Below are 144,179 nucleotides of genomic sequence, written 5' to 3' on the forward strand. Positions count from 1 at the left end.
GCCTTAGGGGCGCTGCTCTTGACTATATGCCTGCTTAAATCGTGGCATTGCTTTAAGTAATTTCAAGCCGAAAATGTAACAATCCAATTGAATTTATTAGGCTATATTTGTTTGGTGATTTGTGAATAAGGGTTATAAAAAAATATTATGATAAATTAGGCAGATGCAGTTGAACCATCAAGGAGGGCAGCTGCATTTGGCTTCATGACAGGAATTTTCTCTGCCGCACACACGCTGGGGAGCGTGTTTTCAAGGTTCCTGCCTGAGAGGTGGATTTTTGAGGTATCGGTAGTTAATGCTACTTATTTAGTTGCATCACAATTTCCATTTATTTACTTTCTCTTTGCTAACATTAAATACTTTGGTTTATTAGGTCTCAATCGTCTTGTTGATCTGCTCCATTCTCTACATGAAAATATATTTGGTTGAGACAGTTCAAAGAGTTTCTACACCTTCTCAGCATTTGTCGATATCATCTTTGCTTGTCAAGTTACCACAAGACCGTTGGGAATCTATCAAGGACAACATTAGCATAGTCAAAAACAGGTAACCCTTGCACATTGAGCATGAAAGATAAATAGTCAAGGAATTCATAATGAATAATGAAATTCATGTAAAAATCTATTTAGTGTTTTACCCCTCCTTGTTCATGAGGGAAAATGTTAATTATACTTATATGTTTTTCCTTGTATCAATCTAAATAATAACATTGTGCTTCATGCCTATTTGCTAGTTTAGTGGTATTCAACAATTAAAAAATGTTGTTTTCTTGAAGAAAAGGAGTAATATGGACAATAAATTTGGAATGTATAAAGTGCTATATGAGTTCTTGATTATCAAAATTAACACTTTTCTATCACAATTGTTTCAAAAAAAAATTATGAAGGGGCTATACAGAACATGATACAGCTGGTAGATCGCACAAGAAGGGAGTTAAGAAACATTCTTCCGCTTCCACATCTTGATAGTTGTATACAATGAACATTAACTAGTTTTGAAATTAGCAAAAGTTTGCAATTTCCTTTTTTTATTAAAGAATGCCTTTATTTCAGCTTCTGCATAATGTCATTCCTTTTGATTTCTCTTGTCTTCCTATGTTGTAGTGAAACACTTAGGAGAATCTCATATGTTGCCTTCTTTTATAAATTGGGCATGACTGGTATTAGCGACGTTCTAATGGTAAATGGTTGTCTCACTTATGTTTTTTATGATATATTGTTTAAAAACTATATGGAACTTTAATTATCTTTTCTTTTTAGTATTACCTAAAGTCCGTATTCGGCTTTGACAAGGATCAGTTCTCAGAAATTCTAATGGTGGTCGGCGTTGGATCAATCTTTTCACAGGTGCTCTTTCAAGATTTCATTCTATACCAACTAAACTAACATATATATGTTGCATGGCCTGCCAATTGTCAAGTTAGTTATCTGTGGATTTATGATACGGTTTTCATACTGTAGATTCTGGTCCTCCCCTTTCTTAGCCACATAATTGGTGAAAAAGGCGTCTTATGTATTTCAATACTCGCATCTATTGCTTATGTAAGTCAGAAGTTATTGCACAGAGATTTTGTACTCTGCTTTTACTAGTCTCAGGTTCACTAATTTGATATATTGACATATTGATTTTGGGGAAAATTTTTCCAGGCTTTGCTTTATGGTGTTGCATGGGCTACGTGGGTATGTATCCAATCAAATTTACTGAAGTCATCAACTGATTTATATTTTCAATAATGAACCTCAACTAATTGATGCTCTAAGAAAAATTATCGCATATTGCTGGATTTACCACTTGGTACAGTTACAAAAGCTTTGTCCATTTACCTTCTTCTATATCCTGCAGGTCCCATATTTTAGCTCTTCATTGGGTATCATCTATGTTCTGGCCAAACCAGCAGTAAGTCAATATTCACATTTGTCTTGTTTGCACTATGACTTCAAGTTTTTACAGTTCAAAAAATAATCTAAGGTGCCAGTGTCTGAAGATTTTCAGAAAAATACACCTTTTATATTTTAGTACATTCCAGTGGTATTCATAAATTTGTTCACATGAAAAATATGCGATTCTGTAGATATATGCGATCATTTCTGGTGAAGTACTCTCAACTGACCAGGTACATATACAAACCTGACCTCCCCTGGTTTTATTTAGTAGTTCAAACTTCAAAACTTTTATCCGAAGTTCCTAACCATAGGCGCCATTGTCTGATTGTATTATCTTTACAGGGAAAAGCGCAAGGTTTTATTGCAACCATGCAATCTGTAGCTATATTGTTGGCCCCACTATTTATGAGTCCACTGACCTGTAAGCAATTGACTTTCTGGTATCAAATTGAAAATTTCTCATATATTTCTGTGCATCATGCACAATGTTTTTATATTTTTTCTCTCATCATCTCTTCCTCTGTTTCAGCTTACTTCATTTCAAAGGAAGCACCCTTCGATTGCAAAGGTTTCAGCTTTATTGTGGCTAGTTTCTTCTTGGTTAGTCTTCTTACTCAGTGTCAGGGTGATAGAAAATGGCTGTATACAGAGGTGCTATAATTTCAACTGGAATCAGTACTGATTGGTTTTCTCAAATTCTAAATATTTTTACAGGCAATCTCCTTTTGTCTTGCTTGGATGCTTAACCCAGGAAGCAAGGACAAAGGCACAAAAGCTGTCGTTTCAGACAGAGATGATGAGGAAGCAGCGCAAGCACCACTATTGGCAAAATGGCCTAGATCATGACTCCAGGAAATTGAGCTATAAAATTCAACTAGAAGGAAACCGAGTGTGCATAAAATTGTAGAATATGTGAATTATAGTACCAACAACATAGGGCTTGCTTGTATTATAGTTGCTGTACATACACCAGAATGAAAAGGCTGATCACCTATATCAATACCGACAAGTGTGACCTATGTGCTAACTCATTATCTAAAAAACCTATGTGCTAACTTTTTTTTTTTGACAAAACGTCAGGGGAGGCCCCTACCTATATTTTTTTATATATAGAAAAGGCATTATATACAAACTGTACAGATTACAACGCTTTCACAGCCCAAAAAGAAAAGGGAATATATACCTATGTACTAACTTGGTGCTAAAACCCAGTGTTTTTTTGCAATTAAGTCTTCTTTGCTTCAGGCAAATGAATCTTTATATTATGTACCTCGTTTGCTGGAAGCTTGGAAGAGCAAGACAAATTGGTGCTTTAGTTATGAAAGGCAGCCCAGTATTAATCAGAGTGTCGCTTTAGCGTGCCGCTGTCAGAACAAAGACTCTTTGAGCTTCTCTTTGTGCTGATAATATCTGAGAGACAGAGTAGGTGAATGGAAAGGTGTGTGTCTTTCACCAATGCTGGAAAAGGAAAACAACTGCTAGTAACAGAGATAGCTCCCTGAGGAAAAAAGGGGTTAGCCACACCCCTGCACCAGTGGCGACACGTCATGATGAGCTACAGGGCCGCAACGACAACAGAGCACCGACGCCAGGCCCCAGGCTCAGAAGGAACGTCAAGCCCAGTATATTGTCCTATCGATTGTGCTAACAAATACAGCACTTATTTCTCAAAAAAAAAAATGCAGCACTTGCTGTGCTGCTATGTTCTCATATTAACTACCAACTGGAGTTTTCTCTTCAATAACTGACTAGTGCAACAGAAGAACACAGTAGCAGTGAAAAGAGCCACCCTTGATTAGGAAAAGATATTTCATTATCCTAATGCCAAAGTGCTGCCCAAACAAGGAAAAAGAGATAATTCAGAAGGTAGGAAGAAAAATGCAGCAGAAACAACGTGATAATATGGGACGTTTATTCTTTCTCGAATATCATTTACAGACCTCACATCACCTTTTTCCAAATTTCTTTTGCACCATATGCTTATTTTCCAGGAACAAAGAATATTTTCCTTGTCAACTTATCGAGTTATCACCTATGTTGACGTTCGTGACGGTTCCTCCACCTCTTTCTGGCATGATCATTGGTTTTCTAAGACCTTGTGGTCTAACATCTCGGTGCAACAAGTTTTTCGGGGAAGGTTTGAAATGTATCTCCGGTCAAGACTAACGCGAGCAGCGCTTGCCGAGATCGACTCCCTCCTAGTTGTTTTGCAGGGCTTTCGTCTTCGGGAAGGACAGGATGTCAGGCGAATGACAACAACACAAAAGCCATTCGGATCCAGAGATGCATATGAAGCCTTAGCCCCATCACGCCCTCTGCGCAAGACTTCCACAGTCGTTGGATATGGCAGACGAAAGTGCCAGACAAGGTTAAAATCTTCGCATGGTTATATTTTTGAAGACAGACTCAGTACGCAAGTAATTCTACTGCGTAAGCATGTGATGGAGTACGCCGTTCGTCGCCGATGTGACCATCATATAGAAAGAATACAGGCACCATGTTTTCTTTGGCTGTTCTCTTAGCGGCGAGGTGTGGAGCTCCATTGGGCTGGATCTTCTTGCTACGACTGATGATATGGATGTTTGGGCTCTGCCTTCGGCTTCGCAGCAAGAACCCGTGACCTGGCCTTTGATTCTTCTAACAATTCTATGGCGACTTTGGGATGCTAGGAACGGAACAATCTTCAGAAGCGAGAGGCACCTGGCACGCGATGTGATCATCCGTATCTGCGCCTCTGCCTCCATGATCCCTGGCTTGCGCCAATGGCGTGATTTCTTCGCTTTTGTGTAACCACAATCTCGGGCCGACGCCAGAGCCCTGTGCTATAACGAACCCTCTCGTTTACTCTTAATGCAATCCAGGCGGGGAATCTCCCCTCCGTAGTTTCTCTTCTAAAAAAATGAATATTTTCCTTTATGTGTACTGGGCTCCGTGAGACTGGAAGACACCTTTGCTTTGCAGTGCCCTGAGCTCCTTTTATTTGTGTTAAAAAAGGAATATTTCCCTTCATATACTGAAGCTAGTGCGTATTAAATGCTGGCAAGTTGCAACCAACAGCCAACAAGAGGCCAGCCGGTGATCCGGAGTGGAGGGAGATCTGAGACGCGTAACGGACCCAACACCACAAGATTTTTAGCTCGAGCCAGACTGGGGCTCCAAGAGAGAAGAGGAACCCCTTAAAAAGATATTTGATTCGAATAGGGTGTGTTTGTTTGCCAGGTTCGGTAGAGAAAGTAAGTTAAGGCCATGCAGATACCGCGTTTGATTCTCTGGACAGCACCATGGGGGCGGCCTCACACCGTCCTCAAAGCAACGAAAAAGTCGCATCCCAAGAAACAAAACTCACCTTCGTTCCTCCCAGGCTCGGCTTGGCATGCTGCAGCATCGAACTTTGTGAAAGGGCAGCAGCTTTGAGTGTAGAAAGGTTAGGGGCCACGCCAAGTACAAGCAAACAAACAAATAGAAACTAACTCTAACCTCTAGCTGTACTAGAGTATCCAAACAGGGCCGGTGTGTTTGCCCAGGCTCGTTGATGCAAGTGGACCAAACAAAACTAATTGCACCCCTTCGACCGGCCCCTCCACAGTCGGCTCTTGTCGAGATGGGAGGTCCACCCTCACGCAGAGAAACAAACACGCCCATGAAGTCCAAACCTCTAAAATCACAGCATTGTTAATTCATTTTCTAGTAGATTTATCAATCCTTCGAATAGCTTTTCTCCACTGCTCGGCAAAATTCTAATCGTTAAACTGGAAGGCTAAAATTCTCAAGTGTTTGAAGGCCCTAAAATACACGTGTTGTGTTGACGCAAAGATCGGTCACGCACTAGCTAGGGATAAATCGCCCTAGTCGTCACAGACCGAAGAACGCAGCGAGAATCAGACTTACATGGTGAAGAGTGGAGAGGTTTACAAGAAAACTACCAAAGGGTAACAATCATGCTTGCGTGACGAAGAATGGCTAGTTTCCAGACAAACTAGCAAAGGTGTCATCGAAACTCTCGCCCGGGAGGGACCCTATGGCAGAACCGTCTGAAATAGCACGCTTGTCTTCCATCAGACACTAAGCACCCTGAAAGCAAGCTACAGCGGGCGGTATCCGTCGGGCACACCCCAAGGGAGAACCCGAAAGATCCACATTTTTATAAGGATCCAATAATGAAAACGAGTTACAATACTTGTCCATTTCATACATCAGAGTTTCTTAAAAGTACATTATTACAACACCAAATGTCAAAGTGCGGAATGATAAACAACAGAATTTAAAATAAACATCTAGCGATAAGAACGAGGATCCGTCTGAGCCCACCAGAAGAATCCTCCACACAAGAGTACTTCTCATGCATCACCTGCAACAGGGGTAAATAAACCCTGAGTACACAATGTACTCGCAAGACTTATCCGACTAGTGGTAATAATTTTCCGACTCCAAGGAATATGATAAGCTTTATGGTTTGCTGGTTTCTTTTAGCAGAAAGCAATACTAAAAGTGAGTCCTTATTTATGTTATTATTATCAGCCGTATTACATTATTATCTATCCAGTCTATATAAGCACCTGTTCTACTTTCGAGCAAGAGTTGAGCAATCAGTTCCATTTCTTCTCCTTTCAACTTTCAGTTCTTACTACGGTGCTAAACACAAGACAAGCCATACCGGATCGCCCGGCGATTCGCGAATCAATGTGCCCAGCTGGGTGCCCCGAAAACACACGCCCCGCTTGTACCCCAGGCACAAGCAGGACTAACCCATTGCCCTCCTGTCCTGCGTGTCCAGGTCCCCGTCCAAACTAAGACTCCAAGCCCCCACTCCTGAGTCCCGGACTCAGTGCGGTGCAAGGACCTCCACCATCCCGCCTCCCATCAGTCGGTCCAGAAAGAGTCGGATCCACGACAAGAGAGCAACAAGTCTTCCCTGCGCTCATACCCAAGTATGCGCTCGGGACAATAAATCTGTGACTTGCCCACGATGCCTTATGCAACGATCGGCCCTTAATCGACTTAGGCAGGGAAAAAGTGTAACCAAGCTATGCCCTGTTGGCCGCAAGACACAACCCTTTACACCCACCAATACCCAAACCATATCCCTGCCCGGTCACCATTTACCTTTACCATTTTATCATAAGTGATCATGTTTATCACCTACTTGTGAGTAACGGCAGGTTACTCACGCTACCGATTTCCTGAGCATAGCAGCTACTCGACCTATACTAATAGGACTCATAGGTAGATATATTTATGCATGTAGTTTCCATAAGATGCCTGTAACGTAAATGCACATCATAGATATATATTCAGTGATCATTTAAAATAGGGGTTATGCACCGGGGCTTGCCTTGGGCAGGCTACGGGTCAGTAATGTCAGCACCAACAGGCTTCGGGGCTCCCTCCTGCACAAGGATCTCCTCCTCGTACTCCTCGATCACCTCGTCGTACTCTGGTTCGTCGACGGGCACGAACTCAACCAACTCGTGATCTACATGCATGACATGATGGTGCAATACTTAGTAATATAGCAACAGCAGCTCTTAAAACAAAAGTACATCTGTCTAACTACTAAGTTAGTGCTATCGACCACGGTACTAAGCTATCTCTTGTTACCAACAACAAGTTTGAAGTATGACATTCATTATTATTATAGCAACTACAGGTATTCTTACTCCTAATGCTGATTTACGCTATACATGATAAAGCAAGAATAATGGCTACTCTATTTATCATCTTACTCAGGGCTACAAAATTTATAGCAAGTACATAATAATCTAGTGAATCTACTGTAAAATTTTCATAGCCATATCTCTCACCAATCTACCACAAAAATTTCTACAATTATTAATCTACATAATACTAAGCTCTCTAGTTTGGATTTATGAGCCCATTACCATCACAGTTAACTGTAAACTAACTACACTAACAGATAGATGGCATTTTTATGAACCTAACAAACTTGGTTTCACTATTTTTGGACATCTACAAGATTTACTACAATTTATCAAAGTTCAGCTAAAACTATATTGAATAAACATTTACAATCTACTGGAAATTGGAAAACGTAATTCACAGCGCGGCCCAACCCGCACGCGGCTCGGCCCAGCAAGGCGGGGTGCAGACGCGACCGTGACAGCGAACCGAGCGCGACCCAGCGCGGCGAGTGCGGCCCAGCAGGCGGGGCGCGGACGCGAGCGCGGCAGTGGACCGAGCGCGGCGCGGGCCGGCCGGCCCACGGCGGGAGCGCAGGCCGCGGCGCCATCGCGAGCTAGCCCAGGCGAACAGAGCAGTGGGCGTATTTCTAATATATTCACAAATTTATTTTTCTACATGAAAGCGGGCCTATAACCTGTGTGACACAGGGATGACGCAGAGATGATGTCAACAAGCTAAGAGCAACAGTACGCACCGCCGGTTGCTCTGCTTGCTCTGCTCGGGCGTGGTTCCGGTTCACGCCGCCCGCGGCGAGGACGTCCCCGGCTACCAGCAGCATCGTCAGTGGAGCCACTGCACGACAAGGCAAACAAGTCAAGGGAGGCAACAACCGAGCTCGATTGAAACAAAAGAGCAAGGAGCAGCGGCCTGGCTAAGAACTCGTCCCGCCGGCCATGGCGGCCCGCCGAGGGGAAATTCTCCCCATTACCTCACCGTAGGACGTAAACCCGTCGACCTGACTCCAATAGGAAGCTTACCACTCTAGCTATTTAGGCACATGGTGAATTGGAAAGGGATGGACTGCACCTCGGCCAATTTTGTGAGCGACGGTGTTCGGCTAAATGGATTCGACGGCGGGGAAAACTCCAACTGAGGCCGCCGACAGCGTATGACTGCAACAGCAGTGGGCTTGGCATGACGCTAGACATCATCACGACCCTCAGACATGCGCACGAGTTTGGCATTCCGGCGCGGGACCGAAGCTCCGCGACATGGCGACTGTGAAACAGGGAAGTTAGGCTCGGCGCAGAGCGTGGCAGCGGACACGGTCGTGAAGGCACAGTGAGGCAGTCGTCCCACATGTGTGCAGCTGCGCTGCGTCAACGGGAGCAGTGAAGGCCGTGCAGGCGGTGCGCGTGAGCACTCGGGAGAGTGGCGACATTGGTTCGGATGAGCCGAACACGCAAGCAGACGTGGCGGCGGCAGTGTCACAGACGGATGTGACGGAGGAGGTAGCATTCAGGTCCGATGGACCCCAGTGCGCGCGTGTGTGCACGTGAGTCGAAAGCTCGGCGCGCAATAGTGGAGCGGACCAAGCGGCAGTAATGGCCGGACAGCCAACGAGCGCAGTGGCGGAGCATGGAGCCAAACAAAGCAGGGGCCAGTCAAGCTACAAGCGTACAACTTTGAGAGTATTAGCTTACATCTAGCATAACCGACTGATGTAGGCTTAGACGTTTTACAGTGGATGCATGTTAACTTTCCTACTTCTGGGCGTCAGTCACAGAGCTGATTCAGAGTTGCAATGGCCAGAGTGTGGATGAAGGGGGGGGCAGTGCCCAGCTTCGCCTCCACTGGCCTCCGCCAGTGAGCGAGCGGCGACGACGGGTGGGTAGCGCGTCTGGACGCGTGTGGCGTGCGCGAGTGCGTACCAAGGCGCAGCAGTGGGGACGTGGCCGGCGCGGCAGCGCACGCTGGGCAGGCCAGCAGCGGTGCCAGGCCGAGCAGAGGTGGTGTCCGCGCCCGGAGATGGACAATGTGCCGTGCACGCTTTTTAAAGTGGCTCAAAAACTCGAACCCGATGCTCCAAACGTCAAACCAGTTGTTCTATGCTCTAGAGGGTATATAGGGCTATCAAACTAATCTAAAACACCTCGCCACTTCTTAAGCCGATCCTCTCCTAAAAATGTCCGAACTATGCCTCGTCGACCCACCCTCCGACTTAAGAAACGACTAAGTCCTTCGTTCGGATTCGCGTCACTTTCAGTTTTCAAGCTGCCCACTAAGCTAGCTAGTGACTCTCGATCCTGACCGCGAGTAATTCCCCGTCTAAGCGATACAACGTGACCTACCATGTAACATTCGGTTCACGTTTCAAATGAACATTTCAAATTTCAAAAATTGATTTATACCCTAGATTACACACATTCACATACAAGTAAGATGCTCATGCAGTGTTTTAGCAAAAACAGTACAATGTAACACCGAGGGTGTTACAGACCCCGTCGGGGCAAGGATTTCGCCAGGTTGCTCTAGGTTGAGTTAGCTCATTTTTCTCTTAGGTCGGGTCATAGTTAAGTCTTTTTTAGTTCTTTTCCTGAGTTTGTTATTTCTTTGGGTTGTAATGATACTCTTTGATTATTAATAAAGTTAATTTTCTGCAAAAAAAAAGCCTATGACGTCATCTTTGGTCGTCGGATCAAGCGATAAACAGGAACATGAGGTTGGGAGAGAGATTAGGGTAAAAAGAGATAGGAGTAGATTGATTTTTTTATCAACTGTGAGTGTTGGGCACCTTAGTCGGCCTTGCACTTTATATTTATAAGACGAGAGTGGCCTTATCTCGAAAGGCATAAAAAAACCCTCGCAAAACACGTCAAAACACATTTAAGATCCAATCTGGCCCATAGAAACTGGCCAGGCCGGTTACTACCGTGGGTCTAGCGTAGAAAATCTGCTAAAAATCATAATTAATTTTTTCAATTAGCTCGAGGAGTGGAACGCAATGGTGCAATCCATTCTTCCATTTGAGGAAGTTGGAAAATGAGATGATTCAAGTATGTTTTCTAACCGTCTCGACGATGGAAATACGATGGCGGAGTCCATTATGCACCGCTGGTCAATTTTGACTTTCAACATGTTGTTACACTCCCTTGATTTGTTATTTCTATAATGATAATGTAGTTATCTGTGTTTCAACTTTCTCAATGAAACAAATTAATTCAGCCGGCAAATCACAAATGAATAGAAGGTGGCTAATCTGGAGGGGGAGATGGCTCCTCCGGACCTCCCCTCTCTTGGTCCTTTTCTTACACCGGCCCATGGTGACCATGCCGTGGCGGGGTGTGCGCGCCTTGTGCTGTCGGAAAACCAGTGCCAAACTTTTAGATGCGAAATTCAAATCTTGCCATACTGCTTTAACGGCCACTAGGCCGAGATTCTGTACCGGCCAGCCTAATACCTCTTACTCCTTTAATTCTCATTTTCTAAAAAATCAAACAAATTTAAGTTTAAAACAAATTTATACAAGAAAGTAGTAATATTTATGATACTAAATAAATATTATTATATTAATTATAAGATATAATTTTATAGTATAGTTATTTAAAAATATAAATATTAGTATTATTTTCTATAAACTTGATCAAATTTAAAGAAAGTTTGACATATCCCAAATCTACAATTATGTTATTATTAGGATGACGGAGGGTGCTGTTCCTAGTCGAGCGCCGCTCAACAAGTTGGAGGGCCTTGTCAAAAAAAAGTTGGAGGGCCTCACTCTATGGTACGTCTTATATGAGAAATTCAATATTTGACCCTCAGTTCGTGCGCCTATCAAGATTTGACACCTAATTTGCGAGCCTTTCAAAATATAACCCTGATCATGCGAATTCTTTCAATTTGAGGGTTTTCTCTCTTTTCCTCTCTTTTCTTATTTCCATTATATCTCTTTCACTATTCTGAGCATGGGAAAAGACCATAGTGCCCCTCCCTGGTCAAGAAGACTCGGAGTCGGAGGCTTCGCTTGGTTCGTTCGCGAACACTAGTCGCGGGGTCGCGACTTGCAGAGCACGTGCCGCTCCAGCCGCCGCCCGGTCCCGGCTACTCCGGCGCTGGTGCACTATCTGCCACCGGCCCACACCCGCCGCTCGAGCCGGCAGCCGCCGGCCCCACCCGGCGCGCACCCAGGACGAGCGCGGTCAGGCAGAGCGCTCCGCGCGCACCCAGGCCCAGGCCCAGGACGAGCGCAGCCATGCGGGGAGATGATGTCCGGCAAGGACGCCAAGGAGCTCGAGGCTCTGCTGTCCAGGTAGAACCAGGCCAGGGAGACATCGCTGTTCGTGGCCGCCGAGCACGGCAAGACGGGGCTGCACTCGGTGGCGCGGAACGGGCATGAGGAGGTGGTGCGCGCGCCGCTGAAGGCGGAGCCCAGCATTTTGGTGCGCACGACAAGAAGGGCCAGACCGCGCTGCACATGACCGCCAAGGGCGCGTGCCATCAGCCCGGGCGGCGGCGGCAACAAGCAGGCGCGCGAGCTGAAGCAGCAGGTGAGCGACATCAAGCACGAGGTGCACTCGCAGCTGGAGCAGACGCGGCAGACGCGCGTGCGCATGCAGGGCATCGCGAAACGCATCAACAAGCTGCACGAGGAAGGGCTGAACTGTTAGAAATAGTAGCAATTTAGTGATGCATAAATTAATTCTGACAATAAGGAAAAGAACAACAGTATATACCAAAGGTGAATGATTTATCACTAGCACTATGATCTGAGACAAAGTTGAACTCTCTAGTGCTAGTAACGGTAGGAACATAAGAACGAACAACAGAGAGTAGACATTCTTACAATGGGGTTGTCGGCGCAAGTAAAAGCGTAAAAGAAGACGAAGCAAACCGTCGATGGAGATCGATGAACACTGACGTGGGAAGAAGATATCTAGCGAGCAGTCGCGACGACGCTTCCCAAAAACCTGATACGTCCCCTACCCCGTGTAGGGACACGAGGAGACGTAGGCTTCGGAGACCTGCTCTCCTGGCGCCGATGACACGTCGGCGGTGGGATAGGGAAGATGGCGACAGCGCAGCACAGTGGCAAAAGGAGAAGATGAATTCTCTGTACCGAGGACGACATCTCGTTCCAATATATACACGCGTCGCGTCGCAACTAAGATAAGTAATTAGCCACACAATCACAGCATTAACGTGATTAACCTGTCGTTAGTCGACTAGAGCAATCACCATTAATGCGAGAATAATTGCTTACCAAAATAAGCCTGCGCAATTTTTCTCCATGCATGCAAAAATATCGAGTAGCAAAAGGAAGCCATGCACCCGCAAAGTCAAGGTGGGAAATCGACGGACCATTCACGTGCATGTCGCGCGACCACGCCCATCGCCCTGCCTAGCGAGGCGAGGCAAGCGTCTGTTTCTTCTTTTTCCTCTCCCCGATAGCTTCAACTAGATTGAGATAGCTCAACTCTTTAAGTTGGCCTCACTCCTCTAGAGTAGCAATGTGGGACTAAAATCTTCCACCATACCATGCATGTATGAGTGGGCCTTTGGAATTTATTTAGAATTATTATTTGGATCAGCCCAAATCTTCTAACAATGACGCCATCAACTGGACGACAGTGGTGGCCGTGTGCTGATCGCGACGATGGGGCCACGGCGGCTTCGGCCTCGCTGTCGCAGTGTCACTGGCCTCCGGTTTGGGGTTCTCCACGCCCGTCATGGCCGGTGTGCACCCTGGTGAGCGGCCTCGCCGTCATGCTGCTCACCTGCTTGGAAGCCTGCTTCGTTGTCTTCCTGTTCATCAGGAACAAGAAGCGAACCAAGCGTTCCCAGGGAGGGACACTATGGCCTTCCCCATGCTCTGAATAGTGAAAGAGATATAATGGAAATAGGAAAAGAGAGAACCCTCGGATTGAAAGAATTGGCATGATCAGGGTTATATTTTAAAAGACTCACGAATTGGATGTCAAATCTTGACAGGCGCACAAACTGAGGGTTAAATATTGAAATTTCTCGTCTTATATAGTCTATATTTGCTCTTGGCCTGCGGACTTCGCCTCGCCGAGGTTGCCTGAAATGCAATACCTTGCGTATCGGCGGCCGTGGAGCTTAGCCCACGCATTTCATTGGTTGCTTTTTTGTAGTGCGGCAGGCTTTTCTAGTTGTGGGCCCCGCTCGGTCAACTATACCTGTGCCTAGGTTCTCATTTCTGCCTCATCTTTTTGCCTCGTCCCCTATGGCGAAATAGGCACCCAGACGCAAAACTGCTTCTCTTAGTTCGTCGTTAACCCTAGATCACCAATCTCTGTCCTCGCTCCTACCTTTAATGTCGCCTAGCGGCGCCGCCATAGATCCCGGCCGGTGAGGGCAATCCGAGCAGAATCGACGCTCGAAGGATTTGAACCAGTGGTTTCTTGTTCCTGGCGAAGTGGTCCAATTCCAATCGGCTGCCAGTACGGTGCCGGACTGGGATACGATGCCGCCTTCCCAGGCAGGTCCGCAGTTGGGGTCAACCTGATGGCCGTGCTCTCGGCATTCCTCGCTGACTTGCGCGGCTGCTGGAATCCACCACCGTGGACGGCAAGCTGGCCGGGAAGTCGTCATTGATGGTCCTGTCCGTGCCAAATTGATGTTGCTTTAAGTAGCTACTGTTCGGATCCACCTGATTCATTGCAGGTACTCCTCGTAGGCTTGCTCAGAGTTCATAAAAAAAATCTCTCCTGATCTATTTTTCTTGTCTCTGCCATTTTTCTATGCCACCGTTTGTTTACAGATTTTTCTATCAATCCATCTTTCCTACAGGTTCAAAGCTATTTTTTTTAAAATCCATCCTTTTATATTCAGATTCAGTCCAATAAGAATCGTTATTATATGTCCTTTTAGTTTTTTTTCTGAAACCAATGCATTTTTTGTCTGGCCGGATCTGCACATTTATATACCTGCTCATTTTGTTGCATTCATATTCAGTTGCTTTTTCACCTGTTTTCTTATGGTAAATATTTGATTTAGTAGTACTTGGGCATTGACAGATTAGTGTTAAGGATGATTTTTTTAGATGGTGAACACTTCTTTTGCTAATTGGGTTGAACGCTGGTAAAAATTAGTCATACATAATTTCACCATTGTCATTAAATTTTATTACTGGAACTTCTCATTCATTTCCCTAAACTCTAACCTAGAATGTAGCCTGAAGATTTTAATTAGACTTGGCAATGTTTTTTCTAAGTTGTCCAATCAGTCCTTAATACTAAAGAGATAGCAATTGATCATTCTTTTTATATCCTTTGTTAAGTTCTTGTATTTGATAAATATTTGTTTCTCATTTAGTTGTTGTTTGTGACAACAATTATATTATACGTCGGACAAGTAGACAGTTATAAACATAGCTCTTTTTACCAAGTACCTTTTTCTTTTAGCTTGTTCCTTTTTTATATCAATGCATCTCAGTGTCACTTGAATACATCTGGTCAATGAAATCACAGGATGTTAAATTTTATATTTATGTTCACGCTGTATCTTTTAAAGTTAGTCAATGCAACAATCGATGATGGTTCTCTTTATTTTAATCAATGTAACAATAAAAAGAAAAAGGGGATTTACTTTAGTTAAATTCATTTACTTTAGTTAAATTCATGTATTTCTTAATTGTGGTAACCATGACGGCTTTTCTGTTTTCATGTCTGATCCACTACCTTCATTTCTTATGAGATATCAGTTTATGTTGTACCTCTCAAAGAAATGCACAATGTCTTTGAACTTGTAGTTTATCCATGTCTTATCCTAATTAAAATATTATTTAATCATACTTATTAACATTATGGTGTAATTTTACTTGTAGTACTCTTGCACGTTTTTCTGACCATTTAAGTTTCTTTACATAGATTGGAACATGTACACCCGTAATTGTCCCTTGTATCAGTTTTATTACTACTTGCCTGTTTATAGTACCACATGTTAGGGCTTCTTTTGTTCTTAATAGTGCATTTTTACATCCCACCTGACTATCTCACTGATTTGCTTGAATTTTAATATTTTGTCTGTTTTTTTCTTCAATCCATGAACATTTAAGATCTCTTGTTATATTGGAGCCTCTACACCGTTAATTGTATCTTGTGCTCCCTACGTTCCAAATATAAGTCACTTTGACTTTTTTGGTACATCTAATTTGCTATGTATAACGTCAAAGCGACTTATAATTTGGAACAGATGGAGTAGCAGTTACATTAGTATGTGCCCTTTTACATTATTGTACTTTAACTCTTCCCCTTTTTTATTGTTATATTGTAGCCTCTACACCCTCATGCAGTACATTTTAATCTGATTTGCACTATTGCAGCACTTGGTTCACTAGCTCTTAGTGGTATTTGCACGACATGTGTGTATTTTGTCTTGCTATTTGCTGACATATCATGGTTGAATTGACTGCTACATTTTAACTTTATTTATTTGGTCTCGCTATTTGCAAACTGAATTGACTGCTACCTTCAACTTGTCTATATTTGGTCTAGCTATTTGCAAACATGCATGTTCGAGGTAGAATTTGATCCGATTCAATTTAATTTTAGAGCATAAGCTATGAACATTTTATTCTAGTGTAGTTTTGTTAGATTAAGCTCAGAGTCTAAAGAAAGCTCTTATGAAGATAGTTATGCAAGTCCAGTCATCTAACATTAGGTACCAGGTAACTCTGGGTTAGTACTAGTATCAGTACAAATCGAAAGAACAAAATGAAGGGTATTAAAATATATCTGTCGGTATCAGTACTAGTTATGCAAGTCCGTACCAATGCGGCCGCAATCCGCCATTCCATCTAATGCGGTCGGTATTGTTCCCACTCTTGATTTCCGACCAGTTTCAGATACCTACTCCAACCAGCACCAGCATTCTTTGGAAAAGATTAGCAGTAACACGACGATGTTGTTCCCGAGTGTAAGGAAAATAGACCCTAGGTCCATTTACTTTGGATTTTGGTGTTTGATGACCAACACAACCAAATTGGACTAATAAATTTGTAAGTGATTGTTTTGTAGTTCAATAGGGTGCAAGACGTGACTTGGACGAAGGCGACATGATGATTCAATGATCAACACCATAAGAAAGACCCTAGGAGCACAAGAGAACACCCAAGATATCAAGCAAAGTCCAAGCACGAAGATAGGAACCAAGCCGTACGCAAGATCGCGAAGAAATGAGCTCACAGAGGTGACCGGACGCTGGAGGAAAACAACTGGACGCTCCGATCAAGTGGCTCGGCAATAGGCGTCAGCAGCAGCGACCGGCCGCTGGACCGGACGCTGGCGGCAAATCGACCGAACGTAGAACTGCAGCGTCCGATTGAGTACAGAGAGATTCCAGAGCGGTGAAATTACGACCGGACACTGGCAGCGTCCGATTAGTGGATCGCAGCTCTAACGGTCGGGACAACCGGACGCGTCCGGTCAGGACGTGATCAGCGTCCAGTTAGTAGCAGAAAAGCGGGATTTCGTCCCCAACGGCTACTTTCTCAGTGGGGCTTATAAATAGACCCCTCAACTAGCCATTTGAATATAGTGGAGCTAAGGAAACATATCAAGGGTGTTGATACACCATTTTAGTAATCTCCACTTGCATAGTGCTTAGTGTTTCATTAGGTGATTAGCGTAGGTGCTTTGCGAAGTGCTTAGGTTGATTAGACCACCTCTTATGCGCTTGCTTTAGGTTTAGACCTAGTGTTTAGTGAGGTTTGCATACCTCTTACCACTCGGTGCTTGCGCGCACCATTGTTGTACATCGGAGGGGCTTGTAGTCTTACGAGATCACACCAATCGCATTTGTGGTGTGGCCACCACCGTGTACCAGAGGGAACAAGGCCCATGACGTTTCGGCTGGAAGCTTGATAGTGAAGACGGCGGGGAGCATCCGGGAGAGGCTTGCCGGAAGGCACGTCGGAGACCCACTTGCGTGTGGGGAAGGCCCGAAGCTATCCACGGAGTTACCCGACCAGGAGCTTGGCTCTGGCGAGGGATTCCTTATGAGGGGCTCCAACGAGGACTAGGGGGAAGCTTGCGTGCTTCTCGATACCTCGGTAAAAATACCAGAGTCGTCGACGGGAGTTTGCATATCTTTACCTTGCTCTTTAGCTTCCGCATTTACATTGATTGTATTACTCCTTTTGCGGTAGAGATAGCAATACACTAGCAAAATCGTAATTGCACATTTAGATAGTTTATCTTTTGCATAGGTTTTGCTAGGGTTAGAAAAAGAGGCCATAGTTTAGAGTTAGAATTTTAAGTTGCCTAATTCACCCTCCACTTAGGCGTCATGGTCCCCTTCAATTGGAATCAGAGCCAGTTGGCTCAATTTGGACCTTTGGCTTAACCGCCGTTGAGCTGACGCTATTTAGAGTGGTTGGGATGGATGCCTCTAGGCCTCCGCACTTTGATGGCACTAACTTCCCCTATTATAAAGCTGGAATGGCTTGCTACCATAAGGCAGTTGATTTGGGAGTTTGGAGAGTCACTCGTGACGGGATCAAACCCATTAAGAATCCCGATAAACCCACGAAGAGTGAAGAAAAGGAAATTCATTTCAATGCTAGAGCTAAAAATTACTTGTTTGAATCATTTAGTATGGATGTGTTTAACCAAGTGTTCACTTTAAATACGGCACATGAAATTTGGTTAAAACTTCAAGAGCTTCATGACGGCACATCAAATGTCCGTGAGCAAAAACACTGTCTAGCTAAACAAAATTATGATTCCTTTACAATGAATGATGATGAGCTTGTTCATGATATGTATTCACGTTTGAATCTAATTATCAATGAGCTCCATTCAATAGGACTAACAAAGCTAGATGATGCGGACATCGTGAGGAAGATCATCTCTATGCTACCACAAAAGAAATATGCAAGCATCATCACCACCCTTCACAACATGGAGGACTTGAGCACCATGACCTCGGGCATAGTCATTGGCAAGATAGTGGCATTTGAAATGTCATGTAAGATGGGTCAAGAAGAAGCATCTTCATCAAGCAAAGGCAAAGCTCTCGCATGTAGCGAGAAAAAGAAGATGAAGGGCAAGCAAGTTGAGACAAGCTCAAGCTCAAGCTCCTCAAGTGAAGATGATGAAGAAGAAGAAGAATGATGATGATGATAATCTTCCTCCTCCACCTCCGACCTTGATGAAGAATCAATCAAACTAATTAACAAGGTGGAGAAGATGATCCAAAGGCTCAATGTCAAGGGTGTGCCCATCCAAATCCAAGATCTCATTTTCACCAATCAAAGAAATAAGCAAAGAAAGAGAGGATGCTATCGGTGCGGTGAGTTGGGGCAATTTGTGGAAATTTGTCCAAACAAGCCTACACCCAAGACAAAGAAGAAGGCATGCAAGAACCAAGCCCTCACATCAATAAGGTCATGGGATACTTCAAGTGAAGAAGAACACCATCACAAGAGGCGAGGGCGCAAGCACTCATCATCAAGCTCCTCTCGTATGTGCCTTATGGCACGAGGTAACGAAAGCTCATCCTCTAGTGAGAGTGATAGTGATGATGAAATGCCTTCTTATGAGGAAATTGTGTAACAAAATCTTAATTATGCTAAAGTTTGCACTAGTCAACAAAAGAAGCTCGAAAAATTAAAAGAAAAGCTAGATAGTTCACAAGAAGCATACAAAACTTTGCTTGAACAATATAAGAACTTTGCTAATCTCAATGTTGAACTATCTACTAAAATTGAGCAACTTAAGGCTAGTGCAACAACAAATGCATGCACAATCAATGATAAGAAACTTGTAAAGAAAAATGAAAAATTAAAAGAAAAGTTAGCTATCTCACAAGATGCTTATAAAAGTTTGCTTGCTAAAATGGAAACCAGGTGCAAACATTGTGATGAGCTTACTAATAAAGTTGCTAATCTTGAAGCTGTTAGTACAACCTCCAGCAAGGCATCTAAAAAGAAAAGTTCTATCTTTAACATATCTAAAAGGGATGCCTATACTTCTTGTAATGATTTATGTTTAGACTCATCCTTGTGCAACCAAGTTTGTGTTGAGAAAGTTATTGTAGATACATGCACACAAGAGGTTGCAAAGGAGAATGAGCAACTCAAGCAAGAAGTAGCTTGCCTCACCAAGGACTTGACTCAAGTAAAAGACAAGGCGAAGCAAGCCCAACTTCATCAAGATAACACCGTCAAGGGAGTGAAGAAGCTTGATGAAGAACGAATCGTGATTTGCTACGCGTGCCACAAGGAAGGTCACAAGTCCTATAAGTGCAAGGTGAAGAATGGGGGAGGAGCAAAGAAGAAAGAGAAGAAGCAAACAAGCAAGCTCTCCATCACCTACACCAACAAGGTAGACAAAAAGGCCTCCACACCTTATCTCTTGAAGAAGAAGAAAAATGATAAGGTGGTGACCATCAAGGTGAACCAGCAAGCCATCAATGGGGTCAAATGCTTTTGGGTGCCAAAGGAAATCATTTCCAACATGAAGAGCACCAAGAAGGTTTGGATCCCGAAAGGGAAGTGAGAAGTCCAATGGACTTCGGGGAATTTGGAGAGTTGGCTAAGTATGGGTGCATTTTATGGGGTGCATCATGATAGACAAAATCATTGCCAAGTGGGTTAGTGAATACTATGGACTCAAATTCCCCTTCCTGTGTTAGGTAACTAGATTCAATTTCCTTCAAGTAGTATCAATTTGTGTTTCCTATAAGTTTATTTCTTACAAATTGGTATCTTTAAGCATCTAGTTACTCTTCATGCCTATGTTTGCATTTGCATGCTTATTTCTTTTGTTATGCATACACTAGGTATATCTTATGGTAGGCTTGCTCGGTTTCATTCTTAACCCTTGGAGTAAACCTACACGGTTTAAAATTATTTAGGAGCAAGGCACATAGCTTGTCTTACAATTGCTCATCTAATATGTGCCAAAGTCCAAATTATGGATATTTTCCCCGAATATCATCTTCAAAAATGATTCTCACATTCATGTGATGTCATCTTTCAAAGTGGTATTATTGATTCTAAAATCAATGTGCATGTTTTCTACAAGTATTCCACACCTGTGTGCACAAATTTAGGGGGAGGTTACTCTACAAGTTGGATGTTTTGAGACTAACACCTTTTCAAGCTTATCATGTGTGTAGTCGTCTCATTGCAAGGAAAATGGAGTCCCTAGAGTTAAGCATCATACTTTAAATATCCACCACCTATTGCAAGTGGTAGAAAACAAATTGGTTTCCACATGTGGTATTTCTAAACCGATATCATCATGTTGATTTCATTTTGATATTTATATGCTTTCTCCATACATTATATAGATTAAATTCCCTTGAGCAATAATTTGCCAAATATGCATATGCCTTGCTTTCTACCATATGTATGCATATATTTAGGGGGAGCTTAATTTATATAATGTGAGAGTCAAATTTTGTGACCCATTCCTCTCTACACACAAAGGATCACAAAGTTTGACCCTCCCTTGTGCTACTAATGTCTTTCTTTTCGGTGTTTGATTCCAAAGGGGAAGAATTTAGAGGACCAAAAGCAAGCATTAATTTGTAGGGCCATAAGCTAGATAATTTACAAGTGGTAATGGTCCGAGAAAGGGAGGATAGTGGATTATGGATTAGTCTATGTAATGAGGAGAATTTGTAGGAAGCAAGGCTTAAATCCATAATGCCACATGGGGACATTTTGCAAGGGCAAGATAAGTTTTTATGTAGTATCTTTTAGTCTTACAAGTAGTATCTTTAAGCATCATATAACCTTGCCCCTTACATTGCATCCTAGCAAGTAGATAGTTTTTAAATTCTAAATTTTTATTATTTGCTTGCTTTGGTCGTGTTGTCATCAATCACCAAAAAGGGGGAGATTGTAAGGAAAATGGACCCTAGGCCCATTTACTTTGGATTTTGGTGTTTGATGACCAACACAACCAAATTGGACTAATGAACTTGTAAGTGATTGTTTTGTAGTTCAAAAGGGTGCAAGACGTGACTTGAACGAAGGTGACGTGATGATCCGATGATTAACTCCATAAGTAAGACCCTAGGAGCACAAGAGAAGACCCAAGATATCAAGCAAAGTCCAAGCACGAAGAAAGGAATCAAGCCGTACGCAAGATCGCGAAGAAACGAGCTCACAGAGGTGACCGGACGCTGGACCGGACGCTGGAGGAAAGCAACCGGACGCTTCGATCAAGTGGCTCGGCAATAGGCGTCAGTAGCAGCGACCGAACGTTGGACTAGACACTGGCGGCAAATCGACCGGACGCAGAACTACAGCGTCCGATCGAGTACAGAGAGGTTCCAGAGCAGCGAAATTGTGACCGGACGTGTCCGGTGGCATGTGATCGGACGCTGGCAGCGTCCGATCAGTGGATCGTAGCTCTAACGGTCGGGACGACCGGACGCGTTCGGTCAGGACGTGATCAGGTTCCGATCAGTAGCAAAAAAGCGAGATTTCGTCCTTAACAGCTACTTTCTCAGTGGGGCTTATAGACAGGCCCATCAACTAGCCATTTGAATATAGTGGAGGTAAGGAAACATATCAAGGGTGTTGATACACCCTTTTAGTGATCTCCACTTGCATAGTGCTTAGTATTTCATTAGGTGATTAGCGTAGGTGCTTTGCAAAGTGCTTAGGTTGATTAGACCACCGCTTATGCTCTTGCTCTAGGTTTAGGCCTAGTGTTTAGTGAGGTTTGCATACATCTTACCACTCGGTGCTTGCGCGCACCATTGTTATACATCGGAGAGGTTTGTAGTCTTGCGAGATCACACCAACCATGTTTGTAATGTGGCCGCCACCGTGTACCGGAGGGAACAAGGCCCGCGATGTTTCGGCCGAAAACTTGATAGTGAAGACGGCGGGGAGCATCCGGGAGAGGCTTGCTAGAAGGCACGTCGGAGACCCACTTGCGCCTGGGGAAGGCCCAAAGCTATCCACGGAGTTACCCGATCGGTAGCTTGGCCCTTGCGAGAGATTCCTTGTGAGGGGCTCCAACGAGGACTAGGGGGAAGCTTGTGTGCTTCTCGATACCTCGGTAAAAGTACCGGAGTCGTCGACGGGAGTTTGCATATCTCTACCTTGCTCTTTAGCTTCCGCATTTACATTGATTGTTTTACTCCATTTGCGGTAGAGATAGCAATACACTAGCAAAACCGTAGTTGCACATTTAGATAGTTTATCTTTTGCATAGGTTTTGCTAGGGTTAGAAAAAGAGGCCATAGTTTAGAGTTAGAATTTTAAGTTGCCTAATTCACCCCCCTCTTAGGCGTCACAGTCCCCTTCACTGAGCGAAAGGGGCACCATTAACTCCCGAGCGAATCCGGTTCTCCATGACCAGAGCAAGCACATCGATGTCAAGTTCCACTTTCTCAAGGACTGTATCGATGGAGGGCAGATCGTCTTTGAGTTCGTCAAAACTGGTCGGCAACTCGTGGACATCCTCACTAAGCCGCTCGGTCGTCTTCGGCTCACGGAGCTGAAGAAGATGATCGACATGGAGGGGGTTCAAGGGTTAGCAGTAGGATTAGAGGAAGAATTGTTAAGTAATCTGCTGCTCCCCTTATGTGAACGCACGGCAGGGATAGGCGGCGCCGAAATGGGCTCCCTGCTATTGCACTATAGCAGCTGCAGGGGCAGGCGCCGAATGGCTACCCTGCCGCACTGTAGCTACAGTAGGCGCAGGTGCCAAAGTCAGCCCTGCTGTCACATCTCGTCACTGTGGAAGCATGGTCTGATATGTCTATGTACTAGAACTAGATGGGTAGAGTTGTATATATAGTTTGTGTTTACACCAAAATTTGGAGAGAAGAACGCGGGAACTCGAAGCTTCCAAAATTGTGTCGATCAAGGACTAGATTGCATGAGGATTGATATGAGCTGATTCAGAAGAGACACTGGAATCGGGTCTCATTGAATGATGTCAGCAAGTAACGATAATGGGCTATGGTTGGCGTCGGGTGATGCATATCGGACTCTATAAAAAGGGAAAGATTAGGGTCCAAGTTATCTTAAGATTAGGAATGTTCTCTATTATACCAAAGATTGTAATGAGTCGTACTCAAATAGGATTCATGTTTAGGCTCCGGGTATAAATATTGGACCTCGGCTATTGTAAAACACACAATCAATCAAATACAAGTGACTTACTTTTTTAGTTCCGGCCACCCCTTAGGAGTAGGAGTAGAGTAGATCTCGGCGAGTTCTTCAGCGAGCAGGGCTGCATCGGTTTGGCCGACCTCCGGCTTGTCTGTAAGTACCATCATGGCTTATACTTCTATTCGTACGGCTACATCGATCCGGTCGACCTCCACTGTGACTCTAGTATAAGTTAGTTATCGACTCTTGTCTAGTTCAAGTACGGCTGCATCGATCCGGTCGACCTCCACTGCTCAAACTAGATTAAGGTCAAGTTATCGGCTCTATCTAAGGATGGCGTCCTTCGGATAGATTCATTAAGTTACCGATATTGCTTATTGCTTTCATTATTTATTTAATTACAGCAATATCACTTTGCCCGATTGGAATTGATCTAGATCGGCCTTATATCCTATTTAACCCATCGTTTATTAATCTAAATTGATCTAATCTGCACCTTAAACGATGAGTTATGTTTTATCGGTTGTTTTATTTCAATCTTGATCGTGCATAGTGTGCAGTTAAGGCAAGCCGGGTCTTGAATAGATCTATCGGCTGATGAAAACCGTTTCATGGCCCGTTATCACGGCCTGTGTGATTCTTCCTCACACCCCACTATTAGCACCATGGATTAGGGACCGTTATTTGGTAGATCTGTTCCTGATAGGGCATGACCTTAATTGTGCGCTATGTCTGAATCGGCTGTTTTAGCCTATATCGAATGCTTTCAAATATACAGTTCACACCACGAGACCGTTGAAGTAAGGGTAGGTTGAAAAATATGTTAGCCCCACTGATATTAGTAATGAGTTAGGGTCCTCGAACCTATTGTTGTTTTCATGGCCTACATGATTCTGCCTCATGCCTCACTGGTCATAGCGATAGATAAGATCTAATATGTTCATTAGATTTATCTTTATTAAATGGTCAAATGATGATGAGCTGTGTCTGAATCTTTTATAGTTCTTTTCACCCGAATCGGTTATTTTAGCCGATTCATCTGAGCCTTCACGTATAGCATGTCTTTCGAAAAGCCTGTCAAAGTACAGATGTGTTTGCGGATTCTTCGGTTTTAGTTTGTTACTATCATCATAGCTGCCATTGATCCGGTCGAACCTCACTATTGGCAGTAACAGATTAGATTTAGAGTGTTTGTAGATCTATTCGTATTAGATAGTCGATTCATTCATGTGTTATGTCTTTTCCTGATTAGATTCATCGGCTAAATGGTTTACACTAGCAATATCAATCTAGCTGATGATCTTATTTACATATACGTGTATTGTACCTGTCAATATGAAATTAATCGCTACTCATGGGCTTTACAGTCCATAACAGTCGATTTCTGTGCGGATCGGCTATTTAGTCGCCTTTTGCGTCTGGCTGCTCCTGAAGCGGCACACTTGGAACTATCTGGGCACAGACCGGCATGTTCCACCTTAAATTACTGATAAACTTTCTCTCCTTTTCAATTGTAGGGTCAAATTGACTGGCACATCTCGGGAGGAGTACGCAGGACCGATCATCCCTGTGTTCAAGCCAGGCGGATCTCTAGCTCCATCGAGCGGACCCTTCCGGCTTGCTCGTGTGCCTCGGCACGAGACGAATTTTCATGCCGACACACGTTCTGGTACGCCCGGTGGGACCCCACAATCGTCATGGCGACTTACAACAACAAAGACATCCTTATGGTACCTTACGAAGACCTACCTGATAGAGATAAAGATGTCATCAATAAAGCTATAGAAGAATTTTAGAACAAGTGCTTGTTGTCCTACACCAAGACATGTGACAATACAATTGTTCAGAAATATCCACTACCAAGAGTTCTGTTGCATGGGCAGACAGATGCAGATGAAGCAGAAGACAGGCGTTTCTTCATGGAGGCTATAAACAAATCTGTTCATGATGCCATATCAAACTATAATGAAATCTTCTTGAACATGTTCCACAACACCATGAAAGAGGTGTTTTATGGGTTTCTAGTTGATCAGGTCGGACCGGCTTATTACAACATTCCACATCCATCGACTCAAGGGACTAATCAAGCCGGTACTAGCCATCAAGAAGCAGCACTAGCTAGTAATGATGATGTCTAGGTAGTTCAGAGCTCATCTGAGCAAGTTCAAGGCGCTACTACAAATCAGATACAGTATAATCCTAGATCGTCAGTGCAGCATGTGCAACAGCCAGCGGGACAAGGTCAAAACCAGATGATTAATTTTGGCACATCAGGCCACATACCGTTGTTGGCTCAAAAAATAGCACCATCAATTCAAAGGATCCATAGAGATATAGATCATAATGTCTATAACCAGAGACTTCAAGCAGTAAACTAGCAGAGGACCTAACAGATAGAGATTTCACAGGGATATCATTATGGCACCAATTACAACACCCTTCACATGATTCTGAATACAGGGTATCAAGGTACATGGGATTTCAATCCATAGATGGGTCAGCAGGTGCAGAGAAATCCAAATTCAAATGCTGATGAGTTGTTGCTGAGAGTGACCGAGATGATAAAGAATTAGGTCGGTCTGAAGCCAAAAGGGCTAACCTTCTCGTACAAACGCCCATATCCAGAATGGTACGATTTGGTCACTCTTCCTACAAATTATAGGCTCCCAGAGTTTGCCAAATTCACTGGTCAAGACAGCACAAGCACAATAGAACATGTCAGTCGGTATCTTACACAATTGGGCGAAGCATCCGTTGAAGAGGCCCATCAAGTTTGTTTCTTCTCCCTGTCACTATCAGGGCCAGCCTTCACTTGGTTTTCATCACTACCAGTCAACTTCATTGCCAATTGGGCTGACATGGAGAAGAAATTTCATACATATTTTTATTCTGGGACTAGAGAAAAGAAGATTACCGATTTGACAACTATAAGGCAGAAAACTAATGAATCAGGCACTGAGTTTCTTTAGAGGTTCCTAGAGACTAGAAATTTGTGCTTCTCATTAAACTTGGCTGATGATCAACTAACTGCTTTGGCCGTTAAAGGAATGCTGCCAACATGGAAAGAGAAGCTACTGGGACAAGAGTTTGACAACTTAGGTCAATTAGCTCAACGAGTGGCAGCGCTCAATAGCCAATTCCAGAGTATGCGCAGAGATACCCGATTCCAGAAAAGTACCACAATGGCCGAAGCCTATAATCCATGTTCAGTCGATGACGGCTATGAAGACGATGAAGAAGAGGTTGCCGCGGCTAAATGGAATTGGGGCAAAAAGACAGTAATGGTGCCAAATCCTTAGGGAAGAGGAGTCGAGGAGAGCTATGACTTTGACGTCACAAAACCAGACAAGCTCTTCGATTTCTTGCTTGAGAAGGGACAGATCAAGTTGCCCAATAATCATGTTATGTTGCCCCCTGATCAGTTGAAGAATAAGAAGTTCTACAAGTTCCATAACGCTACTTCTCATTCCACTAATGAATGTAGAGTTTTCCGACAGCATATACAAAGGGCTATTCAGCAAGGAAGGTTCAAGTTCGATACACCTTGGAAGATGAAAGTTGATGATAATCCTTTCCTAGGAGATCAAAACATGGTCGATGCTAGGCTGCTCAAAGGAAAGACTAAGGTCCTGACATCAACCAAATCAAGAGAAACTAGAATAATCGATCCCGAGATGCAAGTATCGGCTGACGAATACAACGAAATTAAAAGACACCGTGACAAGCAAAAGAGCCGATATGAGCAGGAAGAAACGTCAAAAGATGGGGCGATAAAGCCGCGGGTTACATCTCGAATTCTGTTGAATAAATAGCAGCAATAGAAGGAAAAGGATTATCAGTGTTGGTTAGAAGAGCAAGAATACCAGCGTCAACAGGAAAAAGAGAGGTATGAAAGAAAGCAAGCTGAATCATATTGGAATTGTCCTTTCTTCAGACATTGCTGGAACGAATGTTTGAAATTACCTACTAGAAATAACTATCTAGAGTTCAGCGAACAATATTGGGAGTTTAGGCAATCTCAAGCCAATCGCCGGTCTATCCGTGCTCAAGATGCATATCATCATAACAACATGGACCGGCGCTTAAAAATGGAAGTGTTCATGATCGGCTTGGAAAATGAGTTGTTGATCAAAACTGGACTGATTATGAAAGTAATGAAGAAGGATGTGTTTGGCAGGAAGGCCAATGGTGTCCAGGAGGTTTGACAAGAAGCTAGAAGAGAAGGGTGCAACGCCTAAGGAATAGAGAGTTGGAACAGCCTCATGCATCTGGTAAACCTCAAGTATGGTGTGCTAAGCAAACAGCCGATAGAAGGCAACCATTGGCTAATATTCAAATGGCTTTTCTGTTGCCATCAGAGTTTAGAGCTCCAGCAGATCAAGAAGTTTACTCAGATTTTGATGAATCAGAGTATAAGGAGATAGTTGCCAAGTTGACAGGTATACAACAGGCAATATTTGATAAACCAGTCAAGATCGACACTTAAAGGCTTTATATGTAAAAGGTTTTGTTGATGGGAAGTCGATGAATAAGATGTTGGTGGACGGAGGTGCTTCTGTCAATCTCATGTCTTACACCACTTTTTGTAAACTTGGCAAGGGACTAGGAGATTTGATTGAAACCGACATGATGCTTAAGGACTTTGGGGTAATGCGTCTAAGACCTGAGGGGCAATGAACGTTGAACTAACAATTAGAAGTAAGACTCTGCTCACCACGTTCTTCGTCATCGATGGAAAAGGGTCATACAGTTTACTCCTTGGTCGTGATTGGATTCATGCAAACTGTTGTGTGCCATCGACCATGCATCAGTGTTTGATTCAATGGCATGGAGATGATGTCGAGTTGGTTCGCGCTGATGAGTCCATGAGTATCGCAACAGTTGATCTGGTGTATTGGGAGCTAGAAGACTTCGAGTGTTTTTCTAGCAAACTGTGGGAATGAGGCTTCATTAAGATCAGTAATGAAGGCCAATAGCCGATCCAAGCAATTGGCTCTGAGAGTTCTTTTTAATGGATAGTCGTAGCTTCGCATCGGCCATTGGATTGAGGAAGAATAAGCATTGGTCCTAGAGATAGGCTTAGGCCGACGTATGTGAGCGCTAAGTCGAATCATAAGTGCAATTCAGAGTTGACAGATCTATTGAAGGAAATTTTGTTTCGCTTAATAAGAAGCTTGGCATGGATCGATCGATTGTTTAACATTTGGTCTGAAAAGTTCTGGTGCAACCTATCAATAGCAATCAATGAAAAATATTTGAAGGGATATTACCCCAGAAGCTGATTTGTTTAGTCATCGGCTCTAATAGCCGGTACCAGAAGGGTATCAGCTCTAGTTCAAAAAACAAGCCTGAAGATGTGAAAGCCGATACAATATGTATCGCCTATAGAGCAAAAACAAAAACAAAGGCAGTCATGACATATACTAGGACATTGCACTGAGACACGTCCATGGAAGAGCAAGAGACTTTGTTCATTAATTCGCCCTAAGTACAGACTAATCAAAGACCTTGTTTACCACATCCTGAGCAGACATGGTGTCCACAATGGCCTCAGCCGCGATGACAAACTCTTCGAGCAAATCCTCATGCTCCTTGGGGCCGTCGCCCATCGGGAAACCAGTCTCCATGGCATGGAGCTTGTACCCGATCTAGACTTGCACTGCGGTCAGCGCCACCGACACGCCATGATGAACACCATGGAGGGCGATCTCCTAAACGCGGGGCGGAATGTCATGGAGGCGAGCGTTGATGAGGGGGCCCCTAGCATTAACGGCATCCGCGGCCGCGTTTGCCGCCAGTTGGAGGGACTCCAACTACACTGTCAGGGCTGACGATCACAGAAAACAGAAGAACTATCAAGATAAAGACAGTGGCAATCAAAATAGAGGTGTTCCTAAAGTTCGTTTTACCCGCTACCACGGCGTCAGACTTGGCCAGCTGTGCTCAAATGGCACTGGCCTCGTCCTCGGCCGCAAGAAGGGCAGCCTGAGAGTCCCCAAGGCGGATCTCGAGCTAGCCATTTTCCTGAGTCACCTCGGAATAGCGGTTCTGAGCTGCCCTCCACTCTCAGAGAAAACACCGGTCGTCGTCGCCGTTGTAGGAGTCAGAAGAATCCGACGATGAGGCCGGCGTAGAAGATACAGCATCAGAGGGCTCGTCGGCCCTGGGAAGAGGACAAAGACTGTCATTCAAAATGAATCTATAGACAAATCAGAACAGTTCATTGTCACCAACAGAATATATCAATCTCACCTCATGCGTCGCAGACGCTGGTTCACCGGCATGGCTTCCTCTGGAATCTCCTCCGCCGCACGTTTGTCATGGTTGTCCTCACCGGCCATATGGTTTGTTTGGGTCTACAAGAAGAGGGGAGAAAACTGCTACAGAGTTTGCAAGGGCGGAGAGGTGCAAAGGAACAGGAACGGTTGCAAGTGTAGATGTGTTCGAGGCCGGAGCCCTCGGCTGGTATTTGAAGCCACGGAGCGAAGAGGTGGACGCCTCGGGATGTGCAAAAGGCAACCGCAATTAATAGAAGGTGGAGCGCCACCTCACTAATACCGAAGAGAATACGGCGCCGGGTGACTAAGGACAGAAGATCGAGGGGTTCTCTTAATGATAAAGGCCGTGTTTTCAGTCTTAATTGGATTAAGGTTGGAAGTCTGGAATCGGCTATTTTCAAATCAGCTCTTTAGCAAAAAAAACAAGAAGTACAATTAGGCGACAGAAAGTATGGTTACCATTGATTCTACACAAGATATATGATACACTAAATTACAAGTCTAGAATATCCTAGATTGCTTTCAACACTTCTAGCCGGATAGCATCAACTTCTGCGATTTGTTGCTTATCTTCTTCGGCTAATCTAGGAATGCTCTCAAAGCTACTTCGGATGGCTCTGCCTTCTTTGACTTTGGCCAACAATTCCTGTTTCTTTTGTTTAATGGCATCGGGTATTCGAGCTAGGGTAGACTTATGATGATCAATGGCAGCCTTCATGTTTTCTAGCTCCTTCTCAAGTTCTGCACGCCTGACTTCCAGTTGAGACAACTCTGGGTCGATACTGAGAGAGGTGTTCTTCAAATGATCAATCAACTGTGCCAGCTCTTTGGCCTCTTGCCTATTGGAGTTCCCCTTGGCCAATAAAGTTGCACGGTTGGATAGATTCCTCTGAGCCTTTTTTGCCTTCAGGGCCTGATCTTCGAAAATAGATAAAGGTGACAAGACTCTGGAGAGAACTGGGGATGGATTACCCTTAATAGCCAAGAAGACTCTCTGCATTGAATCAGTGTCTTGGACCAAATTGGCTATATTCTTCTCAAACATTGATAATATGTCTCCTAGCTGATTTTTGGTCTCTTCTGACAAAGCTTCCTTAGAGGAGGTGGCTGATGAGCTGATTTCATCTTCATCAAGATACTCCTCAAGATTGAAAGAGTAGCTCAGGGCTAGAAGATCGAGTGCCTGTGTATAAAAAAATCTTGATTAGGAGATTTGAATCAATTTATAGCTAAATAGATGGTGAAAAGATACAATACCTTCTCTGTAGTAGCCTCCATCTAGAGAGGAGGAACAGCCAATGATGCACCAGTAGCATCTGGTTAAATTGGCTCTGAGCTTTCAGCATTGGTATCTGCAATATCAAGGAAAAATTTTAGTTCATGATTATTGTAGAAGGATAAAAGAACATATAACTTCCTTACCATCAGTTGTGTGCCGAACTAGGGAATCGATAATTTGAGTGCCGACGGCAACAGGATCGCCCTCAACGCCGATAGGATCATTAAGTGAATTGTCAGGCTCCTGCTCTCGCATAGGTGTTTCTTCAGGAAGTATCTGGCATGGTAAGAAGTCAGGTGAAGGATGAAAAACTGAATAAATCAAGAAGTTAAAGAAAATACTCTAATGAGCATCAAGGATAAAACTCACATTTTCTGCTATTGTGGAGGCATCGATTATTTCAATCGAAATCGGCTCCTTTTGAGGATCATCCGATGAGGGTTCAGTTGGTGCTGAATCAAACGCCTGAGATAGTAGCTCCACACCCAGAGCAGATTGGGACGCAATGCTCGATAACTATGAAGGAACGGGATTAGAAGTTGAATATCAGTTCGAAAAGAATATGAATTGTTTATCTGAGTAACTAATGGTCTCGTCCTACGGAGTCTTTTTCCAGTAATGGCCTTCTGGGTCGTCCCTTGGACCGCCTTACGTTTTGAAGATTAATAAGTCACAATCATGGGGGCAGCATGAGTTTTCATCAATTTCTTTAATGAAGGTGTGGCCAATCCTATTCTCGAGACTGGGCATGGTGGTTGATAACCTATAGAGTGCCCCTTCCTATCCAAGCCCGGAGGATTGAATTCAGCGTCTTGAAAAGATCGGCTAGAATAGTTAGCAAGAAAATTCATCGAATAATTTCCTAAGAAAGGGATGGTAAGTTACCTCTCTGTCAGAAGCAAATTCCCCATCCAGAGCTATGAACAAAGGATGGACCAAACCACAGAAAAGATGGGAGTGCCACTCTTGCCACCAGGAATCAAAGAGAGTGGAAGAGAGGCTGACTCTGATCAGTCATGCACGCAAAGGGAAGGAAGATCTGATCCTAATTGAAAGACTCTAGAGGCTTCCATCACCTCATTGATATCTTCTCTTGGCTTCAATGTGTTTTTGAAGAACAATTGAGGGGGGGAGTTGACCAAAACCAAACTGGCGGGCTACGAAGGATGGATTGTAGAACTCATAAGTTGGAAGGTTGCCTGGAAGGAAGGAGCCTGTAGCCATTTTGCCATGACCATGACAAAATTCCACTGGAATAACGCAGGGTTTGATGAAGGAGTTAAAGATTGCAGCCATCGTCTCGTCCGAACAGCCTGATTCAAATCAAAATTTGAATGAAAAGATCAGCTCATTGTTCTCATCTTTATCGTATGGTAGCCAAGTCAGGATGTCTACATCAAACCCTTTGTAAAACTTTTTGAAGAGATGACCAATGTCGATATTAATTGTTATGGCCGATGCAGCCTCCCCATAGCTCATGCACTGACGGGTTCTTCCTTCCTCGCCTCTATATTCCTCATCAAAGTTGGAAGAAGGGAAACTCAGACTTCTGAGATTAGGCCTTACAATCTTGTGCATGTACATGTTGAGCCATAGTTGTATCAACCACCAAGGGCCACTGATAGTATGCACTGGTTCGTTCTTCAGTAATTGGGCAACTACCTAGTACATCTGATGATAAGCAGCCCCTAGCAGATACTTTCTAAGAGGGATATCCTTGCCTACTGCCAGATGCTCTGTCATAAGCTTATGATTGTAAGTCAGACCACAAGATGACCCACAGAAGATGAATCTCTCTAACCACATATTCAGAAAGGCCACATATTCCCTCTCACAGACGGTTGATTCGTCTCCAATATGGTTCAGAATATAACTTGCCCATCCTATGTAGTCTGATATTTTGGCTAATTTCATGGAACCGGCACTCAAGTATTCATAAGGCTGCATTGGTCTAGTTATTCTAAGGCCGATCAACATGTAAACATCAGCCAGGGTAATGGTCATCGGGCCATGACTAAAAACGAAAGTGTTCAGGGCATTGGACCAGATATAAGATGCGGAAATCAAGAGTGAATCATTCCTCTCCATCCTAGACGACGAGAGTGTCAAACATTGATTCAAATCATACACCTCCCAATCTCTGGCCTTTTTCTCGGATACCCTACGAAACCAATCTCTCCATCCTTTGGGCATTTTAGGCCAGTTTCTGAAGGGAGTTTTGATATTCTAGGAGGACGAATCCACTACAGACTGTTGGAAGGGGATTTGGTTGGTTTCTTAATGGATGAAATCAGATGGATCAGGGTTACCCATAGGTCCAAGAAAATAGACATTGGAAGCAACAGCTGATGGAATCAAGATATCGTTCCTCATTTCCTAGAAATTGGATGAAATAAATTTGAGAGCAAAGGAAATACAGGGTAGCGACCGGTGCTTTGAGAACGAGAAATTGAAAGCACACCTCAGGGACGTGATCGCTGGTTGCCATTGAAGCTGAAGTAGATTTGAGTCTGACGAAGACCGCTTGAATAAAAGCTTGACGGGGCGGACGATTTGCTAGGGTTGAGGCTTTGGCGATGACGGCGTTGGCTGTTAAGATTTGCTCGAGAAAGAAGGGGAAAGCAAATAGGCCGAATGAGTCGGAAAAGATACTATTGGGACATTATATAAGACTCGGCCCGGGAAGTCAAGAGTCGTGCGTATATCTCAGAGCAAAACGGTTGCAGCGTGATAAACAGATAAATAGGAATTTTGGAATAAAAATCTTTTTTATTCTAAAATTGGGGGCCTGTGTTTACACCAAAATTTGAAGAGAAGAACACGGGAACTCGAAGCTTCCAAAATTGTGTTGATCAAGGACTCGATTGCATGAAGATTGATATCAGCTGATTTAGAAGAGACACTGGAATCGGCTCTCGTTGAATGACGTCAGCAAGTAACGATAATGGGCTATGGTTGGCGTCGGGAGATGCATATCGGACTCTACAAAAAGGAAAAGATTAGGATCCAAGTTATCTTAAGATTAGGAATGTTCTCTTTTATACCAAAGATTGTAAAGAGTCGTACTAGAATAGGATTCATGTTTAGGCTCCGGGTATAAATATTGCACCCCGGCTATTGTAAAACACACAATCAATCAAATATAAGTGACTTACTTTTTTTTGCTCCGGCCACCCCTTAGGAGTAGGAGTAGAGTAGATCTCGACGAGTTCTTCGGCGAGCAGGGCTGCATCGATCCGGTCGACCTCCAGCTTGTCTGTAAATACCGTCATGGCTTATACTTCTGTTCGTATGGCTGCATCGATCCGGTCGACCTCCACTGCGACTCTGGTATAAGTTAGTTATCGACTCTTGTCTAGTTCAAGTACGGCTGCATCGATCCGGTCGACCTCCACTGCTCGAACTAGATTAAGTTCAATTTATCGACTCTATCTAAGCGTGGCGCCTTTCGGATAGATTCATTAAGTTACCGATATTACTTATTGCTTTCATTATTTATTTAATTACAGCAATATCACTTTGTCCGATTGGGATTGATCTAGATTGGCTTTATATCATGTTTAACCCATCGTTTATTAATCTAAACTGATCTAATCTGCACCTTAAACGATGAGTTATGTTTTATCGGTTGTTTTATGTCAATCTTGATTATGCACAGTGTGCGGTTAAGGCATGCCGGGTCTTGAATAGATCTATCGGCTAATGAAAACCGTTCCATGGCCCGTTATCACGGCCTATGTGATTCTGCCTCACACCCCACTGTTAGCATCGTGGAGTGTGGACCGTTATTTGGTAGATCTGTTCCTGATAGGGCATGACCTTAATTGTGCGCTATGCCTGAATCGGCTGTTTTAGCCGATATCGAATGCTTTCACACATACAGCTCACGTCACGAGACTGTTGAAGTAAGGGTAGGTTGAAAGATATGTTAGCCCCACTGATATTAGTAATGAGTTAGGGTCGTCGAATCTATTGTTGTTTCCACGGCCTGGATGATTCTGCCTCATGCCCCACTGGTCATAGCGTTAGATGAGATCTAATATGTTCAATAGATTTATCTTTTTTAAATGGTCAAATGATAATGAGCTGTTTCCGAATCTTTTATAGTTCTTTTCATCTGAATCGGTTATTTTAGCCGATTCATCCGAGCCTTCACGTATAGCATGTCTTTTGGAAAGCCTGTTGAAGTATGGATGTGTTTGCGGATTCTTCGGTTTTAGTTTGTTACTATCATCGTAGCTGCCATCGAGCCGGTCGAACCTCACTGTTGGTGGCAACAGATTAGATTCAGAGCGTTTGTAGATCCGTTCGTATCAGATAGTCGATTCGTTCGTGTGTTATGTCTTTTCCTGATTAGATTCATCGGCTTAATGGTTTACACTAGCAATGTCTGTCTAGCTGATGATCTTATTTACATATACGTGTACTGTACCTGTCAATATGAAATTAATCGCTACTCATGGGCTTTACAGTCTGTAACAGCTGATTTCTGTGTGGATCGGCTATTTAGTCGCCTTTCGCGTCTAGCTACTCCCGAAGCGGCACACTTGGAACTGTCTGGGCACAGACCGGCATGTTACACCTTAAATTACTGATAAACTTTTTCTCCTTATCAATTGTAGGGTCAAATTGACTGGCACGTCTCGGGAGGAGTAAGCAAGATCGATCATCCCTGTGTTGAAGCCAGACAGATCTCTAGCTCCATCGAGCGGACCCTTCCGGCTTGCTCATGTGCCTCGGCACGAGACGAATTTCCGCGCCGACAGTTTGCCCCTGCAACTCAGTAAAGAGAGTGAGTTCAGTTTGCCATCTCCTCTACAGAGCTCCGGCCAACGCTGGTGCTTATGCTATGTGTGTGCTCTGTTCTTCTTCCCTTCCTCAAATTCTAGCCATAGTGTTGGTCGGCAACAACAGTACGTGGTCGACAACGGTTGTGAGTGGTCGACTCACCTGTGTCTGAGATCTTAGGGGCTAACAGAAATTCCACTGCATCTGGGAGGTGGTGGTGCGGGACTTGTTGGGTAACGACACCAACAAAGGAGCTACTGTTAGTTTGGACGACGATGTGAAGGAGTCGATTATTCAATTTCTCGATCACATCAAGACCGAGAGATTAGATGCAAATTGGTTATACCTACCTGATGAACATCCACTTTTTCGTTTTCATCTTCTCTATTTCCATGACAGCCCCCTACATATATTATGATCGGGATTCGCAGTCGCAGGGCTACTGATATACGAGTCGAAAGCGGGACAAGAAGAGCGAAAGCGGGAGGAGGCGCTGACCAAGGCGGAAACTGCTGCAGGAGAAAGAGAAAGGAATCAGGATAGGAGTAGGAATCGCCGCGTGGACAACATTCTGTCCAGGTACTGCATCTACTTGGTGGTGTCAGCGCCAGAGTTACTCCCTGGGCTGCCCACGGAGACGAAGGCCGCCTATGATCATAGCCCTGATACTTCATATGGCAGCGGCAGGCATGGATATTACAATGTCTTCTTGGCAAGTATGACCTCGTGGACGTCGATGATGATGACGTCCCGTGGTTTCCAGACGACGTTACGCGTCGCTCCTCTGATCACTGGAAGACGCTGGTGCTTGCATGTGTGGGTACGGCTGTTACTCTATGCCGCACCGTACGGCAACACATGCGGCACCTCGCGCAGGGTGGGGAGTTCATCACCCATCTCTGGGCCTTGCTCTACCACCTCGGCATCCGCGAGTGGAAATATCGGGAGGAGGACATACACATATATCATCACCAAACTCGAAGACGCTCAGAAGATAATCGCCAAGGATGAGGATGACCTCGACATCATCGTGGTCACCTTCTTTGCCACCCAAGATGTACGAACCCTTTCTTCTCTCTTCTTCGCATTACTTAGTTCTTCAGTAATACCATTGCCCCCAAATATATATACACTACTACTTTCTTTATTTTATTTCGCATTACTTAGTTCTTGAGTTTGTTAGCAATGCTGAATTGATGATAGTATACTAAGTATATACCAAATGAATTGCATAGTTTGTTAGCAATGCTGAATTGATGATAGTATACTAAGTATATACCAAATGAATTGCATGCACCCCCTTATACTACGGGAGAGCCTGGCTTTGCCGAGTGTCGCCGGCTTTGCCGAGTGCTAAATGTCGCCCTTTGCCGAGTGCCCAGCACTCGGCGAAGACCGGCGCTCAGCAAAGAGCATCTTTGCCGAGTGCCGGGCACTCGACAAAGGACGACCCTCGGCAAAGAGCTGACGGGGTACTTGCCGTCACCTTTGCCGAGTGCCCCCCGTTAGGCACTCGGCAAAGTATAATTTTTTTGTGTTTTGTCTCCAAACTTTTTCTTCAACCCTCACTATGTAGAAAAACGTTTTTAGGGGCGGCTGGTAACCGTTTGTAGAGACGGTTTTGCCAGCCGCCCCTATGAAAGGGTGGCTACAAATCATGTATTTGTAGAGGCGGTTCCCAGACCGCCCCTACAAATCGATTTTTAGAGGCGGCTGGTATTACCAGCCGCCCCTACAAATCGATTTGTAGGGGCGGTTGGTACTGTAGCCGCCCTTACAAATCAATTTATAAGGGCGGTCTGGGAACACCAGCCGCCCTTACAAATCGATTTGTAGGGGCGGCTACAGTACCAACCGCCCCTACAAATCATTTTTTCGCAAAAAAAAATTAAATTTACAATTCAAATTCGACCAGAACATATATTTTTCATGCACAACTCCATCATGACTAATCTTCTTCTGCGATTGTACTGAAACTCAAATCTCTACAACATGAGTATTGGTCCGACTACAATGAACATATTACTTAGTGCTGACTTGTTAGATGAGGAACTCTACAACATGAGTATTGGTCCGACTGACCATAAAATGCTATCATGCTGCCTAGATAGCTAAAGATGTCAACAGCTAAACAACAATGCAAAGAATCATATGCCAAGTCCACATACTCGCATATTGCAAGAGTCTTCATAACAACAAGATCGTAGTTGTCTAGGTAGGGCACAGAAACAATGTCCCCAAAAAATTCAGCTTCCTTCTTCAGCTCCACATTCACTTCCTTTCTGCCATGCTAGAGTTAAGAAACACCTTCAGCACAAGCACACAAAACAAAAATGAAAGTCCAAGTTCATTACCAGGTCGCATGATTTCAACCACCTATGTGATAGAAAGGCACCAACATCATACCTGCAACATATAAGATTGCCACGCATGTTAAAATTGTTTTAGTTTGGAGTCAAGGACATAGAGCAGAGACCACTTCCGCCACTGCCAACGAAAGTGCTTATAAGTATATAAGTTCCTCCAATGCTTTCAGAAAAAAAACCTTTTCTTTCCTTGAGGGACCACCTAGTTACTCCCAGATATTTTTTAACTTTGGCCTTTGGGCAGCCTCCTCAAGTTATGCAACATGGATGATAGTAAAGTTAAATCTACTAACTAGCCTAATCACTCAGCAAGTGAATGCATCTTTACCTAGGTATAAATTACAATAATACATCACTGTAAAGAGGGAACAACAAAAGTAGTATGAGATACATATGTATTCATACCATGCACCATCATGAGCCGACTTGGCCTCAAACTCAAGCTGGAGACCTTGCAGAGGCTTCCTCCCTGGTTATCAGCAAAGGTAATAATAATCAGAGGAAAAATAGAAGCATAACCGATGATGATAAGTTGAGAAGCCATATCTGGAATGCACAAAACTAATTCTGTCAATATAGTTATGTTGGACAAGTTAATTCTGTTATCCTGGGAAACTCTCCTCTGCAAAGGGCTGATCTAATGCCTCATGGAATAAAGGTTTCCATCAAATTTTGTGACAGCTTCGTTCGGCTTTGGGGTTTCTGATCTTTCTTCTCTCTTCTTCTTTTCCCTGTCAATATAGTTATGTTGGACAAGTTTTACTTCACTGGAATGACTGGACAATACAAAGGGGTGGACCATGGAAACCAAGCAATTGACAGGCCTTACTACAAAGAGGAGTGATTTAAGTGGCCAAAAGGGTAACATTTACTGATGAAGTCATGTATTTGAAGCATTTAATTCAAATAGAAACCTCTCAAATTGCTTAGCAGAGAATCATATGCTGAATGCATTTATAAACTTAAATGGCAGTAATGGTGACAAAAAATAACGTGCTCCTGGGATATGGCATTACCTATCCACGTATTCCTTGAGAAGTTCCTTGGCTTGAACCAACTTTGAGAGTATGTTACGGTAAACATCAAGGTCCCTATCCACACTTCTTTTACTGACATTTAGCGCAGTGCAAAGCTATCAATGAAGAAATGAAGTCAGTATCTGTTGCCAATGCTAGAAACACCATAAAACTCAGTTCAATTTCAAACTGGTAATCACATGGTATAAATGGTTAATATATTTGCAATCTCAATCATGGGAGAACAATATTGAGCAGGCCAGTGTACAAGTGAAAGCTATGCAACGACAACAAGATGTCACAAATTAATTCAAGTTATAAGTTGTTCTATGCTGTCTGGCAAGAAACACTCATAGATCCTAAAACAGTTGTGAACACTGAATATTACATTCGGTTTCAGCCACTGATCTGATTTAGACTAAATTGTGTGTTCTTTAAGAAAAAAAAACAATAGGCAAAAACAGGTCCTTTCTATAAAAGTTTTAGGAAATAAAACTATAGGTGAAATAGGAAGCATAATTGAGAGCACACACAACTAACAATAAATGAAAAAACAAAAAAAACTCGACCACAGGACAAGAAATGCAAAAACAAATTAACAATGGCAGGAACAACCTTGTCTAGTACTGTTGGCTCCGTTGCATTTGCAAGCTCAAGCAAACGGAACAAGCCAACTGCAAAGAATCAGCTGTAGCTGAAGTTTCCCTTACCCTTGGCCCTTTCTGATATGTCTTTCAGAATGGCCTCAATTTCTCCATCTCTGGAAGAAAAAACAACTAAGGAACTACCATTCTGGGAACGTGCCCACTCTTCCATCTTTAGTGCATCAGCTCTGTACAGTGGACACAAAGAACACTTAACAGGATAGCTTTAAAATAGAAGTATTACTTTCTGATGAAAGAAACTTAATAATGCCAAGTTGCCAACTAGTGACCCAAATTTTCCAGAGACAGCATCTAATGATCTAAAAACAACACCTTGGTAACTCAAGCTCTTGTACATAGCCACTCAGACATGTCAGTCTCGGGTGCTGATGAAATTTCAAAGGACATAAAGCTCCACTAAGCTATGGCAAGCATGATAGGAAAATAAAAAATCAGAAATAAGCATTCCACTAAAATAACAACTTGCTACTGAAGGGATATGAGTTCAGGGAACAATCACCTCTGGTCCCTTCTGTCATGATCTCCATCCTTGCTTCTTTACTTTATCATCCTCAGATAAACATGCATCAAACAAAGGACCAGGTCTGAGCACATCACATCAGCTAGTCTAGCAAAAGCAAAAATGGGGGAAGCCCACCGGTCAGACAGTCACACAAAGAAGTGGAGCTGTAGGAGAGGAGCCGTGTTCTTGATTGCTGTGGTGGAAGGAGCCGTCGTCCCAGAATCCGATGGCCGGAGGGGGTTGCTCAGACAGCTGCCAGATCTGCCCAATATGCCACCATAGATGCAACCATAAAAGCCAATTTCCTATGAAAATCTGAAGGGTTGTCCATCTATAGGAACATGAAAAGTCAGCTCTTATTTAGTTGGTCTTATGTGTGGAATAAAAAAGCATGAATAACATCAATCCATGTTAAAATTAATATTCTCAGATGAGGATATATATCTGCAGTCCTAGTTCATGGATTAAAAACTACAGGATATCAGCGGTCCATCTTATTTCATAAAAAAATGTTTCTCTAATACAGACTAAATATCTTGTGCATATTTCCGCTAGCACAAACTTTCTGATTGGGTTGTGCCTGGTGGTACGTGAAGGCTTAACCATTGAAAGAACCATTCCCCACCCCAACCTGTACTACGATACCCTTCTTCTAGTTTGCAAAAATGAATCTGTGAACCAAATGAAAAAAAACGAAGAAAATGAAACTGGAAGTATGGGGAACGAATCTGTGGCTCAAATCGCATAAATATTAGAGGGGAAATACACTGGGAAGTACCTGTTACGAAGTGCAGCAACGACTGACAGTCGTCAAAGATTCTAGGTGCAGGATGGCCCCCAAAGCTTCGATGGAGATGACGGAGTGCACCAATGTTCTGGATCTGATTTTGCAGAGACAAGGGATTAGAGAGATTAGAGAGGAAGAACAGAAGGGGAAGATGAGAGGAGCCAAGAGGAGTATGAATACCTAGGTCTGAGGGTGGAGGCCGGGGCGGTCCGCAGATAGAGATATTTTTGAGGCCACCGGGTGAACGGGCGGCGCAAGGCCACGGGCCGGAAGGGCACGGAGCCTCAGGGCACCGAGGCGCCTTGGCGCGGAGCAACCGGGAAGCCTAGCCGCAGTAGACGCCTGCCGCCGAAGCCTGGTCGGTGGTCGCGGGGACGCTAGAGCGAAGCCACCAGGCCAGCACGGGCCGGGCGGGCGGTTATTGAGCCGCCCCTATAAATAGTAATACCGAGCGCGGCTGGTGAGTGAGCTGCCCCTACAAATCCGATCTATTTGTAGGGGCGGCTCGTATTACCAGCCGCCCTTGTTGTTCTATTTGTAGGGGCGGCTGATTTCTGGGCTCTCGAGCACGCCACTGTAGGGGCGGCTCCATCACCAGCCGCCCCTAAAAAAAAATTATCCCGTTGCTACAAACCGTTTTTCACATAGTGCCTTACACATTAAGTTGAAGTACATCCTCAAATTTGGCACATTTCTCGATCTTTTTGCTATATATCCTTAATTTATTTCATTTAATTGCATTTTCCCGGGAAATGTAAGTTTGAACTGCAGGTGCATCGAATCATGGAATTCGACGAGTGGAAAAATGATATTCGCGTTACTTATTGTATTTTGAGGCCGTTTCCAGGAGCACGCCGAAAGTTTCAAACATCTCACGCACGAAACATGGCGACAAAATTGCGGGTGAAATGTTTTTTAATTATATAAAATGCAAACGAAGTTCGAAAATCATGAAACTTGGTGACGCGTCTTTACATCACATGTGGAGGCTATGGTAAAAATTTGAGAACATTTCGCGCACGTTGTCACATGTGGACGATTGTTTCTTTTTTTTAAAAAAAAGAAAACTCTTTGCCAAGCGCCATATGTACGGCACTCGGCAAAGATATTTGGAAAAAAAATTAAAAATCCTTTGCCGAGTGCCAGTTCGCGGGCACTCGGCAAAGGAAAGGGCATTTCCTTCGGCAGGCCCACCCCGAAGCCCCATCGGCCACACACGCGCGCGCGCCCCCGCACCCGTCTCTGTGGCCCGCTGCCGCCGCCGCCCCGGCCGCCCCCCGCCGGCGAGCCCCACCACCGCCGGTGACCCCGCGCCCCCCATCCCCGCGCCGCGTCCCCTCCCTGCCGCCCCCAGCACCGCCGCCCGCGCCCGCCCCCAGCCCCACCGCCCGCTGCTACGGGCCCGCGCCGCGCCGGCGGCCACCGACCCCGCCGCTCCAGCCTGCCCGCCCCACCCGCGCGCCCGCCTCTCCTCCCCTCCCCTCCCCTCCGCGCCCCACCCGTGCCCCCGCCGGCGCCGCTGAACGCCGGCGGCCCACTGCCGTCGGAGAAGGAGAGGGAGGGCCGCCTTCACCTCCCCTCCCCGTGGGGGCCGCACCCAGCCCCCCCCTCGCCGTCAGTTCTTGGAGGGGAGGAGGCAGAGGTGAAGTAGGAGGAAGGAGAAGGGGAGAAGGAGGAAGGAGAAGAAGAGGAAAAGAAGAGAAGAAGGGGAAGAAGGAGAGGAGGAAGGAGGAAGAAGGAGGAAGGGAAAGAGAAGGAGAAGGAGGAGGAGTTCTCGGTGTCTTCTTCTGCGCGTGCACGTCCCGCCACCGCCCAAGGTATATGCACCGTCCCTTTGTGAATGTCGGCCTTCGTGCCGTGAATGTCGGCCTTCATGCCGTTGTGAATGTCGGCCTTCGTGCCCTTGTGAATGTCGGCCTTCGTGCCGTGAATGTCGGCCTTCGTGCCGTTGTGAATGTCATGAATGTCGGCCTTCGTGCCCTTGTGAATGTCGGCCTTCGTGGCGTTATTTTTTGCAGGTTTTGGAAACCTCCCTGTACAGGGGAGGTTCTGCCGAAATTTTCAACTTATAGTGTTGTGTTTCTTGTTTTGCAAAGCAGGACCTATCGGAGGGGACCCGTAGTACCTAGGCGACCCCGATCGTCTTCGTCGGTGTTGCGGTCCTGCCTGCACAGCCTCGCTTCGCCACTGCACCGACTCGCCACTGCCCCACTAGCCTGACTCCACCGCCACCCTAGGTATAAATAACCTCTCAGTCGGTGGGTTCGAACAACCCAGCTCAGGGCACTCCGAACAACCAGATGTTTCCTTCCCCGTCGTCAGCAGGATGGCCACATCAAGGGCCGCTTCAGTGAGTAGCGCTTGTAGTTTCATGTCTTGTTCTCTTCGCAATGGATTTCTGTCCGAGACAATGTTGTTGTCATGCATGTGTTATTGTGACATGTGGTGATGGATTTGAACTACTTGTTGAATGATGTGGAATCCTGTCGAATAATGGATGGAATTACTGTGACATGTGGTGAACGGATGTGATTCATGTGGTATGTGTGATGGATTGTGACATATAAGGTGCTGGATGTGGTATATATGTGATGGATGTGATATATATGCCATATGTTGTGTTTGCAGTGATCGAAAGTAAAAAACAAAAAAAAACAAAAATTTTTGGTCACTTTGCCGAGTGTAACACTCGGCAAAGAACCTTTGCCGAGTGCCTTTTGCCCTGGCACTCGGCAAAGCTGCCAAAAAATGCGCTACCAGGTCTCTTTGCCGAGTGCCAGTACCCTGGCTGGCACTCGGCAAAGCTGTGTACAGTACCATGTGTTTCCCAGCTTTGCCGAGTGCCAGGACTCTGGCACTCGGCAAAGAATTTTCCAAAAAAAATATTTTTTCTTTGCCGAGTGCCGTCTCAGCTAGGCACTTGGCAAAGGATTTTTCAAAAAAAATATTTTTTTCTTTGCCGAGTGCTGGGTCAGGAAGGCACTCGGCAAAGGATTTTTCAAAAAAAAAAGGAAAAGCTTTGCCGAGTGCCTTCCTGACCCGGCACTCGGCAAAGACGCCGTCAACGGCTGACGGCCAATTTTTTTTGCCGAGTGCCGTCCTGGCACTCGGCAAAGCCTTTGCCGAGTGCCCGACAAAACTCGGCAAAGAACCCTTCGCCGGATGCGGCTTTGCCGTTTGCTCTTTGCCGAGTGTGGCACTCGGCAAAGCCTTTGCCGAGTGCAATAGCGCATTTGCCGAGTGCCCCAGGCACTCGGCAAAGAGCACGTCTCCAGTTATGAATATGTTAGTAACCTTCGACTATCGATGGGGTGAAGCTTGAAGATGGACCGATGTCACTACCAAAAAAAAAAAAAGACGACCCAGGAAGATCAATAAGCAGTAGTACATGATGAACTTGTATGTTTAGATCTTGTAGGCTACTTTAATTCTTTGAATTTTCTTTTTCCGAGGTGCTACAGATATATCGTATGGGCTTTTTAACCACGTCAAGGCTGATAGATGGTGTCAAGTTTTACCTGACTTCAAGTCCTGATGTTGCTAAGTTTCTCAACTTCCCAGCACTATATTACAGTCGTCAAAGCGCATGACGGTGAGCGTACTAGTCCTAAACAAAGTGGCCAGAACAAGACCGCCTTTTCCGGTACATGTCTTAATCTCAAGCAGTTCATAATTTTCCTCCAGTTTTTGGCATGTGTATATATATATATATAACTACTATCATGTAGCTGGCTACAAAAATAACTTATTCTGTAGCCACTTTGAGTTACGATAATTACTATGTTAATTTACGAGATTATAGTAACTCCTTACTAAGTGATTTACTATAACATTACAGTAAATATCCCATGTGTTATAGTAACCCCACTATCGTAAATATATATTAACATTATCGTAAATTAATATATAAAATTATCGTAAATGGAGGTGGCTACAGAATAACTTATTTTGTATATATAGGGAGAGTATATTCAGTAGCCAGCTACAAAATAAGTTATTCTGTAGCCACCTCCATTTACGATAATTTTATATACTAATTTACGATAATATCAATACATATTTACGATAGTTTGGTTACTATAACACATGGGATATTTACCGTAACGTTATAGTAAATCATTTAGTATGGAGTTACTATAATCTCGTAAATTAACATAGTAATTATCGTAACTCAAAGTGGATACATAATAAGTTATTTTATAGCCAGGGTAGTGTATATATATATATATATATATATATATATATATATTTATATTTACTGCTGGGTTGTATGTAATACGATCTGTATATCATGTAGATTTTCAGGTACATAAGTTGGATGGTCCAGACGTTGCTCGTTTTGTGCTTGGGATAAGGAACGAGCACATGAAGCTGCCCCTTCTACCTTTCACAATCCGATTCCCATCGAGGAGCAGGCACGTATATAAGTCACACTGTCTACAACTGGATCTCTTTCATGATTTCTTTGACATCTTTTCCTTTTCTCCAAGTACTATTCCATTACTGAGCCACGTTGCTTAAATTTTCAAATCAGGGCTCGGAAGATGAACATACCGTGGTCGAGATTAAAGAGGAAGTACAGCCGCCGCCGCCGTCCTGAATCCTATTTGCATATTTATACTCCATCGGGCCGGCCAGCATGTGTGCCCATCCCCTCTATCTTTTTCTCATCCGTAGATTTAAAATAAAACCAGGAAAATGCATGTTCCATTGCCTTTTAGCTTGTGTTTTTCAATGTTGCTAGGCTTGTGGGTCTATATTTTACTCATCATTCGTATGGTCCCTGAACCTCGGAACCTCGCAACCACCCATATTTTATCTGCCAACGCTCAACCTTGGTGTATGCATGCCTACAAGATGAACAGCGCCACTATAGGAAACAGTAAATATGCCGAGTGTTTACTTATTTGCCGAGTGCAATTAATCGGGCACTCGGCAAAGAGCTAATTTGCCGAGTGCAGGACATAAGACACTCGGCATACATATTACACTCGGTAAAAAACAATATTTACCGAGTGTAGAATATAAGACACTCGGCAACATACAATACCCCACTCGGCAATAAATTAACACTCGGCAAAATCGTATCACGTGACCGGCATGTATGACGGCTGTCTGACGGCGTGCCGGGCGTTAGCAAAAATGCAACTTTGCTGAGTGTTTTGACAAAGCACTCGGCAAAATAATCAGTTTGCCGAGTGTTTTCATCCGGCACTCGGTAAAATTATAAGTTTGCCGAGTGTTTTTCCCCAACACTCGGCAAATACAAAACTTATTTTCCTCTCTTGCCCTCCAAACTTTTTCTACCACCCACATACAACATGTGTTACTACATGTTAAAATTTGGTATATTTCTGAATCCGTTTGATATATTTAATTAATTTATTGCGTTTAGAGGAATTTTTTGGTATAAGTCAAATTTGAACTGCAAGTGATTCAAATAATGGAATAAAATGAGTGGAAAATTTTTATTCATGTTATTGAGTCCATTTTGAGGCCTTGCCCAAGAAATGAAAAGAATGTTTGAACATCGTGTTCACAAAACCTGACCACGAACGTGTGGCTGAATGATTTTTAAATTCTAAAAAAAGCAAATGAAGTCTGAAAAACATGAGATTTATCAAAGTCTCATGATATCATACGTGGAGGCTATGGTAAAAAATTGAGAAGGTTTCGGATAATCTGTCACGTACGATATTTACAATCCGAAGTATCTTAGAAGAAGATTCGTAGCGTAGAGAATGATCCGGTAAGATTTGGATTCAAAGTGACGGTCGAACTGGGGTTTGACTTCAGAACTTTTTGTATAGGCAATAGAGAACATAGATTGATCCATGTGTAATTTTGGTAAAATTTTGGATCCGTTCGATAATTTTAATTTGTTAAGTGCAATTATAGAATTTTAATTGTTATACATTGAATTTTAGCTACAACGGCATGAAATAATAAGTTTTTTTTCACTCCTGACCTTGAAACTTTTTCTACTCTCCACATACAACATGTGGTACTCCATGTTAAGAATTGATATATTTCTGGATCCATTTGGTAGGTACATACAACATGTTAAGATGTGGTATTGCATGAAATAATAAGTTTTTTTCACTCCTGACCTTGAAACTTTTTCTACTCTCCACATACAACATGTGGTACTCCATGTTAAGAATTGATATATTTCTGGATCCATTTGGTAGGTACATACAACATGTTAAGATGTGGTATTGCATGAAATAATAAGTTTGCCGAGTGCCCGATATATGGGCCTAGCTAGGTGCTTCTTATTTTTTTGAAGGTTATTTGTTAACTATGCCTGATTAGCATTGGAAGGTTGTGAGTGCAGTTTCCAATACGTCCTCGTAGATATCAAACTTGCACAATCACATGTCCAGGTGTGCGACTCGAAGAGAACTTTCTCGGATCATTGACCTACTCATGGTGCTAAGTAAGTAAGTGAAGCTAGTAACATATAATTTCCTAATCACATAGCACATTCTAATTTCACAGCCTTTCACACTTTATAGTGTCACGCTGAGTCAAGAAAAATATAAACGGGCACGGGAAGAACCATTTCGAGGCTCATTATATGGAAACACATACCCCTAGAATAGTTAATAGCCAACAACAAATGCGGGTTCTACGTGATGTGGGCAATGCATTAGTACCTCAACGAGAGCACAATGGAAGGAAATAAAATGGTGTGTATGTTTCTCATTTTATGTATATCGGTTAATTCAATAAAACACACTACTGTTTTGTCTAACACTTGTGCATGTTGATGTCATCTTGCTTCAACGATAGCGTGAGAAACTTAAAACCCCAAAAGCTATTAGACTTCGAGATCAAAGAACTACAAGACATAGCATGCATCCTTCGCCATGGATGATGTTTTGAGTAAAAGAGTATCTTTTAGGATTGATCAAGCCAAGGATAAGAGTAGTATAGATTTAGAGATGACGAAACTTCTATCGTAGTATATACATTTTTACTGTAACGACATATACATTATTGTAACATTTGTAATATAAATCTTGATGGATTTCTGATGTATGTGATGCTTTAAATATCCAGTCCAGTAACCATAGGAAATAAAAAATACATTACACAAAAATAATAAAATAAAATAATGAATAGCATATGGAAAAATCAAATCAGTTTGCCGAGTGCCCGATATATGGCACTCGGCAAATCTCAATTTTGCTGAGTGTCATACCTGGGACACTCGGCAAACCCCTTCACGGCCCCACCGAGCAGTTCAGTTATTGAAAATGAAAAAAAAACGGGATTTGCCGAGTGCTAGATCTGGGGCACTCGGCAAACCCGTTCACGACCCCACAAAATAGCGGGTGTTTGCCGAGTGCTAGATCACGGGCACTCGGCAAACCCCCTTTGTAACCACCCAACACCCACCCGGCCGCACACACGCCGCCCACACCACACCGCACACCAGCCCCGCCGCCCGCCCACACCACACCGCACACCACATCTACACATCGGCGGCAGAGGCGCCGCCGGGCGACGTCACCAACCTCCTCCTTGTCACTGAGTCCCCGACCCGGAGCAAGCCCAGGAGGACCGCACGCCGTGCCCTCCCCGCGCCGCCCTCCATCGTCTCCGCGGTCTCCTCCGCCTGCTCCTCCTCTGCCTCAGTCACGCCCGCGCCCAAGCCTTCCGCCGCCGCCTCGTCCACGCCCATGCCCAAGCCTTCCTCCGCCGCCTCGGTCTGTGTTGTCACGCTCACACCCAAGCCTTCCTCCACTGCCTGCGTCGTCACGGCCGCGCCCAAGCCTTCCTCCGCTGCCGGTGAGTGAAGCTACGGCACCGATTTGTGCTCGATCCGCTGCAACTGGCTGTGGTAGGCTAGTACTTCGATCCGCATTGGGTTGGGATTTCTAGTCCTGCGTCCTCCTTGTTTGCAGTCCTCGAGGAGGAGCACAGCGTGCTCAAATCGCCGGCCATCTCCACAGTTCACCGTAGGACCACCGAGGCTTAGGGGAGGTGGAGGTGGAGGAGGAACCCCGCCGCCGCCAATAGCAAGGGCAAGGAACCTGTCGCTGTAATACTCGATGTCTTAATGCTTGCATTGCTTGTTGCAAAAGAGTTGTTGTGATGTCATCTCACCTAGCGCTAAACGGATGTACAGCACAGGATGGATGTCTGTATGAGCGTGTGATGATCAACTTAATTGAGTTGAATTAATATACACACCATCATTTAGTCGACAATTGACATCATAGCATGCATCCATGATGTCCATCTGTTTCTGTCTAACCGATCGATCCAACCATTTCCTTTAGTACGTACATTTCATTTCGTTTGATTCATTTGATTCGCTTGTAGTATTTTCTTTGGTTTTTTAGAACATCTAGGACTCATCTCGAATTCTAGAATTAGGACGAATCGCTGAAATCATATTGTTTCGGCAGCCTGAACTACAAATGACGGTTCCAGTCAATTCCATCCAGAGACTAATGATTGACATGTGAGTGGACAGTGATGGTTAAAATTTTATTCTTGATGAACTTATTATTTCATATACTTTGTTCAACTGTTGCTTCAACATAGTTGGCCTACAATACTCCAGGAGAGTTGCTGTGGATGGCTTTTGCTAAATTTTTATACTGGAAGGTGTAAATAATGGTAGTGACATTTATTCTAAAGATCTATTGTTTGCTTGTGGAACAAAATTTATGGAGTGTTAGATTGTTAAAGTGTCATGTTACTGTGGCCTATGGTCCTAAATGGTCGTGATGTGATTGAGTCATTACCATGAGGATCTTCATTTTGTTGGCTCTTGTTATTTTAAATTCAAGCAGATATAAACACCACTAGTTTCATGCCAATGTAATTGAACTATCTTGCTTAACTGTTTCATTACCATGAGGATCTTCATTTACAATTGACACTATTATGTTCATTTGTTGCAGGAGAGGCTATTGCAAGGATCATTCCCCACCGTCCTCGACTCGTCACTTTGCAGGACAGCAAGGTGAGGCATCCTACACCTCTCTTTCCATATCATGTTCGTATATCACGTAACCTAGCTAGGCGTCTCCCATTCAAAAGAGATACGGTTGGAAATATGCAGATCTTTGCATATCTATAACTGTATCTATTTCAAATTGTCCACATTTTTTGGACAGCCGGAGGATGTGTAGATGGAGTTAGTTTCCATGCTCTACTCGGATCCGAGATAGAGTTTCAGCAGCATCTCCCTGTTGTTCTCTGGATACACAATCTCCCTGCCAGGACATGTATTTGGAGAACAACGAGGAGGTGCTGCCGAAATTCTGTCTTAGATAGGAGTAGAGCATGGAAACTAACCCCATCTACACATCCTCGGATGGGATTAGGACCTATCTTCACCTATTAGACAGTATAGGAGCGTGTAGATGTAATTGATTTTTATATTACTTGGTGATATGTTAGAGGATGGATGACCGTGAGTGGATGTACACGGGCCGCTCTAGTCAAGGTTCGATGACCGATGAATGGATTGCGAAGACCGATGTTTTTTTGGAGCTAGCATTTGCAAGGGTTAAAGGAGCGCGTGGCACTTGGTGTCCCTACAGCATTTGTGCAAACACACATCAACAAACAAAGGTGGTCATGGGTAAACATCTTTGTAAGAATGGATTTACGGTGGACTATACCCGGTGGATCTACCATGGTGAATCCGATCGTGTGAGAGATGAGGTCATGAGACAACGCATTGAGGATTATGATGCTGATGCTGGGGTAGGAGACATGTTAAATGATTATCATGAAGCACACTTCGATGAAGGACATAGGGAGGAGGAGCCAGAGCCAACCACAAAGGCGTATTACGATATGTTGTCTGCGGCACAACAATCCCTTCACGGGCATGCCAAAGTTTCTCAACTGGATGTCATTGCACGCCTAATGGCCGTAAAGTCCCAATTTAGCTTGAGTCGAGAAGCCTTCGATGTTATGCTGACAGTTGTTGGTAGTCTGCTCCCGGATGGTCACATCCTACCAAAGAGCATGTATGAGGCACAGAAACTCCTTCGTGCACTTAAGATGCCATATGAGCAGATACATGCTTGTCCGAAGGGATACATCTTATTTAGGAAAGAACATGCGGAAGCAAAGTACTGTGTGAAGTGTAAATCATCTAGGTTCCTGGAGGTAGACTCTAGTGATGGTCAGAAGAGGCTGCTCACCATCCCCGTAAAGATCCTACGGTACCTTCCATTCGTACCGAGGATCCAACAGCTTTATATGACCGAGGAATCCGCAAAACAAATGACATGGCACAAATACGAATGTCGATACAACCCTAAGAAACCGGTGCATCCATCCGATGGTGAAGCATGGACAAGGTTTGATATGATTCATCATGAGAAAGCTCTAGAGGCTCGTAATGTACGTGTTGCGCTGGCAATAGATGGGTTTAATCCTTATGGAATGGCGGCTGCCTCATACACTTGTTGGCCCATGTTCGTTATCCCTCTCAATCTCCCCCCTGGCGTCCTCTTTCAATGATAGAACATATTCTTGTCATTGATAATTCCGGAACACCCAGGGAATAATATGAGTGTGTACATGGAGCCTCTGATTGATGATTTGATCCGTGCTTGGGAGGAAGGGGTATGGACATATGACCGAGCTACAAAGACAAACTTAAAAATGTATGTTTGGTACCAGTACTCCCTACATGACTATCCGGCGTATGGGATATTCTGTGGCTGGTGTGTTCACGGGAAGTTCTCATGCCCAGTATACAAGGCGTCTCTGATGTTCATTTGGTTGACGAAGGGTGGCAAGTATTCTTCGTTTGACAAACATCGACAATTCCTCCCTCTTGACCATCCATTCAGACGTGACATCAAGAACTTTATGAAAGATATAGTAGTTGAAGGTCTTGCACCCCAGATGATGATTGGTGCCGTGGTTCATGCCCAGTTAGACGCTCTCGAGGTCAATGACCAAGGAGATCATTTTCTGGGATATGGTGAGGAACATGCATGGACTCACAAGTCATGCTTGTGGAATCTCCCCTATTTTGATGACCTTCTACTTCCACATAACATTGATGTAATGCACACTGAAAAGAATATCGCCGAGGCAATTTTTGGTACAATCATGGACATTCCTGATAAGACAAAGGATAATGTTAAGGCTAGAGTGGATCAGGCGAGGTTATGCAATAGACCAAAGCTAGACATGGTGCCTCCCGGAGACAGGAAGTCATGGAGAAAGCCTAAGGCCGATTTCGTTCCAACGAGGGCCCAAAGGAGGGAAGTACTAGAATGGTTTCAAACGTTAATGTTCCCTGATGGGTATGTAGTGAATCTAAAGAGGGGAGTGAACTTAGCTACTATGCGAATCAACGGGCTCAAGAGTCATGACTACCACATATGGCTTGAGCGGCTACTGCCGGTGATGGTTCGAGGCTATGTCCCTGAGCATGTCTGGATAGTGCTGGCGGAGTTGAGCAATTTCTTTCGCCAGCTTTGTGCTAAGGAGTTATCTCGTACCGTGGTTGCAGTCATGGAAAAAATGGCGCTTGTGTTGCTCTGCAAGTTGGAGAAGATCTTTCCACCTGGCTTCTTCAATCTGATGCAGCATTTGATTTTGCACCTCCCGTATGAGGCACGAATGGGGGGCCTGTGCAGGGCCGTTGGTGCTATTCAATTGAGAGATTTCAAAAAGGTTCTTCGAACTAAATGTAAAAATAAATGCAAAATTGAAGCATCCATAGCAGAGGCATACATTCTGGAGGAGGTGTCAAACTTCACAACAAAATACTATGCTGACAACCTTCCTAGCGTGCATAATCCACTTCCTCGTTACAATGCTGGTGAAGATGAATCGAACCTTAGCATTTTCCGAGGGCACCTAGGAAGTGCAAGTGGTGTGACTAACAAGACCTTGAAACATGAAGAGTGGCGAACTATTATGCTATATGTCTTGACCAACCTATCCGAAGTGGAGCCGTACATGCTGTAAGTTCTCAACAAACTTTTTCTCAAGTAGTCACAATTCTATGTCCAACTCCCTTGTTTCTCGTTGGTACAGGGAATTTTATGAATGATTCTGGCGAGAATCAAGGGAACCTACCCCGCAGGAAACTTCGACCCTTCTTAGAGAGGGTGCGGGAAATGGAATGCCCGATTTTATTTCTTGGTTCAAACAGAAGATACTGTCCATTTTGGCTCGTACTTAGTTTGACATTACAAGTTGCTTGTACGTGCGACTAATATAATGAACTACCCTGCTTGAACTTGTAGGGACAAACCGATGCGTCTATGAGTGCCGAGTTGAGATAGGTTGCCGATGGTTTTGCCTATAGGGTCAAGTCATTTACCAGTTATGACGTGAATGGATATCGCTTTCACACAACAAGCCACGAGCAGAGTCGGCCCAATCGAAGAACCACAAATACCGGAGTTTTTACGCAAGGCTTAGATGGGGTTGAGTATTACGGAAGAATTGAAGAAATATATGAACTCATGTTTCATGGTTGCAAACCTCTTAATCCCGTTATATTCAAATGCCATTGGTTTGATCCTGAAGTAGTGAGGCGGACCCCTAATCTTTGGCTAGTCGAAATTAGACAATCATCTGTCTTACCAGGAGACGATGTCTATATTGTGGCTCAACAGGCAACGCAAGTTTATTATCTCTCATACCCGTGCCAAACTGTAGATTGTCTTAAGGGTTGGGATGTTGTGTACAAGGTATCGCCACATGGTAAACTACCTGTCCCCAACAATCAAGATTACAACATAGACCCCAACACATATGACGGAGAGTTCTTTCAAGAAGATGGGCTCGAAGGGAGTTTTGAGATAGACTTAACCGAAGCTTAGGGAATGGAAGTAGACAATGAAACTGGTGCTGATGAGGACGCCCGTGATGAGGTTCAGAATGTGAAGGACTTAGAATTACTTCAGCGATTACATCTAAGCAACGACATTCCTCCTTCGGAGCACGGGGATGATTATATCGACATGTGTGATAGTGATGATGAGACCTATGATCCAGCTAATCCCGATGATGATGATTATTTCTAATACATGTATGATCCGTGCTAATTGATTTATTATTTTCTAAGTATGTTTTGTTTATTTTGCATCTATTTTGATGTATTATATGTGCTAATTGGTTTACTCTTTTTAATTGCAGGTGATTGAACAATGGTGGGCGGTATGAGGAGGTTAACGTCGCTTTATTCAAAAGCGACAGTGGCGAGTAAAGGGTCCGATGCAGCTGAGGGGTCTGGGAAGAGACCTCAGGGTAGACCCAAGGGTCGAGCGAAGGGTGGAGGCAAGACGAGGCCACCGTCGCCTGTACCTTCATCACCGTCTGAGTTACCTTCCGCTCACTCATCCTCTGAGGAGGAGGTATAGGTGTGAAAGCATCTAGGCCCTAGTTGGGTTTCGGTGATTAATGACAATACAAGATTACTATGACTAACGTGTGTTCTGTAGAGGCAATTAAGTTAGGTCATGGTAATGGGGATCAATTGGGCAATCGAGGTGGTCATGCCCCTACGATGGAAATCATTTTGGTTTTCAAAGGATGGACGACAAGGTTAAGGATGACTAGTTCTAAGTGTCGATTGGAGTTGGAGTGACACTTAGAGTAGTTTAGGACTTTTTTTCCTTTGGCCGTACTATTAAGGGGGGTATGGACGGGTAGCTTGACCTAGATGAGTCTAGTGAGTTAGGTGTGGTGCACACTTGTTAAACCTAGCACTAGGTAGCTCCTACATATGCCTAAGATCCTTTGGAGCAAACTTCATTCACATATGATCGAGAGTTGGAAGTGAATGGAGGGTCAAATACTGACCGGACGCTGGCTTCGGTGCGACCGGACGCTAGCCGCAGGGTCCGGTCAGTTCATTTGATCAAGGAGATTGCGTCTGGCGTGACCGGACGCTGAGTGGTCAAGTGACCGGACACTGAGAGGCAGCGTTTGGTTGACTCCAGTAAGGTTCCAGAAGAGTGAATCTGTGACTGGACGTGTCCGGTCAATACTGACCGGACCCTGAGGATCAAGCATCTGGTCGAGTACAGTAAGCATCCAGTGAGGGAAAAATGGGACCGGACACGTACGGTCAGTGGTGACCGGACCCTGTCAGCGTCCGGTCAACACTTAATCACTGGTGTGCGGGTTGAACTGACCGGAGCGTCCGGTCAACATGACCGGAGCGTTTGGTCACCCCGTAGAGGCACATAATGGTTCGTTTTCCAAGCTGCCTTATAAATAGAAGCTCCACTCATGTGTGGAGTTACTTTTGCTTATTCCAACAGCTGAGAAACACATTTGTGAGTGCCAAGAAGAGCAAGGTCCTAGTGAGGTGATTGAGATTTGAGAATCCAAGAGAGTAGCCTCATTAGTGAATCAAGAGTAGCAAAGTGTGCATCCACCATTCTCATTAGGCTTCGTGTGGTCAAGTGAGAGTTCGTGCTTGTTACTCTTGGTGATCGCCATCACCTAGATGGCTTGGTGGTGATTGGGAGCTTGGTGATCACCCGGCGGAGCTTGTGGGTGACCCAACTCAAGTTGTGAGTGGTTGTGGGTGATTTACCGCGACGGAGTGTCGAAGAATCAACCCGTAGAGAGCACTTGATCCTTGCACGGATCAAGGGGGAGCTACACCCTTGCGCGGGTGCTCTAATGAGGACTAGTGGGGAGTGGCGACTCTCCAATACCTCGGCAAAACATCGCCGCGTTCCTCTCTCTCTATTTACTTTGAGCAATTACTTTGAGCATTTACTTTGAGCAATTCAATACTTGTTTTTACATTCATAGAATTGCCATGCTAGAGTAAGTTTGGAGCATATGTTGCAAGTCCTTTGTGCGTTAGATTGATAGAAACACTTTTCTAGGCACAAGGGGTTAATTGGGCTAACCGTAGGATTTAATTATTGCAAGAAAATTTAGAATTAGCCCAATTCACCCCCCCTCTTGGGCATCTTGATCCTTTCAATTAGTATCGGAGCCTCGTGCTCATGTTTTTAAGCTTAATTGCTTTGAGAAAGATGTCACATGGGGATGGACCTCCTCCTATCTTTGAGGGAGATGACTTTCCATATTGGAAAATTAGCATGGAGGCGTACTTAGAAGTTCTAGACGTTGGTATACTTAGAGCCGCCTCACAAGGCTTCCCAAAACCTCGGGATGCTACTAACTTACAAGGCAATGAGGTTAATTATGAAAAGTGGAATGCAAAGGCTCGAAACACCATCTTTAGAGGCCTTTGCAAAGATGTGTTCAACCACGTAAGGAACCACAAAGACGCCCATGCACTATGGTCGGACGTTTGTGCGCTCCATGAGGGAACCAAGAGTGAGCGTGAGGAACGCTATCATCTTGTAATTAAAAAGCTAAATTCATTTAAGATGCTTCCCAAAGAATGTGCTAATGAGATGTATTCATGTTTAAATGTTCTTGTAGAGGAAGTCAATGGGCTTGGACTTACTCAAATGTCACAATCCGACGTTGTGAGAAAGATCTTGAGTGTCCTCCCCATTGACAAATATGGACATATTGTGACCGTGCTACATCAAGGTGATCTTTCTGCCGCTACACCGACACAAATCTTGGGAAAGATCAATGCTCATGAGATGTACATGCACATCACACCACAAGATGGCTCATCCTCTACCAAGAAGAAAGAGAAGGACTTAGCATTCAAAGCTAGCCAAGATAAGGGCAAAGCAAGATTTGAGTATGAGAGCTCAAGTGATGAAGAAGATGAAGATGAAAATCTTGCTCTCATGGTGAGGAAAGCCGCCAAGATGCTAAAGAAGCTAAACAAGAGTGGCATAAAGTTCGATGGCAAGAAGAAGAAGTTCTTCACAAGCTCTAGAAGAAAGCCAATCTCCGAAATGGATTGCTTCAATTGTGGTGAACTTGGTCATCTAGCACATCAATGCACCAAGCCCAAGAAAGACAAGTTCAAGAACAAGAACAAGGGCAAGAAAGATGACTCAAGTAACGAAGATGAAGATGAAAAGAAGAAGAATAAGCCATACAAGAAGAGAGATGGCAAAAAGAGGGACTTCCACAAGAAGAAGAAGAGTGGAAAGGCCTACATCATCGGTGATTGGCTCACGGACATTGATTCATCTAGTGGATCATCCGATGATGATAGTGAAGATGAGAAGGTGGCCGCCATTGCTATTGATCTTTCATCTTCACCGCCATCATCCTCTACACACCTATGCCTTATGGCCAAGGGTGAACACAAGGTAACTAATAATGATGATACTAGTGATGATGAGCAAGCTAGTGATGATGATAGCGATAGCGATGATGATGATTCACCTTCATATGATGATCTTGTCAAAATACTAAGAAAATACACTAAGATCATTAGAAAGAGTAGAGCTAAAAATGAAAAGCTTGATGCTAAAAATGATTCACTCTTAGCTAAATGCGATACATTGGAAAAGGCTAATGTTGAGCTTAAAGAAACAAATGATGCTATATCATCCAAACTCAAGGAGCTCAAATCTTCTAAGAAAGAGCTTAAAGATAAACATGATAAACTTGAGTGGGTGCACAATGAGCTCATCACTAGCCACAACAAGCTAAAAGATGAATACACTACTCTTAAGATCAATCATGATACTCTTGTTATTGCTCAAGAATTTTTACCAAATGAGCCACATGATGCTACTAACCATGTTGTTAAGATTGATATAGCTACCCCATGTGATGATTTAATTGATGAGAGCATTGAGCAAGGATCTAGTAGCAAAGGCAAGCAAGTGGTTGAGTGCAATGACTATGATGAGTATGTCAAGCTCAAGAGTGATAATGAGAAGCTCAAGAAAGATCTTGAAGAGATCAAAAGCCACAACGCCATTGTGCTAGAAACTCTTGATCATCATGAAGAGTTGATCCTTGAGAATGAGAAGCTCAAAGAAGAAAACAAGAAGCTCAAGGAAGAGAAGAAAGATGATGCTCTAAAGGAAGAAAATAAGAAGCTCAAGTTGGAGAAAGAGCATCTCAAGATTGGGTTGAGCAAGTTTGCTAGAGGCAAGCACCTCCAAAGTGAGCTACTCATGAACACCGTTATGAAGATGGATAGAAGTGGCATTGGATATGTGGCAAGTGTAGAGAAGAAGAAGGCTCAAGTTCAACAACAACAATCAAAGCCAAAGCCAAAGCCAAAGAGATGTTTTGAGTGTGGACAAGATGGCCACTTTGCTCATGAGTGCCAAACTCCACCGCCACAACCCTTGCCCAAGCATGCTAGACCCTTTGCCTTCAATGCTCACTACATGCTTAGAAATGATTCTAGTGGAAAGATGAAAGTCATGTTCTTAGGACCCCCTAACAAGAATAGGCCTAAGAAGATTTGGGTGGCTAAGTCACTTGTTGAGAAGGTGAAGGGCCCTCAACAAGTTTGGGTTCCTAAAGCTTGAATCTCTTGTGTGTAGGTGAACTACAAGACCAGTGGAAGTCATTGGGTTATTGATAGTGGTTGCACTCAACATATGACTGGTGATCCTCATATGTTCACCCCACTAAATGAAGAGGTAGATGGACAAGAGAAAATAACATTTGGAGAGAACTCAAAGGGCAAGGTTAAAGGATTAGGCAAAGTGGCAATATCAAATGATCATTCCATCTCCAATGTGCTTTATGTTGATTCATTGAGTTTTAAGTTGCTATCCGTTGGACAATTGTGTGATCTTGGCTTCCAATGCTTGTTCACCGAGAAGGAGGTTGTTGTATCCAAGGTAGATGATAATCAAGTGATATTCAATGGATTTAGATACAACAACTTATATCTAGTGGACTTCACCTCCGAAGATGCAAATTTGAAAACTTGCCTATTCACCAAAACAACACTTGGGTGACTATGGCATAGAAGACTTGCTCATGTTGGGATGAGCTCACTCAAGAAGCTTATGAAAAATGACTTGGTGAGAGGGTTGATGGATGTGAAGTTTGAAAAGGACAAGCTTTGTAGTGCATGTCAAGCCGGCAAGTAAGTTGCAAATACTCATCCAACCAAAGCTTTCATGTCAACCACAAGAGTGCTAGAACTCCTTCACATGGATTTATTTGGACCAACAACATATAAGAGTTTGGGAGGAAATCTTTATTGTCTTATGATTGTTGATGACTATTCAAGGTATACATGGGTATTCTTTCTTCATGACAAATCCGAAGTTGCATCTTGCTTCAAGAAGTTTGCCAAGAGAGCACAAAATGAATTTGAAGTGAAGCTCAAGAAGATAAGAAGTGACAATGGAAAAGAATTTGACAACACAAACATTGAAGCTTATTGTGATGAAGTTGGGATCAAGCATGAAGTCTCCGCAACTTACACTCCTCAACAAAATGGTGTAGTTGAGAGGAAGAACCGGACTTTGATCACTCTTGCAAGGACAATGCTAGATGAGTACAACACCCCCGAAGCTCTATGGGCGGAAGCAATCAACACCACATGCTATGCATCAAACCATCTATTCCTTCAAAAGTTCCTTGGCAAGACACCTTATGAGTTGCTCAACGGGAAGAAGCCGGACGTCTCCTTCTTTAGGGTGTTTGGTTGTAAATGCTACATCTACAAGAAGCGGCAACACCTAGGGAAGTTCCAAAGACGTTGTGATATTGGTTTTCTTGTTGGTTACTCATCAAAGTCCAAAGCATATAGAGTATTTAATCAAGCCACCGGCTTGGTTGAAGAAACATATGATGTGGAATTTGATGAATCTAACGGCGTCCAAGGAGCACATGAGAATCTTGATGATGTAGGTAATGAACCATTGAGGGAGGCTATGAAGAATATTTCGGTGGGAGACATCAAGCCAAAAGATGATGAAGATGATGTACAAGTCATTGATCAACCTTCTTCATCAAGTGTACCACAAGATGGTGAAAAAGATGGGAGAGTAGAAAATGAAGACACTCATGTCTCCCATGAGCAAATGGTGGTACAAGCACAAGATGTTGATGCTCCACAACCTCATCCTCAAGTGGTCAATAGAAGAAATACACCTCTCCTACAAGATCATCCACAAGATCTCATCATAGGGAGTCCATCAAAGGGTGTAATGACTCGATCTCAAAAACTTGCTTCATTTATTGCTCATCACTCTTTTGTCTCTTGCTATGAGCCTACCAAAGTAGAAGAAGCTCTTAAAGATCCGGATTGGATCAATGCCATGCATGAAGAGTTGAACAACTTCACTCGCAATGAAGTTTGGACTCTTGAAGAGCGACCAAAAGGTGCAAGAGTCATTGGAACAAAATGGGTGTTCCGAAACAAGCAAGATGATCAAGGTGTCGTTGTGAGGAACAAGGCAAGACTAGTTGCAAAGGGGTTCTCCCAAGTTGAAGGTTTGGATTTTGGAGAGACCTTTGCACCGGTTGCAAGATTAGAAGCCATCCGTATCCTACTTGCATATGCATCACATCATGAAATGAAACTATATCAAATGGATGTGAAAAGTGCATTTTTAAATGGCTTTATTAATGAACTAGTCTATGTTGATCAACCTCCCGGGTTTGAAGACCCTAGATATCCTAATCATGTTTATAGGTTGTCCAAGGCACTATATGGGCTTAAGCAAGCCCCAAGAGCTTGGTATGAGCGCCTTCGGGACTTCCTCATTGAGAAGGGCTTTACCATTGGGAAGGTCGACACCACACTATTCACCAAGAAGCTTGATGGGCATATCGTCATTTGTCAAGTATATGTTGATGATATCATATTTGGATCATCAAATGAAGACTCTTACAAAGAATTTGGTGAATTGATGTCAAGAGAGTTCGAGATGTCAATGATTGGTGAGCTTACATTCTTTCTTGGTTTTTAAGTCAAGCAAATGAAAGAAGGCATCTTCATCTCTCAAGAGAAATACACGAAAGATCTTCTCAAAAGATTCAAGATGGATGAATGTAAGCCAATCAAGACACCAATGCCTACCAATGGACATCTCGACCTAGATGAGGGAGGTAACCCGGTTGATCAAACTCTCTACCGTTCCATGATTGGTAGCTTGTTATATTTAACCGCATCTAGGCCCGACATCATGTTTAGTGTGTGTATGTGTGCTAGATTTCAAGCTAATCCTAAGGAAACACATTTAATTGTCGTAAAAAGAATTCTTAGGTATCTTAAGCACACACCAAGCATTGGCCTATGGTATCCCAAAGGAGCTATATTTGAATTAGTTGGCTATTCCGATTCGGATTATGCCGGTTGCAAAGTTGATAGAAAAGCACATCTGGAGGGTGCCATTTGCTTGGTAGATCACTTGTGTCTTGGTCCTCCAAGAAATAAAATAGTGTGGCTTTGTCCACCGCCGAAGCGGAATACATTGCCGCGGGTGCTTGTTGTGCACAAATATTATACATGAAACAAACTTTGCTAGACTATGGTGTAGTTCTAGAAAAGGTACCTCTTTTGTGCGATAATGAAAGTGCAGTAAAACTTGCAAATAATCCGGTTCAACACTCTCGCACCAAGCACATAGATATCCGCCATCACTTTCTAAGAGATCATGTTGCTAAAAATGATATATCACTAGAAGGTGTAAGAACCTAAGATCAATTAGCGGATATCTTTACTAAACCGCTAGATGAGGCTACATTTTGTAGATTGCGGAATGAGCTCAATGTACTTGATTTTAGTAACTTCACTAAAAGATTAGCTTGTGTTGTCCCTTGCATTCATTGTAATATACAACATGCTTAATTTTTGGTAATGCATATAGGGCTTGTCTAACATGGTTAAGATAACCGCCGAAAAGCGTGTGAAGAAGCTTAACCTTGGATCAAACTTGACAAGCAACTAGTTTTACTTACAAGTATTGCATATGCATGAATGTTGTTTTGTCGTTTTGTTCCAGTTGCTCTTTTATTGCCTATTTTCATAAAAAGAATTATAGCCTAAGGCAAAATATTTTGAAAAACTTGAGGGTTTGAGAGAGGTCTCTCACATCAGTCCCAATTGGTGTTTATTTGGATCTTATTCAAGTTGGGACTTGATTGGGAACAGGCAGCGCGAAGGAACATTGAAGATTTGCTGGAAAAGAGTGACCGGACGCTGCACCGGACTCTACAGTCCAGTGTCCGGTCAGTTCACAGGAGGTGAACTCACTGCGAAGGAGTGACCGGACTCTATCTTTCAACGTCCGATCAGATGACGTCTCAGCGTCCGGTCGTGTGAAGAAGATGAAGGCTAAGTTGACCGGACTCTGGCTACGTCCGGTCGGTGTCCACCGGACGCGTCCGATCGCTATTCTAGAGGAATTGGACCTCTCTGGAATCGACCGGACGCTGGGTGGTAGCGTCTGGTCGCTACCACCGGAGCGTCCGGTCAGTAGATATCGTGCGGCATTAGGTTTCTTTCTTGTTTCCTTCTCTATCACGTCGGGGGACCCTTATTTACCTAATCCCGTTGCGTGTTTACCCTAATCGTCGCGCCTCCCTCGTCCCGAGCCGCCGCAAGCCCTAGCCGCTGCGCTGCCCAGCTCCACCACCGCCTCTCACGCATGCCTCCCGGCCAAGCCGTGCTCCTGAGCCGCCGTGCCATTGCCGCCTTCCATGCCACCACCGTAGCTCCCCACGCCGCAATCACCGTCGGTGCTCGCAGCATCACCGCGCCCTGCTCTGCGCCACCCAGCGTGCCGTCGTGTCTTCGTTCCAGCGCCGTTGAGGTCCCGCGCCGTGGCCTACGCCGCCGTGGTCCAGAGCCGCCTCTCTACCATCCACATCCAGCATCGGTAAGGGTCTGACCGAATGCCATTGCCCTTGACCTAGCTCCTAACCCACATTGCCTCGCTCGTAACCTAAATCGCTTTCAAAGCATTGTTCTCCATTGCATCCAGGTCTATCGATTAACTGCTCACCGCCAACCCTAACCCTAGATTCGGTGGTTCCCCCGCGTGAAGCTTCTCTCCTTTTCTTCGGATCGTCGGTTCATCAGGTAGCAAGCCAGTCGCTTCAATTTCCACTACTAGGGATGTGTACATCAATGATGCTCTTCTTTCGTCATTGAAGACTCCAAAATCATCACATATATTATTTTATGATGAATTTGTGACGATATAGTATTCGTCATTGAATGCGCGTCATATTTTACCTACCGTGACGAAATGTCTATTTTCGTCATAGATGTGCATTTGTTCTATGACGAAATGGCCGTCGTCGTAGAAGTGTATTCTTTCTATGACGATCTATTTTTGTCATTGATATAGCCCCTTTTTCGTCATGACTTGCTGTCTGTTAGGCGGCCAGACGACGTCTGCCACGCTGTGTCTTATCCACGTGGCGCGTCCACATTGCAGGTGACGTGTCCGACCACGTGGCAGCTGACGTGGCCAGTGATGTGGATGGTCCACGTGTCCACTTTTTATTGGGCCACAAGGCTTGCTGTGATAGGTACTCATTTTCGTCACTGAAGTAAATAGAAATTTGTCACAGAATCAATTACCAAATCGTCACAGAAAGGTCAGATAATTCATCACAAGTGCACATGCTGATTTCATTACAGAATGCAAATAATACTGGAATGACCAAAAGCTTCCATAAATTAACAGATCCAGTATTCCAATGACCAACAACTTAATCAACAATTCTAAACTCGGTTCACATAACTCACTAGACATCACATTTGAACTACTAGTTTCATCTCAGTTCACATTAACATCACAAGAAATAATAAAAAGTTGCCAACCACCAGCAACATAAGTTACTACATAAACAAAATCACCAGCAGACCCCTTGCTTAATGAACCAGCAGCTATGAGCAGCGCCCATGTCAAAGAAGCATTGTTGATGGCCAAGATACGCTTGAGCAACGCATTGTTCTCCTCCATTGCCTTGTTTATCTCTGTCAGCTTCTTGTACTCCTCCATCTCCTTTTGTGTCCTCGCCAGCTTTTCCTCAGCTTCTTCACTTCTCTTCCTGAGTTCATCGATTTCACCTTGTACAACAGCCGTAGCTTCAGCTGCTAGTTGCTCCCGAAGCTCGCTTTCATTTGATGATGATGATGATTTGGAGGATGGCACTGGTTTGATGCCAACACTCTTCAGAAAAAAGGTTTGAGCTGTTCTGGGAGAGCACCTGGGACACAACCTGCACACTGGACACTGCTGTCTCACCTTCAGCAACAGGTTCTATCCTCAAAGCTTCCATATTTGACTGAAACAGCAATGACCCATCATTAGTTGATACTTATTGCATTAATTTGAGGAGGAAATATCACACAAGATGTATTTTAAAAAATAAAAACCTATGCTGCATTGACAGAAACTGATGCCAAATAGGTATGCAATCATGAGTCATTTATTTGTTGTCAGGTAACTGAATACAAGTAGAAGTCAACAACATAGGATTATTATTTAGCAAGTATGTCTAGCTATATTGGATTATGACCAGTTTTGAGCAAAAGACAGAATACAAAATGTTTGAAACAAGACATATTATCCAATTAATGAATAGTTGTTGGCACAGCGAAACAGATGTCGTGACTTACAACTGCTTCTCTTGCTAGTTCAGTCAGACCATGTTTGGAGCTGGTATGGCAGGTCTTGAAGGCCTCCACCGCATCAAGTTCTTCATTTTGTTCTGTGCTTGGTTCTGCATTGTTTTTCTTCTTCTTCTTCTGTTTCATAGATAACCAATTACAACAAAGTTTTCTCAGATGAAATGCAAAATAAGTTGTTTAGTGCAAATATGTACAGGGTACTCTTTACTTACATATGCATGTAAGTGTGCCACATAGCTGCGAGAACCCATAGCTCGATGATACTTGACTTTACGGCGATTCTGCTTGTTCTTTTCACTTGATTCCTACAAGATAATGAACATGTCAGATGAGATCATATGTTTAAAATGAGAAGATCCTTTGGAAACTGATTGAGAAAGAATATATGACAAGATACCTATTTATCTGAAAAATAGTAAGATGGTAATTTTTCAACTCCTACAGAGTTGTCTACTCTTTTATGCCCCTATACAACTTCTATGAAATGTACATCTCAAATTGTCTGAATGCTCACCATGAACTGCCTTTCTATTATTCTGTTCATGATTTTGTCCTTTAGAATATGTTATTCTATCCTTTGATGAATGGACTGATATTTAAGGGCATATTTGTAATCCTTTTTGTTTGCAGGATATATATGACCAACCCTTTTTTCCCAAGTACATTCTGCTAATTGCTCCAATTTAGGAGCTTAGGGAATCTTTATGTTTGAAAATATTTATGTGTTGCACTGCTTTTCATTGAAGGGCCTCGGTATAGCAAGAAGGATTGATGAGATGATATGTTTAAAATGAGAAGATCCTTTGGAAACTGAATGAGAAAGAATATATGAGAAGATACCCATACCATGCTTTTTGGATCAGACCACTTTGCAACTAGTGCCTTCCACTGTTCATCAGTCATGCATGCAACTGGAGAAGTTGTCCTAATCTCATTTGCAGGTACACCATTGAAGTATTTATTCTTGAGCCGATAACGCATTTGTCGCACCCCAGAGCGCAGCATATCGGTGCAAGCTTCCTCTGTTGGCTTGTCGTCAGGGTTAATGGCCAAGCGCCCCTAGTCATATGACAATTCCATATTTAGTTAGTCAATTCAGGTTAAACAGATATACATGTTAACCATAGAAACAGTAATGCACTTACAGAGAGCTTTCCCACAAAGTTTTTGTAATATTGATCGTCTCTCTTGTATTCTTTCCAATGAGGTAGGACAGGAACCTTATCCCGAATGATGACACCAGCCTCAGATGCAAACTTGGCTGCTTGAACAGGTTCATGAGGCCTTCTTTTGCCTTCAGCAACAGCTATGGGCATTCTCCTTCCCATAGCTTTTGTCATCCTATCCAGCTGTGTTCCCTTGGTGGGTGGCCTGGGTCTCCTTGGGGCTCGCTGTGCAGGAGCTACAAAATAGAATTTGCATTAAAATGATTTAGTTTCATGCAGATAAGCAAAACAGATGACATATTTGAATGACAAAGAAACTATAACTCGCCTTCAGTGTCTTCCTCTCTAGCTACATTGTCTTCATCAGCACCTGTACTGTCTTGAGCACCAACTCCACTGACTTCCTCTGCAGCTATATTGTCCTGACCACCAGCTCCATTGCCTTCCTCTGCATCTGTATAAGACCTTTGTGGTGGTATTTCATCATGACCATCTGTAGGATCCTCTACATTCTGGCCATCTCTCGCTGAAGGTTGAAGCCTTTTTGATGATCTTGTTTGGGATTCAGGAGGTTGCACCTGTGATCCTTGAGATGCCCTCACTCTCTTACTAGCCCTAACGCCTAGCACCATGGTGGGACCTATCTTCTTCTTCTTTGAAGCTAGGACTTTCCGACTATGCCCTGCAGGATACTGTGGAAAAAAAATCAAGTAAGTCATGTGCATTAATAAGCAAGACCATACATTAAAGAACAGGTATGCAAGAAACAAGATGCATCTAAAAGCAAGGGCATATATTAAAGAACAGATTAAAACATTCAAATGCAATGCAAATATTCCCCATCCAGTACTTTGAAGATAGAAGAAGCACCTTAGTTGCCAGGGGTTGTGGCTGCTCATCAGATTCAGTGTCATCATCATCACTATCTCCTTGATCATCATCTTCAAGGAGATACTCCAATGAATCTGAATCTTCACTATTTGTTTTCTTGTTTGCTGATTTTCCCCCTTCTTTGATGCAGATTGTGATACAGAGTTATTAAATTTAGTAGATAGATTTTTCAGGCCAAATTCTTGCATCTTCTATAAATTGTTCGCCACGCGTGTATCCCGGCGTCTCTCATAATCAGTTTTTGGAGGTTCTTACAAAAACAAGCAAATTGTGTCTATTAGAAAATAAAAAGGAGTGAACTAAGTACTAAGAGGTAGTAATGCTAGATGCTAGATAGATAAGAGGTAGGAGCTAGTAGTGCCTGCTGAAGAGCTAAGGGATAAGAGGTGATAGGTTATAGGCAACAAGTAATAGGTCAGAGGTAAGAGGTACAACTTTTTTTGTACTGAAGCACAAATACTCTAAATTATCTGAAAATTTTGAAGATAGATTGTACTGAACTACTCTTTTCCTATCAACACACATGCATGCACTCTGCTACATCCAAATCCAGATCATTAAAATGGTCAAACAGACCATGCCAAAATCTATTTGAAGTCAAGAGTCACAGCTACTTTCAGAATTGTACTACAATTGCTTTCAGAAAACATCACTGCTGCTTCTATTTCAGACAAATACAAGTGCAAAATAGATTACTAATTGCACATCAATACATAAATACAGATCCAAGATTCATAATACAATTTGACTGAATGGTTAGCAAACCAAGACTGGGTACTATTCATACGCAGCAGAGTATATAGCAACACACTTGTACAGGCAGATATGGGACAGTGGGTACTATTCATACAATTTGACTGAATGGTTAGCAAACCAAGATTCATTCAGCAAAGCATTTCATTCAGGAACTAAAACAGATCAGGTTCTCTTGCAAAAACAAGGACTAATTGTCTAACACACCAGATACAACTAAGTCTGAACTGAACCTACATTTTTATAGGCACATATGGGACAGTGCGTGGTAGTCCCACAGCTAGAGGCACTGCAAAAGAATTGCTTATGGAGCTAACTAGATACCAGGGCAATAGAATTGTATAACAGAATTCATCAATACAGAAGAGTTTTGCTTACCTTGTTCTTGTTCTGTAGGTCGCTTCCTACCTTGCCCCCTTGTTGCCACCATTGCGGTTGTGGCTAGGTTGCGGATGTAGACCACGTGCTCGTCGTCGGTGGTCGTCAAAGGGGAAGCAACCCTGGTGCGGTGAACCCTAGTCGACGGGGAAGCAGATCCAGTGCGGCAACGACCCACAATCCGACGGTGGTTAGGGTTAGGTTGAGGCGAGAAAGAGGTGGATGGGGTGAGATAGGTGCATGGGGCGATGAGAGAGAGGGGGACGCGGCGATTGATGTCGGCGAGGACACAGCTCGTGGGTGGGGACACAGCTCGTCGACGGCGGTTGTGTCCCGGCGGTGGTGGATAGGGTTCGAGAAATGGGGGGAAGAGAGAATGAGTGGCCGAGGAGGTGACGAGTGCGGGAAATGAGTAAATATGCCGGTGTTTTTGGCGGAATTTTTTGACGAGGGAAATTGTTTTGGCGCCTTGAGGCACGAGAGGTTGCGGACTTCTTTTTTTTGGCATTGCAGGATCTGTTTATCAAAGACTGCACTCGAGAACTAATGAAACCACTTGAGTAGAGCAATGGTATGGCCCTTTGAGTTTGATCCCGAGCTCTCGGGTTCGAACCCGATGATAGCCAATTTTTTTGGGTTTTTTCAATTCTTGGGTTTTGTCAACATTTATTGGGTTCTTGAGTTACTGGAGGGGCAGCCAAAGAAAATGCACATGAGGAAAGAATGGACACTGATGATAGTGAAGGCTAAGGAGCCAAAGCATGAGCCAAAGTAAATAGTGATCGATTTTTCCTTGTTTTGTGGGCTTTGTAGGTGTCTTGATTGCTGTTATGGTTGCCTGTAAGTCAGCTTTGTATGAGACGATTTTTTAGAAATGCAAGATGGACAAGCTTTGTAATTGTAGTCCTAGTATTTGTTCAGAAATGATGTAATGACAATTAATCCTATGAAATGAAGATCGTTTTCAGAAATCACCAAGTATTTTTCACTGGTTATATGCAGTTCATGTGGTCTGATTTGAAAGAGTCATGGCACCTAAACCACTTTGCAAATCCTTGTTCAACCATTTTATCAACATCAAGTGCACCTTGCTGCTCAAGATCGTCCCTGTACAAGCTGCAGGGCAAAGTTAAGTCATAAGAATAATTTGAAAAAATAGAAATAAAACAAAAACTAATCCCCAAAACATCTAATAGATACTTACTCCAAATATTCCTCAGCTTCTTCACAATTATTTAGCACATACCAAACTAACTTATTGAGGTCAACATCATCAATGTACTGGCTCCTATTAGATCCAACAAGAGTAACACCATGCTTAAAAACAGAGATGTCATCAGGCAATGGCATCTCTCCATCACTACCATCATCATGGTTAAATCTATTGTCAATATCCTCCATATACCTAGAACAAAAAGTCAAGGTGTCACTTGCCATATATGCCTCAGCAATTGATCCTTCTGGCCTAGCCCTGTTCCTTACAAAATTCTTCAAAGTGCCTAGCCGCCTTTCTATTGGGTACATCCATCCGTACTGAACAGGTCCTCTTAGCAGTGCCTCATCAGGAAGATGGACAGCCAAGTGCACCATGACATCAAAGAAGGCAGGTGGAAAGATTTTCTCAAGCTTGCATAGGATCAATGGAATTTCTTCTTTTAGCCGTTTGACAACATCAATCCTTAGATTTCTACTGCATAGTTACCTGAAGAAGGTCCCGAGCTCTGCAACTGCTTCATATACATCCTTCCTCACCAGTCCTCTTAGGCCAGCAGGTATGATTCTTTGCAGGAGTATGTGGCAAGAATGTGTTTTCAGCTTTCCCTACACCTTCGAACCATCTTCACTTATGTATCTTGCTAGGTTAGCCGCATATCCATCAGGAAACTTGATACCTTTGAGAAACTTGTAGAACTCGATTTTCTGATCCTTCCCCAAGACATACGGAGCAGGTGGAGCAGTGACTGAGTTGCCATGCTGCTGTAAGTGCAATTCAGGTTTTATGCCCATATCATGCAAATCTAGCCTAGCATTGGTTGTGTCCTTGGTCTTGCCCTGCACATTGAGTAATGTGACAAGAATGTTTTCACATATGTTTTTCTCTATGTGCATCACATCGAGGTTATGTGGAAGCTTCAAATGTTTCCAATATGGCAATCTCCACAACCCAACTTTGCGGCTATAAATCCTTGGACCCTCATTGTGCTTCCTTTTATTTCCAATAATTTCAGGATGCTTTCCTGGCCTGACATCTTTCACCTTCTCTAGCTCCTCTAGGACCTCCTCCAAAGTGAACTTGCCTGGCTGATCTTTGTTTTCATGCTTACCATCAAAAGCCAAGCTTCTCCATCATGCATGTGTCCTTGGAAGGTAACGACGATGTCCAATGTAACATATTTTACTCCTTATTGCCCAAGACAACGGATCATTGTCGCTATGAATGCATGCATAATACCCTTTTGTTGTTCGCCCTGATAATGTGCTCAACGCTGGAAAATCATGTATACACCATAGCACGGCAGCACGAAGGTTAAACTTCCGACCAGTACATGCATCGTAGGTACTGACACCCTTCCATAGATCGAGCGGTTCTTCAATTAGGGGCTCAAGGAACAAATCAAAATCCTTTCCTGGAGATTTTGTACCTGGGATGAGTAAAGACATAAAGCAGTTTGCTGGATTCACGCATTCCCATGGTGGGAGATTCAGCGGTGTCAGAAGCACTGGCCACATACTGTACTGCGTACTCATGTTGCCAAATGGATTGAATCCATCGGTAGCTAAGGCAAGCCTCAGGTTCCTCGAATCATCTGCAAAGGTTGGTTCCCTCATGTCAAACTCCTTCCATGCTTCTCCATCAGCTGGATGGCTCATTACATTGTCGACTGGCGTCCTCGTTTTCTTGTGCCATTGTGTTTCCTCAGAAGTGCGCTTTGAAGCAAAAATTCTTTTCAACCTTGGCAAAAGTGGAAAATGCCTCAATACCTTGTGTGGAACCCGCTTGTTCCTAGTTTCATCTTGCCATCTAGACGCCTTGCATACTGGGCACACATTCTCTTTATAATACCTCTTCCGAAACAACACACAATTGTTCTTGCACACATGGATGTTTTCGAAACCAAGGCCCAGTTCTCCAAGATATTTCTTGGCCTCATCATATGATTTTGGCAACTCACTCTGAGGGTATCCTGATGACAACAACTTCAGCATTGTGGAAAATGATGTATTGCCAATTCGATAACGAGACTTGATATACAACATCCTCACCAGAAAAGAGAATTTTGAATGGCTAGATCCCGGGCTAAGTGACTTCTTCGCATCTTCAAGGACTCTTGCAAACCTTGGTTGTTCTCCATCAGCCTCTGCCACAGCATACAGATCTCCTATCATCTCTGGTACTCCGTGATCCTCATCATAATCATCATCGGCCACATCCACATGTATCCCAAAGTCATGATCACTTCCTTCGACCTCCTGCTCCAAATTTTCAACTACTACAGTATTTGCCGACTCCCCATGATGAATCCACCTGGTGTATGCAGCTGACATTCCATAAATGTGTATATGGTCATTTACATCATCCTGAGGCCGTAAACTTTGATTAAGACATTTGCTGCATGGACAAAGTATGTGGCTGTCTTCGGGGTATCTTTCACTAACAAATTTCATGAACTCTTCAACTCCTTTCACATATGCAGGTGTGAATTGTGTCCCATAAATCCAGCTTCTATCCATCTGTTTTGAGAGTAAAATAAACCTTGCACTCAGTCCTAAAATTAGAGTAAACTCAACAAAATTCAAAAACACATCCAACACATGCATATATATAAAGAAATTCAAAAACAAATCAAACCTTGTACTGCTCTGTCCCACGCGCCGCCGTTGCTCTGTCCCACGCAAACTGCCGCTGCCCTGTCCCACGCAAGTTGCCGCTGCCCGACGCTGCTCTCCTCGCCCCACGATCACCGGCGCTGCTCTGACCGCCCCACGATCGCCGACGCTGGCGCACTGACCCACGCGCGCCACCGCTGCTTTGTCCCACGAGCGCCACTGCTACCCAGCGCTCCTCTGCTCACGCGCCACGCGCTGCTCTGCCAGCCCCACGCTCGCCGGCACTGCCGCACTGTCCCACGCACGCCGCCACTGCCCGGCGCTGCTCTCCTCGCCCCACGCTCGCTGGCACTGCTCTCCTCGCTCCACGCTCACTGGAGCTGCTCTGCCCGCCCAATGCTCGCCGGCACTGCTCTGCCCGCCCAACGATCGCCGGCGTTGATCTGCTGTGCTCGCCCGATGCTACTCTCATGGCGCGAGGGTTTGTCTGCGCCCACGTCCGTGTGATCATGGGTTTAGGGCCCATGAACTGTGATCAATTCAATTTAGGGAACCAAGTTTCAATTATCATGTTATACGTTTACAAATAGAAAAACATGCATGCCTTTATCACAAAACAGCGAGTGCTCCATTGGTAACGCACCAACATGTCTAGCAGCAGGTCGCGGGTTCGAATCTCCCTGCGTGCGCTATTTTTTGGCAAAAAAAAGGGAGGCGGAAGGATGCAGGTCCAGCTGGACCGTGTGGGCCACGCTGCCCCACTTGTTCGCCGCCACGTCCTCAGGCTAAGACCCGCTGGTGGGACCGCATCGCCACGTCTTCGAGGTTGGGACCCAATGGTGGGACCACATCGCCACATCCTCGAGGTGGGACCTGCTGGTGGGACCACGGCGCCACGTCCTCGAGGTGGTACACAAGCCAAACGATCTATGACAATTTAGTTTTGTTGTTTTATGACGATTCTTTTGTTTTCGTCATTATTCTTCGTGCCAAAGCTCCGTCACTTGTTACTTATGACGAAGCTGGAAATTTCGTCATAGAAAGCGCTTGTTCTGTGACGAAATTTGTAAGCGTCATGACTAAATAGTCATTGATGAACACATTTCTAGTAGGGTTCGTACCTACATTGCTTGCTCTCATAGGGTTTCACATCTATTAGATATATCGTATTTACTTGTATATCCTTCTATTCCATCGTGCAGCGAGCCGGTGCCGTTGAGGTGTCAGTAGCAGTTTATAGTCAACTCGGAGCCAAGCTCGCGAGTACGGATCGAGGCCAAGCCTCGAAAGTGTCAGTGGACAGTTGGTCTTTTCAGCGGCAGTGGTTCTAGTCAGATCAGATGGCTCGCACCAAGAATGTTGGTGGTGGTCCAGGAGATGAGGATCGGAGGCCCCTGCCTCGCCAGCCTGTAGGACCTAAAGGCAAGGCGACAAAGAAGACTGCATCAAAGAAGCGCAAGTACCCTGATGCAGAGACAGCGAGAGCAGCAGCAGTTGCGGAGGCCGTAGAGCATGCCGAGAGAGGAGGAGCCCATAGTGGAGTTGTCATTGCAGATCATCTGTCATCAGAGGCGTAGGGTAGACTTAAGCAGATTGAGCGTCTTCATGGTAGTCCATCTGGGACTGTCATGATGGTAGGACGACGTCTTCCCATTGTGGATCCTCAGCCTCAGGGGGAGTCATAGCAAGAGTCACAGCAGCAGCCCCCACCAGCAGAGCCTCAGCCAGCTCAGGAGACACAGGAGGGACAGCAGTCACAGCAGCCTCAGGAGGGTGAGGAGGGCCAGGAGGCCGAGGAGACTGAGCAGGCACCCCAGCCACAGCTATGCCGCTCTGGTCATTCCCATGTTCCAGTCTCACCGAGGCCACCGATTCAGCGGAGGGGATCTCGTCCACCGCCTAGACCACATGGTCCACCTCCAGTGACCCACCTTGACTTGAGGGCCGCCATGGCCAAGCAGGTTCAGCAGCTTTGCTTCATGGAGTTTGATGTGTGGTTTCCACCTAGGAGGGATGAGAGAGTAGCAGAGGGTTTCTACACGCCACTGCAGGAGGATTTTTATAATGCCTATCTGAACAGTGGAGCAGTCTTTAGATCTCAGAGAGTCTGTAGCATAGAGGCTATAGTCGCAGCAGCTGGACAGCACATTCGCCCCTACCTTGCATATCTGCCGGGGCTGACAGATCTGATTGGCCGGACAGGATTGTATGTACCATCTTGGGTTCGGCAGTTCTATGCTTCGCTCTACATTGACCCGCATCATAACTTTATACACTTTGCATTCAGAGGCAGAGACTACAGGATGATGAGTCATAGGGCCAGGGAGATACTGAGGCTACAGGAGCAGCCTGTCAGGTTACATGAGGTATGTTATGGACAGCAAGAGCCTCTCAGGCATCCTCATGGTGGTTTGGTGCCAACTACAGATCTTGTGCACCATTGCTTCAAGGAGCCCTTTGGTGAGGGGTCGAGGAGGAACCCCAGTGACCTTACTCCTACAGCTAGAGTGCTAGAGGCTATCATAAGGAGGACACTACTTCCCAGGATGGGATACAGAGAGGGTTTGACTCACCTCCAGCTTTGGCTCCTCAATGCCCTGATGCAGCAGACAGTGTTCGATATTTGGGATCTTCTTCTATCTGAGATGGAGGACACGATAGCTGAGGGCTTCAAGGGTCGCAGGCAGCTTCCATATACACATTGGATCACATTCCTTATTCTCAAGGCTGTGCAAGTTAGGACACCGGAGATGGTTGCAGAGTACAGAGGTGCCACCATAGAGTTTCCAGCTTATAACATGGCACGGAGGATCAGGCATAGCACACCACAGGCACCCACTCAGCCTCGCCGTCGTCCAGATGTACCAGAGTCTGTAGCTCAGCAGGACAAGATTATCAGAGGCATAGCCGCTACTGAGGAGGAGTAGCTTGAGGCTCAGGAGGAGAGGAGCGAGTCTAGTGACAGTTCGGATGATGACTACATGCCTATTCCTCATATGCCTCCACGCAGACATGATGCAGAGGCCGGCAGTTCCAGCTCCGCTCCACCTACACCACAGACGGACCCCGCCTTGATTGCTATCCTTGAGCGGATGCAGCAGGATCAGGCTAGACAGGCTCAGGAGACCGCTGCCAACTTTGCACAGTTTCAGGCTCGTCAGGACAAGTTCCAGCGACAGCAACAGGTACTCCAGCAGCAGCAGTAGCAGCAGATGCATCAGCAGCAATTACTCATGCAGCAGCAGTTTTTGGGATTCATGCAGCATGTAGTGACAGTCATTGGGGCCCCACAGCCACAGCTTTCGCCCCAGATTGGTCAGCCTACTACCACTATGACGACTCCAGCAGTACAGCCTAGTGGGCTTCAGAGTCAGGGACAGCCTCCAGCTCCATTTGCTTCTCCCACAGTACAGGTGTCCCAGTGGTTATCCTCGCCAGTGGCATCCCCACAGTTCACACCATTTCAGACGGGCTTCACACCGGACCAGTCACCCTCGCTATTTGTGCCTGACACGTCAGTCTCCAGGAGTCTTGGAGCATCTTTTAGCGAGTTGACAGGGATGCCTACACCGCCACATATGTATGCCTAGGTCCTTCTACAGCAGCTCCCGTCGTCGTGACTACTCAGAGGCTCCCTTCTTTTGTCTCATCTTCAGATCCTACGACAGATATACCAGCAGCATCACAGGCAGCACCTGCCCCAGCTCAGACCCAGACCACTTCAGCGATGCTTCCAGCCACAGAGGGTTAGTCAGTACAGAGCTCAGGGTCAGATGATGATGGCGCTCAGTTCCAGCTTGCTCCTCATACCTCAGCGCCCGGCTCGTCCGCTGCAGCCCCACCGACCGACCCTTAGGTTTTGGTGTTTGACGCCAAAGGGGGAGAGGGTTCGAGTATGTACACTCAGGGGGAGCGACTTTTAGGGGGAGTCTAGTTAGCTATTAGTCTATTATATATATTTGGAGTTTTATTTGTGTGATACACTATTACTATTATGCATTCGTGTGTTTACTTTCATGCATACTATTATATCTATGTGATAGTGATATCTACATGATTGTGATATATGACATGTGTGCTCTCTACTTTGAATTCATTGATATGTCATATCACTTGTGTTATGCTCATTTGCTTTTGCTTCCGCGCTTTACTCCGATGCAAATGAGCTTTATTATTTGTACTCATGCTTATCTCATATCCTTTGAGTACATTATGTTGGCCTGGGTCATATAAGCTTGCCTAACTTTTTGTTCTTATTGACAAAAGCTTATATGAACCAAGCATGTCAAAAACCTCACTCTTTCACATACTCGAGGTGGTATTGTCATCAATCACCAAAAAGGGGGAGATTGAAAGCATCTAGGCCCCTAGTTGGGTTTCGGCGATTAATGACAATACAAGATTACTATGACTAACGTGTGTTTTGCAGAGGCAATTAAGTTAGGTCATGCTAATGGGGATCAATTGGGCAATCGAGGTGGTCATGCCCCTACGATGGAAATCGTTTCGGTTTTCAAAGGATGGACGACAAGGTTAAGGATGACTAGTTCTAAGTGTCAATTGGAGTTGGAGTGACACTTAGAGTAGTTTAGGACTTTTTTTCCTTTGGCCGTACTATTAAGGGGGGTATGGACGGGTAGCTTGACCTAGATGAGTCTAGTGAGTTAGGTGTGGTGCACACTTATTAAAACTAGCGCTAGGTAGCTCCTACATATGCCTAAGATCCTTTGGAGCAAACTTCATTCACATATGATTGAGAGTTAGAAGTGAATGGAGGGTCAAATGCCGACCAGACGTTGGCTCCGGTGCGACCGGACGCTGGCCGCAGGGTTCGGTCAGTTCATTTGATCAAGGAGATTGCGTCTGGCGTGACCGGGCGCTGAGTGGTCAAGTGATCGGACACTGAGAGGCAGCGTCCGGTCGACTCCAGTAAGGTTCTAGAAGAGTGAATCTGCGACCGGACATGTCCGGTCAATACTGACCGAACCCTGAGGATCAAGCATCCGATCGAGTACAGTAAGCATCCAGTGAGGGAAAAATGGGACCAGACGCGTCCGGTCAGTGGTGACCGGACCCTGTCAGCGTCCGGTCAACACTTAATCACTGGTGTGCGGGTTGAATTGACCAGAGCATCCGGTCAACATGACCGGAGCGTCCGGTCACTCCGCAGAGGCACATAACGGTTTGTTTTTCAGGCTACCTTATAAATAGAAGCTCCACTCGTGTGTGGAGTTACTTTTGCTCATTCCAACAGCTGAGAAATACGTTTGTCAGTGCCAAGAAGAGCAAGGTCCTAGTGAGGTGATTGAGATTTGAGAATCCAAGAGAGTAGCCTTATTGGTGAATTAAGAGTAGCAAAGTGTGCATCCACCGTTTTCATTAGGCTTCATGTGGTCAAGTGAGAGTTCATGCTTGTTACTCTTGGTGATCGCCATCACCTAGACGGCTTGGTGGTGATTGGGAGCTTGGTGATCACCCGGCGGAGCTTGTGGGTGACCCAACTAAAGTTGTGAGCGTTTGTGGGTGATTCACCGCGACGGAGTGTTGAAGAATCAACCCGTAGAGAGCACTTGATCCTTGCGCAGATCAAGGGGGAGCTACACCCTTGCGCGGGTGCTCCAACGAGGACTAGTGGGGAGTGGCGACTCTCCGATACCTTGGCAAAACATCGCCGCGTTCCTCTCTCTCCATTTACTTTGAGCATTTACTTTGAGCAATTCAATACTTGTTTTTATATTCATAGAATTGCCATGCTAGAGTAAGTTTGGAGCATAGGTTGCAAGTCCTTTGTGCGTTAGATTGATAGAAATACTTTTCTAGGCACAAGGGGTTAATTGGGCTAACCGTAGGATTTAATTGTTGCAAGAAAATTTAAAATTAGCCCAATTCAACCCCCCCCCTCTTGGGCATCTTGATCCTTTCAAGGTGGAGGAGGAGGCAGGGGTGCAGGAGGAGGCAGGGATGGAGGAGGAGGCAGGGGGTACCTCTTCCTCTAGTACAGGTGTGTGGTTGCGAGGTCCCTCGACCCTCCCGAAGCGACCGATACCTTTTGACAGACGTCCGCTGATTCGACCTGATGGAGAGAAGTAAGTAACTTTATATGTTATCACTAATTTTTCATTTGATATGTTCAAAATTATAATAGAAACTAATAATTTATCTTAATCACTTGGACAGGGGTTGGAGAAAGGTCGGTGGGGGTGATCACGCACGCCATGTGAACGGCATCCTTGGTCTTTTGATCAAGGACAAGTTCCCTGGCCTGGTGCAGTTCGGCGGAACTGTCGAGCCGGCCTACACTTGGGCCCAATATACCGCCGTCTCCGACACAATTGATCGAGAGGGTAGGTGTTTCGCCGATAAGGCACAGCGTGTCAAGGCCGAGCTTTGGGTAAGTCTTTCTCACATTACATTGCTCAATACATCGCATTGATTGGACATTAATGACTGGATACATCGCATTACATATGCAGGATTTCTTTAAATGCGAGGAGGGATATGAGGCTAAGGCGGATGCTGTGGCTGACAAAGCCACCAAGAAACTCGCCAAGGACATGCACTACGAGGCGCGCATCCAGGCCGTGATCCAATACCACGCGGAATTTCTTGCCGAGAGGATCACTAAAAAGGCGGCAAGAGCCATGAGCCTGACCTCGGAACAATACATGAAGGTAAATATAGAACATCAATACTTATTTTTTCTGAGATTATTTGCGCTTAATTTCATCTTCTTATATGTCATATACTTGATGACGTAGGTGCCTCCGTGTTGGTGCGCCTACGATATGCAGTGTTGGGCCTGGAAGGTGGAAAGGTGGTGCGACCCTGCGTGGCAGGAGAATCACAACGCTTGCCGGGAGCGGCGTTTGCTGATGCCGGGTCCAACACACCATCAAGGCAACCTCAACCTCTCAGAATACACGGCTAGATGGGTATGCGAATTCATTTCTTTATTCTAAGGCTCAACTCTGCATAATTTCTAATCATATTGCTTTTTTTGCAGTCGGCGTCACATGGTGGCCAGTCCTGCACCCAGTTCATGGCATATGCTTTGGCCCACAAGGGGAAGGCGACGTCCGACGTCGCCTACAACCTAGAGGACCCGCCCTCGGCGTACAGCAACGAGTCCGTCCCTAGCCGTCTCGAAGGATACACATCGATGGCATGGGAGGTCTGTGGCCCAGAGTACGATCCGAGCGCCCATGACCTTGATGGAGAAGTGGTCATGAGGGCGGGAGGAGGCAAGAAGCATGGCCGGTTCTGGATTGGTGACGACACCATCGACACGGCCAGTACTCCCACTCTCTCTCAGATTCGAGCACGGAGCACGGGTTCCAGTCCAGCGATACGCCCACGGCCGGACTCTACACGGTTCCAGATGAACGCACTTCAGGTTATTTCTGTTTTATTTATCGTTCATTGATTTTTACATACTTTTGCATTGCATTGTAACATTGGGATGAAATATTGTAGGCTTAGCTAGAACAAGAAACGAGGCGCCGGGAGGAGCTAGAGGCGAAGATGGAGGCAGAGCGCCAGAGGACGAAGGCAGAGCGCCAGAGGATGGAGGCAGAGATGGCGGCAGAACAGCAGAGGATGGAGCTACAGATGTTTGAATATATGAGGGTGTTTATGTTGCAATCGGTCAACCTCCACCACCGTTTCCAGCCCCTCCTGCTCCTGCTCCAAATACTGTTTCAGGCACCGTGAGTCGAGTCGCTTTACAACCTTATAATCTAGTTTATGCAGAATCAATCTTACTTTGTATCCTTTGAAAGAGAGTAAAGTTATTTAAAATATGTGTTTACCTTGATATTAATCTTGTCGATGATGACCTTCATGCCAATCCCTTCTCCTTTGTGCAGCATCAATCGGCGGCATCGAATGAGCCTCATGCCCCAGCCCCGTCGCAGTGGAACTCGTGGCCCAAGTGAAGCCCTGTCGCAGTGAACTAGTGGCCTAAGTACTTGTGATTTTATTTGTATTTGCATTTGTGGATTACCTGTGACCACTTTGTGGTTGTGAATGAGCTATGACTACTATTTGTGGATTCTGAAGTTTATTTGCATCTATGTGTTGTCGATATATCTATATGAATTGTCTGTGATGCCTATTGTGAACTATTTGTGATGGATGTGATGTTTATTTGAATGTGGTACGTGGCTGTGACCGAACCAATTAAAATGATTATTTGTGGCAGTTTTGCCGAGTGTTACACTCGGCAAAGACCTCTTTTGCCGAGTGTCAGCTGTAAAACACTCAGCAAAGTGGACACGCGGCATCATTCTGTACATTCTGGACTTAAAAATAGCATGTTTGCCGAGTGTCAGCCCTTTGACACTCGGCAAAGAAGTCAAATTCTGTCGATTTTGGAACGGGCTTTGCCGAGTGCTCATATTGTGGCACATGGCAAACGTAGTAAGTTTGCCGAGTGTCACTATTTGACACACAGCAAACTGGACAGCTTTGCCGAGGGCCCCAAGTTTGACACACGGCAAAAAGGAAATCTTTGCCGAGTGTCTAACCGTTGACACTCGGCAAACGTGCCGTGACCGTTTCCCCTCCGTCACGTACGTTTTTTCGCCGAGTGTTGTTTTGAGCTCTCGGCAAAGTCTTTGCCGAGTGCCCAATAGAAAACACTCGGCAAAGCTACTGTTTGCCGGTACTGTAGATATCGTGTGCTCTTTGCCGAGTGTTACACTCGTCAAATCATTTGCCGAGTGTAATGTGGCCTTTGCCGAGTGCCTGTGGCACACGGCAAACTTACTGTTTCTGGTAATCGCAATCCGATTGCTTCATTACATACAGCAATATTATAATGCCACTCATCTGGTGTTGCCATTCAAATTTATGTTGTACTACTATTACTCGTTTATTTTTTCTGAGATTGGGCCATTCATCCGTATTTCATTGAGAGAAAAGTTTAGAACAACAACTTGGCACAACCCCGATGGCGAGTAACTATCAAGGTCGCCCAAGAACAGCACTCCTATCTACTAGATACATTACAATTGGATTACAATGCACCCTAGTTTTGCGACCAGTAAGGAGTGAATACCGAGAGCATCTTGAACCCTGCTTTCACCCAATCGTCTGCATCTTGAACCTTCAGACGTAGCTCTTGAATTCCTGCTGCGTCCCGCGAGAATGTCCTGCTGTTCCTCTCCTTCCAGATGACCCAGGAGATGAGCAGTATCATTGAGTCGAAAGCCGGTCGACCCGCTGCATCAATCCGGAGACGCTGACGGAGCCACCAAGAAGTCGCATCCTCAGTATGTCCCGGAGCAAGCACCGTCAAGCCGAGCGGCGCCAGCAGCGCGAACCAGACCTCCCTGGTAAGGACACAGCCGATGAACAAATGATCAGCGGTCTCTGACTCCTGGCCGCAGAGGACACAAGCATCATCATCCTGCAGGCCATGCCTTTTGCGACGCTCCGCGGTCCAAAGCCGGTGGTGCAGCGCAAGCCAGAAAAAGAACTTGACACGCGCTGGCGCTTTAGTCTTCCACAGCTCCTTAGCTCCCAACAGCGAAGCTGATCTAGCGAAGAAAGCCCTGTACGCGGACGATGCCGAGTACTGCCATCAGCGGTCCATCTCCAAACAAAGCGGTCTTCCTGTAAAGGATCGAGGATGACCCCACGGAGAAGACTCCACACGTACGGAGGTACTGCACGAGCACCTGCGTGCTCGTCGTGCCCTTGAGATAGCCGCGTACAGATTTGGGGCGTAGTGACACAAAGGTCCCACGGACGCCCAGCTATCAGTCCACAGCCTAGCGGAAGCCCCGTCGCCGATGTTCACCGTGATGCTGACGGCGGCCATAGCTGCCACGGACTTCTCCGGCCTCGACGGCGGCACCGATGCGCGCCCATCTGCACGTGTCGAGCCGCTCGCCAGTGCTGCACCGGCCTTGCGTCCGCCACCCTCGCGCCCACCTGCTCGTGCGCCCTCGCCCTAGCCGAGCCGCGCGTCGGAGTTTCACCAATTCAGGAAAGAAAAACAACTGCTAGTAATAGACATAACTCCCTGAGCAAAAAATAATCCGCACTTGTGGTGCTGCTCTCTGTTCTTATATTAAGTACCCGCTCGTATTTTTGCTTCCATAATTGCGATCATGACTAGTGCAACAGGAGAACACAGTACCAGTGAAAAGAGCCACCCCTGATTAGAAACAAACATTTCAGGATCCTTCCTGATGCTAAGACAGTAAGACGGCCAAAACAAGCAAACAGGGTCAGTCGTCATGATGTGATCTGTGATTAGGTAGCCGGTCAGTCGTCGGGCACGATTTTTAGGCAGCAAGCAAGCTAGCTCGATTGTGCTTTATTTGGAGCCTCTAGCTAGCAGTCGTAGCTACTCGTCGTTGAAGCATGCCACCGCCCGCCGTGCGCACGATGAGGCGCGCCACCAGCACCGTCGTCCCGCTTGCCTCCGGGCGCCGCCGCGTGCCGCTGTCCCCACTAGACGCGCGCTGCCACCCGTCTGCCACGTCTACCTCTTCCCCGCTGCTGCTCAGGTCGCCTTCTCGGACGTCGTCCGCGCGCTCAGCTCCTCCCTCGCAGCGGTCCTCTCAGCGTTCCACCCGTTAGCCGGCGAGGTCGCCTACTCGCCGGAGCTGGGCACGGTCTCCATCGTCTGCAGCGACGACACCGGCGTTGCGTTCCTCGAGTCGGAGACCGTTCTCGACTTCGCCAGGCTCGTCGTGGGCCTGGACGATGACGCACTTCCGCAGCTCGTGCCGGATATCCGCCGGGAGGAGCTCCCGGCGCCGGTGTTTGCAGCGCAGGTATGTTCTGTATGCCCTGTAGCCGACGCCGGTGTTTGAGGCCGAGTAAGCTCCAAACAGAACATCCCGTGTGTGGCGGGTGACGGAGTTTGTGGGAGGGAGCGGGGGGATAGCGCTAGCTAGGGGTGGCCCTGAACCACGCCGCCATGCATGGACGGGATCGGCTTCTTTCGGTTCATGGAGATGTGGGCCGCGTCGGGGGTGGCTGCCAGCTCGCATGGCCATGGAACGGAGCCGCAGCCGCTCCATGACCGTAGGTTGGTTCGCTTCGACGGCGACGAGGAGTTGGCCAGCAGGCTGTTGCGGCAGGTGGCGCCGGACTTGCCCAGGGTGAGGTCACGCCTAAACCAAACATATTTGTATATATATACTAGTTTTCTGACATTGTTCCTGCGCTTCACGTGCCCGAAAATGGCAACAGCTTTGGTCAACGGCTAGCAACTTTATAAGACTGTCTCCAATAACGCGACCTATCCCCAAAATTGTGTCGTGCACAGTGTTTTGACCGCGAAAAACAAGCTCCAACGGAGTAGGCAAACACAGCACGCATTTTGCGTCGGAGGCGACGCGGAAGGCAAAAAAACGTCCTCCCTCCGCGTCTTTGCGTCTCCGCCAGGCCCACCACCACGAGCACCACGAGGAAGGGGACGACCGGAGCTCAACACGGCGGCCTCGCGGCAGCTCCGCCTCGCCGCGGCCAGCATCGAGGGGGGCTCCGCATCGCCGTCCCAGATCCGCGCCGCGCCCCCACCGCCGACCCGGATCTGGGGAGGGCCACCATGGCCGGGTGCCTTGCCCGCTCGCAGGCGCGAGATGAGAGAGGCGCGCTGCAGCACCGTCGCCATGTCCGCCGCCGCAGGAGGATGCGCGCCGCCGGTGCGGAGAGGAGCCGCCCGCCTTGGCTGCCTTGCCGGATCTGGACCCGCTCCCCTGCCGCCGGTGATGAGCAGCGTCGCGTGGGGGCGGAGGTGCTCGCTGGCGCTCGCCCAGTGCTCGCCGGAACGCCGGACGCGAGCTCCGCCGGGGGCGAGCTCCGTCGGGCGCGAGCTCCGTCGGGGAAGAAGAAGGAGAGGGAGGGGGGCCGGATCCGGGCGCGGACGCGAGCTCCGCCGAGCCGCGGGCGCGAGCTCCGCCGCACCGTGGGGGCGAGCTCCGCCAGGCGCGAGCTCCGCCGGACGCGAGCTCCGCCGGGGGTGAGCTCCGTCGAGCGCGAGCTCCGTTGGGGAAGAAGAATGAGAGGGAGGGGGCCGGATCCGGGCGCGGACACAAGCTCCGCCGAGCCGCGGGCGCGAGCTCCGCCGCGCGCGGGCGCGAGCTCGGCCGGGCCGCGGGGGCGAGCTCCGCCAGGCGCGAGCTCCGCCGGACGCGAGCTCCGCCGGGGGCGAGCTCCGTCGGGCGCGAGCTCGGCCGGGGGAGGAGGCCCCGTCCCCGCGCCGCGCTCCTGGGCGCGAGATCTGCCGGCGTCGGGGACGGCCTGCACGGCCGCGGGGTTGGACGGGGTGCTCAGGGCGGCGCTCCTGGGCGCGGCCGCGTGGATTTGGGTCTGCCTGTCTGTTGGAGCGGAGATATGTAGGTCGCGACGTTTTTTTACTGTAGACGACCTATAACAGCGAAATGGGTATCGTATTTGGGTCCCTTCGTTGGAGTCAGTCTAAGGGCATCCGCAATGGGTGGCTGATAGCTCTAAGTATTTTTTTATATATTTTAATAAAAAAGAGAAAAAAAAAACTTGCTCTTATTAAGAGTCAGGCTCATACATATATTTTAAAAACATATGAGATTGTCACGTGGACTTAATTATACTATGAGTCATTGCTAAAAGCTAACACTATAAAAAATATCGGCTCAGAGCTGATAACTGACTTTTGGGTGCCTTGCCTATAGTGTCGTAAAATATCGATGCTTTGAAATAGGAGAGAAGTTGGAAGCATCGAGCTGTTTATTGCAGCTATCTCGATGGGGGCTTCCTCCACGCTGAGTTCGGTCACATGCATGCACATGAGAGATGAAAGCGGCGCTGTTTTTTCAGTCGGCTCTCCGTGATGCCTGCGCATTGCAGCTTGTCTCGAGTTCTTTACCGATGCTGAGTTCCTGTATTTGGTTTTGGACATATACTGTGGCTAGTTTTAGGTACTATAGGGAGTACAGAGTTCAAGGCAAAGAACAGAAGAACTAAAAGTACTTATGTTTCATCACATCTCTATCACACCAGCTTAAATAAATATATAACAGCTACACATACTCTAGTACCACTATAGTACAGTTCAAGACTATTATTTTTATCATAGAGACCGTAGCTAACATAGGGTCTATTCGGTACAGCTCAGCTTCATTAATGAAGTTGTTTTTGGCTTTGGCTCTAGAAGTACCTTTATTGGTGGAGTTGAATTTGCTTTAGTGAATCGTTTAGCAAAATAGCTTCTTACGATAGACAAAAGATATGAAATGACCAAAAAGCCCCCCCCCCCCCCTCTTTTTTCCTTTTTTCTCTTTCCTAATTCTTTCACGGTTTCACTTTCTTCCTTATCCATTTAGCCAGCCTCCCCTCTCGCCCGAGGCCCGAGCTCGTCTCCCTAGCCCCCGCTCAATCTCTAAACTCTGGCCTTGGTGGATCTCCGTGCCCAAGCGCCAGCCGAGCTCGCACCTATCACCGCAAAAAGGGTTGCACTCCGCACGACCCGGCGAGGCTACTTTCACCCAACGCGGCTCCCCCATCCCCCTCTCCCACCTCGCCCGGCGCCACTGACGACTCCGCGCACGCGCACCCCTGGCTGTCGTCGCCCCTCCATGAGCCGACCACCGTCGCAAATCTACCCAAGGCCACACGGGGCGGGGCGGGGGGGGGGGGGGGTGGCACTAGTGTGTGATGAAGTTGGACGAAGCTGATTTTCTCATCTTTATCCCATACCCCACGCTTGTGAGACCGGATTTGGTAGGGCTTCATCGGTGAAGCTCTATCAAAAGTGCCCATTTGGAGCTAGCCAGAAAACAGCTTCAGAAGCTGCCCATGAATCCCTACCAAACAGGGGCTTTGGCGCGTTTCATTGACACCATTGACTTACCGAGGCATCATGTCCAGATTGACTTACCAAACGGGCCATAATCTAGTTAGTTCTCATCTCCTCGCAACTCCGCTAAAGTCAGAGGTGCTCCGTGGCGGGGTGTGATACTGATTGGCAATAACCATGTTCAATGATCGTCTCTTCTAGGACGGTGTCATTTTTCCTTGCAGATGTGTGTTGTGACTTTGAGGTTTATAGACTGATCCATTACAAGGAGTCAAAGCAGCTCGGCTATGGTGACTTGCAGTGGGCTACATCATTTTGGGTTAATTGTTTTAGCCATGCCGGCGATGCTAGGGTTTTTGCTGGTTTTCTTTTTAATTAACTATATATACAAGTATAAAGTTTTTAGATCTGTTTTTCTTATAAATAAACTACTAGATTATTTTAGCTGAAGAAAAAAAGTTTCTTATCTCCTGTTTGCTAGGAAAAGAATTCTATACAAACGTGATGTACGCATATGTACGCATATTGTGCCGAAGCAACAAGGTCCGACGCCCAAACTCATCCGGCGAACATACACGTTCTCCGCACACGCGCTGCGGCGTCTGAAGCAGCGGCTCACAGCGGCGTCTGAAGCCACGAGCTATATATTGAGTGAGATCTGTGGCAAATAATCGAGGGGAGTAGTGATGCACGGCCGGCGAAAGGCTCTACGCCGGGCACAGCCGTGCCGTGTGTAAAGTTGGAAGAAACGTGGCTGCCTATCTTGACTCACCACGGTTACATGTTATGTATATATAAGAGTACAGGAGCGCAGGAGATTGCCTTGCGCTATAATCCAAGATTGGAGATCTAACCGGAGTACGACTTAATTAAGGTAACTCTAAACATGGAAGCGCATGTCCTAGAATATCTCCAATCATAGATAACGAGACCGTGTGCACCACGCTTACATTATACATGGACAACACGTTTCACACTATGGAATATAACTCTAATTCTAACATCCTCCCTCAATCCAAGCTTCTCTTGCGACGAAGATTGAGATTGCTCTTAAACAGCTCATACTTGCCAACAGAGAGTGCTTTGGTGAAGCCATCAGCTAACTGATCTTTGGTAGATATAAACCGAACCTGTAGCTGTTTCTTAAACACTCTTTCTCGGACAAAATGAAAATCTATCTCAATATGTTTTGTCCTTGCATGGAACACCGGATTGGCAGATAAATATGTTGCACCTAAGTTATCACACCATAGAATTGGCGCCTGAGATAACTTGACACCAAGTTCTCCCAAAAGTGACTCGAGCCAGATCAATTCGGCGGTTGCATTAGCCAATGATTTATACTCTGCCTCTGTACTGGACCTTGAGACAGTAGCTTGTTTCCTTGCACTCCAAGATATAAGATTTGGTCCTATGAATATAGCAAATCCTCCAGTTGACCTCCTATCATCAACATTACCAGCCCAATCCGCATCGGAAAAAGCACTCAAACGTAAAGAACTTGACCGTGCAATAAACAAGCTTGTGTCTGAGGTGTATTGAACATACCGAAGTATTCGCTTAACAGCTGTAAAATGAGTACTTGTTGGACTATGTAAAAACTGGCACACCTTATTTACTGAGAAAGCCAAATCTGGTCGAGTAATAGTAAGATATTGGAGCGCACCAACAATGCTCCTGTATCTTGTACTGTCTTCTGCACTGAGGGGCGTCCCATCCTGACTTGATAAACGTTCAGTCACAGCAAGAGGAGTAGGCACGCCTTTACACTTCTTAATGCCTACCCGTGTTAGGATCTCATTAGCATACTTCTCCTGTGACAATTGTAGTCCACGGTTATCTCTAGCCACTTCAATTCCCAGAAAATAGTGCAAATCACCAAGATCTTTCAAGGCAAAGTCTTCTCTCAAATCACTAAGCAGAGCCTTAACAGCATCACTTGATGAGCTTGTCACAATGATATCATCAACATAAATAAGCATGTAAATTGTAATTCCAGATTTATTATATATAAATAGAGATGTATCAGATTTGGAAGCCTTGAATCCAAGCTTCACAAGTTTGGAGCTAAGTCTTGCATACCATGCTCTTGGAGCTTGTTTTAGGCCATATATTGCCTTGTCAAGTCGACATACCAGCTGAGGTTTACTTGGGTCTTCAAAACCAGGCGGTTGTCGCATATATACTTCCTCTTCCAGAACACCATGCAAAAACGCGTTCTGTACATCCAATTGTTTTAAACACCAATTTCTGGATACAGCAATTGACAGAACCAACCGCACTGTAGCAATCTTGACCACAGGACTAAACGTATCCTCATAATCAATTCCATATCGTTGTTTGAATCCTTTTGCCACCAAACGAGCTTTGTATCTATCAATCGAACCATCAGCTTTCCTTTTGATTTTATAAACCCATTTGCAGTCAATAAGATTACTGCCCTTCTCTGCTTCAACGAGATGCCATGTCTTATTTTTTATCAAGGCTGAGTATTCTTCGGTCATGGCTTGTTTCCACTTGGGATCATTTAAAGCCTCATGAAAACGAGTAGGTTCTCCCGTTGCACAATAGTTCAGCCATCGAACCGTACCATCCGTGAAAATCTTAGGTTTTACAATGCCGGATGTTGAGCGTGTACGATGATGAGCAGGAGGTGCTTCAGTTGTGACCGCTGGAGAGGATTGTGAAGATGCACCAGATCCTTGTGCGTTCGAAAATCTGCCGTTATCAGGTGCCGCCGTCGCGATTTGCGACGCAGGTGCCGGTGCAGGCCCAGAGGGGAGCCCCCCATGCGTCGAAGGGCCATCAGACGCAGGCGAATCTGCCTCGATGGGTGCACTGGAAACCTGGTCAGGAACCGGCTGCAGGGCAGGAGAATCTGCTCTGGGATCGGAGCTCAGATCATTGGCACCCAACGGATCCGTGTGCTGCATTTGAAAAACATCAGGGGCGACGTCTTCTGGATAATTTTCCATCCCTGGATCCTGCACACAAGCTGAGTCTTCAACAGATATATTAGTATCATTAGCAATGCAATCTACACCCCCTGAATTTAAAAGGTGACTAGGCAGGAGATTTATTTCTTGACGAAGACGGGGTCCAGCATTTGGGTGAAGCTTGGAAAAGGGAAAAACATCTTCGTCAAAAATAACATCACGAGAGATATAGATACGACCTGAATCAAGATCCAAACATTTGTAACCCTTATGCAGTGTGCTATAGCCAAGAAAAACACACTGGATGGAACGAAATGCTAACTTATGAGCATTGTATGGTCTTAGGTTAGGCCAACACGCGCAGCCAAAAACACGGAGGAAGGAATAATCTGGTTTCTCATGCAGTAGACGCTCATGTGGTGTATCAAAATTGAGAATTTTACTTGGAAGCATATTAATAAGATGGGCTGCGGTTAAGAAGGCATGACCCCAATATTTTAGGGGCATGCCGGCATTGGCTAGAAGAGCTAGACCGACCTCCACAATATGACGGTGTTTTCTTTCTGCTATTCCATTCTGTTGATGGGCATGAGGACAAGAAACATGGTGGATAATGCCAATGCGGCGGAAAAAGGAATGAAGCTTCTCATATTCACCTCCCCAATCTGATTGAACGGTTTTAATCTTCCTCTCAAATTTCCTCTCAACCAATTGTTGAAATTCTTGGAAAACTTGCAACACATCAGATTTTTTCTTGATAAGGTAGATCCATGTAAATTTACTAAAATCGTCAATGAAGCTCACATAATATGTATATTGACCCATGGATATAGGAGCAGGCCCCCAAACATCTGATGCAATTAACTCCAAAGGATGGGTAGAAACACTAGTAGATACAGAGTAGGGTAATTGATGACTTTTAGCCATCTGACACGAGTTACACACTGACTCAAGATGTTTAGTACTAACACAAGGGAGATTATTTGAACTAATGACCTTCTCAACTATAGGAAACGCCGGATGACCAAGCCGATTATGCCATTTATTTGTAGATGGTCTACTGACTCCAAAAGCTTGCTTAATGGGTGCTTCTACCGAGATAGGATAAAGGCCGCCATAGGATCTACCTTGCTGCAGGATTCTCTTCGTTTCCCGATCCTTGATAAGAAAGAAGTTAGGATGAAATTCAACAAAGATATCATTATCTCGAGTGAGCTTATGGACAGAAAGGAGATCTTTCTTTATGGAAGGAACATGAAGCACTTTATTTAAGTGGAGATCTTTATCAGGGGTATGTAAAATTGCATGGCCAATGTTACTAATTTTCATACCTGCGCCGCTGGCGGTGTGGATCTTATCTTGGCCTTGATACTGATCATGCATTGTCATCTTTTCAAGCGCCCCGGTAACATGTTCCGAGGCTCCACTATCCACATACCAGTTTGTGTCATAGCTGTATGCAGTATTTGCTGCACCAACTGTCTTCTGATAGTTGCTATCTTCTTCATATCGATACCAGCAGCGGTTAGCCAAGTGACCCCCTTTCTTGCATATCTGACAGATTGGATCATCATTACTTTGACCTTGTTTAGGTGCATTGCCTCTTCCTGAATTTGGAGCACCACGACCGCCTCCACGGCCTGGATTTGAGCGCCCACGACCACGGTTGTTGTCACGGCCGCGTCCTCCAGAATTTCTTCCAGAACCTCGACCACGTCCTACCATGTTGGCCGAAGATTGGAACTGCCCGTTCTCTTGGAACATCTCCATACGCTGATCAAAGATGAGTAGCTGCGAATATAACTCACTCAAGGAAAGGTCACGACCAAGCATGGAAGTGACAAAAGGGTTGTAGTCAAAATCAAGTCCATTAAGGACAAAGTGAATCATCTCATCATCATCCACAACTTTCCCAACAGCGGCAAGTTCATCTTTGTATGAACACATCTTGGTAAAATAAGCAGCAGATGACATGTTACCCTTCTTTGTAGTAGACAGGAGGACACGAAGATTTGCAACCCGTGCCTTTGATTGTGCAGCAAACATCTTCTCCAGAACTCCCCACGCTTCTGCCGCCGTGGTTGCTGAAGCCACCGGCGCAAGTGCTTCGGGGGAGAGAGAATTCAGCAGATAGCTCAGAACCTGCTGATCGTTCTTCATCCAGGAGCTATACTCCGAATTATGGATCATCACCTTCTTACCATCGTCTTGATCAGCTTCTAGATTCTTGGGTGGTTTTGGGGTGGTTCCATCTAGGAACCCCATAAGCTCTGCTCCTCTAACAGCCGGAAGGAACTGCGCCCTCCAGAGGAGATAGTTGTCTCGCTTGAGCTTCTCGGAGACTTTGCCGAAGGGCGATGGCGTCGTGCTTGAGGAGGCCATGGTCGTCGGCGTCGGTCCCTGATCGAAACAGGGCTCAGATCTTGCGCGTCCCTGATCGATACAGGGCTCGTGGCGATCTTGAGTCGACGATCTTCAAGTCGGCGACTTTGGATGTACTATTGGAAGAGAGGCTCTGATTACCATGTAAAGTTGGAAGAAACGTGGCTGCCTATCTTGACTCACCACGGTTACATGTTATGTATATATAAGAGTACAGGAGCGCAGGAGATTGCCTTGCGCTATAATCCAAGATTGGAGATCTAACCGGAGTACGACTTAATTAAGGTAACTCTAAACATGGAAGCGCATGTCCTAGAATATCTCCAATCATAGATAACGAGACCGTGTGCACCACGCTTACATTATACATGGACAACACGTTTCACACTATGGAATATAACTCTAATTCTAACACCGTGCTCCAGGGCAGTAGTGTGGCCGAGATTGACGGGGACATATATAACACCTACAGATACAACAACCATTGGTTATAAGGTGAGCTCCTTCCTACATTTACATAATGATAAAAATAGGAATTGGTTACCTACATAATATTGGTATTTCAAATGTGTTTAGAAATAATGATGATGATGATAGAGAATGGATATGCCATGAACAAGACCAATCGCAAAGTGCAAGTCCATTGGCTATGTCACCCTTCTATGCGTCTCCTCTGCCTCTGAACCGGCAGTAGTGAGGTATGCTGTACTAGTGTGAAATACATCACCGTTAGTTCTCACATAACCGGCGATGAAATTCACGATGGTGATCAAACTTTTTGTGGTAGTGACAACCTTCCACATTGGCTATGGCCCTCTTTGGGAGGGCTCCCTCTGGCTCCGGCTCCATGCTACAGTGCCAGAGGAGCCAGAGCCGGAGGAGCTAGAAAATGTGGCTTCTTCGGGCTCCTAGTTCATTTCACGAGGAGAGAGAAAAACGGCTCTCTGCTACAGTAGCTAGTTTAGAGGAGCCGAAGCCCTTAGAAGCCTTGCCAAATAGGCTCTATGTATGAAGCACACGTATATCATGATGCCAATATCACTAGTACAGAAACGGGCTTTACTCCCGGTTGGGAAACCCCTTCAGTCCCGATTTCCCAACCGGGAGCACGAATCCGGGACTAAAGGGCCCCTCCTTTAGGCCCGGGACTAAAGGTTTCAGTCCCGGTTGGTATTATCAACCGGGACTAAAGGTTTTCTTCTTTTGTTTCTATTTTTTTTATGATTCGTTCGCATTCTACGCTGCTACCGTTTTTTTTTTGATGATTCGTTCGCATTCTACGCTGTTACCGGGTTTCTATTTTCTTTTTCTTTTTCTTTTCTATTGATGATTCGTTTGCATTCTACGCTGCTAGCGGGACTTTCTATTTTCTTTTTTTTTGTTTCTATTTTCCTTTGATGATTGCTTTCGAATACGCATTCTACGCTGCTAGAATATACGTAACATTTTGTACAAACTAAAGTATAAGGATGCAGCGGTACGATCCTATAGACCAGATCCGTTTCAAGTAAAGTCGTGCTGCATGGCTCCAGAGCTGAGCTTTTAAGTTAGCTTTAACTCTTCTGAGCAAGCGAGGTGGTGCTAATAAGTGGGACTGGCCAGCAATTCCAGCATATTGCGTACTGGGCCGCTCCATTCTGGTATATGCTCTCTCCTATGTGTGGGCTTCAGGTCGAGCCGGCCCATCGAGACAGCAACCGGGACTAAAGCTAATGCAGCCTTTAGTCTCGGTTCTAACAGCGAACAGGGCGTTTAAAGCTTGTCGCCGAATAAACTCAAAAGTGCATGCATGTAGATGTACTAGACCACATGACCAGACAAATCGCGCCCACAATAAACTCATCAACTACCCATACCATACATACATGACACCAACAGGCAATGTACATATGCGACATCCGGATGGATGGACGGCATGCATCACGTACTAGCTCTTGCGTTGTCCACAGGGTGCAATATACGGACTTGCACCCCTGCTGTGTCCGACGGATCGAACAAGAGCATGGCCACGGCAAAGCAGGAAGGGTGACGGTGCATGGAGCACAACACAGCAAGGTGCAGTAGCTAGTGTACAGATCACATCCCTGTTTCCGACGTGGTGACTGATGATCATCCATTGGATGGAATGGTGATGGGCTTTTTGGATGGATGCATGGGTCCGGGTCGTCGTCGTCTCTTGTTGCCATGCGACGCGAATAAGCTGGAAGAAAGGCTGTAGTACGGCGGAAGCTCCGGTAGTGTCAGGTCAGGTCAGGCTCAGGCGACGCAGTTGAGGCCCACGCAGCCCATCCACATGCTCAATCGGTTGGAGACCTTTAGTCCCGGTGGGAGACAGCAACCGGGACTAAAGGTCCCTTTCTATTCCCGGACGGAGCCTCCAGCCGAGAGTAGACTTTTACTCCCGGTTGGAGGGACCAACCGGGAGTAAAAGTTAACCTTTAGTCCCGATTGGTAGCTCCAATCGGGACTAAAGGTCCCCTGCAGCAAAAGCCTGCCGCAGTAGCCGTTGGGCAGGGACCTTTAGTCCCGATTGAAGCTACCAACCGGGACTAAAGGTTTCTCTAGTCCCGGGCGCGAAAAATACCGGGACTACAGCTAAATTTCGAAGTGGATCAAAGGTCGTTTCTCTACTAGTGTATTGATCAAGGGACAAAATAATCTGGCAATGACATCAACTTGTAATTAGGACTATTGGTCGATGATCTACTGAAAATGTTGACCGACGCTTTTGAGGTGAGGGACGAGGGGGGGGGAAAAAAAGAGGAACGCTTCAAGGTGAAAGGATTACTTCTCACTACGTCACTCAGTTTGTGATAAAAAGGACTAAATTATCCGTAGGGGAATGTACTTTTTTGGTTACGGAATTAGATAGGTGCAAAAACGGAAATTAGCTTGTATTATCGAAGAATCCCACACATATAAATACTGTACTATTTGTACAGTGTCGCACAGGTGACTGAGAATTTGGCTTTTTGTCGAATCGTTCATCATTATTTCACCATGATAGTTGAGTGAGGTCAAGCCAACAATGTTTGCTACTAGTTTGTTCTAGGGTGGGTTATTTGCATATTTCACATATAGGAGAACAATGTAATGCTTCACTAGCGACCAGGCCAGTGAAAGCGACATCTTGTGCTTCGCTGGGGACCACACGCCGCTCACGTGCTCCGCTGGTCGCGCGCTAGTCCTGTCCAATTAAGAGCGAGACTAAACTCGATCACTGCAAGTCAAGCAATTTTAATTATAATTATAATAAGGATCAGCCCTATATTACTCCGTTGAGTCTAGGGATATACAAATACAACAATAAATGAATAACTCGAGGCAGGTTCATGTGAATCTGACTTTGGGCTATGCGTCTCTTGCATCCTGAAGGAGTCACAGAGAGAGAGCGCGCGCGCGCGCTCTGATAGCGTTCCCAGCAACGAGAGATGGAGGCCCTGCGGTCTTTCTGAAGGAAGAAGAAGGCTCCTGTAGCAGGGAAGCACAACTCAACTCTGCTTTGAAGAGAAAATCACAGCCATGGTACGTGACTCGAAACTACCTTTATCTGTCGCAGCGAAAATGCAGTCTGTGTTTTTTTTTTTGAGGGTTTTTAAGGTAGAACTCAATGATACTACTTTCGTTATGAGCTTTCCTTTTTTTCATTTTATTTAGAAAGCATCGCTTCCTGAGGTGTTACCAGCACACACCTACACGGAGCTCTCTTTATCTTTAACGAGTCATTTCACTCGGTACCAGTGTTTTTTCCCTCTTCTTATTTTGGACAATTGGGTTTCTGGTTATGGTTGATTGGTACCGCAATCCAATTGAGCAGATCCAAAAATGTTGTTAGTTGTTGTAGGGAATCATGGATCGTTCTAGGTCCAAAGATATGACCCAAGAGGAGAGGGGTGAATTGGATCACTAAAATTTTCAGATCTCTAACTTAAAACTACACGAAATAAACAAAGTTTATCTATAATCTCTACTTGCCTAAACTCACAGAGAGTTTCCCACCTAGAGCCAATCCTACTTGCCTAAACTACACGAAATAAACAAAGTTTATCTATAATCTCTACTTGTCTGATTATTTTGAAAATTTGTAGGATTTATTTGCTTTTCTAGCATATCTAATAAGAGTTAATATGGAGACTCTATCAAAACCTCTAATCAGTAACAATAAGATAAGATAGTCATATAAAAGATAAGACAGACCGTTGCTTTATTTGCTTCGCCATATTATATTCGGGTGCCAAAATAAGTACTCCTTCTGCCCCAAAATAAGTGTCGTTCTCATTTTCGAGGAATGAAATCTTTTTAACTTTGACCAAAAGTATACAAGAAAATATTAATATTTATAGTACATAATTAGTATCATTAGATAGATCGTTAAATTTATTTTCATAATAAACTTATTTGGATATATAAGTATTGCTAATATTTCGTACAAACCTAGTCAAATTTAACAAAGTTTAACAGCACAAACAGCATAGCGACACTTATTTTGGGACGGAGGAAGCAGCATATAGGTCATAGTTGACAACTGCTATTTTCACTTGAAACAAAAGGAAAAAGTCTATTTTGTCTTCCTCAACCGTCGCAAAAGCCAGTTTTGCCTCCCTGAACTAGAAAATCGGACATAAGTCCCCCCATCTTTTCAAACCGGACATATGACCTCCCTGGTTGTTTCACTAGGTGTTTTTTCTCTTTTTCTTTTATATTTATTTCGGCTGAATCTTTGAAAAAATCATAGTAAATTATAGAAAAATCATAAAATAAAAAATTGAATTTTGTTGGACTCCACATGAGTAGATCTACACAGTAAACCTATGATATGGTATGTTTTAGTACAAAATTTTTGCTCTAACTTTTGATCTCTGTTTTTCTATGATTAATTCATAGATGCAGTTTCTATGGTCCTATTATGGTGGACTAATCACTGTATGCCTTAGATGTAGTAAAATTTCCATGCTTGTTGGATCGTGTATGACTGAGTTATAGACTTGATTAGGCCACCTCTTGGATCATTGTATGCGAAACAAAGCTACAAAAGGCTTGGGCAGCAGCCGTGTGTTGGGCTTGGGCCGGACTGGGCCGCAAGACAATGCAGCTGCGAAGGAAGTGGAACCACCACCACTTGCACTTGCTCACCGTGACGTAGCTTCGGCCGACGTCAGAGCATCCGGTTCCTCTTTAGCGTGGCCTGTCGTCATGAGATGGATAGTACAATATATAATGATCACAAGAGTCAAGAAAACGTGATCACATATTTGGCCCGGTGATGGTCAGCATCAGACATCAGGTGTGTGTGCACGCGTGCGATTAGAATTTAATTTACCTATATATCTGCAGACTGATCACATCCCGCAACAACAAGCTCGATCGTGCTTTTATTTGGAATTGCACGGAGCCTCCAATTAAAGGCATGATGAAAAGCTTCTCGATCAAATCCTTGAGCTGCTGAACCTGAACATGCCGCCCGCCGTGCGCGCGAGGCGCGCCAGCACCGTCGTCCCGCTTCCCTCCGCCGCCGCCGGCACGCCGAGGGAACGGCGCCGCGTCGACGTCGACGTCGTCGTGCCGCTCTCCCCCTTGGACACGCGCTGGGCGGCGCTGCCACCCGTGTGCCACGTCTTCCTCTTCCCCGCTGCTGCTGCTCATCGACAGCAAGTCCCCTTCCCGGACGTCGTCCGCGGCCTCAGGTCCTCCCTCGCAGCGGTCCTCCCAGCGTTCCACACGCTAGCCGGCGAGCTCGCCTACTCGCCGGAGCTGGGCACGGTCACCATCGTCTGCGGTGAGGATGCCGGCGTCGCGTTCGTCGAGGCGGAGACAGACCTCGACCTCGCCAGCCTTGTCGGCGTCGAGGACGACGATGGCGCGGTGGATCTGGACGTCGACGCGCTTCCGCAGCTTGTGCCGGATATCCGCCGGGAGGAGCTCCCGGCGCCGATGTTCGCGGCGCAGGTATGTGTATCGTATGTATGTATGTATGTATGTACACGTGACCGACGTATGCCCTGTAGCCGAGCTCCGACCGTGGCTTCCTAAGCTTAAGTAGAATGTCCCCGCCATGGCCCCCATGTGCTGTGCTGTGCTGTGCAGGTGACGGAATTCGTCGGAGGAATCGCGTTAGGGGTGGCCTTGAACCACGTCGCCACGGACGGGATCGGCTTCCTTCGGTTCATGGAGATGTGGGCCGCGTCGGCCGTGGCTGCCGGTGCCACCAGCTCTGGTTGGACTTGGACGGAGCCCCTACATGACCGGAGGTTCGTACGCTTCGACGGCGACCAGGAGTTGGCCCGCAGGTTGTTGTGGCAGGCGGCGCCGGACTTGCCCAGGGTGAGTTTACTACCTTTCCGTGGCAACGAACTTATCTGCTGTTTGGTTGGTTCCAAAGTAAGGGAAACGTAAATGAATTAGTTCAAACGTATATCATCCCGCCGGTAACGCCCGGAGCTTATTATCATTTACGTTTGCGTTACATTTCTCCGCACCAAACAAACAATTGTTACATACATCATTACACAAGAAATGTCCTCACCTGTTTAAGTATTTGTAGATTGACTATCAAATATGAACACCGGTGGTCGATCTGGTGAACTTGCTCTAAGGCATCAGTCAGTTCTCATCTTCTGGCAACTTTGCCAAAGTCTTGGATCTCCTGTGTTGTAGGGTGCGACATAGCTTGGCAACGATGATGCGGCGGTCTTTTTAAGACGGTGTCAGTTTCCATTGCAGGTGTTTATTGTGACTTTGAGGCCCTGTTTGTTTGGGCTTTTTGCCGGCTCCTGTTAGCCAGAAGCTGAGACAAACAGTCCGGCTTTTGAGCTAGCTTTTAGAAAGGCGGAAAACCTGGTTTTTGAGTAAATAAATGAAGTAAAAGCTGAAAAGCATCGCTGAGAGTAACTTGTCTGGCTTCTGGTCTACTGATAAGCTGAATATTACGAAAGCCAATGATAAAAAACCAACAGCTAAAACCTCAAAAGGTGTAGTTCAAACAAACCGACTCTAAGGCTTGGACTTTGATCCATTGTAAAGAAGTCGAAGTTGCTTGGCTATAATGTTGAGCTTGGCAACGATGACTTAAGGCGGACTCATTTTGGGTTAATCATTTCGGTTTAATTAACCATTGACCATAATAGTTGTGTCAACTCTTTTGTTAAAAACTGGATGAACTCTTTTTCGTTTTTGAGAAGGTGAACTCTTTTCTCCCTTAATTGAAAGTCAGAACTCCTCGCAGTCCCAGTTGTGTTAAGAAAAAAAAAAGTTTCTTTATCTCCTGCTTGCTAACAGCTTCAAAGAAGGATCCAAAGCTAGCAGACTGAATTGAACACTGTTGTGACAGTAGTTCTGTACTTCTATTCAAAACATATGTGCAGCTGTTTTTTTCCTTTTCCTTTTTATTAGGGCCTGTTTGGATCTTATGAATTGAAACTAGAAAAGTGCTTTCCATTTTATTATTAGATCGTTTTCTCGTTCCTCTCAAATCCTGGGAACTATATAAACAGAGCCTCAGGGTTTTTTTAGATTAAGAGGTGAAAGTGAATATTTTGAACATATTTGATGTATACCCTTCAGATTGTGCCGAAGCAACAAGGTCCGACGCCGCAACGCCCGCTCCTACTCAGCCGGCGAACATTCACGTTCTCCGCACACGCGCTGCGGCGTCTGAAGCAGCGGCTCACCGCCACCGGACCCGGAGTCGTCGTCGGAGCGGCGCCATCCACCTTCGCCACGCTGGCAGCGCACGTCTGGGTCAGCTTCGCGCTCGCCAGCGGCTTCACCGACGCGGCCCCGGTGTTCGCCGTCTTCCTCGCCGGCTGCCGCGCCCACATGTCGCCGCGGGTGCCGGACGCCTACGCCGGCAACTGCGTCGTCTCGTGCGTGGTGGCGCTGAGTGGGGCGGAGCTCACGGGGGCAGACGGGCCGGCGCTTGCGTTCCTGACCATCAGGGACGCTGTGGCGGAGGTGAAGCGTGATCCGCTTGCCGGCAGCGGCAGCTGGATCACCAGGTTCAGAGCCGCGCCGCCCGGCCGCAAGGTCGTCCTAGCGGGGTCGCCGTGGTTCCCGGCGTACGCGGTGGATTTCGGGTTCGGGAGGCCGGTCAGGGTGGAGAGGGCGTCCTTGGAGCAGGACGGCGCCATGGCTATCTTCGCTGGGAGGGAGGCTGGCTCGGTGCAGGCGTCCGTGGCCGTCGCAGCGGGAAAGATGCCTGCGTTCCACAGGATGTTCGAAGTCAAGTGTGGCAGTAATAACTCGAGACTTTGAGCACGGAAGGAACTCAAGTATGCTATGCTGAAAATGCCTGAAATACCGTACTCTCTTCGTTCCAAATTATAAATCGCTTTGATTTTTTAGCACCCATTTTGCTATCCATCTAGTCTAGATAAATAATATGTCTAAATACATAGTAAAATGGATGAACCAAAAAAGTCAAAACGACTTACCTCTGTTTCAGAATGCAAAACATGGTACAAAATATAGAAAACAAACATATGGTTTTTTAATATAATGGACACACCTCTTGCATTTTAGAATCTATATATGGATATTGTAATGGGCATGAATATTATTTCGAGCATATGACCATGTCCATTGATATTGCCAACAACAATACATTATCTATCCCTAGGACCCCTCGCGTCGTCTCTCTCGGCGACTCGAGGGGCGACGCCTCCACCGCCGGCACAGCGCCTCTCCTGGCTAGCTCGGCCGCCGCCGCCGCGGCTCCCCGGCAACAACGGCCGTGGTGGCGACGGCCAACGGGCGGTGCCCAACAAAGCAGCCACCCGTGTGCTTCACCTTCCTCCACGACAACTCTTCTTTCCAACTTCAAATTTTTCTCGATCTGTTCTTACTCCATCCAGATCCCTGCTTCTAAGGGCCGGATCCGTACTTTTGGGGACAGGATCTATGGTGTGCGACGCGGCAACGCAACTCCCAACCGGCTCTGGCTCCGTGGTGGCCGCGGTGCATACGCGCGCCTTTCTGCGTCCTAGTCCGCAGCTCCGCGCGCTGCGTGGGAGGTAGTGGGCTGGGAGGCCTGGGCCTCGCCGCCACGGTGGTCTGCATGTTGATCCGGTGCGTGGACACCTGCGGGGTATCCAGCGAAGGGGAGTCGCCGGTCATGACCATGCCGGTTCTGGACTAGTGGAGCCGGCAGCCGTGGTGTCCGCTTGAGGGCTGACTCGGGGGGGGGGGGGGGGGGGGGGGGGGGGGGGTCGCTGCCTGCGCTTGCTCCCCCGACATGCACGGGCATGGAGGCCGCCTCCCGCTCTTCTACTGGCTCGCCGCGGCCAGCGAAGGCAAGACAACGATGCTTCAGGCTAGGCGAAGGGCAAGAAAACTGTACCTGGCTGAAATTGATACTTGTTCTGATCAGGCTGCTAAGTTGGAAAATCGGATGGAGCTGATAGTAACAGGGAGAGAAAATGAATTACATGTGAGGCTCTGAAGAAAAAACATGGAATGGGACCCTTGGAGCAGCATGTCAGTATCTCCATAAGAAAGTACATGAGGGCAATTGACACTTCACTAAGCAGTAGCAGGAATCTTGTCCTTTCTTTCTGCCCATCCAACTAGAATAAGAACTACAAACTCAATTCAAGACATGAAAGCGGACAACGAAGGTAGTCTCAGTGGTTGGAGTAGACCAGACACCTTCACCAAGAAGAAAAAAGAAAGCAGATAGAGGTGAGTGGTACCTGGGAGACCGGAGAAGAAATGTGGTCCTTGCAAAGGCCATTGTAGTCGGGAGTCAGGACTCTTGGGGTAACTAAGACAACATCTATGTGAAGCAATACATGGGACAAAACGAAGTCAGTTGCAGGTAATGGCACCTGGGAGGTGGGAGCTGGCTCTGCATGGAACATGAGATGAATATGGATTAGTACTGCTGGGCCACTAAATGGGGCAAGAAGTCAGATGGGAGCGAAAGAAGACAAATGTGGATCAAGACTCTTCCTGGGGTAACAACGCCTAAATCGAGCAATGCTTGGATTGCTGACGTGGGAGATGGAGGATCGCATGCTTAATAAATCTTATGCAAGCTCCAGTGGGGGCGATGATCAAGGTTCAAAAGAACCTGCTGTTACCAAGAAAGGTGAGATGAAGGCTGATGAGCATTCGAACCATAGAATCTGGCCCCTTGAATTCAGGGGAACCAAATGAAGTTCCTGAAGGGTCATTCATAGAGGATCCCGACGTCCCTTACACTGAACTGGGCTGTTATAGGCCCACTAAAACATACTGCAACCAAATGAAAAATAATAACTTGTTGAGATTGGGGTGTTCCAAACAAAAGGAAATTTGTTCTGGCTAAAGCTTGGTCTGTATAAATCAGAAAAAAAAACTAAATGTTCCAACTTCCAACACATTCCTCTTCCTGCTTTCAGTGCGGCAGCGACGGGCGTTCGACTCGCGTAGGCGCGGCCATAGCAGCCGGAAGGACGGGCTGGGCTGGTGGCGGCGCTCCTCAGTCCTCGCGCACGTCAGATGGTGTCGCGGCAATCCATCCGGTGGGCCCCAGGGCGAGACGAAAGCGGAAGCTGCGCAAAAGGCCCAAAAAGAACCAAGGAGGATTCGGCCCACGCAGAGAATGTGTTCAGCGGGCCGACTTGGTTGCCGCCTGCTGAGGCCCAAGCCCAGAAAAGTCCCCCTTCGTTCTGCCATGGCTAGCTGCTATAGGCGCGGCCGTTGGCGTTGGCGACCTCGCGTCGTGCCAACAACCGCCATTGTTTCCACGACATTTCTATCAGGGCGGGGGGCATCCTTGTGACAAGCGCCCAGGTGCTCCAGGTTAGGGTTCTGCTCCATTCCTTGGGTTCCTTACGTATCGCCTGCGTGAGTAATAACCCCATTCGCCCCGCTTTACCTTCCCGTTGATCTTGAATTCTTTATCCGCGTCTGGCTTTTGTGTGTTCCCCTCCTGATTTTTGGCTGCTTTGCGGACGGTTAATTCGTATAACAATGGCTTTGGATGCTCACGCCAACACGAAGGAATATGATCAAAACGAAGCACGAGCATATGAATTAACCGTCCGCAAAGCAGCAAAAAATCAGGAGGGGAACACACAAAAGCCAAACGCAGATAAAGAATTCAAGATCAAAGGGAAGTAAAGCGGGGCGAATAGGGTTATTACTCACGCATGCGATACAGAAGGAACCCAAGGAATGGAGCAGAACCCTAACCTGGAGCAGCTGGGCGCTTGTCACGAGGATGCCCCCCGCCCTGATAGAAATGCTGTGGAAACAAAGGCGGTTGTCGGCACGGCGCGAGGTCGCCAACGCCAACGGTCGCGCCTATAGCAGCTAGCCGTGGCAGAACGAAGGGGGACTTTTCTGGGCTTGGGCCTCAGCAGGCGGCAACCAAGTCGGCCCGCTGAACACATTCTCTGCGTGGGCCGAATCCTCCTTGGTTCTTTTTTTGGGCCTTTTGCGCAGCTTCCGCTTTCGTCTCGCCCTGGGGCCCACCGGATGGATTGCCGCGACACCATCTGCCGTGCGCGAGGACTGAGGAGCGCCGCCACCAGCCCAGCCCGTCCTTCCGGCTGCTATGGCCGCGCCTACGCGAGTCAAACGCCCGTCGCTGCCGCACTGAAAGCAGGAAGAGGAATGTGTTGGAAGTTAGAACATTTAGTTTTTTTTTCTAATTTATACAGACCAAGCTTTAGCCAGAACAAATTTCCTTTTGTTTGGAACACCCCAATCTCAACAAGTTATTATTTTTCATTTGGTTGCAGTATGTTTTAGTGGGCCTATAACAGCCCAGTTCAGTGTAAGGGACGTCGGGATCCTCTATGAATGACCCTTCAGGAACTTCATTTGGTTCCCCTGAATTCAAGGGGCCAGATTCTATGGTTCGAATGCTCATCAGCCTTCATCTCACCTTTCTTGGTAACAGCAGGTTCTTTTGAACCTTGATCATCGCCCCCACTGGAGCTTGCATAAGATTTATTAAGCATGCGATCCTCCATCTCCCACGTCAGCAATCCAAACATTGCTCGATTTAGGCGTTGTTACCCCAGGAAGAGTCTTGATCCACATTTGTCTTCTTTCGCTCCCATCTGACTTCTTGCCCCATTTAGTGGCCCAGCAGTACTGATCCATATTCATCTCATGTTCCATGCAGAGCCAGCTCCCACCTCCCAGGTGCCATTACCTACAACTGACTTCGTTTTGTCCCATGTATTGCTTCACATAGATGTTGTCTTGTCTAATAGTTACCTCAAGAGTCCTGACTCCTGACTACAATCGCCTTTGCAAGGACCACATTTCTTCTCCGGTCTCCCAGGTACCACTCACCTCTATCTGCTTTCCTTTTTCTTCTTGGTGAAGGTGTCTGGTCTACTCCAACCACTGAGACTACCTTCGTTGTCCGCTTTCATGTCTTGAATTGAGTTTGTAGTTCTTATTCTAGTTGGATGGGCAGAAAGAAAGGACAAGATTCCTGCTACTGCTTAGTGAAGTGTCAATTGCCCTCATGTACTTTCTTATGGAGATACTGACATGCTGCTCCAAGGGTCCCATTCCATGTTTTTTCTTCAGAGCCTCACATGTAATTCATTTTCTCTCCCTCTTACTATCAGCTCCATCCGATTCCAACTTAGCAGCCTGATCAGAACAAGTATCAATTTGAGCTAGGCACAGTTTTCTTACCCTTCGCCTTTTTTTGCATCGAGTCTCACCAATCAGCGGAATTGTTCTCCACCATTGCAGGCCTGTCCCAACATGAATGGGTGATTTTGCATTTGTTGCAGCTGTATTACTCCAGCTCAATCACCAGAATCATTCACAGCATTTGCATTTTGTTTTGAACTCAAGTTAATCTTCATGCTATCATGAGCTGCTCAATGTCTTGCTTTTCGAGCTCAAAGGTTGCCTTAACAAGGGTACATTCCAGCTCAGGAGATGAACACCCATCTTCAACCAACATCTCTTCTACAATGGAGCCAACATCATCCAAGCACGTGTACCTTGCCTTTTGTTGGTCGGTCCTCACCAAGAGTGAGAAATCATATATGCCATACAAATATATTAAAACACAGAAGTAACATTACATTTGGTTCAACCATATCAAGCAGCAGCAGAGCTTTCTAGGGACATCTAGAAAGCCTAGGACCCAACAAGATATGGGCCCAAGCTTTTCCAATGAAAATAATAAGCTCAGGTGGGCAGAAGACCAGGTTACCTGATTTGTTGTTCCAGATAATCTGAAAAGATGATCCAGTAACAATTGCAGCATGCTTGCCCAATGAGCATGATGGAACCACACAGCCGAATGGATCAGAATCACTTTTCTTTTGCCTTCTCAACGTCTCATAGAGGTCTACAGAAAGATATCTATTTGAGACCAACATATCAACGAAATGTATGAAATAACCAAAACGAATGAGATACTTCAGATGTCAACTTACAAACAAAGTGGGCTCTGAATGTACAGTTGCCTCATAGCCACTAGTGCTGATCCCATTCAAGTTTGTCACATGTGCCCCTTAAGAACTCACTAAGCAATTTTTTTCTATTTATGGAAAGCTTCTGCACATATAAGCAAGAATGAGAAAATCGGTATAAGTGGACAGTGATGCAAACCCTATCAGACAAAAGCTTGCACCACAATAAGCAATATAACACTTAAGAAAACCAGATGTAGAATAAAATGGCAGTGAAAATTATCTCAGAAGTAAGAATATCTAGCCTACTACGACCAACTAGAATAGCTAGACACTGACCCTAAACAAGGCAAGATCGAGTAAGCAAGGAATGTCCCTGTGACTCTGGTACCGCTGCAACCAAACTTCTCAACTTGACCATTAATATTAAAAAAAATGTCTAAATGATAGGCCAGTGGCCACACAAAAAACTACACCAATAGATTTCTCTATAAAGTTTTTCCCTGACATACTGTAAATAAAAAAATCTGCATTCTGCTGGCCATTCACTTGAGAAAACATGGCTTTTCTGTAAATATATATCCACAGAAAAAAAAACGGTAGTCATAGTATTATATACAATGTTTCAAGCTTTTACTGAAAAACACAGGGAGTAGGATGGCAAACCTGCACAGCTTTATCAATGGCGCATGTCAAGAAGTTTGATCAATTAATACCATATAAGAGATGGAATTTCGTGTGTACAATGAGGTCAAGAACAGGAATGCAGGCATCCATTGTTCTCTCGGCATCACCATAGCTTAAAATTTCATCTTTTTCAACAATGAGTCTAATCCTTGCTTACCCACAGATGCCTTTGCATGCTCTTTACCCAAGAGGCTACACCTGATTCAACTTAGATAAATTTAGCCTCTTGAATGCAAAGGCCAGCTACAGAGCAAATGAACACCAAAGGGTTGAGCTGAAAGCTGTTCTCTTCATTGAAGAACACCTAAGTAGTCAGTAGACTCGTTAGTGGGTTGATAAGAGAGCACCTATAATTTCAAAGGTAATTTTACGACAACAAAATAAGTAGAATCCTATGTTTTAATCACAGCTATAAAATTAATGAGACCCTGAAAATAGTAGACGTCAGTAGTTTTCCCATAAAATCGAAGGTGCTATGGAATGAATACCGGTACTATATATGCCTCTGAGCATCATACGATGAATATAGAGTAAGATTGTCTATTGTTCACAGGAAAACGGAATGTATCTATTACATAAATGTATGTGTATGAATCTAACCAAAATATACACATGTACAGTGTATCTGAGTAATTTGCATTTATTCAGTGATGTCAGAATTCACTATATCTAGAGATATTATGCATGTAACATACTACACTGCATTCCTCAGTGAGGTAAGAATTCACCATATCTAGAGATATTATGCATGTAACAAACAGATTATAGTTTACCAAAGCATGGAGCAAAGAAGCCCGCAATAACATAGGAAGGTAAAAGACGCGTAAACATTCAACAGATTCCGCAAAGAGAGAGTTTGGAGGCCATAATACCATGTCCTGACAAAGGAAAATGTGTTTCTGTTACCCAATAATCTAGATGACCAAAGTTAGTTAGTTTTGCCTGCTGCCCTAACCATTTTATGGACTGAAACTCAAGATATATACCAAAATTCGGAATTAGAAATGGGGTCATACGCCCATATGCAAAGAAATAAAGATCCTTGGTAAATCAGAAACTATGCCACTTCAACCAAGACAGTTTTTGCCAAAGGATATGAAACCATAGTTCATTTTCTATTAATCGTGACACGGGAACAGAAATATTGAACCATGATCCACCACAAAATCTTTCTACTTTATATATGAGCCACAGTGCCAGTATAAATTAGTCTCAGACGGTCATTCAATAAGATAAGAAAAATGGGATTCCATTTGAACAAGATTAAGTGCAATTCGAAGATCGAGCAAATGAAGTTTCAGTTAAAGACGCCGAGTTGGTCTTATACCTTTTTATAACTGTATCCAGAAGAACCAGGCAGGCAGAACTGCTATCACGTCCATTGCCCCTCAACAGATTCAAACCATAAAGTGTTGTCATTGCATAAACAGAACTGAGACATGGAACCTTATGTAGCTGTCCACCGATGGCTCCTGTGTTAATTAATTTGGTATGTGAAATGCATTTACAGCTCGGCTACTAATTCACAACAATGCCACGTGTTCAGGGATGTCCAGAAGCAGAACAATAGTGTTGGAATTCATCAGTACTCACATCATGGAGCCAATAAGGAGCTCTCGGTAAATAATCCATTCCCTGAAAATTAATCTTGCATATCCAAAGTTGGTCTTGTAACGGCATAGTCTAAGGGGGGTGTTTGGATCAAGGACTAATTTTTAGTTCGGATCACATCAGATATTTGGATACCAATTAGGAGGACTAAACATGAGCTAACTATAAAACTAAATGCATAAGCCGGGGCTAATTCATGAGACAAATCTATTAAGCCTAATTAATCCATGATTAGCACATGTTTATGTAGCACCGCATTGCCAAATCATTGACTAATTAGGCATAATGGATTCGTCTCGCAACACCCCCTAAGCTAAACTTCGGCCATCTAATCCGGCGTCACAAGCAACACGAAGCGATCAATCCTGCTAGCACCATTCTCAAGTCTTTTAGCAGTCCACCGACCCACCCAAAAAAAAGAAATTCTCTAACAAACACCCATTAAAAAAACTCACACGAAAAAGGTACCGCCCCATCGACATGGCGCCACGCCGCCGCCCACTGTCGCGCCGTCTCCCTCCTGCCAGCCGCCGCAGCCTGCGGCTAAACCCTAGCCCGCGGCGGATGAGAAGGAACGTTTTGCTCCATCTCGGAGAAGCCAAGAAAGCGATGTGCGTTGCACGAGAGAGAGGGATGCCGGGGGGGGGGGGGGGAACGGACGGGCCAGCCGACGCGGTGGTTCGCCGAGCTCCGACACACGGCGGGTGCGGCGGACGCGGCGCATTCGACTGCGCAGGTAGCTCGATGTACACGGGAGAGAAAACGGAGGCAATCCATGGGCCTGGTTTCGCGAACCATGGGTATACTGGATGGGCTTACTGGACCGGTTTGGGACGGCTTCATTCGCCCAGGCCCGGCCCACAGAAGGAGCAGGTTAGGATGGTAGATGAAAAAAGTCCATTGGCTCCCTGAACTATCGCCGGAGTCCAGGTTTGCTCCCTCCACTTTAAAACCAGATATGTTTCTCAAAAAAAAAAAACTTTAAAACTAGACACGGGACCTCCCTGAACTTTGCAAACTGGGTATTTTACCTCCCTCGGCCTGTTAAAAGTGGTTTTGAAAAGCGGTTTCATATTTTTTAGTTCAAAAATAAATCTAGTAAATATCTAAGAAAGTTTTAAAATCATAAAAAAATATCTATAAGCTTCTAAAAATTCTGAGAAATATTCTAGAGATATATTGGGCATGAGAAACCCAAATAAAGTATTTATATCTCGTGAAAATATCACCAGAATCTTCTAAAAATTTGATTTACATCTAACAAAATGGAAAAATATCAAAAATATGAAAAAATACTCAAATATTCTAATCAATGTCTAATTGCATCTTGGATACTTTTTATGGTAAAAACATAAGATGAAGCCCGCTTGAATGCATTCGGCACAAATGCATTTAACATTAATATATGTTGCATTTATGCTGGTTGTATCTCATATTTATATTGTGGAAAGTTCGTAGAATTTGTTTATATATGATTTAGAATATTGTGTTAGTTTTTTAGATGTTTTGGGATATTTTTCTCATTTTCCTAGAGCGAAATCTATTTTTTGTAAAATTCTAGTGATATTTTCATGAGATCTAAATATTTTATTTGGGTTTCTAGTATCTCAATCAATCTCTAGAATTTTTCTCAGGATTTTTAGAAGCTTAGAGATATTTTTTGTGATTTAAAAACTTTATTAGATATTTACTAAATTTATTTTTGAACTAAAAAGTACAAAACCGCTTTTCAAAAACCACTTCCAATAGGCCGAGGGAGGTAACATACCCGGTTTGCAAAGTTCAAGGAGGTCCCATGTCTGGTTTTGCAGTTAAGGGAGCAAACCTGGACTCTGGCGATAGTTCAGGGAGCATCAATGGACTTTTTCATAGTAGATCGATAAGTCTAGGCCAATTGTGCTTATACCCCTACTTTACAACACGATGGTGATTATGCCCTCACTTTTGCTATTTTATGATTTTGCCCTCTTATTTTTTAACGAAGCTTAAACTTGTCCATGTTCCGTTAAACCTACCAGATGGTCTGAAATGCATGTGTAGAAATGCAGCTTGCCCCACCTCCCCCTCTTTCTCATGTATCTCACGGACATGCGGATCCCACTAGTCAAATCCATCTTCATCCCCACGCCACTGCTTCCCCGGCGCTAGTTGCTGCCTGCACGCGTTCCAGCCGCGTAGACTCGCCAAGCACTAGTCAAAACCTAAATATTAGTTACAGCTAGCTGAAATGCAAAATAGGGGTAAACGGTTACTTCATTTCGAAAAGATGAGGACAAAATCATAAGATGTAAAAAAAGGGCAAAATCACAATTGACTTTTATACTAAGGGTATAAACACCATTATCCCATAAGTTATTTCCGGTCGTGCAGCATGGGGAGCACACGACCACACGCTGTGTGGCCCGCGATCCCCGGTGGACGGAAGTTTTTTAAACCCATGTATCCGGTCCGTTTTGCTGATATTTATACTGATTTGTTATGAGAGAAAAAAATAATATTCGTTCGCTGAAAAAATACGGCCGATAAGTTGTCTCTCGGTGAAACGTCATCCACGGCCTGCAAGAATGCAAGTCAGCCTTAACTAGCCCAGTAGTCTTTTTATGAGGGCGTCCCTAGCAATCTTTGCAAATGGCCAGTGGATGTGGAACCTAGAAACAATTAAAAATAAAAGTCAGGTAGTGGCAAGGTATGTCAGTGACTTGAAAAATCTTGAGAAACGTACGAGCGAAGCGCTTGCTACCTCGCTAGGCTAGTGAGCTGGTCAACCGTTGGAGACGTCCTGAAGCGCTGTGTTAGGCCTTCTCTAGTGGCTCGTAGAAATCAACAGCCGGAGTATTCGACTGCTCGGAATCTTTCAAGGAATCAATTTAAAAATAGAAATAAGTACACTTTCTATATGAGACAAGGTAGCTTTAGTTGTCTTTTTCTAATTTTCCTTTTCACTTATGCTGAAATTTAATTTATGTTGATTTATTGTGAGAGAAAAAAATACTATTTATTATTGAAAAGTAGTTCAAGCGAACAAGCTATGATTACAATTTTATAGGGTGCATACTTTGATAGAGTAAAACATTTACCGATTAAAATATTCAAATGGCCCACATGTAAGAGAACCGGTAGAGACAAAAGATGGAAAGAGAGTGGAGTGTAGTTTAACTTTTCCGTGTTCCCTGGCTTAAGTGGGTCCCATTTTATATAAAACCATATTTTAATACCAGAGGATCTTGAGAACTTTTAGGAGGCGTACTCACCGCTGCAGATGGCCTTAGGCTTTTAATTTCTCTCCCATATAGTTTACTTTCTTTCTCATCGAATATTTAGACATATACATAAAGTATTGAATATAGACTAAAAAATAACTAATTACATAGTTTGCGACTAATTTGCGAAACGAATCTTTAAACCTAATTAGTCTATGATTTGACAATGTGGTACTACGATAACATATGTGCTAATGACGGAATGATTAGGCTTAATAAATTCGTCTCGCGGATTACTGGTGAATTCTGTAATTTATTTTTTTATTAGTATCCAAACACCTTATGCGACACCCTCATATGACACCTGATGTGACACACAAAACTTTATACCTAAATTTAAACAAGGCCTTAACGGACTTTCTCAACACGCAAAGCCAAATACTTTAACGAGCACACAAATCATTGGCGGCACTCTAAGAGGAGATGGCTGCCATGACCCATATGCTTTATTTTTTTGTTTCACCATAAAAAATACGATAACTGCAGAAGCGACTGGATCCTGCTATACCCCGCCCGAACCCAGGTCTGTGCCTTTATTTTGTAGGCGCTTGTTGAGGTAGGGTATACATGTGTTTTTATATGGGTAAGTATATGTCGGTTATAAGTGTGCCTATAACACCCTAAAGAACTGTTTATTTATAATATCGTAGTCCTGAAAGTAGAAACTAATGCAGCACCGCCGGTGATTCTTAATCTGCAGCCTATGCTTGTACAGAATTCTGCACACCTTCTTTGGACCAATTGATGGCAGTGTTAAAACTCTTTCCTCTCCCCCTTTCTCTTGCACCAACACTGGAACATCTAGCGTCCTTCGGGCCCTGCCGTGATTTGAATAATAAAAGATAGTTTATATATGCTTATCAGACATGCCACATCATAACAGCTCCTGAGAAGGCTATTTCATTAATAAACAATGTTACTATAAGCATACACACTTTGTAACTATAATTAACTAAGCTGGAACCATCTAATATGTTGCAAATGCATAAGGATTATCGAATAAATATGTCTAATTTTGCAACAGACAAGGCTCATTCCACGGATGTTGTTACTTAACTAGAAGTCGTTAAAACACTAAGCAATTGGATGCGCACTTAATTCACATCCCAACATTTCCCTGTGTAGAATGAAGAATCTTCTATGCAATTAAGAAATTGTAATATGGTGATCCTTCAGTGCCCTGCCAGCAGTGAAAGCCCTAACTTGATTTTGGTAATTAAGTGATAACTAAGGGACTAAGAGCATCTCCAAGAGTTTCCTACTTTTTTCTCCTAAAAAGTTATAGTTTGGCAACTCCTAAAAAGATATTGGGAGGGAAAAAGATAGTCATCTCCAAGAGTTTCTAATAAATGACATCTAAAAAATCAAATTGAGGCCCACATCAACTTTTTCCGGCTTTTTTTATTTTTTGTCACAGGAAACATATCGGCTGCCCTACCCTGAGGCCACGATCTCCCTACCACCGCCGCCAAGTCCCAGCCAAGGCAGCCACCACCCAGCCGGCTGCCGCCTCCTTCCAGCCAGCGACGCGAGTACTACTACTGCTTCTACACGGCAAGGTGTAGACGTCTATCCAGCCAGCGACGTGAGTACTATTCTGCTTCTACGCGACGTGAGTACTATTCAGGGCAACACCTCTCGCTGGCTATGCTGACAAAAACGTTACAGGAAAACAAGTACAGCCCATAGTTTTGTGCCAAGCTAAACGATGAGGAAAAATATTTTAGCCATAATCAACTATCTTAAAGAGCTTTCTGGGTGCCAAATCTATGCCAGTTTGTTTGCAGGTGAGCTGGTAGTATGCTCCTTGACACCTATTATATATCTTTTAGTTTCATCTTATATTGGGATCTCATCCTTGGTAATTTGATAGCCCTTTCTAACCTACCAAGGTTCAACTGTTCGTGTGGTGGGTGGCACACCACATTTTGTATAAAAAACTTCAAGAACATCAACTGCAGTATTAACTTTATTACTTGACAGAGTGGTCTGAGACTGTTTGTTTATGTTTCTCAATGAAAGAGAGAGAGAGTCAGAGAGGCACACCTTAAATTGAAAACAATTGTGCACACTATTCTATTATTCTGCCTCGGTAGAATCATGGCGTTTGGCAAATCTCTGTTGCAAAGAGAATTAGAAGATTCCTCATCAGACGACGATGATTGTCTCATCATGTCAGCAGCTGCAATTGTTGAAACATATTCAAATCAAAAAGGAAGACATGGTGGTTCTGTTCTAGGGCATAAAGTTATTTATCGAGATAGAGAAGGCGGGCACCAAAGGATGTTTCAAGATTACTTGGCTGATGATCCGACATATAGCCCAGATTTATTCCGTCGAAGGTTTGTGCGCATTCACTTGTGATATGATCACTAGTACGCTAAGTAATTATTCTTACATTTATTTTATTTTTTAATTTCAGGTATAGGATGAGTCGGAACCTTTTCGTACGCATAATGAATGCTGTAGAATCATACGATGACTACTTTGTCCAAAAAAGAAGTGCAGCCAATGTTCTTGGATTAAGTTGCTTTCAAAAAGTCACAGCAGCATTTCGTATGCTAACATATGGAGTTCTAGCTGATGCTACGGATGAGTATGTTCGCATTGGAGAAAGTACCGCAATTGGGAGCCTACGTAGGTTCGTTGCTGCAGTTGTTGATTTATTTGAAGAAGAATACCTGAGATATCCTAATGAGGCTGACACAACACGCTTACTGGCACTTGGTGAGCAAAATGGTTTTCCTGGTATGTTAGGGTCCATCGATTGTATGCATTGGGCGTGGAAGAATTGTCCTGTAGAGTGGCAGGGTCAGTACAAGGGGCATATGGAGGAGCCCACTATTATTTTGGAGGCTGTTGCTTCCAACGATCTTTGGATATGGCATGCCTTTTTTGGAATGCCTGGGTCTCATAATGACATCAATGTGCTTCACCGGTCTCCTTTATTTGCTAAGCTGGCTGAGGGCAGAGCTCCTGAGGTGAATTATACCATAAATGGTCATGATTATACGATGGGTTATTATCTAGCCGATGGTATATACCCATCATGGGCTACTTTAGTGAAGTCTATCTCTCAACCTATGGGGAACAAGAACAAATATTTTGCCAAAGCACAGGAAGCAGCGAGGAAGGATGTCGAAAGAGCTTTTGGGGTTCTGCAATCAAGGTTCGCCATTGTTCGAGGAGCAGCTCGTTTATGGGACACAGAGACACTAGGCAACATCATGAAAGCTTGTGTCATTATGCACAATATGATTGTTGAGGATGAGGGAGTCGTTGACCCTACTGAGCGGTTCGATTACGGTGGCCAAGATGTGGAACCTTCTCATGAGAGTAATCGCACCCTCGATGAATTCATTGAAGTGCATAAAAGGATCAGAGACAAGAAAATACACCACCAGTTAAAAGCAGACCTCATCGAGCACCTCTAGCAGTATTTTCCTGATAAATATTAAGTTCATAGGACTTCTATGTATTTATTAGCATGAGTACTTTTTCTCCTTCAAATTGCAATCAGTACTTTGTTTGTCCTAAGTTTGATTATAAACAATTTTCCATTCTCTCAAAATTAGATTTGTGCACTTGTGTCATATAATTTAAATTTTTCTTCTTTCTCAAAATACCATGCAGCCGGCCAGTACCAATCAACATCAGCTACAGTACCATGCACTTGTGTATATATGAACACATATGTCCATCTAGAATTCAGCCGCAGACGCCCTGCTAGCACCAGTACCAATCAATTTCATGGCCACATATACAAAGGTTCACTGAATATAAATAATACATATTAAAAAGCACTTGACCATATATGACAAAGCAAAGGTTCACTGAATTCCAAAATGAAATGGCTATAGGGAAAAAAATCACATGAACTAGTTTTAATTCGCCAAACGACGAGCAACAATCTTCTGCTGCATAACTGTGTAGTATTGCTGCTGCAGCGGGGTCAAGGCGCTAATGTCCATTGCCATTATTTTTTCTTCCTTTTCGATCGTGTCATTTTCCACCTTCCGCAATTCAGCTTCTACCTTTTTTTCTTCTAATGTCAGGCGCCTTTTCTCTAGCTCAAGTGAAGCCATGTGCCTCTCCTCTTTCTTCTTCTCTTTCTCCATGTCAAATGCCTCCTTCTTCGCCCACATTTTGTCCAAAGCCTCCATGCAAGCTTCACCTCCTCCTCGCCTTAGAGCATATTTTGCCTTCTTATGTCTCTGTGGCCTCTTTCGGGCTTCGGACTCTGGAGGTGCAATCTCAGTGACATCTTCAGTGATATTGACTTGTACATTTGTGGGAGTGGAGTCTGGGCGAACCTTCTTTTTCTTGTTATCGGCTTGCTTCAGCTCTGTCAGTTCCCTCCTCTTGGCCTTCCACTTCTCTTCATCCTTCAAAATGTTCCAGCACTGCATGAGAGTGAATGTCTTCTCACCGTTCATTCCTTTGAACATAGTTAATGCTTCAGAAACCTGCAAACATATGTGTTTATTAAATATCAACGTGTATGTCTTCTAAGATTACTAAAATAAGAAAAAGAATTACCTTGTCATGAATGGTTTTTCCACTTTGATTTCTACGCTCAATCGCATCATAGCAAGCACAATACTTGCTGACATTCTCCAAAATATACATCCATCTATGCATTAGTGAACTCTCTGTTCGGCTTGCAAATGACTTCCTGTGGGTCTCATAGTAATCATAAATTCTACGCCAAAAGGAGGAATGAGACTGATTAGCACTTGCACGGGATCTTTGCTGACGTTCAACCAAACTGAGACAACAATTACATCCTCGTCCGGAATGAAATTTTTTTGCCTCTTGGCGTTTGGCCTTGGAACGTGTGGGCATTTATTACCACCAGCACTGGACTGTACTTCTACAACTTCAGCACCTGCTACTGCCTGCACTTCATCTTCTTCAACACCAGCTCCTACCTGCACGTCCTCATATGCGTGCGTTTCCTGTGTCATGGGAAAGCTGAACTCGTCCAAAGAACGAACACCCTCAAATCCTGTGACCAAATCAGTTCAATATCCACCACCGGACATTGCGACGAGCCTGCAAATATGGACAAAGAAATCATTACCAAAGTATTTCCCTTTCTTAATCATGCAAAATCATTACGAAATGACCCATGACTCATGGTGCTTGGGTTCTGGATGGCATTGTCGTTTGCAACGCTGCACTGCCACTGCGTGTCACGCGTCAGTCAGATACAGCGGCAAACACATTCATCGGAAGGAGGACCGAGCAGATCGAAAAGGAGGACCGCGTCAGTCATCGGAAGGAGGACCGAGCAGATACGCTGCACTGCCACTGCGTGTCACGCATCAGTCAGATACAACGGCAAACACTGCCACGACGACGGCGACGACGACGGAGCACGCGAGAATACCGTGAAGATCGAAAAGCAGATCGGAGGGAGAGGAGACCAATACTGCGAAGATGAAAAGCAGATCGGAGGGAGAGGCCATGGACTGATCGTACGTACCTCAGCACCTCACAGTAGCGGCATCGAACCTCTTCTGGATGCCGACGAAGGAGCAGCTTCCTTCGTATGTCTCCGAGATCCGATGCAACTGCGATGAACGAGCGCGCCAAGGACCGATTCGCGGCAAAAGGAGGGGCGCCAAATTGATGCCGCGTGGGAAGCTGCCGATTCGCGCTACGCTGCGAGCGTGGAAAGATACTCGCGCCTGGGGTCAGTTTACCAAGTGCCTAAAAATTAAGAGAAGATATTAGAAACTGTTGGAGAGAGATTTTTTCTCTTGTTTCTAAAAACCAAGGATTAGGAGTGGGTTTAGAGAACTCTTGGAGATGCTCTAACAATTGCCTAAGTGTTGTGATAAGCTAGGTCTAGTCCACGCCAATAGTTAGCAAGGAAAGGCTACCATGGAGGAGATGCAGTAGGCTGGTGTATTTGATAAAAAAAGCATGAAAACACTAAAAGCCGAGAATGCATAAAAATATAAATGAAGCATTTGATAAAAAAACATGAAAACAAGATAACACATAAATAAAGTTCGGTGTAATTTATGATGACCCGGACACATTTTCATGATCACAATGGTACACATCCGCCACCATACCGTACTAGCATCTCGAACAGTATCTAAAAAAATACTTCCAAAAATAGGTTTTTCAACATTTGCAAAATATATTGGGAGGCATAAAAAAGCTACAGCTCTAACAGTTTCCAAAATCTCACGCCTAAAAGGTAGAAGGTAATTTTACACCAGTAATCCTAAATTATTTCTAAATCACACTATCCACACCAAAAATCCTAAATTATTTCTAAATCACACTATCCACTTTTATACTTTATTTCTCTCTTGTATATTTGCATCAGGAACCCTGTCCTATTTTTTCTTCCCCACGTCATTCCACCTCAGATGGATAAGCTCACGCAACTTTACTCGCGTGGGGGTGGTATTTTTCGAGTGCTAAAAGATTGGGAGGTGGGTTTGGGAGTTGTTGAAGATGAGTTTTTTTTAATCTTACCAAAATTCCTAGATTAGAAGACCCTATAGGTACTCTTGCATATGCTCCCTGCTGTGACATGTGCTTATAGTACCGAAACGACTTAACCTGTCCATATATTTCGAGCCACAGGCTAGTCTTTAAAATCCTAGGAATCATCGATCTCATGGCCCAAGCCCAGGGTCAAAGGTGAAGGCCGAGCCTGAGCTGAACAACTATTAGCCCCGTTCGGCTTATCCCATATCGGCTTGTTCGGCTTCTTTTTTCAGTCAGAACAGTGCTTTTCTCTCATAATATTTTAGCCAGAACAGTGTTTTCAGACAATTTCAGCCAAGATTCAGCAAGCCGAACGGGGCCATAAACTCCTCACCACGCTAGGCTTTTTTTCGTTAATACTCCACCATGGGCGTCGGTTCCACGTCAGTCAGTCCGGACGCGGCTAGCTGGGCTACGGACCGGCTCAAAGGCCTGCTCCCCTCATCGGACATACACGATTTGTCCAAAAAAGAAAGAAAATAGAAAAAAGAGCGACATCTTATCTTTCCTGTTCACATCGGCTCCACCGCACCACTCATCCTTCGGTTGCGTATGCACTTGCCAAAATTCCTAAATTGGGAGACTCTTTAGGTACTCTTGAAGATGCTCCCCGTTAAGACATGTGCTTATAGTACCTAAATGACTTAACCTGTCCATATATTTCGAACCAGGCCAGTCTTTAAAATCCTAGGAATCATCTATCTCCTGGCCCAAGCCCAGGGTCAAAGGTGAAGGCCGAGCCAGAGCCAAACAACTATATCCTCCTCACCAGGCTAGGCTTTTTTTCGCTAATGCTCCACCATGGGAGTCGGTTCCACGTCGGTCAGTCCGGACATGGCTAGCTAGGCTACAGACAGGCTCAAAGGCCTGCTCCCCTCATCAGACATACCCTCATCGGTGAAGGGTTGAGATGGCGACTAGAGGGGGGTGAAAAGTCATTTCTAAAACTTAATCGCGTCAGCTAACCAAAACAAGTGCAGAATTAAAACCATCGGTCTAGCCAAGACTACACCCCTCTATCAATGTTCTCTAGCACCTTGCAAAGATCCTAATTAAGCAACAAAGGTGCCGGGCTAACTAGAGCTCACCTAACCAATTCTAGGAGCAAGGTCACACAAACCTATGCCACTAGTATTTCAAGCAATGAGGGAGTTCCTACACATGCTAGTAAGCAAAAGCACAAATCCAACTAAGCTCACTAACAATGCTCAATAACAAGGCAACCAATGCCAAATTAGAGAACGCAAATACTTAGCTACACAAACTAAGCAAAGTAACTAACAAGGTTACACAAACCAAATTAGCCATGTAAGGGAGCTACTTCTATGCTACACAAGCAAGAAGATAACTAGTGAGCTACACAAGCTAACTAATTACAAGAGCAACTACACAAGCATAATGTATATAAAAGTAATCACAAGCTTGTGTAAGGGGATTGCAAACCAACGGGAAGAACAAGGTTGACACGGTGATTTTCTCTCGAGGTTCACGTGCTTGCCAACACGCTACGTCCCTGTTGTGTCGACCGCTCACTTGGTGGTTCGACGGCTAATTGGCATCACCCACCAAGCCCGCACGTCAGGCACCATAAGAACCTACCCCGAAAGTGAGGGTACCTCAATGACACGCTCAACTAGAGTTGCTCTTCGTGGCTCCCGCGGGGCGAGCACAATGCCCATCACAAAGCTCTTCTCCGGAGCACCGCACAAGCTTCATGCGGAATTTGACGGAGACCACCACCAAGCTATCTAGGAGGTGGCAACCTCCAAGAGTAACAAGCACCACCGGCTTGTAACTCGATCACCTATTGCCACTCGATACAATCTCACGGTGCAACGTACTAGAATCACACTCACTCGTAATCGATTCGCACTCTTGCAAGCACAAGTGAGTTAGAGGGCATCCAAGCACTCCTACATAAGCTACATAAGCGTGAGGGTGCTAAGCTACCAGCCCGAGGCCGACCACACACTCCTTCTATAGCCCCAAGGGCTAAAATAGCCATTACCCCTTCACTGGACAAAGTGCGTACTGACCGGACGCGTAGGTCATAACGACCGGACGCTGAAACCCAGCGTCCGGTCACTTACAGAGAGGTTCCAGCGACATTTTTCAGCGACTGAACGCGTCCGATCATCACTGATCGGACTCTCCCAGCCTCCGGTCGCTTCTGGACACGCTAAAAACACTGACCGGACGCTGGACCCCAGCAACCGGTCGTTTTTCGCGCCAGCGTCCGGTCACAGACCTTTCAGCGCTAAAACAGCTATGACTCTTAGCTCCAAACTCCGATTTCGATGATCTTGGACATTTTGGAAAGCTTACTCAGAGGGCTACATATTCCACATACATACTTGATTCAAATCACAATGGATCAAAACAGTATTCCAATCCAAGGACCATCCTATAGTTCGGAGCACACCGAAAAACCTTTTTCTCTTCTCTAAGTTGATTCACGACAACTCTAACTTCTTCTCCTTTTGTAAATGTGCCAACACCACCAAGTGTGCACCACTATGTGTATGTGTGTTAGCTTTTCACAAATATTTTCCAAAGGATTAGCCACTCAGCTTGCCACGCCACTCGATCCTAGCGATGATGCAAAGTTAGATCACTCGAGTGGCACTAGATGACCGATATGCAAACCAGTTTGCCCCTCTTGATAGTACGGCCATCTATCCTAAACCCGGTCATCAACTTCTCTACACACCTATGACCGGTGAAATAAAATACCCTAGGTTATACCTTTGTCTTGTGCATTTCATTCCATCTCCTCCAATGTCGATGCAACACATGCACCAACATGATCAACAATGATATGATCCACTTCATATCATCACGTGATCATATTGGTTCATCGATCTTGACTTCACTTGCTTTTCACCGTTGCCTCCGTCCATCGGCGCCAAGTCTTGCTCAAGCTTCACTGCCATGCGATCCATCGCTCCAAAGCATCCGACTTGCCCTTCACGCTTGCAACCAGTCCATCAAGCCAAGTCTTGTCTTGATCTTCTCCACCTTGATCACATGACTCAATGTCATGTCTCATGTGCAATAAGCTCCTTCATCATCACATGTGTGAGCTTTGCAACATCTCCAAACCATTTTTACCTTCACGGCATATGTTTTTCACACACATGTACTTGTGGACTAATCACCTGTGTATCTCACATAAACATAATTAGTCCACCTAGGGTTGTCACTCAATTACCAAAACCATACAAGGACCTTTCAATCTCCCCCTTTTTTATAATTGATGACAACTCTACAAAGATATGGAAATTAAGCTCTTTTGGATTCATGTTGTTTGCCCAAGCAATTTTACCATGTGTAAATGATTTTGAACAAGTACCACAAACCCAAAATGGTAGTATTAGCTCCCCCTACATATGTGCTAGAGTGTTTGTTTTGAAGCTCGCACATATGCATAGATTGAAATTGTGGGAGAGTAATTACTACTAAATGATGCTAAGGTGTATAGAGTAAACCTTTGAAGCGTGATACCAATCGGAGTTGCACCTTTAATTTCATCCTTAGCACCATGGTTAGCTAGATATCACTTGGAAATAAAATCACTAGATACCTCATGAGATCAACATTAAAACCAAGGTACTAGCATTACTTGAAAAGCATACCAAGTGTCTAGCTATCATCCTTTGCATGCTAGTTTTTATTTCATCAATCAAATTCTACAACTAGCATACTTCACACAAGCATGCATATTGAATTTAAGAACTTATGCAATGCAAGCAAGCACATGAATATGTACATATCAAATGCAATCAATCAAAGTTCATGAACTTGCTCCCCCTATTTGTATGCTTCTCTTGTCCAAGAATTTTGATCCATCTTTTTTCTTCAATGTTGCTCCCTCTTTGTCCATGTCCATGTCCAACCTCACTTCTTTGTTTCAATTTCTCCCAAAGCTTTCATATCTGCAATCTCAATCTTGAAGCTTTCATATCTTTGTACAATCTCTCCCCCTTTGTCATCAATTTTCATAAAAAGTGTGCTTCTCATTGATGCAAAGGTATGTATTTGGGGTAGATGGTTCATGCTTGAATCTTGCGTTTTTGATGGACATCACTTGATTGTTGGAATGACACCACTTGAAGATACCACTTTTAAATTATACCACTTGTATCTTGTGTAGGGATTCTTGAGATACCACACATAGGATCTTTGATCTTGATATCAATTTGTGTGACACCTCCCCCTATGTGATAGCATGGGTTATCCATTTGATACACTTGAGCTCTTGTGGGTGAGGGATGCATTCTTTATTTGATGATCACTTAAAGTTGAGGATCACTTATGGAACCATCGTCTTGCATGATTGATGCCATGTGTAGATGTGATACCACTCGAAATAATCTTCTAGTATAGAACCACTTGTTGGATTTATCAATAAAAACCATTTCTTCAACATTTGTTATCTTCATGAGTACCACTTATAGGATATCACTTATGAGTTGATCTAGACATCACTTGTAGATTCTTGATGAAATACTTGAGTCTAGATACCACTTGTAACAAACAAAGTAGATATCCATTTGCATTGTTGTCTTGTGCTTATGCTCTTTGTAAGGAAAATGGACCCTAGGCCTATTTACTTTGGATTTTGGTGTTTGATGACTAACACAACCAAATTGGACTAATGAATTTGCAAGTGTTTGTTTTGTAGTTCAATAGGGTGCAAGACGTAACTTGGACGAAGGCGACGTGATGATCCGATGATCAACACCTCAAGCAAGACCTTAGGAGCACAAGAGAAGACCCAAGAGATCAAGCAAAGTCCAAGCATGAAGATTGGAACCAAGCCGTATGCAAGATCGCAAAGAAATGAGCTCACTGTGGTGACCGGATGCTGGACCGGATGCTGGACAAGAGACCGGACGCTGCGACCGGATGCTGGGCAAGTGGCTCGGTAGATAGGCGACCAGACGCTGGACTGGACGCTGGTAGCAGCCAACCAGACGTAGGACAGCAGCGTCCGATCAAGTACAGTAAGGTTCCAGAGCGGTAAATCTGTGACCGGACACGTCCGGTGGCAAGCGACCGGACGCTAGCCAGCGTCCGATCAGCACATTGTCGGCTCAACGGTCGGGACGACCAGACGCGTCTGGTCAGGATGATTCAGCGTTCGGTCACTAGCAGAATTGCGGGAGTTCGACCCCAATGGCTACTTTCTCAGTGGGGCTTATAAATACAACCTACAACCGGCCATTTGAGAGGTGTGGAGCTGAGGAAACATACCAAGGGTGTTGATACACCATTTTAGTGATCTCTACTTGCATAGAGCTTAGTGATTCATTAGGTGATTAGCGTAGGTGCTTTGTGAAGTGCTTAGGTTGATTAGACCACCGCTCATGCGCTTGCTCTAGGTTTAGGCCTAGTGTTTAGTGAGGTTTGCATACCTCTTACGACTCGGTGCTTGCGAGCACCATTGTTGTACATCGGAGGGGCTTGAAGTCTTGTAAGATCACACCAACCGCGTTTGTGGTGTGGCCACCACCGTGTACCGGAGGGAACAAGGCCCGCAGCATTTCGGCCGAAAGCTTGATAGTGAAGACGGCGGGGAGCATCCGGGAGAGGCTTGCCGGAAGGCACGTCGGAGACCCACTTGCGCGTGGGGAAGGCCCGAGGCTATCCACGGAGTTACCCGACTAGGAGCTTGGCCCTTGCGAGGGATTCCTTGCGAGGGGCTCCAACGAGGACTAGGGGGAAGCTTGCGCGCTTCTCGATACCTCGGTAAAAATACCAGAGTCGTCGATGGGAGTTTGCATATCTCTACCTTGCTCTTTAGCTTTCGCATTTACATTGATTACTTTACTACATTTGCGGTAGAGATAGCAACACACTAGCAAAACTATAGTTGCACATCTAGATAGTTTATCTATTGCATAGGTTTTGCTAGGGTTAGAAAAAGAGGTCATAGTTTAGAGTTAGAATTTTTAAGTTGCCTAATTCACCCCCCCCCCCTCTTAGGCGTCACGGTCCCTTCAATTGGTATTAGAGCCGGTTGGCTCAATTTGGACCTTTGGCTTTACCGCCGTTGAGCCGACACTATTTAGAGTGGTTGGGATGGATACCGCTAGGCCTCTGTACTTTGACGGCACTAACTTTCCATACTATAAAGCTAGAATGGCTTGCCACCTTGAGGCGGTTGATTTGGGTGTATGGAGAGTCACTCGTGATGGGATGAAATCCATCAAGAATCCCAAAAAACCCACAACGAGTGATGAAAAAGAAATGCACTTCAATGCTAGAGCTAAAAATTGCTTGTTTGAATCACTTAGTATGGATGTTTTTAACCAAGTATTCACTTTAAATACGGCACATGAAATTTGGTTAAAACTCCAAGAGCTCCATGACGGCACAAGCAATATCCATGAGCAAAAACATTGTCTAGCAAAGCAAAACTATGATTCCTTTACTATGAATGATGATGAGCTTGTTCATGATATGTATTCTCGTTTGAATCTAATTATCAATGAGCTCCATTCTATAGGATTATTAAAGCTAGATGATGCGGACATCGTGAGGAAGATCATCTCCGTACTACCACAAAAGAAATATGCAAGCATCATCACCATCCTTCACAACATGGAGGACTTGAGCAACATGACCCCGGGCATAGTCATTGGCAAGTTAGTGGCATTTGAAATGTCACGTAAGATAGGTCAAGAAGAAGCCTCTTCATCAAGCAAAGGCAAGGCTCTCGCATGTAGCGAGAAAAAGAAGATGACGGGCAAGCAAGTTGAGACAAGCTCAAGCTCAAGCTCCTTAAGTGAAGATGAAGAAGAAGAAGATGATGATGATGAAGATTCAAGTGATGATGATCAATCTTCCTCCTCCACCTCCGACCTTGATGAAGAATCAATCAAACTTATCAATAAGATGGAGAAGATGATCCAAAGGCTAAATGTCAAGGGTGTGCCCATCCAAATCCAAGATTTCATTTTCACAAATCAAAGAAATGAGCAAAGAAAGAGAGGATGCTATGGATGCGGTGAGTTGGGGCACTTTGTGGAAGTTTGTCCAAACAAGCCCACACCTAAGACAAAGAAGAAGGCATGCAAGAATCAAGCTCTTACGTCAATAAGGTCATGGGATGATTCTTCAAGTGAAGAAGAACCCCATCACAAGAGGCGAGGCTGCAAGCACTCATCATCAAACTCTTCTCGTGTGTGCCTTATGGCATGAGGTAATGAAAGCTCTTCCTCTAGTGAGAGTGATAGTGATGATGATATGCCTTCTTATCATGAAATTGTGCAAGAAAATCTTAATTATGCTAAAGCTTGCATTAGTCAACAAAAGAAGCTCAAAAGTTTAAAAGAAAAGCTAGATAGTTCACAAAAAGCTTACAAAACCTTGCTTGAACAATATGAGAACTTTGCTAATCTCAATGTTGAACTATCTACTAAAATTGAGAAACTTGAGGCTAGTGCAACAACAAATGCATGCACAATCAACGATAAGCAACTTGTAAAGAAAAATGAAAAATTAAAAGAAAAGTTAGCTAGCTCACAAGAAGCATATAATAGTTTGCTTGCTAAAATGGAAACCATGTGTAAACATTGTGATGAGCCAACTAATAAAGTTGTCAATCTTGAAGCCGTTAGCACAACCCCCACCAAGGCATCTAAAAAGAAAAGTTCTATCTTTAACTTGTCTAAAAAGGATGCCTCTACTTCTTGTAATGATTTATGTTTAGACTCACCTTTGTGCAACCAAGTTTGTATTGAGAAAGTTGTTGTAGATACATGCACACAAGAGGTTGCAAAGGAGAATGAGCAACTCAAGCAAGAAGTAGCTCGCCTCACCAAGGACTTGACTCGAGTAAAAGGCAAGGCGAAGCAAACCCAACTTCATCAAGATAACACCATCAAGGGAGTGAAGAAGCTTGATGAAGGACAAACTATGATTTGTTACATGTGCCACAAGGAAGGTCACAAGTCCTATGAGTGCAAGGTGAAGAATGGGGGAGGAGCAAAGAAAAAGGAGAAAAAGCAAACAAGCAAGTTCTCCAACACCTACACCAACAAGGTGGACAAGAAGGCATCCACACCTTATCTCTTGAAGAAGAAGAAAAATGACAAGGTGGTGGCCATCAAGGTGAACAAGCAAGCCAACTATGGGGTCAAACGCTTTTGGGTGCCAAAGGAAATCATTTCAAACATGAAGAGCACCAAGAAGGTTTGGATCCCAAAAGGGAAGTGAGAAGTCCGTTGGACTTCGGGGAATTTGGAGACTTGGCAAAGTGTGGGTGCATTTCATGGGGTGCATCATGATGGACAAAATCATTGCCAAGTGAGTTAGTGAATACTATAGACCCAAATTCCCCTTCCCATAATAGGTAACTAGATGTTATTACTTTTTAATTGGTACATCTTTCAATTGGTATTTCTTACAAATTGATATCTTAAGCATCTAGTTACTCTTCATGCCTAGGTTTGCATTTGCATGCTTATATCTTTTGTCATGCATACACTACGTATGTCTTATGGTAGGCTTGCTCGGTCTCTTTTTAACCCTTGGAGCAAACCTACATGGTTCAAAATTGTTTAGGAACACGGCACATAGCTTGTCTTACTATTGTTCATCTAATATGTGCCAAAGTCCAAATTGTAGATAATCTCTCCCGAATATCTATTTTGAAAATGATTCTCACATTCATGAGATGTCATCTTTCAAGTGGTATTTTTTATTCTAAAATCAATGTGCATGATTTCTACAAAGTATTCTACATTTGTGTGCACATATTTAGGGGGAGTATTTCTACAACTTGGATGCTTTGAGACTAACACTTTTTCAAATGGTATCAATTTTTCAAACCTATCACATGTGTAGTAGTCTCATTGTAAAGAAATTGGAGTCCCCGGAGTTAAGCATCATTCTTCAATTGGCATCATCATATTGATTTCATTTCATATTTATATGCTTTCTCCATGCATTATATAGATTAAACTCTCTTGTGCAATAAATTGCTAATTATGCATATGCTTTGCTTTCTACCATATGTATGCATACATTTAGGGGGAGCTTAGTCTATATAATGTGAGAGTCAAATTTTGTGATCCATTTTATTCTATACACAAAGGATCACGAAGTTTGACCCTCCCGTGTGCCACAAATGTCTTCCTTTTCGGTGTTTAATTCCAAAGGGGGAGAATTTAGAGGACCAAAGGCAAGCTTTAAAAAAAGGTGTAATGGTCTGAAAAATGGAGGATAGTGGATTATGGATTGTCTATGTATTGAAAAAATTTATAGGAAGCAAGGCTTAAATCCATAATGCCACATGGGGACATTTGCAAGGGCAAGATGGTCTTCAATTGGTATCTAAGTAGAATATTCTAGCATCATATAACCTTGCCCTTTGCATTGCATCCTAGCAAGTAGATAGTTTTTAAATTTAAAAAAATTTATTATTTGCTTGCTTTGGTCGTGTTGGCATCAATCACCAAAAAGGGGGAGATTGTAAGGAAAATGGACCCTAGGCCCATTTACTTTGGATTTTGGTGTTTGATGACTAACACAACTAAATTAGACTAATGAATTTGTAAGTGTTTGTTTTGTAGTTCAATAGGGTGCAAGACATAACTTGGACGAAGGCGACGTGATGATCCGATGATCAACACCTTAAGCAAGACCTTAGGAGCACAAGAGAAGACCCAAGAGATCAAGCAAAGTCCAAGCATAAAGATTGGAACCAAGCCGTATGCAAGATCGTGAAGAAACGAGCTCACTGTGGTGACCGGATGCTGGATCGGACGCTGGACAAGAGACCGGACGCTGCGACCGGACGCTAGGTAAGTGGCTCAGTAGACAGGCGACCGGATGCTGGCGGCAACCGACCGGACGTAGGACAGCAGCGTCTGATCAAGTACAATAAAGTTCCAGGGCGGCAAATCTGCGACCGGACGCGTCCGGTGGCAGGCGACCGGACGCTGGCCAGCGTCCGATCAGCACATTGCCGGCTCAATGGTCGGGACGACCGAACGCGTCCGGTCAGGACGATTCAGCGTCCGGTCAGTAGCAGAATTGTGGGAGTTCGACCCCAACGGCTACTTTCTCAGTGGGGCTTATAAATACAACTCCCAACCGGCCATTTGAGAGGTGTGGAGCTGAGGAAACATACCAAGGGTGTTGATACACCATTTTAGTGATCTCCACTTGCATAGAGCTTAGTGATTCATTAGGTGATTAGCGTAGGTGCTTTGCGAAGTGCTTAGGTTGATTAGACCACCACTCATGCGCTTGCTCTAGGTTTAGGCCTAGTGTTTAGTGAGGTTTGCATACCTCTTACCACTCGGTGCTTGCGAGCGCCATTGTTGTACATCGGAGGGGCTTGAAGTCTTGCGAGATCACACCAACCGCATTTGTGGTGTGGCCGCCACCGTGTACCGGAGGGAACAAGGTCCGCGGCGTTTCGGCCGGAAGCTTGATAGTGAAGACGGTGGGGAGCATCTGAGAGAGGCTTGCCAAAAGGCACATCGGAGACCCACTTGCGCGTGGGGAAGGCCCGAGGCTATCCACGGAGTTACCCGACTGGGAGCTTGGCCCTTGTGAGGGATTCCTTACGAAGGGCTCCAATGAGGACTAGGGGGAAGCTTGCGTGCTTCTCGATACCTCGGTAAAAATACCAGAGTCATCGACAGGAGTTTGCATATCTCTACCTTGCTCTTTAGCTTCCGCATTTACATTGATTACTTTACTATATTTGCGGTAGAGATAGCAACACACTAGCAAAACCATAGTTGCACATCTAGATAGTTTCTCTATTGCATAGGTTTTGCTAGGGTTAGAAAAAGATGCCATAGTTTTGAGTTAGAATTTTTAAGTTGCCTAATTCACCCCCCCTCTTAGGCGTCACGGTCCCTTCACTCTTATCACTATCATGAGCTTCTATGGTTGACTTGAACTATATTGATTTGCTTAAGCTTCCAAGTCCGGTTTGAACCAATGACAAGCTTCTTCACACTTCTTACAAGGGTTATCTTGCCAATGTTGTACTTGCCACTTGTTAGCAATCCAAATTAAGTCAAGTAATTGGTTTTACTTGCTCATTAACAAATTCATATTCTAACCACTAGATCAATTTATTATTCAAGCAATAGTGGTAGTCTATGAATTTAAACATTTCATTTGTTATGCATGATCCTATGAAGCATGTACTATATGCACTAACCGCATACTAGTAAGGGATGAAATGATCATGCACATTACAATGATACCTTTGCTATGTTGGAGTAGAGGATAGTCACATAGATTCTAATTCATTACTCCAATAGCAATGTGAAGTCTAATTATAAGCTTGGTGAAGACCAATAGACACCATTTTGAGTTTCACTCTTCACCCATATGAAATGAATACCACTTATGATCAAGTGCACTTTCTTGTTGTGGTTGGCTTGCTTCTTCTTTTCATCTTTACTTGCGTGAGAGCATCAATTTGAGAATACTACTTGAAATATCATGACTAGCTCTCTTTTGGGTGTTGCTTGCTTTTCTTGATCAACCCTTTTGATTGCTAAGCATCTCAAATGTTCCTTGGATCACCACTTCTATGTTAGCATTCCAAGTACCACACTTGGTTCACCTACACATAGGCGGCAAGTCCCTACACTAGGGAGAAGTGACATCTCTCCAAGAACTATTCTTGACACTCACTTGAAATAACTTGATTGATTGCTCCAAGTGATGGACTTAACTTGATGAGTAACCTTGATTCCTTCTTTAAGTCATTTTCTTTTGACTTGTTTAAGTCCTTTTCTTTCTACCAAATGATCTCCAATCATCACTTGAACTTAAACTTCATCTTCAACTCGAGTTTGATCATGATTTTCATCTTGAGTACTAAAAGTGTGCAAAGTACACTCCACAATTAAATAGCCTTGTACTCATATCTTATCATGCTTTTAGATCATCTCAAAACCAACTTAGGTACCTCAATTACTCTTAAACATGTTTTTAATTTGAGGATCTTTCAATCAAAGTGACTCTAGATCAATCCAACATTTGTCACTTTTCTGGCAGATTCTGTACCCTTTAAAAAAATAAGCATATCTCCCAAAGTACAAATCTAAATACCACAAAATTTGGTGGAGATGTGCTTCACTTAGTTATCTAGTAGCTGTAAAAATTTGAGCTTCATTTGACTTCTAGATTGCTACCAGATTTCAATTATTTCACTACTGCTATATGTTGAAAACTGCTGCACTATAGCTGATAAGTTTCACTCCAAAACTGAGGCATCTCTTGTCCAATTCTCATAAGATTTCTACATTATCTCATAACATAAGTCTAGAGCAAGTACACCAATTTTCATGCCAATCCAATAAGTTTTGATCACTCAAACATGGCTAAGATCACAGCTAGCTCAGATTTTCAATATAGTACAGATTTCAATCACTTGAGCTATACTTCATCAAGTACGAATCAAACTTGAAACCAACTTGTTTGAATACTTTCACAAGACATAAATCCATTCAATCCACTTACTAAATGTCATCTCATGAATTTATCAAACACAAATCAATCCAAACTTGATTACTAAGCAATTAGCCATTCAATCAACTTATAGCAAGCAACATTGCATATTTATCCAATTCAATCAACTCATATGCACCAAAATGAAATGATCAACAAGAGATATACCTTGGTTAACTCATGATCATCTAATTAGCAAGTTTCAACTCAAATATTTTTGCAAGCCATCAAATATTCCAATAAATCACCCCAACTTAAATATGACACTTGTTTGTTGATAGCACTTGGACTTCACTCAATTTTCACTTGACATTGGGTTTGGATGTGTACTAGGCTTCATATCTTGACTCAATATATGATGATCAATATGAAATCAATTGAATCAAGTCTCCAATGCCATTGGTACCTACAATCAATCATCCACTTTTTGATGGTACCCAAATAATTTTGGGTTCTCTCAAGTTAGGAGCAACATACTTAGGCATAGCCATATTATGAGTAGCGGAATATTTTGCAATAGCAACCATAGAGGTACCATTATCATCCTTCCTAAGCATAGAATTATCATCAATTGAAATAATCTTAGGAGTGTTACCTAGGGGACATGAATGTGCCATGTGTCTCCTTTTTCGGCATGAGTAGCACTTTCTCTTTGCTTAAGCCTTTTCTTCTTTGCTCATGTTGTGCTTCTTATTGCCTTGCTTGTCCTTATTTGCTTGAGCCTTCTTCTCAAGATTGTTTGGACAACCCGAAGCTAGGTGGCCCAATGTGTCACAACTATAGCATCTTATGTAAGCAATATTCTCTATTTTCTCTTCTTTGTTCTTGCTCATTTGCTTTGCATCTTGATTCATCCTTGGACGTATTGCTCTTTCTCTTGCTTTTCCACCCCTTCTAGTTTTCTTCTTCTTTATCATCAAATTATCACTATTTTCATGGTTTATCTTGATTTGCTCTTGGGTGTCTTCTCTTGCTCAACTTGTGGCTTTGATTGAGGCTCTTCTAGTTGCTTCACCAATTGCTTGGTTGGGCACATTGAGTTAAGATGACTCCAAGTGCGGTACTTGAAGCACTTCACATGCTTGAGCCTCTCTTCTTCTTTTATCTTCTTGAGCTTCTCAATGTTAGGGCAACTATTTGTAAGGTGTCCCGCTTTATGACACCGGTAGCACATGGTATGAGAGAGCTTTCTTTGTTGTAGCTTCTGCATCTTTCTTTCTCTTTTTCTTTCGCCCTTTGTCATCTTCTTCTTGAAGCCAAGGCCACACTTATCACCATAGTTTCTTTGAGTCTTCAACATGTGCTCAAAGGTGACTTTTGAGTTGTAGCACCTCTCTAACTTGTTGCTCAATTTCTTCACTTTACTTTTGAGCTCAATGTTCTCCTTCAAAATGTTAGTCTCACAAGACATAGAAGTAGAACAAGCATCTATATGTGAAGAGCATCGCATATCTAATAAATTATCACAAGAGGTGGATACATGCTTCTTGCCTACATCACAAGGGTTAGCAATATTTTGCAATTTATCATTTGATCCATGTGATGAGCTCTCATTATTTTTAAGTTTCTTTGTAAACACTTTAATGAGAGAAGCATGTTGTTCTAATAATTCATCATGAGATGCAAGTAGTGTCTCATGATTCAATTTTAGCTCATCATGTGAAGATTTAAAAGCATCAAGTAATTTCTTATGTTCTTCACAAGAGTTCTTTAGAAATGAGTTTTCATTTTTCCAATTTCATTGTTTTAGCTTTCTCATTTTCTAAAGACATGGTCATGCTAGCAAGTCTACTCATAAGCTCATTATATGAATCAACATGATCAACCATATTATCATTTGATACCTTGGTGTCACCTTATGACATGAAACAATATGGTGATGTAGAAGAGTTTGTAGTAGTATCACAATCATGGCCCGAGCATGAACCATCATCATCAAGATCACCACCAAGTGTGCTTGAGGTAGAATCTTTATGTGCAACACTTGTGGCATCATCATCAACCTTGTCAAGTGAACTTGTAGTGGATCGATCATCATCATCATCACTTGACCATGAGGTGGAGCAATCTTCCACAATCACTAAATTGTGATTATGCTCAACACACTCATGTGCCTCCACCTTGTGATCATCCTCCTTCTTGAATTTCACATTATCACTTGTGGAGGAGTCACCGTAGAAGGCTTGGAGTGCCATCAACATATCATGAGCACTTTTCAAGTCCCACACACATCTAAAAACATCATCATGTAAAGCACACATTAGATAATAAAGAGCACGATGATCAAGTTGTAAGCAATCCTCTTTCGCTTGGGTTAGGTTGTCCTTATCCAATGCATCATGAGAAAACACAAACAACAATGATCCACCATGCCTTGGGACCCAATTCAGGGAAATGATCAAGCATATGACGTTTCTACTGTGCATAGTGTGTGCCATCAAAAATATGTGAGTCACAAACAACTTCTAGCCCAAAGTTCGCTATCCTCTCGGGTCGGTAAAGACCACAAATGCGAGACCTCGCTCCGATACCACTTGAAGGGTCAAGATATCGACTAGAGGGAGGGTGAATAGTCGTTTCTAAAACTTAATCACGTCAGCTAAACAAAACAAGTGCGGAATTAAAACTATCGGTCTAGCCAAGACTACACCTCTCTATCTATGTTCTCTAGCACCTTGTAAAGATCCTAATTAAGCAACAAAGGTGCCGGGCTAACTAGAGCTCACCTAACCAATTCTAGGAGCAAGGTCACATAAACCTATGCCACTGGTATTTCAAGTAATGAGGGAAGTCCTACACATGCTAGTAAGCAAAAGCACAAATCCAACTAAACTCTCTAGCAATGCTTAATAACAAGGCAACCAATGCCAAATTAGAGAGCGCAAATACTTAGCTACACAAACTAAGCAAAGTGACAAACAAGGTTACACAAACCAAATTAGCCACACAAGGGAGCTACTTCTATGCTACACAAGCAAGAAGGTAACTAGTGAGCTACACAAGCTAACTAATTATAAGAGAAACTACACAAGCACAATATATATAAAAGTAATTGTGTAAGGGGATTGCAAACCAATGGAAAGAACAAGGATGACACGGTGATTTTCTCCCAAGGTTCATGTTCTTGTCAACACGCTACGTCCCTGTTGTGTCGACCGCTCACTTGGTGGTTCAGCGGCTAATTAGCATCACCCACCAAGCCCGCACGTTGGGCATCGCAAGAACCTACCCCAAAAGTGAGGGTAGCTCAATGACACGCTCAAATAGAGTTGCTCTTCGTGGCTCCTGCGGGGTGGGCACAATGCCCCTCACAAAGCTCTTCTTCGGAGCACCGCACAAGCTTCTTGCAGGCTTCGACGGAGACCATCACCAAACCGTCTAGAAGGTGGCAACCTCCAAGAGTAACAAGCACCATCGGCTTGCAACTCAATCACCTAGTGCCACTCGATGCAATCTCACAATGCAACGCACTAGAATCACACTCACTCGCAATCGATTCGCACTCTTGCAAGCAGAAGTGAGTTAGAGGGCATCCAAGCACTCCTACATAAGCCACATAGGTGTGAGGGTGCTAAGCTACTAGCCCAAGGCCGGCCACACACTCCTTTTATAGCCCCAAGGGCTAAAATAGCTGTTACCCCTTCACTGGGCAAAGCACGTACTGACCGGACGCGCAGGTCATAACGACCGGACGCTCAAACCCAGCGTCTGGTCACTTATAGAGAGGTTCCAGCGACGTTTTTCAGCGATCGGACGCGTCCGGTCATCACTGACCGGACTCTCCCAGCGTCCGGTCGCTTCTGGACACGCTAAAAACATTGACCAAACGCTGTGACCGGACTCACAGGTGCTGACCGGACGCTGTGACCGGACTCGTAGGTGCTAACCGAACGCTGTTTTTCGCGCCAGCGTCCGGTCACAGACCTTTCAGCACTAAAACAGCTGTAACTCTTAGCCCCGAACTTCGATTTCGATGATCTTGGACATTTTGGAAAGCTTACTCAGAGGGCTACACATCCCACATGCATACTTGATCCAAATCACAATGGACAAAATTAGTATTCCAATCCAAGGACCATCCTATAGTTCGGAGTACACCAAAAAACCCTTTTCTCTTCTCTAAGTTGATTCACGACAACTCTAACTTTTTCTCCTTTGCAAATGTGCCAACACCACCAAGTGTGCACCACGATATGTATGTGTGTTAGCTTTTCATAAATATTTTTTAAATGATTAGCCACTCAACTTGCCACGCCACTCAATCCTAGCGATGATGCAAAGTTAGATCACTCGAGTGGCACTAGATGACTGATATGCAAACAAGCTTGCCCCTATTGATAGTACGACCATCTATCCTAAACCCGGTCATCAACTTCTCTACACACCTATGACCGGTGAAATGAAATGCCCTAGGTTATACCTTTGCCTTGCGCATTTCATTCCATCTCCTTCAATGTCGATGCAACACATGCACCAACATGACCAACAATGATATGATCCACTTCATATCATCACGTGATCATATTGGTTCATCGATCTAGACTTCACTTGCTTTTCACCGTTGCCTTCGTCCATCAATGCCAAGTCTTGCTCAAGCTTCACTGCCATGCGATCCATCGCTCCAAAGCATCTGACTTGCCCTTCACGCTTGCAACCGGTCTATTAAGCCAAGTCTTGTCTTGATCTTCTCCGCCTTGATCACATGACTCAATGTCATGTCTCATGTGCAATAAGCTCCTTCATCATCACATGTGTGAGCTTTGCAACATCTCCAAACCACTTTCACCTTCACGGCATATGTTGCTCACACACGTGTACTTGTTGACTAATCACATGTGTATCTCACATAAACACAATTAGTCCACCTAGGGTTGTCACTCAATTATCAAAACCACACAAGGACCTTTCAATCGGATATACACGATTTGTCTAAAACATAAAGAAAAAAGTGCGACATCTTATTTTCCCTATTCACATCGGCTCCACCGCACCATCCATCCTTCTGTCGCGTACGCACGAGCTCAGTTAGCGCCTACATTCGCACGAGCGTCGTCGTCGTCCGCATACGCACGAGATCCACCAGTCGCGCTGCGTTGCTCGCCCGTGATGAGGGAGACCGCTTCCACCTCCACTAGGGGCGGGACGCCTGGTCGGCGGCTAGGAAGATCTTTGCATCCACCAGCCCAGCTCGCTGCGGCCGGGTGTGGAGCTCGACCGCGTGCAGCTCATGGTAGCACGGGCGGAGCCCGCCCACGCACATCTCGCGGCCGCCTACCCCGTTTGCCCTGGTCGGGGCGGAAGTCACCCGCGTGCAGCCCGCGACGGTCGGGATAGAACTCCACACGCCGACGAGGATCCATTGTCTCAAGCAGCGAGGAGATGTTACGTTGAAACAGCATGTTGCAAGCGTCTATTTCAAGTGTTTCAAATGTCTCAGAGGTATGTTGCAAGTATTTTATATCGATCTCCCTATTCGCTTGAACTTATCAGCCCGGCTTAAATTATCAGCCGAATAGCTCCAATGTTGCACAAGTAGATCGAAATATTGCACATATTGCAATAGTGTTTTCAAGTGTATATATGTCTCAAATGTTTTAATATTTTTCAAACGTATGTTGTAAGTGTTTCATCTGGATGTTGTAAAAGTAGATCTAAATGTTGCATATACATGCATGTTGTAAGCATATGTTTTAAGTGTTTCATACGTATATTGCAAGTGTTTTATCTGGATATTGCATATGTTTTGCAATGGCTACAAACGTGTTTTCCTGATGTTTCAAACGCATGTTGCAAGTGTTTCATTTAGATGTTACAAAAATAGATCTTTGTGTTGCACATATTGCAGTAGAATCCATCTGCAGCAGCCACCTGCTGCAGCTGCTAGGTCCGCCTACATGCGCGTGGTTGTGGATGGGGCGCCACCGTGCGGGCGCTGGACAAGAAGCGCACCTGGGCCACGGTGCAGGCGCGAGATACGAAGCGGCGTGAGCTACAGTGCAGGCGTGGGACACGGTTCGAGCGAGGAACCCTAGAGCGACATGGGTCCCGACGCGGGTCCCCACGTGAAGCAGGCGCGGGTGTCCGGCCGGGCACTAACGTTTTTTTTAGGCTTTGTGTCCAAACGGCAAAACTGGGGGCCTGAGCCCGTCCGATTTTGTTGGTCGGGCTGAAATGTGAGTTCTGAGCACGCCCAGTTCGTTGGTTGGGCATGGCAGTATCAAATTTTCAGGGCCGGGCCAGCTGGTTTATAGGGCTGTGTTTCCCGTGATCAAGCCTATAGACGACACATGCATGGTTGACACGTGGACCCAAGGAAACTACTAGATCCTAGATGGTAAGAATGGAAAGCGACGAATCTTTTTAAACTAGTAAAATCTAGCATTAAAAATTACACCAAATATAAGAGATTTTAGCTACTTTCTATTAAATATTCACACAAATTTGATACATATACTTGTCATTTATCAACCAATTTCTATTAATCAAAATGCTAATAATAACATCACATTAGAAAATAACGTGATGTCACATACATCTTTTGTATTGTCTTTCTTAATATATGTTCTAAAATTTCTACAGTGTTTTACAGGACGGAAGGAGTATAGTGCAATAACCAGTGCTTAAACTGGTAATTATATGGCTTCAAAACATGGTGTTTTGTGCAATTAAATCAAATATTGACGCCTTTATGGAACATATAGGCACACAAATAAAGGCATGCATTCTTGTAAGAAAAGGGGAAAGACTGAGATATATTTATCAGATAGATGAGTGCCTTGCAATGAACAAAAGGTCTTTGTTGTATTATTATGAGTACTCTATTATTATTTGCACAGGCACGATGTCTTGTGTTTTTAGTACAAGGAAAAAAAAGGGTTGATGAGAGTCTTATGGAACACTCAATAATATATCTAGCCTTTGATCTGACTTGACTTTTATTAAGAAATAATAAAGTGATCCACAAAATTAAAGTCATTACACACTATAAATTACAGTTGTCATGAACCTGCAGGCAACGACGAACATGACATGCGCACCACCCAGCTCTTTTTTTTATTTGGTGGTGATGCCATTGTCATCGCCAAGGGAATTTTTTTTAAAAGGTATTACTGGTAGTAAGCAACAAGAAAACAAAGTGTACTTTCCTAAGCTAATCAAAGCTATCATTAGCTTCTCTCAGATAAACGAAGTGATGGTTGGCATAGACGACGGAGGCGGCCGGCAAGACATGAGATGCAATGGTCATAAAGATTCCAGAAAGTAGCCTTGGTGTCGGTGAAGCAACTAATAAGTTTTAGTCACGTCTACAGAATTAGACAGCACTGTCAGTCTTATTACTGTCAAATTTTAAAAAACCGACAGTGATAGCCCATCATTACCGGTTTTTAGCTAAAACCAGCAGTGATAGGACCAACTGACACTAATATTCGGGTATTTACTATCGGTTCATATCGTTGTCGATTTTAACTAAGAACCGACAGTGATATTGGGTCATCACTGCCGGTTTTAGCCAGGAATCGACACTGATACTATCACTGTCGGTTCAAGATTATCACTGTCGGTTCGTGGCTTGAACCGACAGTGATATGCTACCAGAAAACTTCATAAGTTGCTCATATGATGTCCGATGAAGACGAACTTTATATCAAAGTTGTAGTACTCGATGAGATATACAACTTTGTAGTTCAAAATTTTTTAATTTAAGATCATTTGGATGTCCAAATGTTTTCATTTGAAATAATCTATCTAACAAAAATTATGTTTGATTTCTAAAAATTTAAAATTTGAATTTTTCAAACGGCCTCAGATGGAGAAACGCCCAAAACAAAAGTTGTAGATCTCCAAAAGTTATGCAACTTTGTAGTTGAAAACTTTTTCATTTGAGATCATTTACTATTTAAAAATATTGTTTGAAATTATTGAAGAACTCTGATTTCTCTTTTTAATATCTGGCTAAAACTTGTAACTAGTCTTTCTTCCTTATAAATAACTTTAAATTTGATGATTTTTTTAAAAAAATTCTAAAATCATGCTCTATCAATTTATTGTATTTTTACCGCTATTGTTTTATCCATCTTTTCATGTGACTGTGTTTTATCTATTTGAATTTTGATTTTCAAAAAATGGCAACTTCAAACGTCATTTTGGAAAACTAAATGATTTCAGCTGAAAAAGTCATGAACATAGAAGTTGTAGAACTTATCAAGATATACAACTTTTATTTTGGTCATTGCTTCGTCCGATAAAGTGGTAATAATATTATTCACAAAATTTACATATCTCTCTTATTGTTTTATAAAATGTAACATTTGTGAACAATATTACTACCACTATGTCTGATGAATAAATGATCAAATGACCAAAATAAAAGTTGGAGATCTCAGAAAGTTATGAAACTCTATAGTTGACAACTTTTTGATTTGAAATCATCTTATCAAGGTAAATTATATTTGAATTTCTAAAATTTGAAATTTAAATTTTGTAAACGACCTTAGATGGAGAAACTACCCAAATAAAAGTTGTAGATCCCAAAAAGTTATGAAACTTTGTAGTTGATATTTTTTTGATTTGAAATCATCTTCGCAAGGAAAACTACGTTTGAATTTCTCAAATTTGAAATTCAATTTTGTAAACGACCTCGGATGGAGAAACTACCAAAATGAAAGTTGTAGATCTCGAAAAGTTATAAAACTTTGTAGCAGACAACTTTTTCATTTGAATTCATTTAGGGTCCCAAATACTCATTTCAAAATCAGATAAACATAAAATGGCTAGGATGAAAATCTCATTTGGACACAAACAGCTTGCAGGTGGAGTGGTTAGGGGCCAAAGACGCGAAGCAGGAGGTCAGGGGTTCGAGCGCCGGTGGAGTATCAGTTTATTAGAACCGGCGGTGATTTCAAAATCTGACAGTGAAGGTTTTTTTTAACCGACAATGATGTCAAGTTCTAGGGTAGCGAGTGACCCAAAACTCATTGCCAAATACTCGCTTTGTCTAAACTAAACTCATAGCTGGAAATACATTTTTTACGGTAGAGAGTACCTTTCTATAGCAAGAGTTGGGTATTGACTTTTAGGTAAAATATCGTCCCCAAAAAACTTTTAGGTATCATATTATTTTGTATGCTCCACATGTAAGGAGTTCTTTATTTAGGACATGTCTGGTACAACTCCTCTTTACTAGTGGAGCAATGTTTTTAGCTTCGGCTCCACGAGCAGCTTCACTGGTAGAGCTAAAATTGTTCTAGAAAAATATTTGGTAAGACAACTTATCATAGTAGATGAAAAGAATGAAATGACTATAATATCATTTTCTTCTTTTTTCCTACCCTTTAATTTTTTTATTCTTCCCCTTATCTCTCCTCAATCCTTATACAGTATCCGCTAGGCCTAATGTCGCATCCCGTCCCTAGCTCGTACATTTTCCGCCTCGATGCCGCCATTAGCATCTTGCCCCCGAGTTTCATGCCTACACCCTGCCCCGGAGCCTCGGGTGTCGTCCGATCCAGTGTCGCCGCTCGCACACCTCCCTAGAGCTCCGATGCCCGCGCCCCGCCCCGGAGCCCATAGTCATCTGCCCCGATGCTGCCATCCACCTTGCGCTTGCATGAGGATAGGGTATTTTGGGAAGGTCACATGCGCCAGGACGAAGGAGTTAGGGGAAGCCAACTCTCCCAGCTCCAGAGAGCCAGAATAATCGCGAGCGGAGCTGTGAGGAGCGGAGACCCTTGACCCCATTTGGTAGGTTGCATGGAGCGGTTCTAGAATCGCTACCAAATGTGACCTTATATATTCTCTCCCGTCAAAAGATAGAAATTCTCTTTTCGTTGCCTCAAAGATTTTTATCTCTAAATTCCACATAGCATCTAATGATAGCTTAGAATTGATCATCGGAGATATCCTATGTAACACCATCACTTGTATATATATCACCATCTGTCACAAATTATACGTCGTTATAGATTTTCTAGTATGTATCTACATATATGAATGTCTAATATAATAAAAGTGGTATATCTAAAAAGTTAAAACGACTCGTAAGTTGGAATGGAGGAGTACCGGCTAAAAACGCTAAACCAAATGAGCGAGCAGGCGAAGCAACACTCAGGGTGTTCGCTTGGTCGTAAACGATCGTAAATTTTCAGTCAGAACAATATTTTTCTCTCATACCAAACCAGCCAGCAGTAATAATCCACGATCGTATACGATCGTATTAGCACCAGCAGAACATGCTTACAGCTAGTCAGCTTCTACTGATGGGACAACAGTACTGCCGGAGCCTGGGGACGGAGTCGGTACTTGGGCAGGACGATGACAAATTGACAAGAAAGAATCGGCAGTAGTACTACTACGCAGTAGCGGGCTATCTGGGGCCGTGCCGGTTGCCACCCGCGGTGCCCCTCCCCTGTTTGCGGAAAGCGGCAGGATACGTGTGGAATTCTTGGCGCTGAAGAGCGGCCACGGCGTCTGGCCGGGGCCGCGCAGAAAGGGACGCCGCGCGCGCAGCTGGCCGGACCGCTGGTGGATAAGCTAGTCGGCGGCGACAGGGACAGGCGGACAAGATCGCGTCGTCGCCCGTCAGAATCAGCCGGTGGTACTGGCTGTCACCGGCTGTGTTTACTTCGAGAATTTTAGGAATTTAGCTACGGCAGTATTTTCGTTTTTATTTAGTAATTATTATTTAATTATAGACTAATTAGGTTTAAAACGTTTGTCTCGTAATTTACAACCAAACTGTGTAATTAGTTTTTTTTCGTCTATATTTAATGCTCCATATATGTATCACAAGATCTGATGTGATGGCTACTGTAACACTTTTTGGAAAAAAAAAATTAGGAACTAAACCAGCACTGAGACGCATGCACCACAACAGGGGCGAAGCTACGTTGAAGGTTGTGGGTGCCGAGGCACCCATAGAAATTTGAAAAACCGCTATTAAAAACAAATTTTCATCATGGCTGTAGATCAAATTTTTACACATATAAGAGAAAGGCACCCCCTCTAGTTTGCTCTGGCTTCGCCACTGCACCACAACGTGGACACTGCTGGCTCACTGGACAGCAGCGCAGCACACTTCTACTTCAACACCGGAATGCGGAAGCTAGCTAGCAGTAACGCATCTCTGTCTCTCTCTCTCTTTTTTTTTTTACGAAAGAGGAATTATATTATACGATAGCGGGGTACATCAACACGTTACGAGCATTCTGGATTATAAAATAGTACCCATGCTGTGAATAGCACAACTTAAAACCTAACCTGTTAGATGTTTTACAGTATGGATAACCGCACAAACAAACACTCGGCAAATGAACTGAGAACAAATGCCTAACGAACGACGGCCAACATTCCTGTAGACGGAATTGAGGAACTTCTTCTTTATAGTGTCTTCCTTCTTCTTCTTTCTACCACCGAAGAGTGAGGAAGACTGCTCTGAAAATTATTCTCCCTAGTCTTTCATCATGGCCAGATCTAACCACAACAAAACGAAGAAGAGACCGGAGAAAATTATTCCATGGCGGCGACATCATCTCCGCCTTGATGTCGCCGTCCAGAAACAAAAGTCTCCATGTCGTTATGTCGATGAAGATGCTGACGCCGAAGTTGTCGTCTTCATCTTCAACGGAGCCGCCATGGAGAAGACGATTCCACCATTCCCCTTCACCGTCGAGGAGAAGGAGATAAAACTCCAATACCAAAAAAAATTGGTATGAAGAGACACTAATCCTAATGACTCAATCTATTAGGAAAAAATTTATTAAAAACAATGGATCTCCACTCCCTTCGGCCCTCGGCGAGTTACCAGAGGAGAAAGGAGGAGGACCAGCAGTGGTGGACGGTTGGGGGCGGCGGCGCTAGGGCAGGAGTCGACCGTGCCCCCAACCCAACCCGTTTCGAAGTATACCAGAGTGCGACGCATCTCGTTGGCTTCTCCGCCGACTATGGTGGATCGGTGGATCTGCGTGCAGAGTTTTTGAGCCTCATCACTATCCATCCATTAAAAGAGGAAAGTAGGCGCCAGCATCGATCGAGATCAGCTACCGCAGCATAATTGTCTTTAGCACGGAAATAAGATGCCCTTGGCTTGCATTGCATCACTGCTGACTGCTTGTCGCGGTTGCGCCTGGTCCCTATTTCTGTGTTAGCGTCAGCAAAACCAACACACGCCGTCACGCACGTCGTCAACGTTGGCAACATGTGCTGCTGCAGCAGCAAATTAAGTAGCGTTGGCGTACGTACGTTTTCGCTCTTGAGCTGATAGTTGTCATTTTTAGTAACTTTATTTGTAACCAGTGAACATACACGTGCGACACGCACATGTTATGTTATGATAAGCAACATCGTATTATTGTAAGGAACAACTGATATTGTAGAATGTATCACAATATTTAGAACTCAAATATAAAGTATGATGGGAAATCAAGCATAATTACATGGCAGAAATCTACAAGAGTTACCCGATCAAACACCATCATCTCAATGATGCAGTGGCTTTTTTCTCTGATGTCTTGAGGTTTTAGTTCATGATGTGCTATTGCAACTCTTTGTATGACACACACATGCTCTCTATATGACACATATGCAGGCATACAACTACCTCTTATTAGGTTCCTCTCCAGACGTGTTGAACGATTTAGGTCATGTTTGGATCTCACCAGTTTCTAAGAATCTGATTTTTAAAAACTGTGTGGGATCCAAATAGACTAGTTTCTACCTAGTTTTTTATGTCAGTTTTTACCAAATTCTTAAAAACCAAGAAACTGTTGACCCCCAGCTTTTACCAGTTTCTTATGACCCTATGATCAATAAATGAAGACAGATTCTAAAAAAAAGTGGGGGATCCAAACACCCCACCGATCTTTGTTCAGAATCCAGATTTTAGAAAACTAGAGGCAAAAACTGATTTTTAAAAATCTGAAACTCATCCAAACAAGCGAGCAGACCAAGCAACACAGCTGGTCAGCTTCTATGGATCAGACAACGGTACTGCCGGCGCCTGGGGACGGAGCCGGCACTTGGGCAGGACGATGACAAGAAAGAATCAGCAATACTAGCGATTTAGGCCCGTTCGTTTCTTTGGAACGAAGCCCATGAAGAATTCGGGCCAGAATCATTACTTTAATTTAGATAGAATAATCGTTTTGGTCCCTAAATTATTGTTAAGGTTTAGTTCCATATCTGAACTTTCAAAACTTCCATTTTAGTCCTTAAACTACACTTTTAGGTTGAATTTCATCCTAGAACTATAAAGATGATCGTTTCAGTCCTCAAACTTTATATATTGGGCTCAATTTAATCCATAAACTATTAAAAGTATATATATATATCTATATATATATATATATATATATATATATATATATATATATACACACACACACACACACTACTAAATCATTTTTGTGGGAGCAATTATAGTTGCTTCGAACGCTATTTGTTCCTTAAGATAAGAAACATGGATATATTGAAACAATAGCAGATGTATACTTTTTTTATTAGCTACTTCTAGAGTTAGGCTCAACTAATAACCATTTGTGTATAAAATAATATTTTTTATCCATGGGCCAAAAATAAGTCATATTGAAGAATATTTACATCTATATTTATATTCATCTTAAAATATAAAACATTGAAAGTGTGTTATCCGATTCGGAAGTTGGGGCGACGCTAGGGACAGTAGTACCTAACGATGACTATCTATCTCAAATCGCACGTGGTGTTGGACAAATGGCGAAGTTGAGCCAAAATGCATTTTGATAATTCATTGATGAAATTGTATCTAAAATATAAAGTTTTCTTTTTTGATAGACAAAATTAGGTTGAAAATAAAAGTTTAAAGACCGAAATACACTTTTGATACTTTACGGATGAAATTGAGCCTAAAATGCAAAGTTTAAGGACAGGAACAATCATCTTTGTAGCTTTAGGATGAAATTGAGCATAAAATAAAGTTAAGAGATGAAACCGAGTCTCAATAGATAGTTTAGAGACCAAAATAACTATTATACCTTTAATTTATATGAGCTCCATTGGCCGGATTGATTCCTGGTGTCAAAACGACTTAACCAAACGAGGCCTTTAGCGGGCTATCTGGGGCCGTGCCGGTGACCCTCCCCCTGTTCGCAGAAAGCGGCCAGGAAACGTGCGGAAATCGTGGCGCTGAAGAGCGACCACGGCGTGTGCCAGGGGGCGCGCCCGCGGAAACGGGCGCCGCGCGCGCACAGCCGGTGCCCGCGACCCGCTGGGAGAGCTAGTCGGCGGCGACAGGGACAGGCGGAAAAGATCGCGTCGCCCGTCAGAATCTGCTAGGTGGTTCTGAACACTGAACTGTGTGTGTATTCAGACACATGCGCCACAACGTGGTGGACACTGCTGGCTCAATGGACAGCAGCACAACACACTTCTTCAACACCGGAAGGCGGAAGCTAGGGCGTTTAAATCTAGGCCTAAAGTTTAGGGATCCCACGTCAAATGTCATATAAAGGTGTCAGATCAAGTGTTTAAATAATAATAATAAAATAAATTACAGAAATCCCTAGTAATCCGCGAGACGAATTTATTAAGAATTATTAATCCGTCATTAGCGCATGTTTACTGTAGCATCACATTGTCAAATCATGAACTAATTAGGCTTAAAAAATTCGTCTAGCAAATTAGTCGCAATCTGGACAAATAGTTATTTTTTTAGTCTATAGGTTCGTGCCCGTGCGTTGCTACGGGACAACTAAACTTTTATACTAAAAACACACGAATCACACGATAAGATAACAATACTGTAAAATTAAATACCGACGTTAAAGTGACATTTAATCCAAAAAGCAAAGTTCATGAAATTAACACAGTCACGAAGAGCGCGGCGTTGCAGGCTCACCAACTATAGACCTTTCTCTGCATTGCAACGGGAGCTTCTGTGGGCCTTTGAGAGTCCTTCGTGCGTACAGAATACATTCATGTCTTCATGTTGGCCCTTCTCTCTCTCACCTAAATCCTCTATCGTTTCTAAAAGAAAATAATAAATCATCTATCAGTTTCATTAAGGTCACTGCAAAGGTGGAGGAAAACCGCAACAGAAACTATGCATTGGAATTCAAAAACTCGCACATTGAAGAAAATTAAAAGAAAAGTGAGAATTAGACCATAGAACAATGATTATTCTTTTTAAGGCAAAAATATATATTTGTTTGAATAATTAGGACTTAGTACACGTGATTTGTTTACATGATAAGAACGATTTTAGCAGAGATGCAAATCTTACATGGCCACAAACCTATTATTTAGACAAGATACGAGGAATGCTAGCCAACAGGAGACAGAACTCACGA

The 144,179-nt window shown here is 44.5% G+C and overlaps 6 protein-coding genes, 1 long non-coding RNA gene, 1 other non-coding gene and 2 pseudogenes across 20 annotated transcripts in view; 5 read left to right on the forward strand and 5 right to left on the reverse strand.

Annotated features, from left to right (window-relative positions):
• Positions 1–2,925, forward strand: part of LOC136481467 (uncharacterized) — a 4,313-nt gene extending 1,388 nt beyond the window's left edge. The window contains exons 4-14 of one of the 2 annotated variants that reach the window (XM_066478802.1): positions 160–282; positions 374–546; positions 1,104–1,179; positions 1,299–1,346; positions 1,461–1,541; positions 1,647–1,679; positions 1,843–1,896; positions 2,072–2,113; positions 2,226–2,304; positions 2,413–2,483; positions 2,598–2,925. In XM_066478802.1, coding sequence (XP_066334899.1) covers positions 160–282; positions 374–546; positions 1,104–1,179; positions 1,299–1,346; positions 1,461–1,541; positions 1,647–1,679; positions 1,843–1,896; positions 2,072–2,113; positions 2,226–2,304; positions 2,413–2,483; positions 2,598–2,729 — 912 coding nt within the window. In that variant the 3' untranslated portion in view covers positions 2,730–2,925. Of the gene's footprint in view, positions 1–159; positions 283–373; positions 547–1,103; positions 1,180–1,259; positions 1,347–1,460; positions 1,542–1,646; positions 1,680–1,842; positions 1,897–2,071; positions 2,114–2,225; positions 2,305–2,412; positions 2,484–2,597 lie in introns of both variants that reach the window. The other variant, XM_066478801.1, reaches the window with a different exon arrangement.
• Positions 2,926–37,896: 34,971 nt separating this feature from the next.
• LOC136481468 (uncharacterized) lies at positions 37,897–41,712 on the reverse strand. Of its 9 annotated transcripts, none has more exons than XM_066478806.1 (9): positions 41,490–41,709; positions 41,301–41,403; positions 40,658–40,783; positions 40,520–40,560; positions 39,971–40,187; positions 39,356–39,471; positions 38,745–38,808; positions 38,328–38,379; positions 37,897–38,263 (listed from the first exon to the last, which is right to left on the reverse strand). In XM_066478806.1, the coding sequence occupies exons 6-9, from the start codon at positions 39,453–39,455 to the stop codon at positions 38,000–38,002; spliced, it is 480 nt and encodes a 159-aa protein (XP_066334903.1). In that variant the 5' UTR covers positions 39,456–39,471; positions 39,971–40,187; positions 40,520–40,560; positions 40,658–40,783; positions 41,301–41,403; positions 41,490–41,709; the 3' UTR covers positions 37,897–37,999. The 9 variants fall into 9 exon arrangements, 8 of the variants coding, with proteins under 8 accessions (XP_066334903.1, XP_066334902.1, XP_066334906.1 ...); XM_066478805.1 differs by having other exon boundaries at positions 40,658–40,853; XM_066478809.1 differs by lacking the exon at positions 39,971–40,187 and having other exon boundaries at positions 40,658–40,853; positions 41,490–41,712.
• Positions 41,713–50,912: 9,200 nt separating this feature from the next.
• On the forward strand, positions 50,913–53,117 carry LOC136484363 (uncharacterized; the record flags this gene model as incomplete). The annotated part of the gene is given in 1 exon segment (XM_066481606.1): positions 50,913–53,117. A coding segment is annotated over 1 exon segment (2,205 nt), but the record flags the coding sequence as incomplete, so codon positions are not given.
• A 10,692-nt stretch (positions 53,118–63,809) lies between these two features.
• LOC136481470 (uncharacterized) lies at positions 63,810–66,592 on the reverse strand (annotated as a pseudogene).
• Positions 66,593–80,838: 14,246 nt separating this feature from the next.
• On the reverse strand, positions 80,839–81,633 carry LOC136479354 (uncharacterized). The gene is made up of 2 exons (XM_066477246.1): positions 81,527–81,633; positions 80,839–81,364 (listed from the first exon to the last, which is right to left on the reverse strand). The coding sequence occupies exons 1-2, from the start codon at positions 81,631–81,633 to the stop codon at positions 80,839–80,841; spliced, it is 633 nt and encodes a 210-aa protein (XP_066333343.1).
• A 548-nt stretch (positions 81,634–82,181) lies between these two features.
• On the forward strand, positions 82,182–86,349 carry LOC136479355 (spermidine hydroxycinnamoyl transferase-like; annotated as a pseudogene).
• Positions 86,350–90,316: 3,967 nt separating this feature from the next.
• LOC136484576 (small nucleolar RNA Z247) lies at positions 90,317–90,449 on the reverse strand. Its single transcript, XR_010766087.1, has one exon. It is a non-coding gene; the product is annotated as a small nucleolar RNA Z247 (small nucleolar RNA).
• Positions 90,450–96,183: 5,734 nt separating this feature from the next.
• Positions 96,184–99,446, forward strand: LOC136483491 (BAHD acyltransferase DCR-like). The gene is made up of 3 exons (XM_066480574.1): positions 96,184–96,869; positions 97,008–97,244; positions 98,484–99,446. The coding sequence occupies exons 1-3, from the start codon at positions 96,378–96,380 to the stop codon at positions 99,171–99,173; spliced, it is 1,419 nt and encodes a 472-aa protein (XP_066336671.1). The 5' UTR covers positions 96,184–96,377; the 3' UTR covers positions 99,174–99,446.
• Positions 98,986–107,228, reverse strand: LOC136483493 (uncharacterized). Of its 4 annotated transcripts, none has more exons than XR_010765462.1 (5): positions 107,050–107,228; positions 106,311–106,455; positions 104,321–105,287; positions 104,095–104,232; positions 98,986–99,117 (listed from the first exon to the last, which is right to left on the reverse strand). It is a non-coding gene; the product is annotated as an uncharacterized lncRNA (long non-coding RNA). The 4 variants fall into 4 exon arrangements; XR_010765461.1 differs by having other exon boundaries at positions 106,577–107,228; XR_010765460.1 differs by having other exon boundaries at positions 104,321–104,441; positions 104,963–105,287; positions 106,311–107,228.
• A 4,726-nt stretch (positions 107,229–111,954) lies between these two features.
• Positions 111,955–113,288, forward strand: LOC136481471 (uncharacterized). Its single transcript, XM_066478811.1, has 2 exons — positions 111,955–112,196; positions 112,277–113,288. Exons 1-2 carry the CDS (start codon positions 111,955–111,957, stop codon positions 113,286–113,288), a joined length of 1,254 nt encoding a protein of 417 aa, XP_066334908.1.
• Positions 113,289–144,179: the final 30,891 nt, after the last annotated feature.

Source organism: Miscanthus floridulus, chromosome 9 (assembly GCF_019320115.1).
Source record: "Miscanthus floridulus cultivar M001 chromosome 9, ASM1932011v1, whole genome shotgun sequence".
Taxonomy (NCBI): domain Eukaryota; kingdom Viridiplantae; phylum Streptophyta; class Magnoliopsida; order Poales; family Poaceae; genus Miscanthus; species Miscanthus floridulus.

Coding starts and splice junctions, on each gene's coding strand:
- LOC136481468 (XM_066478809.1), bottom strand. CDS start 39,455: ATGTCAGTAAAAGAAGTGTGGATAGGGACCTTGATGTTTACCGTAACA. Junction 38,809..39,355: donor CTCAAGGAATACGTGGATAG/GTAATGCCATAT, acceptor GCTGATAACCAG/GGAGGAAGCCTCTGCAAGGT. Junction 38,264..38,327: donor GGTTGAAATCATGCGACCTG/GTAATGAACTTG, acceptor TCTTAACTCTAG/CATGGCAGAAAGGAAGTGAA.
- LOC136479354 (XM_066477246.1), bottom strand. CDS start 81,633: ATGGCCGCCGTCAGCATCACGGTGAACATCGGCGACGGGGCTTCCGCT. Junction 81,365..81,526: donor TGTCACTACGCCCCAAATCT/GTACGCGGCTAT, acceptor GTCCGCGTACAG/GGCTTTCTTCGCTAGATCAG.
- LOC136483491 (XM_066480574.1), top strand. CDS start 96,378: ATGCCGCCCGCCGTGCGCGCGAGGCGCGCCAGCACCGTCGTCCCGCTT. Junction 96,870..97,007: donor CGCCGATGTTCGCGGCGCAG/GTATGTGTATCG, acceptor TGTGCTGTGCAG/GTGACGGAATTCGTCGGAGG. Junction 97,245..98,483: donor CGGCGCCGGACTTGCCCAGG/GTGAGTTTACTA, acceptor TATACCCTTCAG/ATTGTGCCGAAGCAACAAGG.
- LOC136481471 (XM_066478811.1), top strand. CDS start 111,955: ATGGCGTTTGGCAAATCTCTGTTGCAAAGAGAATTAGAAGATTCCTCA. Junction 112,197..112,276: donor CCAGATTTATTCCGTCGAAG/GTTTGTGCGCAT, acceptor TTTTAATTTCAG/GTATAGGATGAGTCGGAACC.